The sequence below is a fragment of the Falco rusticolus genome, chromosome 5 (genome assembly GCF_015220075.1).
Source record: "Falco rusticolus isolate bFalRus1 chromosome 5, bFalRus1.pri, whole genome shotgun sequence".
In the NCBI taxonomy this organism is placed as follows: domain Eukaryota; kingdom Metazoa; phylum Chordata; class Aves; order Falconiformes; family Falconidae; genus Falco; species Falco rusticolus.
In genome coordinates this window covers 55,808,388-55,933,414 of record NC_051191.1, presented here as the reverse complement: position 1 = coordinate 55,933,414, position 125,027 = coordinate 55,808,388, and the positions used below count along the sequence as shown (strand labels likewise).

At 48.0% G+C, this 125,027-nt stretch overlaps 5 protein-coding genes across 17 annotated transcripts in view; 3 read left to right on the top strand and 2 right to left on the bottom strand.

Annotated features, from left to right (window-relative positions):
- Window positions 1-4,620: 4,620 nt before the first annotated feature.
- Window positions 4,621-28,772, top strand: L3MBTL2 (L3MBTL histone methyl-lysine binding protein 2). 4 transcript variants are annotated; one of them, XM_037390584.1, is made up of 17 exons: window positions 4,621-4,698; window positions 11,383-11,644; window positions 11,892-12,025; window positions 12,369-12,492; window positions 13,478-13,557; window positions 14,490-14,607; window positions 14,971-15,105; window positions 15,785-15,873; window positions 17,504-17,735; window positions 18,466-18,545; window positions 19,145-19,249; window positions 20,635-20,782; window positions 23,162-23,244; window positions 24,967-25,201; window positions 25,974-26,039; window positions 26,984-27,106; window positions 27,967-28,772. In XM_037390584.1, the coding sequence occupies exons 2-17, from the start codon at window positions 11,419-11,421 to the stop codon at window positions 28,074-28,076; spliced, it is 2,088 nt and encodes a 695-aa protein (XP_037246481.1). In that variant the 5' UTR covers window positions 4,621-4,698; window positions 11,383-11,418; the 3' UTR covers window positions 28,077-28,772. The 4 variants fall into 4 exon arrangements, with proteins under 4 accessions (XP_037246481.1, XP_037246479.1, XP_037246478.1 ...); XM_037390582.1 differs by lacking the exon at window positions 4,621-4,698 and adding an exon at window positions 9,246-9,317 and having other exon boundaries at window positions 27,967-28,076; XM_037390581.1 differs by lacking the exon at window positions 4,621-4,698 and adding an exon at window positions 9,252-9,323.
- Window positions 28,773-30,132: 1,360 nt separating this feature from the next.
- Window positions 30,133-35,112, bottom strand: CHADL (chondroadherin like). The gene is made up of 5 exons (XM_037390580.1): window positions 35,013-35,112; window positions 33,785-33,955; window positions 32,039-33,700; window positions 31,193-31,359; window positions 30,133-30,857 (listed from the first exon to the last, which is right to left on the bottom strand). Exons 2-5 carry the CDS (start codon window positions 33,941-33,943, stop codon window positions 30,638-30,640), a joined length of 2,208 nt encoding a protein of 735 aa, XP_037246477.1. The 5' UTR covers window positions 33,944-33,955; window positions 35,013-35,112; the 3' UTR covers window positions 30,133-30,637.
- Window positions 35,113-37,985: 2,873 nt separating this feature from the next.
- On the bottom strand, window positions 37,986-59,918 carry RANGAP1 (Ran GTPase activating protein 1). 2 transcript variants are annotated; one of them, XM_037389089.1, is made up of 17 exons: window positions 59,790-59,918; window positions 59,035-59,072; window positions 57,467-57,604; window positions 56,118-56,245; window positions 55,175-55,234; window positions 54,358-54,537; window positions 53,107-53,241; window positions 51,799-51,957; window positions 51,496-51,609; window positions 49,915-50,014; window positions 49,314-49,398; window positions 48,790-48,931; window positions 48,256-48,369; window positions 47,843-47,945; window positions 45,960-46,048; window positions 44,007-44,128; window positions 37,986-39,536 (listed from the first exon to the last, which is right to left on the bottom strand). In XM_037389089.1, exons 3-17 carry the CDS (start codon window positions 57,576-57,578, stop codon window positions 39,467-39,469), a joined length of 1,713 nt encoding a protein of 570 aa, XP_037244986.1. In that variant the 5' UTR covers window positions 57,579-57,604; window positions 59,035-59,072; window positions 59,790-59,918; the 3' UTR covers window positions 37,986-39,466. The 2 variants fall into 2 exon arrangements, with proteins under 2 accessions (XP_037244986.1, XP_037244985.1); XM_037389088.1 differs by lacking the exon at window positions 59,035-59,072 and having other exon boundaries at window positions 59,790-59,859.
- A 198-nt stretch (window positions 59,919-60,116) lies between these two features.
- Window positions 60,117-112,620, top strand: ZC3H7B (zinc finger CCCH-type containing 7B). 8 transcript variants are annotated; one of them, XM_037388051.1, is made up of 23 exons: window positions 60,117-60,798; window positions 70,210-70,270; window positions 72,201-72,234; window positions 72,613-72,810; window positions 73,677-73,835; window positions 77,151-77,231; window positions 78,766-78,825; window positions 80,217-80,259; window positions 84,242-84,501; window positions 85,394-85,742; window positions 86,719-86,831; window positions 87,711-87,873; window positions 87,960-88,121; window positions 88,997-89,202; window positions 92,628-92,728; window positions 93,415-93,596; window positions 95,911-95,996; window positions 101,501-101,634; window positions 103,170-103,275; window positions 104,690-104,798; window positions 106,488-106,621; window positions 107,423-107,586; window positions 108,345-112,620. In XM_037388051.1, the coding sequence occupies exons 2-23, from the start codon at window positions 70,218-70,220 to the stop codon at window positions 108,535-108,537; spliced, it is 3,090 nt and encodes a 1,029-aa protein (XP_037243948.1). In that variant the 5' UTR covers window positions 60,117-60,798; window positions 70,210-70,217; the 3' UTR covers window positions 108,538-112,620. The 8 variants fall into 8 exon arrangements, with proteins under 8 accessions (XP_037243948.1, XP_037243951.1, XP_037243947.1 ...); XM_037388054.1 differs by lacking the exon at window positions 60,117-60,798 and adding an exon at window positions 63,347-63,884 and having other exon boundaries at window positions 86,722-86,831; XM_037388050.1 differs by lacking the exon at window positions 60,117-60,798 and adding an exon at window positions 63,347-63,884.
- Window positions 112,621-120,961: 8,341 nt separating this feature from the next.
- Window positions 120,962-125,027, top strand: part of TEF (TEF transcription factor, PAR bZIP family member) — a 22,951-nt gene continuing 18,885 nt past the window's right edge. The window contains exon 1 of one of the 2 annotated variants that reach the window (XM_037387840.1): window positions 120,962-121,282. In XM_037387840.1, the coding sequence (XP_037243737.1) occupies window positions 121,180-121,282 (103 nt within the window). In that variant the 5' untranslated portion in view covers window positions 120,962-121,179. The remainder of the gene's footprint in view (window positions 121,283-125,027) is intronic. The other variant, XM_037387842.1, reaches the window with a different exon arrangement.

Below are 125,027 nucleotides of genomic sequence, written 5' to 3'. Positions count from 1 at the left end.
ACACATATAGCTCATATGAAATATGGATCTGCTTCCCCTGTGGATGAGTGGTTCAATAGCTTTCTTTTGTTTGTAGAGTTCCTTCCTACCATCTCCTTTGACCTCTAGTACTGCTCACTGCAAATGAGTTGCTGTGTGACTGTGTGGTGTTACCTTTGCCTATGGTGTATTCTTAAATAGAAAATGGTTGTGTACTGGAAATGCAGACATGCATTGTCATGGCTGTCTGGAGATGAGCTGTGGGAGGGCTGACAGTTGGGTCGGAGGTTTTTGGGGTAAACCCTGCTGATATAAATGAAGGTGGTATTTGTCTCTGTTTGGAGTCTGCACAGATGTAGGGAGCAGAAAAGTTCTTCCAAACTTGTGAGTTACATAGCCCATGGTACAAATTAATGATTGGGAAAGCTGAAATGAGAAATCTGTTGAACAAAATCTTTTATAAAGAAATAATCAGGCCAATTCTGATGGCTGACCTCAAAGTTGGTAAGTAGCCTTCACTGAGGAACTGTCAGGTTGTGTGATGGGTAAATACAGGCACATAAAGGAGCAGGGGAAGCATGTGGGTCAGTATTGCATTGCCGTTCTGGTTCGTGGCTGTGATGGCTCTTGCTTCTCTGAAGTATTCATTCACCTTTTCCATTGTGAACTTAAGCTATCTTACTTGGACATCTTAACATTTTAATTCCTAGATGGGAATGATGAGCAACCCTAGCCCTTATGGCCAGCCATATAGTCAGAATACTGGGCAGCAGATTGGAGCCAGTGGACTTGGGCCTCAGATGCAAAATAAAGCTGGACTGCAGAATAGCTTACCACAGTTTCCAATGGACAAGAAGCCAGTTCCTGGGGCAGGAATGCCTAACATGGTAAGTGCAATGAAAGGTGTCTCCAGAAATGTTGTAGTAAACCAAAGTGTAACAATACGCTTTGGTGTTGCTATGTTTGTTTTTGCATTATTTTAGAAGCTTAAATCGGTTAGGGGTATGACATGCAACATGTCCTACCTCTTTTCCCTCTACATGCTTGCTTTTTTTTTTTTTTTTTTTTTGGGGGGGGGGGGGGGACCAAATTAACGTTTCTGAATATAGCTTGTGTTTGTCCCTGCTTCACATTCCACCCCACACCCCAGGAGGCCCAATCTCTTGATCTTAATAGCTCTACTGAAAACCTATTTCCAGGTAAATTCTGTACCTTTGAATTAAAAAGAGCTCAGTTCTGTGAGTTTTACTTGATTTCTTTAAGCTGAGCATGAACATTGGAAAACTAGCAAGTTGGAACTCTAGTTGGTTGTTATGAACCAATAAAGAGGCAGCCAAAACTTGCTGTTCAGAACCCTAGCTGTCAAGCTTGTATTCAGAACAGAGCATGTAACTCTTCTGTAGTTGAGCTGCTACCCAGCAGAACCTAGGAATAAAAAGTTGCTACTATCTCAGTTGTCGTTTAGAATGACAGGCTGCAAATAAGGAAGTTACAGTCATATTGGAACGTCTACAAACCCTGAGGAGACTGAGTAATTGGTGAAGTCTCCTTGTAAAATGGAAGGCTAGTACTGGTATTGAAAAGCTACAGGAGAGCTGTGGTTTAGAAATGCAGGTAGCTGAGCCCGAAAAATCTGGAGCTCTCCAGAAACATCCTCTAAAATCCTCTGTGAAGAGTCTGTTAGAAACTGAAGGCTGTTGAACTGAAGTGATGCAAGCAACACAGAGTCTCTGAAGCCCCTCTTCTGTGCTGAGTAATCCTCAAATGTCACCTGGAAGAAATATGCAAAGGAGTCTGAAGAAGTAAACAGAAGTACAGGAGTAGTACTAGATGTTGACATCAGGACAATACGTGCTGTAGAACTGACGTTGTGCTTCATCTCTAGGAGAGACTAGGAGATGCTTGCTTTGAATGCCTACATGCAAGTTTCCTGATGGAAAAAGGTTCCCAGAACTTCCCCTTTGTTCTGCTTTTGTAGGAGCAGTCAAGTTGGGGCACCTTATGATGAAATAGAGGGAAAACCATTCACTCTAAAAGGTGCTTACTTCCATTAATGTAACTTTTGAGGCTCCAGAATGAGGAGGAGATTTGAGGTCAAAGTGCTATTAATATTTTCTGGTTGGTCTAGCACCACAAATTAACTTGTAAGCCTGTGCAAAGTTCTGCTGGTCTTTGATAAGGCAAGAGCTAGGACCAGGAGAGTGATATGGGGAGGAAATTGTGGCTAGCAAGATAATTATTGCCAGTACGGTTACTAAGGGGTATGTTTAATGAGTCATCCAGAACTACAGATAGGTGGGCTGTTCCCTTAATCACAGAATGTAGTAGTTGTTTCTCTTCTTCGATTTTTGTTGTTGCTGTTTACTTGCTGAACGGATTATTCTCAAAAATAGATTTAATTCTGGGAATTTCCTTTCCACTTTCTCCAGGGCCAACAGCAGGCTCCCCAAGTTCAGCAAGCTGGGATGGGGCCAGCAGCTTCTCAAGGAATGGGGTCTGGAGCACCAACAGCGGATCCAGAAAAACGCAAACTCATTCAGCAGCAACTCGTTCTCCTCTTGCACGCTCATAAGTGTCAGCGGCGAGAACAGGCCAACGGGGAGGTGCGACAGTGCAACCTCCCTCATTGCCGAACCATGAAGAATGTCCTGAACCATATGACACATTGTCAGGTGGGCAAATCTTGCCAGGGTAAGTGGAGGAGTGGTTATATAGAGGTGGTCAACATTTGCAGGACGAGAACATCTCTTGGAAGGAGATGGAGAACTAGTGGATGGCTCAGGAAGTAGAATTTTTTTTAACCTATCTGTCTCCTTAAGAATGGAAATCATAAACAACCTCTGAGCCTTTAAAGTTTATGCGAGTTAGATGGGACAAGCTAGCACAAAGAGATGAGTGAGGATCTTTTGCTTAACTTCGTAACTCACTGTAAGGTCCTTTGGATGGTGCCTTCTGATAAGGGTAGACACAAAGCAGGAATCTGCAAGTAGGAGTCTACTTGTATCCCCTTAAATGGAAGACGCAAATCAATAGCTAGCCAGGGATTAAGCTACTACTGGCACGTTGAACTCTTAGTCTATCTTAGTATCTAAGGAAAATGTATGCTACGTTTCTGGTAGCCTGGGCTTGTCTGGATTGTGCCAATAAATTGTTGGCGTATCAGTTGCTTTGTATAGTCTGCTTGATGTGTATGGTGGTGTCCTTTGAGCCAGGGTGACGGAGGCTTGGGTGTATAACAGAGCATTCAAATAAGCTCTAGTTGAGCCAATAGTACTTAAAGGAGTCTAGCTATGTTTTCAGAGCTAGTTAGTGCTGAACTACTTCAAGTAATACTTCACTGACCTGTGTTGATATAGATGTGTGCCCAGAGAGAAACAGTTGTCCCCTGTCCAGTTTGTGTTGACCATGTGGAGATACTGGCAGTATTTTGTAAATTTTTTTCATTCTTCCTTTTCCAGTGGCACATTGCGCATCTTCCCGACAAATCATCTCGCACTGGAAGAATTGTACAAGACATGACTGTCCTGTATGTTTGCCTCTCAAAAATGCTGGGGACAAAAGAAATCAACAATGTAAGTCTACTGGGGAATTCTGTGTATTGGATAAACCATAAAATGCATGTTGGGAGTTAATTTTCTTGCACCCAGGTGACAGTGATGATCCTCTTGAACCTGGGAACATATAACATGATTTTCCTCTTACTTTAGAGTCACGCAGTATTTTTCTGTCTCTGATAGCTAGTGTTTATGGAAGCTTTCGAGCTTTATTGGATTTTCCTGGCAGGAGAGCGTTAAGGGTGAACACATCCTAGCTCTCTCCAAATGGTAGGCTTCTCACTACTACCTCTTCCAGCAGGCCAGGTTCTGGAGGCAGATGTGCATAACACACAGAGGGTTGTGTCACTTCACCCCTGATGATAATTGCTTCTGTCTTCACCCTTTTTTTGCATCAGATGTCTCTCTTCCCTTCTCTTTGTGTCCCTTTGGTCTTCCTGCCAAAAATCTGTGACAGGATTTTTATTATTGTGTTACCTGTATGGGTTTTTTTTTCTCCTTTCTTAATGTTATTTTGGGCTTTTCTCTAACTAATGTGAGCCATGGTGTTTCTTGTTAAAACCAAGAAGAAAAAAAGCATTACAGTGGCTGCTGAAGAGGTGTATGTATCCTTCTGTCTCTGGCCTCTGTGACATAGTGTGCCTCTGTTTTCAGTTTGAAGCAAGCAGATGTGTCCTAAATACTTGGAGTGGGATTTCCTCTCAGTAGCTCAAAGGGAAACAGCATGTTGTTGGAATAGCTGGTTGGGTTGAAACTTGTCTCCCTGTTTCACGACAAGTTTCCCAGGCGTGGCCTCTTCTCGGCACGCTCCTAGAAGGAGATGTTTTAGTTCCGGACAGCCAGTGCATTCTTTATGTTCTTTCCCTGTTTTCACCGACCTCTTTGGCTACGTCCTGCTGTCCTGATTAACTTGGCGTGTCTCTTCCAGCGCTGCTGGGCGGAGCTGCAGTAGGACTTGCAAATACTGGCTCTGTGGGCGTGGGGCAGCAGACAACGCCCAGCATAAACACTACCAGTCAGATAGACCCCAGCTCCATTGAGAGAGCCTACGCAGCCCTCGGACTGACCTATCAAGGGAACCAGATGCAGACACAGCCCCAGGCGCAAGTGAAGAATCAGCAACAAGGACAGTCACCCCAGGGTCTGCGCCCTATGAATCCTATGAGTAAGTTTATCTGCTGGTGTTAAAATACAAACTACAAGAAACCTTCCTGTGCTATATCTAATGCAAATTTTCTTTACCTACTAGCTTAATACAGCCAGTTAACTTGAAAAAGGAATGGCTTTGCAGTATTTTAGACTTGAGATAGCAAGTTTCTCAGTGGAATGGGAACAGTAGAGGGCCAGATGCCTTCTCTTGGAAAAGTTCTCTGGGAAGAGTATTTTCTTTGGAAAAATGATACTTTATTTTTTTTGAGAACCAATTTTCCAAAGCATTTTATTTGATGTTCTTTTGTAGCTTTATAATTGTACTGTAGTGCAAGTTTCGGGCTTTTAAGGAGTTTTTAATTGGAAATGCATGCATGGGAATGCTTGTGCTCAAGTGTACTTCCTTGTCACTCAGACTCCAGCATTTTACAGTTGTATCTCAGATATGTAATGTTGGTTTTTAAAAGGAAAAGTAGTAAATAACAGACTTTCTCTCAGATTCCTGTCATGTGGACTCACATAGATGTAAGTTGTCTGAGTGGCTTATTGGAAAATCACCAAAGACTACATAAGCATTTTAATTTGAAGTGCAGTTAATTCTAACCTATCGCTGGTGTCAAATGAGGCGACCTTTATAAGCATTAAATCTAATTATGATGGCTTGAGACTGTCACAGGAATTTTTCTCACCCCCAGCTCTTTGCTTGAGTTGCTTGTGTTTTTTTTAATGGAAAAGAGGAAAGATGAGCTGGTAGAGCTTTATCACAGGCTTGTATGGGATTGCAGTGATCCTGCCTATATGCCCTATGACAGGCTTGTGTATGGAATAAGTGCTGCACAGGGATTCTATGATGAAGGACCTGAGAGGCTGCAGAGGAAAGCAGCAGCTGGTTGCAGGCTGCAGCTTGATGCGCTGTTTCAGTGCCAAAGGAAATGCTACTACTCCCGAGTTACTCAGGAAAAGGCTGTTGGGTAGAGTAGACTTGTTAATGATGTGATTGTTCCTCATAGGTTGCATGTCACTTGTATACTGCTAAAACCTTGCCTTCCAGTATGTACAACTTCTAAAAAAAAAAAAAAAAAAAATAGGGAGGGGAAGGGTCTTGAGAGCTGTCTTAAAACAATTAGGTTAAAATAATACAGTTTTCTACTGTGCATTAGAGTGTTTTACAGATAAGTTAATTTCTAGGAGCTCCAAAATGGTATAGTTAAGGCCTTGAAAGGTTGAAAGGAATGTCATCCTTTTTTCTGAAGCAAAATGGTTCTCTGTTTCGTTTGTTTGTATTTGTTTTTTAGTAGACACACTCTTTTTGGTCTCTGTGTGTTTTTATTGGGCACTCCTTGTAGTGCTGATAAGAAGATCCAGTGAGATGGGGTTGAAAAGCACTTGCGGGATGTAGAGCTGAAGCTTAATGTAGAAAAGCCAAGCATGGAGAGTGTAGACTTTTGACTATAGTTTCATTATTAGGAGCTGGTGGCTAAGAAGGGAATTGCAGCAGGTGAGATAGTTCTTATGGCGTGAGCATGGGAAGTGAAAGGAAAAGCATTACTAAAGCCATGTGCCACTTCCCACTGCAGTCAAGATTTTGGAGACTGGCCCTGTAACCAGAATGGCTGCCACTTGGAGCTGGAAGTGAAACTAGGCCTTTGGACTGCCAGGATTCTTATGAGCTTTTTGAAATGACAGAGTGTAGAAAACTAAAAAAGGAGGCTGTGGAGGAGCAGCAGGTGAATTTATGAAGCCTGGGGACCTGGAGCATTTGCTCCCCACCCCAGAGCATGGGCAAGAGGACAGTCCTGGTAGACAAGCACAAAGAGCCAGCGTGCCAGTGCTCCTGAAGGAAGCTGTGGTGACAGAGCTGGTGCTGAAATACAAAAAGCTTCTCTAGATGTGTCGCAGCACTCTCCAAACTTACCAGCTGCAACAAGGTCTTTTACCATCTCATACCAGCATACTCTTCATGCCAGTCCCTCTGCTGCCTTCTCCTAGTCTCTTCTCACCCAGGACACGTGCTCTCTTCTCTCTCTTCTTCTTCTTCTTCTTCTCCTCTTCTTCTTCTTCCTCCTCTCTCTTCCTTGTCTGCTCTCTCCTCCTCGGCTGCCCAACCTCTTAACTTAACCAGCCATAGCTGCACCTTATCTATATCAGCCAACCCGCTGCCCCTGAAGCCAGCCCACAGTTGTATATTATCAATTCTGATTAACCTAGCTTCATTCCTCTACACTTCCCCCTTTTTTCTTTTTCTTTTTAACATTTCATACCTTATGTTTTTAACAATCACTGATGCACAACTTGGAGCTGAGTGCCTGTGTCCACCAGCTCCAAGAGAGCAGTCTGGCCTCTGTCCTGCAGGAATAATCTCTCCCATTGCATCCTGGATGCCTTCTGTGCTTTCACCTGACAGCAGCCTTTTTCAAATGTTTTTTCTAAAATTTTCATTTTGGATGGCATCAAAACAAGAGAGCAGGCCCACAGCAGCAGTAGGGAAGGAGATAGGAAAAGTGAAGTCTTAAGTTTTGGGTTTTGGTTTCTTGAGATTATCAGTGCTGTTATATCGCTAACAAAAGGAGCTGGCTTGACAAAGATACTATGATTAATAACAAATTTTTTATTATTAAAGAGAATATAAGTACTCCTTAATCAATTTGAATTTGATTCAAATTAAAATGAAATTGTTTAAGTACTATTATTTATTGAAAGGGTTTAGTTAGAACTGCAATGACAAACAGCCAGCCATGGGATGGGGACTGTATTAAAGCCAGTTCTGTGTCAACACAAAGTCATTTTTCCTTAAGCTTTCAAGAAGCCTTGAGCCAGCCTGTCTGTGACCTAAGCAGGTCAGCAATAGGTCATAATGTGTTACATGAAAGATTATTGCAGTAGAAAGTTTTAATGAACCTTTAATTTTTTATCTGTGTCTTTTTCTGGAAACAGCCTTGTTGTCTTTCATGCAGCGAGGGAAAAACAGCCTTTATAATTTATTTCATTATCAACTACATTATGTAAACACTTTAAAAGCAATTTGCTGTTTTTAACAGTGCTGGAAGACTGTTTGGAAAACCTGAACCTGGAGGACCACGACACTATGGAAATTTGCTGATGAAGTTGCGTGCAGTAGGTTTTGCAAGGTCCCCACTGCTGTCCCTCTGTAATTAGGCTGTGACCGCAGTCTCTACCCTCAGCATTGGTCACACTGATAGTGACACTCCTTTGCATTCAGATTGACAGGCTGTACTCTCTTGTTAGAGCCTTTGGATTCTGGAGTCTAGAAAAGCAATCCATGTGTGTCTGTAACATGGATAAGCCTTTGGAATGAACCTTTTCTGTGCTGCTTTACTGTTGCCTGCAACTAAGGCTGTGCTGTGTGTGTGAGAGGAACTGTGTGTGTGCTTCACACGTTACTTGTTTAGCTACTCACTTACAAATTCTGTGCAGAGTAGGAATGTTCAGTGCGGGGGTGTGTGTGTGTCTTCTTTTTTCTTTTCACAATGTCAACACAATGAAGGTGATGACATAATAAAAAGGGTAGAATTAGATATACAACTAACTCCAAGGGACTTACCTTTTGAGTAAAGCAGAATCAATACAAGAGACATAGGGTGAGATGCTTCTTGTTTATTCTTGATAATGAGCTGGGTTGAGGGATGCTGCAGCCAGTTCCACAAAGACCACACTACTTTTCCACGGGGGAAAAAAAAGCCAAAAGGGAGAGAAGCACTTATACTATGAAGAAGCTATTCTATGTGTAAAAATTCAAAACCCAATTGCATAGCACAGTGAACAGTTCAAGGCCTCTTTTGCATTGCTAAATAAAATACCTATTTATGCATGAAATTGCTGAGACTGATCATTTGAGGACGTGGGGAGCAGCAGCATTAACTCGTGTGGGTTATTTACTGTGTGATTCTTGGACACGGCAACGCAGGGTGGGAACAGGCAAGTCCTCTGTCCTTTGCTTGGCTGACGGCACTTAACCAGCATCCACTGACAGTCCCCCGGCCTGGGTGACACGCTGGTTATGTCAGCGGTGTGGGACAAAGGCATTGCTGGTGTGATGGTGGGTACCTGCCATGCTAAAGACATTCCATCTACAACCAAATCCTTGCCTGCTTTCCAAGGGTTCTAGGAAGCTGTGTGCATTCTCGGTTGCATTTAAGATATTTAAGACTCTGGCTATGCATCTCCGTGGGACTTGTGTCGCTTCAGGGATGCCACAATCCCACCCACATGCCGATAGTTCTCAGGCATCCAACCCGGCTGCGGGGCTGGGGTTCGGGGCTTTGTTGGCTTTGGAGATTTTACAATTTGTTGTTTACATAAGCATCCAGGACTGAGAGAACGGCCGGGGCGCGCCCGCACTGACCGGCGCCGAGCCCGGGTAGCCGGGAGCGGAGCTCGGCCCCGGGCTGGAGCCGCCGCCAACGCCAATGGCGGCTCCGTGCCGCCACCGTGGCGGGTAAAGAACTACAGCTCCCGTGGTGCCCCGCGGGGAGCGCGGCGAGAACAAGCTCGTCGAGGATTGGCTCCCTTTTCCCGGCTCCCGCCAATCAGGTGCGTCGCTGAGGGGGGACGTGCCCCCCGCGCGTGAAGCGGGCTGGCGGCGTGCGGGCGGCCATGGAGCAGGAGCGCGGGGAGGTGAGGGTGAGCCGCGGCGGGGGCCGGGGCCGCAGGGTGCTGGGGAAAGCCTTGGGGCGCGGGCTGGGCCGCCCCGTGCCCTGAGGGAGGGCGCCAGGCCCGGGCTGTGTTAGCGAGTTAACGGCTGCGGTGTGGTACCGGGGTAACGGCTGCCCGCAGCCGGGAGGGGGCGAGGGAGGCCGGGCCGCTCCCTCCTGGCCGCCGTGTTGTAGTGCCCGCCGTGGCCGTCGGCCCCGCTGCCGGGGGCCGGCTGGTGCTCGAGGGCATGAGCGGGCTGGCCTGGGCGGGACGGGCCTCTGCGTCCCCTCGCCTCTCTAAGGAGACTCCGGGTGGTGCTGAACTTGCTTGTCAGCCCAGGGAACTTGTAACATGTCCGCCAGTTTATTCGCGTTCGGTGGAAGAGTAACGATCCAAAACATCACAGAATGCTCGGGGCTGGAAGGGATCTCTGGAGATCATCTAGTCCAACCCCCTGCTAAAGCAGGTTCATCTACAGCAGGTTGCACAGAATCATGTCCAGGCAGGTTTTGAATGTCTCCAGAGAAGGAGACTCCACAACCCCTCTGGCCAGCCTGTTCCAGTGCTCTGTCACCCTCAGAAGAAGTTTTTCCTCATATTCAGATGGAACTATTTGTGTTTCAGTTTGTGCCTGTTGCCCTTTGTTCTATTGCAGGGCATCACTGAAAAGAACCTGGCCCCGTCCTCTTGACAGTCACCATTAAGATATTTGTAGACAATGATAAGATCCCCTCTCAGTTTTCTCTTCTCCAGGCTAAGCAGGCCCAGCTCTCTCAGCCTTTCCTCATAAGGGAGATGCTCCAGTCCCCTCATCATCATCATAGCCCGCTGCTGGATCCTCTCCAGTAGTTCCCTGTCTCTCTTGAACTGGGGAGCCCCAAACTGGACAAGATACTCACTTCCTACGAGCTGAAGGAAGGTGCACCCCCAGATAGGGGTGAGAAAGACATGAATACGCTTTTTTTGAGGAGTTCAGGCCTTTCAGACATCAGGAATGCTGGCTGAGGATGTGGATCTGCAGCAGAGCAAATCTGTCTTCAGGGAACAACCTGGGTACCTTTGGTCTGTTTTGTGTGAAAGCCAGGGAGGATGTGGGGACAGAGCAGCAAATGAAGTCTGATCTTCCTCTTTGTTTCCCAGGAGCTAGGGATCAGAGGGAATTTGGCACTGGAAGGTGATGGACTTGCTGCTGATGTTTTGTTGTTGCCCACTGGGATGAACAACTGTATCCTGGTGTGGCTGTTCCAATCTGCCTTTCTGTTCCATCACTCTCTGTGCTGATGCTGACTTCTTGCTGCTCTTTCATGAGTTGCTAATGAAACTCCCCAGCTCCTTTTGCACTTATTTGGAGCCTGGTTCAAGATTCTTCTAGTTTGAGAAACAGCCGCTGGATTTCTTCAGTCGCTGCCTCTCTGCTCTCTTGCTGTAACAGCAAGTGTAAAGAGCTAGTGATGATGTTTAGTTGTGGAGACATCTGGCTGTAGGCAAAAACTCTTAACAAACGTTGTTCTGTCATCCTGCTGATGCAGCTTCTGAACTGAGGTCAGCTATGGACTATGCAGTTTCCAAAGAACACGAACTTTCTCCAGGGTCGAGTTTGTCCTGCTGACATCCAAGCTGTGCTGGTCTTGCGAGCTATGGTAGCTAGAGCGTGCAGCTTTGTGCTCTGCACTGGAAGCTTGTGGTGGCTTTAATCTTGATGGTGTCTACACTGCTGTGCAATTGTGTTGGGAGAGACGGTGCCAGGAAGGACACAGTCTTCCCTGTCAGGATGGCAATGTAGTTCCCTGCATTCTTTCCACATTCCTCAAATTCTTTGTAGCTACAGCTCTGTGGGTGTTTGTTTCCTCTTGGGAAGCAGAATGCAGCCTGTAAAGGAACCAGCTGCAGGAGTAATAGCTTCCCAGCTAGGGATTCAAACTCCTGCCTTTGGGGTTGTTTTGTGGACTCATTGCTTACCCTGAGGCCTCTCCTCAGCCCAAGAGGGCCCTCTCTAGCAACAAAAGCAGTTTTATTGTGAGGTGTGGTGTAAAATGTCTATTTTCAGTTGGTGTCTACCTTCTGCCACAAAACTCTGGAGCGGATGGAGGAGGAAGGTGATGACGATGAGGACGATGATGAATTGGACATCTTTGGGGGTTATGAGAGCTTCCAGGGCTACAACAGCAGCATGGGCAGTGACAGCAGCTCCTGTCTGGATGAATCTAGTGATGATGAGGCGGCAGACCGGGAAGCTGGAGAGCTTCCGACCTCTCCTGTGCACCAGCTGTCCACAAGCCGACTCACAGAGGACAGCGGCTCAGAGCCAGGTACTACACTGCCTGCCTGTTCTACCTAAAGCATGTGTGTGATGGGAAGAGCAGGGGCTGGGGAAGCTGAAGGGTGTATGACTGCACCTTGAGTATGCTTTGGGAGCAGCACTGGAGTGAGACTGCATTTTCTGGGCTACGTGGGGGAGCTGCTATATTTATGAGGATTACCTAGGCTCAGCTCTGTCCTCATAGTGCACTGACCCTGCCCTAAACTGCTCACTGTTTTGTGCCTTCCTCCTCTCAGCTGTGTGCGAGATGTGTGGGATTGTGGGCACCAGGGAGGCTTTCTTTTCCAAGACCAAACGTTTCTGCAGTGTCTCCTGCTCCAGAAGCTACTCGTCAAACTCCAAGAAGGCCAGCATCCTGGCCAGACTGCAGGTGAGTCAAAACTCTTCCTTCTTCCCTAGGGATGGAGCATGATGTGCTTGTACACAGGGGTGGGTGGTTGCTCTCTAGTTAAAGATCAGACTGCCATTACCAGTGGCTTCCTGCCTGAAGTCTCCAAAGAATGCATGACAGCCGAAAGGTGGTGCTTCCTAGAAGCTGAGGAAAGACACACTGATATTTTACCTGCTGTTTCTTCTTGTTCCTGTGAGTGTTAGTAAAAATTGTAGTGACCTGAAAATTGCCCCATGGAAGAGATGCATGGCCTGCTGGCCAGTTGCAGGACCTGGCTTCCTCTCCTGTGCCACTAATGGGCCTAATGTTCCTTCTTTGGTAGGGGAAGCCACCAACGAAGAAAGCTAAAGTTCTGCATAAGGCAGCCTGGTCAGCCAAGATCGGGGCCTTCCTCCATTCTCAAGGCACAGGGCAGCTGGCAGATGGGACACTGACAGGCCAGGATGGTGAGTGTAGGTGAGCTGTGAGCCGGTGCAGCTGCTGGAGCCACAGAAATGGAGACACCTGAAGAGCCGTTAAGCTCTACAGTCCTTCCTCCCCTCTGGTATACTGCCTTGTACTAAAATGATGTGTGTGGATTGGTCCAACAAAGGCTGGCAGGGCACAGGGCACATCTCTCTCCCTCTCACAGCCGGTGCTAATAGAGCCCTGGTGGGTTCCTGCCCATGCACTGTTGCAGCCTCATCCTCACTCCTCGTGCAGCTTGACCTGGAGCATATGCTCTGTAGCCACAGTCTCATGAGTTGCTGGCTTCTGCTGGCAAAGCTGACTTAAAGATGTTCTGCTACTCTCAGCCATTTGCTGCCTCACTGCCTGCGGGGATTTATATTTAACCCAAGTCACTCTGATCAACTTGAGTTGGTGCAGCTGAAGGAGCGGCAAGCTGCTGTGTTAGGGCAAAAGTGAGCCCCAGGGAATGGCAGCAGGGATTGAGCCCTGAGCAGGCTGCTGCTGGAGCAGAGCTGTAGCTTTGGATCAGGAGCAAATGTGGGATTAATATCTCAGTGCTTCACTCTGATTTTCCCAGCACCCTCTGGGGAAGCAAGTGCTGCTGTTATGACCCTGCAGTGTTGCTGCTGAGAGTCAAAGCTGCAAAGTGGTTTAGCACTGGCAGGATGCATTCTCCACTCTCCCTGGAGTGCTTGAGTCCTGTGCTGGATTGGACCCTTTTTCTTGCCCCTCCTGCCCCTCCTTTCTCAAGAGCAAGTGACAGTAAGGACTGATTAATAATATATTGTGCCTCTTGCAGGAGCTGGTCCCTGCACGCTCATAGGATCTAGTTCCCCACCAGGGAAAATGTAGTGGAATGCCGAGTCCCTGTGTCCCAGAGCAGGCCACAATATGGCTGCAAGCTGTAGTCCAGAGGTGAACAAGTGCTCTGTGCCTTTTCTATAATCTCACCTGATTTTCTGCTCTCCTGTCTGCTTATAGCACTCGTATTGGGCTTTGACTGGGGAAAGTACCTGCAGGAGCACGGCTTCAAGGCAGCACCTGTCAGCTGCTTCAAACACGTGAGTTGTTTCTTGCTGTGCCTGGCGGTGTGCACGGGGCATGTCATATGCATGGAGCTCCCCTGTGCTCCTGTGCTGAGTGGTGGGGAGAGGCCTGGGGAGCTGCTTATTGAGCCCCAGCTGATGCGAGGAAAGAAGCTGGGGCTTCTCACAGCTAAGAATGGGAGTCCCACAGAGGGACCAGGGGTTTTGGGGGAGGAAGCAGAGGGGGACTTGATAGAAGCACTGCTGGTGGTAGTGTCCCAGTACTGGCTGGGGACAGATTTATTTCTGACTGGGAGAGGTGAGGGTGGGGGAGGTAGCAGAAAGCTCCTGGTTGCCTTTGCAGTTCATGTGAGTGAGCACAGCCCAGGGTGAAATGCAGGGAGGAACTCTGCATATGTGGGCCCCTCCAGCATGTCTGGTTCCTGTCATACTGTTTTGCAGTCCTTACAGGCCAAGTAGCCAAGGCAGGTACAGAAAGAATGGCAGTTCTTAGGTATTATAGCAGCCCCAGCCTCTCTGTGTATTAAGACTCACTTGTTATGTTCCTTTTGAGTTGTGATCTGTGATAATACTAACAAAATTTCCTTTTTCTTGGGGATAGCTCAGGGAGACGTGGCAGTTTTGTTGATGGTTAGAGATTTTGATGTCACAGAGGAATGGCAGCAGCTACTTCAAGATAATAGGACAGCTGGCAGTGAAGTAGTTAAGCATTGCTATGCAATGTTCTGCCTTTTGGGATCCTCTGTGAACACCCCAGTGTTCCCTGATGTTTGGGACAGTTTGGCTGCATTTCAAGCTGTTGGCAGATATAGGAAGGCTAAGGCATGCAAGCCTGTGCCTAAGGTGGGAGTGTAGCTGCCTAAAACATGTCATTGAAAGCTAGAATGAGGGTCTAAGCCCTGCTCTGTCAACATCTCTCTCCCATCATTGCTGCCTCAATCGTTCAGGTGCCGCTCTTTGATCAGTGGGATGATGTGGTGAAAGGTATGAAAGTGGAAGTGCTGAACAGTGACGCCGTGCTCCCCAGCCGTGTGTACTGGATTGCATCTGTCATCCAGACTGTAGGTATGTCTCCCAATGCAATTTCTGGCAGCTGGGGATGGCTAACCTCTGAGGGAAGATTTAGAGAGCCGAGTGTAGCTGGTCAAGCAAAACATCAGCTCTGTGAAGCTCTGCAGCTGCTGAGAGATTTTGGAACAGGAAATGCCACGGTGTGGGGGTGGGAGGAAACCAGCATCTGGTTCCTTTTCTGGTTGCTGGGCTCTTTGTGAGGGTGGTTCTGCCTTGATTATGGCTGGAGAGGCTTTGATAACTTATGCAGAGCTCTGAAGGCCACACTGTAGGGACTAAGCCTGTGGTGCCCAACAGGGAGAGGAGCAATTCTTGGCCTCTAATGCCTTCCTGTGGTTGTCTGCTCTGTTCTGGCAGGGTACAGGGCCCTTCTACGATATGAGGGCTTTGAGAATGATGCTGGGCATGACTTCTGGTGCAATTTGGGCACAGTGGATATTCACCCTATTGGCTGGTGTGCCATCAACAGCAAAATCCTGGTACCACCACAAAGTAAGTGGGGTGAGAGGGGTCGGAACATGCATGGGCATGGGGGAGCCTTGGTTTATGCCTAGCACAGTGGGACAGGTGCTTCCACTGTATGTGGGACTGCAGCTCCATTTGTGCTCTGAGTTACAAGGAACAGTTAGCTCTTTGGGAAGCTGGGGACTGCTTGGCCTGCTCCCTCTGCATCTCACTGTGGTTGACCCTGGGCGTGCTGGATGCAGAGCTGGTGTCAGACCTATGGACAGAGGCTAATGCAGGTGGCTGTTCCTCCTGACGCACAGTGGCTAGGCTTAACCTTTGGGGGAACTTTCTGGTCCTACATCCTGGACAGTGTCTCTGTGGGACCCAGTGGCTCTGGTCCCTGCTCAGCTAGCGATTTGGAGAGGGATGCAGTTCAGCAGAATTCTGGCAAGCTGAGATTTGCTTGGTATGGCTCACATGTTTTTGCTCTAATACCGCTTCCGCATCTAAATCGGTGGAGTTAGGTGTGTGCTTGGCCCGGTCCTTTCTATAACGGTGATCTCTTGCAGCCAGTTGTGGGTATAAGCTTGCAGCACTGAGCAGGTACGGGATCTGAACGTGAAGAAAGCCTTTTAATGCAATTCCTCAAAAAGGAAGAAAAGTGTAGTGTGGTGCTGTAATTCCTTCAGTCATAAAGATGTGCTTTTTCCCTGTGCATATGTAGCTATCCATGCCAAGTACACTGACTGGAGAAGTTATCTCATGAAAAAGCTGGTGGGAGCCAGGACCATCCCAGTGGATTTCCACATCAAGGTAAATGTGGGAGGCTGTCATTTTATGTGTGGAAACGAAGCCGAAGCCAAAAGATGTGTGCAACACATCTCTTCTGGTTCTGATCTGTGCAACTCCTATGTGCCTCCTTGAAACCTGGGCAAGGCAGGGGCAGTGACTGCTTCCTCGGGCTCCTAAGACACCTGTCATGATGTTGTGCTTAGTGGCACAGCCTCCATGCCCTGTCAGGACAACCATTTCTCCTTTGGGTCATAGATGGGCTTTAAAAGCTGTTGTCATGTAGTCTGCTGGAAAATGCTAGGGATGAGGTTTGCCTTTTTACTGAAGAGAGGCCAATGCAACTGCAGCCTGGCCTGGCCTTGCCGTTTCAGTGTCAGGGAATGGCTCCAAGAGTCAAAAACCTCTGCCTTCAGTGTCGGTAGTACAGCAGCCAGCAGGCAATGAAAGGGGTGCAGGCTCCCTTGAAGTGCATGGAGGCAGGTGTGCCGTGGCTCTAGCAGCTTTATAGCTCTTGTAGTCATTCTGTGTAGCCTGCACTGAGGTTAGACCTTGTCGGGGAGAAGAGGCTTTTTTGTGACTGGCAGCTTTGGAAACCACAGATAAGACAGACGGTCCCAGAGACAGCAGGCGGGAAGGCAGATGATGGGTTTTCATATGTGCAGGGTAACCGGTGACACTGAGCTGGAAACCTTGATGTAGTTGTTACGTTTCCCTTGTTGCTTCTTGGGAAGTTAGCAGGATGTTCATAGCTGCTTGGTCTGGAGTCACAGCTTGTAGCTGAGAGCTCACACCATGGAAGGACAGTGGTAGAGGGAGACAGATTTTGTCAGTACCTTTCTCCACTCCCACCCCATGAACAGGAGGTGGAAGGGGAATACCTTACCTTAAAATTTCTTCTGGATTCAGATGTAGCCTGGTTTGGGTGTCCCAGTCTGTTTTGAGCTGTGCCTCCTAGTTGCTGCACAGCATTCTGGGATCACAGTGCCAAAATATCGGGTGTTCTATAAACACCTTTGGGTGTTTGCAGATGAGTAGCGCTAGGCTGTATCAGCAAAGTGAAGGTCTCAAAAAAATCAGTTAGAAAGCAGCCAGTGATGCTTTTTCTGTGCCTGTGCCTTTGGGTCAGTCTGCAGAGTAGCTCTGCGATTGGAGATGCATGTGCTCAACCTCTGATCAGAGTGAAAAGGTGAAAATGATAAAGTCAACTGAAAATCCTGTTGCCCTTTGGAAAGCTACACTTCTAACTGCTTCCAGCCTTGAAACCCTTATGGTCTCTTTCAAGACTGAAAAAAGCACACAATTCCTCAGTCAGTTTGTGGTGAACAGAAGTGACACCTGTTTCTCACACTTGGAACATTCACACAAGATGCTGAGGCTGAGCACAGCTGCTGGCCCAGGGTGGGGGTAGCTGTTACAGGGCCATGGGACAGGGGAGGCTTAGGGTGCCTGTGCCCAAGTGTGCTGTCGTGTGTGGGTCTGGCAGCTCCCTGTCCCCCTGATGAACCCATTCCCATGCATCCCTTCCCAGAGGTGTCTCCCGGGTCAGCTTTGAGCAGTGCAGGATGTTGGCCAACGTGTCTGTGGGGAAAGCTGTTCTCTGAAGTGTTTGGAGAAGACAACAGATCTCACCTTCTCTGTTGGTTGTTGGCAGATGGCAGAGAGCATGAAGTACCCGTTCCGGCAGGGCATGCGGGTGGAGGTGGTGGATAAGAACCATGTGTCCCGGACACGCATGGCGGTGGTGGACACGGTGATTGGGGGCAGACTGAGACTCCTCTATGAGGATGGCGACAGTGATGATGACTTCTGGTGCCACATGTGGAGTCCCCTTATCCATCCTGTGGGCTGGTCACGGAGAGTGGGCCACAGCATGAAGAAAACAGGTAGGGATCAGGCCACCACAAGCATCTTCTGATTTGCTATGAACTGCCTGGACTCTACTGTTGACACCAGTCTTGACTTGCTGGGAGCCAGGCAGTTGTCTCAGGACCTGACAGATAAAGTCTGCATAGTTGTGTGTCTGCTGCTTTTCCCCCTCGATCTCACGCAGGGGCTAGGATCACACAAAGCCCAGCAATGCGCTGCTACAGGTCAGGGCAGTGGGACTGTAGGGTTTCTTACCTGAAGCAGGTAGTCTATCCCCCAGTGTGAGAATGCAGAGTTTGCAGCATCACAGATGTTTATAGTCTTCTTGAGGAAATTCATGCTGGTTTCTGTGAGACTGGATGCTGTCAGATTGTGTTTTCTGGACTATAGAGAGAGGAATTGTTGATCTGCTTAGGCTGGCATAAAAAACCAAGACTCGAGCCCTGCTGATCCTTTTGGTTGTGACTCCCTTGCTGCCTCTCCCTGGTGATTACAGCTGCAGGTAGAGGTGTTATCACTACTGCTCAGGAAGCTCAGCCATCTGCTTTTGAGCAAGCCCTGCCTCACAGCCCACGTTATGAGAAGATGTAGAGGGACTGACCTGTTCTTTTTGTTACTCTTCTCATGGTCTCTGATCTAGGTCTTTTATAGCAGCTGAGCTTTCACCGGGGAATTAATAACCAGTGTGTTTTCTTACTGCAGTTGCTGCGGCTTTCTTATCTCTCTTGTTTGCTCCATTCCTGACAGAGGAAAAACGCAGTGACATGGCAAATCATCCCACCTTCCGGAAGATTTACTGTGATGCTGTCCCCTATCTGTTTAAGAAGGTAGGACGAGTCTGTATTTCTGTGTTGGCCACAGCAAAGGAAGGACTGGTACCACTTCCTTCCTTGGGTATATACGCTGCTGTGTGGGTTGTTGAGGGTGGCACATTTGTCTCTTACAGCTATAGGGCAGTAAGGTGTTTGGGGTCTCTAGGCTGTGGTTGGGTAGGGGCAGGTCAAAATAGAAAGATGGAAGAACTAAAAGACATGACAAATTGAGGGACTCGACTGAGGGGCAAGCAATTGCATGGAGCTCTGAGTTGGAGAGGAAAGGCAATTGTATGGCTGAGACCAGTTCTGACAAGGAGCTGGATCATACTGGTAAGGACTGAGATGAGGAGTCTTGCTTTGCTGTGGAGCAACAGCTGAGTGCTAGGCCTGGCTCTGTTGACTGACCAGAGCCCAGGCAGGAGGTTGCTGACACAAACACAGATTGGTTTGGCTTCCTCTTTGTATTTCTTGTAACATTTCTTCTTTCCGCTCCCAACTTGGGTTGAGCTAAATAAAAATGCTCTAATCCTGTTTGCACTTGGTGCGTTTGCTGTCAGGATGGGACTGTCCCATACCTCTGACAGCACATGGTATATCAGAGTCTCCCTTAGGTACGAGCTGTCTATGCTGAAGGTGGGTGGTTTGAGGAAGGCATGAAACTGGAGGCCATTGACCCCCTGAATCTGGGCAACATTTGTGTGGCTACTGTTTGCAAGGTAAGTTCAGTGGGCCTAAGGGGGTCTTACTGTGCTTACCTGAGATAACCCAGCTTCTCCTCGGGCCTTTGGGAGTAAGACCAGGTAGGATTTTGCATGAGGGAGAGGAAAGGACTGTCAAGAGAGGTAGGAAGCTGGTGTGTGGAGGGAATTGGGGCATTACTTCAGAGGTCTGAGAAGCTGATGAGACCACCAGTTGTCTACATGTGCCTTTGTGGACAGCATGAAGATGAGCATGCTTGGTCTGCAAGCTAACTGTCCACTGTGTGTGACTGGCAGCCACCCTTCATTCACCCTTGGGCATGCAGTAGGGAAGATCTGTTCTGCAGTTCTTGGAGTGCGTAAAGAGAGGGCTCTGTAGTGCTGCCTTGAGGAGAGAAAGGAGAGGGGAATGGTTGTGTGTGACCTCTCTGTGGGGAATCATGGGCAGCATTCACTGATGTTGGAAACTGGAGATGGACATGTATCCTGCAGTCTCCTGATGAGGTGGTAGTGAGCTCTACTCCTGTGCTCGTGCTGGGAAGTAAATTGTTTGGCCAGGTTTCCTCAGTGGGGTGTGTTGCATGTCTTAAAGGATAGCAGGGACTTGGGCTTTTCCTGCTCCCTCAAGAAGCTGTTTACCCTTGTAGAACCCAGGCAGAGGACTTTGACACTTGGGGTTTGACAGAGGGGTGCTAGGAAAGCTCTTTGAGTCTGTAAAATGTTCCCTTCAGCCATTGCTTGGAAATGTGAAGAGGTTAGGGCAGACATGCCTATCACATTTGGTAGGCACCAAATACCAGTGAGCGACAGGATGGGACAAGTCATGTTGCTGTAGGACAGGGGTCCTCAAACTTTTTAACCAGGGGGCCTGCGCGCGGATGCAGTGGCAGGCAGTCATCTGCGGCTGCTCGGTTCCCCCCCCAACCCCTGGCAGGGGAGGGGGCTGGGGGGGGCTGTAAATACAGGGGGCCGGATTGAGGACCCTGGGGGGCCGTATCCAGCCCACGGGCCATAGTTTGAGGACCTCTGTTGTAGGAAGTGGCAAATCTGAAGGTGGTGCCCTTTCCTTCTGTCCAGTAACAAATTCATGACCTGGGTGGTGTAGAGGGTCTCCGGGCTGCCAATAAATTCTTTCTGAGGGAGAACAGAGCTCTGACCATTTATGGCTGAGTCCTTTTCACAAGGTTATTAGTGTTTGGCCCAGTCCTGCAGAAATTGCTGATTTGGGGATTAGCTTGTGTTGACTAACGTATCAGGAGAAACTACTGCCTGCCCTGGAACATATATATAACATTGCATTTTACTGTCTAGTGGCAATTGTGATTCATTGGGGGGGATCCTTTGCGTGGAGAGGCTTTAGAGCAAGCAAAGGTCTATGCTTATGCCCTTCACTCCCATCTCAGGTCCTCTTGGATGGGTATCTCATGATCAGCATTGATGGAGCCACATCTGCTGATGGCTCTGACTGGTTCTGCTATCATGCCTCCTCACACGCCATCTTCCCTGTCAACTTCTGCCAGAAGAACAGCATCGATCTGACCCCTCCAAAAGGTGAGATTTGGACTCTGCCCTGTGGTACAAACCTGCATGCAGAATCTGCTGGGTGGTGCTTTTCTGAGAGGAATCAAGTTTGGGATCTTATGGTTTGATTAATCCAATCTGGCTGCTTTTCAGGGAGATAGGGCTAGTTCAGGGAACCCATATACCAAGTCTTGGTACTTTGTGGAAGGAAGTAACCATCTCCAGAGAGTGTTAATGGTGGTTGGGTTGTTAGGTCTTGGTGGATCAGTGAGAGAGGTGTACAATCCTGAAGCTGAGCAGAATTGAAGGTATAAAGGACAAAGATGGTGGGAAAGGATAAGTAGAGCCATTGCTGCATGAATCAGTACTTAAGTGGCAGGAGTCACCTCTGTTTTTCTTGTATAAATGAATCTGAGACCAATATTTCTGCAAAATCCTGAGAGGTAGTCACCCTAGGAGTGTGTTTACTGCCTCATCTGGCTGATTTCCCTGCTCTGAATAGGTCTGCTCCGAATTTCTGTGTTGCAGCACTTTTGTGCAGCACTACTCTGTCTTCCTTTGATGTTCCTGTTAATGGGAGAAAGATTGGGCTTAGTGGTGTGTTTTGAATGTATTTCCTGCCTGCTGCTTCTCCTCACCTTTCTCGGTGGTCTGGGTTATGACTGAGGTGGATGTTCAGTTGCAGCTTGCCCTTTTCTGTATTTGCCCACTGGAGGGGAGTGCTGGGCTGCCATGGAATCTGCGCACTAGATTTATGTCCAAGATCAGGCTGTACTTGCTGGTTTATGAAACTGCTTTACAACCAGTTGCTATACCTCCTTCCTGCCTATTCTGCTTTTTCCCTGAGAGTACTGAGGGAGCTGGCAGAAGAGCTCACCAAGCCACTCCATCATTTATCGACAGTCCTGGCAAACTGGAGAGGTCTCAGAAGAGTAGAGGTTAGCCAGCGTGACGCCCATCTACAAGAAGGGCTGGAAGGAGGATCCAGGGAACTACAGGCCTGTCAGCCTTACCTCGGTGCCAGGGAAGGTTATGGAGCAGGTCATCTTGAGTGCCACCATGTGGCATGTACGGGACAACCAGGTGGTCAGGCCCAGCCAGCATGGGTTTATGAAGGACAGGGCCTTCTCGATGAACCTGATCGCAGTCTACAACAAGATGACCTACTAGTGGGTGAGGGAAGGACTGTGGATGTTGTCTTCTTGGACTGTAGTAAAGCCTTTGACACCATTTCTCACAGTTTTCTCCTGGAGAAACTGGCTGTTCATGGCTTGGATGGGTGTACTCTCTGCTGGGTTAAAAGCTGACTGAACAGCCGAGCCTAAAGAGTGGCAGCAAATGGAGTTATGTCCAGCTGGTGGCCAGTCACAAGTGGGATTCCCCAGAGCCCAATATTGGGGCCAACTCTGTTTAATATCTTTATTGATGATCTGGACAAGGGGATTGAGTGCACCCTCAGTAAGTCTGCACATGACACCAGGCTGCGGGGAGTGTTGATCTGCTTGAGGCAAGGAAGGCTCTGTGTAGGGATCTGGAGAGGCTGGACCGACGGGCCAAGGCCAGTTGTACAAGGTTCAACAAAGCGAAGTGCCGTGTCCTGCACTTCAGTTACAACAACCCCACACAGTGCTACAGGCTTAGGGAAGAGTAGGTGGAAAACTGCCTGGAGGAAAAGGACCTGGGGGTGTTGGTTGACAGCCAGTTAAACGTGAGGCAGCAGTGTGCCCAGGTGGCCAAGAAGACCAACAGCATCCTGGCTCGCATCCAAAGCGGTGTGGCCAGCAGGACAAGGGAAGTGATTGTCCCCCTGTACTCGGCACTGGTGAGGCCACACCTTGAATCCTGTGTTCAGTTTTGGGCCCCTCACTTCAAGACTGATATAGAGGTGCTGGAGTGTGTTTAGAGGATGGCAGCAAAGCTGGTGAAGGGTCCACAGAACAAGTCTTGCAAGTAGTGGCTGAGTGAACTGGGGTTTAGTCTGGAGGAGACTCAGGAGGGATCTTATTGCTCACTACAGCTCCCTGAAAGGAAGTTGTAGGCAGGTGGGGGTAGGTCTCTTCTCCCATATAACAAGCGAGAGAACAAGAGCAAATGTCCTGAAGTTATGCCAGGGGAGGTTTAGATTTGATATTAGGAAAAACTTCTTCATGGAAAGGGGGGTCAAACATTGAAACAGGCTGCCTAGGGAGGTGGTGGAATCACCATCCCTGGAGGCATTTAAAAAATACATGGATGTGGTGCTCAGGGACATGATATAGTGGTGGACTTGGCAGTCCTGGGTTAACAGTTGGACTTGATGATCTCAAAGGTCTTTTCCAAACTGAATGAGTCTGTGATTTTATGATTCCCCCGGCTGGTCTGTGCAATGACTGTCTTTTTTTCCCCTCTTACCATTCCTTCCTGCTGCAGGGCAAGATGCAAAGACCTTCAGCTGGGAGAGTTACCTGGAAAAGACTAAGTCAAGACCTGTTCCTGCACGGCTCTTCAACACAGTGAGTGCTGCCAGGAGGGGATGTGTAGGGATGCTTGCAGGCAGCGAGGAGGAGCACAAGAGCTCTGTCTGTCACAGAAAGGTTGAGGTGGAAGGGACCTCTGGACATCATCTTGTCCAACACCCCTGCTCTAGCAGGGTCACCTGTAGCAGGTTGCCCAGGACCATGTGCAAACAGCTTTTGAATATCTCCATGGGTGGAGATGTACAACCTCCCTGGGCAGCCTGTGCCAGTGCTCAGTTGCCTTCACAGTAAAAAACAGTGGTTCCTGATGTTCAGGGGGAACCTCCTGTGTTTCAGTTTGTGCCCACTGCCTCTGGTCCTGTCACTGGCACCACTAAGAGGAGACTGGCTCCATCTTTGCACCCTCCCTTCAGGCATTTGTACGTATGAATAAGATCCCCCCTGAGCCTTCCCTTCTCCAGGCTGAACAGTCCCAGCTCTCTTAGCCTCTCCTCGTGTGAAAGATGCTCTAGTCCCCTCATCATCCTTGTGGCCCTTTGCTGGACTCTCTTTAATATGTACGTGTCTCTCTTGTACCGGGAAGCCCAGAAGTGGACACAGTGCTCCAAGTGTGGCCTCATCAGTGCTGAGTAGAGGGGAAGGATCACCTCCCTTGATCTGTTGGGAAGATTCCTCCTAACGCAGCCCAGGTTACCATAAGCCTTCTTTGTCCCACGGGTATATTGCTGGCTCATGTTCAACTTGGTGTCCACCAGGACCCCTAGGTCCTTTTCTGCCAAGCTGGTTTCCAGCCACTTGGCCCCCAGCATGTGCTGGTGGCTGGGCTTCCTTGCCAGGTGCAGGACTTTACATTTCCTTTTGTTGAACTTCATGAGGTTCCTATCAGACTATTTCTACAGCTTCATAAGGTCCCTCTGGATGGAAGCACAACTGTCTAGTATATCAGTCTCCCAGTTTTGCATCACCAGCAAACTTGCTGAGTTTGACACAACACTGCCATGTCATCCAGATGATTAATGAAAATATTGAACACTGTCCCCTCATCCAGCCTACACTTCCATCAGCTTCTCTGTGAGGATCTTATGGGAGACAGTGTCAAAACCCTTCCTGAAGTCAGGACAGACAACATCCAGTGTCTCTACTGGGCTGCTCTTTGCTGCCAGTCAGCGTTTCTAAGGAGAGCCCAATGCACAGGAGTATATACTTACCACATAAAGGCTGTGTTTGGCTGGTTGGATGAGCCAGTATCATGCCTTTGTGTAATGATATCTTGGTCCTTCTGAGTGTGACCTGTGATTCTTTAGTGTTCGCTGGAGCTGCAGACTCCTGGTGGGTTCTACATGGCTTATTGCCTGTGGACATGTGGCTGGCATGTGGGTGAAGGGGGTCTGTTTTGCATCAGCAAAACTGCTGCAGCACCTGGGGCCTGTGCTGGTCTTTCTGATTTCCCAGGGTTATTTCAGGCTAATGAGTTTGATCAGGTGTCCCTTAACTTCTGCCTGCTGCTCCTCCTAGGTCAGGAGCTTGTTTCTAAAAGCTGGGCTAAGATTCACTAAGGACACAGCTGGCCTTGGGTCTGTTCATGCGTGCCCCTTTCTGGTACGCGACTGTTTCGTCCTGTTGTGCGACTGGGCTTGTTCTCTCTCTGCTTGCTTTAAGCTGTAGGCGAGCCTGTTCTAGGGTGCTGGTGGCCAGATGTGTGTTTGGACTGAGTGCAATGGCCTTGGGTTTTCTTTTCTCATTTTTCTCTGCACCCAGGACTGCCCAAACCATGGCTTCAAGGCAGGCATGAAGGTGGAAGCAGTGGACCTGATGGAGCCCCGGCTCATCTGCGTGGCCACAGTGAAGCGTGTAGTCCACCGTCTCCTTAGCATTCATTTTGATGGCTGGGACAATGAGTATGACCAGTGGGTGGACTGCGAGTCTCCAGACATTTATCCTGTGGGGTGGTGCGAGCTGACAGGCTACCAGCTTCAACCACCTGTTGTTCCAGGTGAGTGAAAATTTTACTACGGTTTCTAATGCTAGAGGCAGAGGTTTCCTTCTTCCTGCTCTGTGAGTGGCTCCTCCTTTTTGGGGGCCTTGTAGGGAGAAGAAAATTGTCTCCTTGATTTGCACTGGCTACCGTAAGTCTTCCTCTGCTGCCACGCATTCTGGCAGCTGGCAGAGGGAGGAGTCTCTGGTGGGGAGAAGTCAGCCTGAGATTTGAGGTTGGCTCTGTTTTCCCTCTGTTCCCCCACCTGCACACCAACAGAGAATTGCTCCTGATGAAGTCGGGTAGAGTTCAGGTGGTCTGATCCCTGCACAGCTCCCTTTTACTTAGTGTACCTACAGCCTCAGCCAGGTAGCAGGGGGAGCTCGGCCCCTGCTCCCCTTTCTCATCAATTCTCTGACTCTGTCTGTAAAAGGTAAGAGCATCCCTTTCGAGAGTTTATTCCTTCCCTTGTCACAGGGAGGCCACTGCCTCACCTTTGCAGATATTTTCCTTCTTGTCCCAAGTAGGAATCTTGTTTCTTTACTGCCCCTGCCAAACCTCTTCTGGGCCTCTCTCCCCTGTGCTGCCCCAGCCTGCCGCCCTGGGCCCTCGCCTGGAAGCACAGACAGCAACTGGGCTAGAGCCTTGCTTTCCCCTCAGCTGGTTGTCTTGGGAAGAGGGCGTTGGCTCGGGGGGACGGGTGTATCTTGTTTCTCGGTTATGTCACTTCATCCCAGTTACCTACTGGTTATGGGACTTGGCTTTCGTTTCCCTCTCGTCTCCATGACAGAGCCCACAACTCCAGTGAAGGCCAAGGAGGTGCCCAAGAAGAAGAAGAAACCCTATGGAAAGAAGAGTGAGTGATGTTTGGTTAGTGCCCTCCCGCTCGCTCGCAGGCTGGGCCCAGTTAGAGGAACTCTGTCCATGTCCTGTCAGAGCAGGAGAGAGAGGCCTTGTCTTGCTGTGGATGCCCTCAATCAGCTGTGGGTTTGACAACACAGCTTCATCCTTCTTAACTGCCCTGTTGCCTAAAAGAGCAGAGAGCTGTGTGTGTGGGAAGGATCTGTTTTGCAGTCTGTTCTCTGTTGGCCGAGGTATAGATGGCGCTTGCTTCCAGGCGTGAGGTTGTGCTGCTTTCCCTACTGTGTCCATGGTCGGAGGGAGACTGTTTGCTGCAGCTGGAGGGTAGCTGGAGAGCAACCCTGCCTGCTTTGTGCTGAGGGAAAGAAGGCCTTAAGATGGCCAAAGAGGCCAGTAGCGGGGCTGGACTGTGTTATTGTTTCATCTTGTCATTGTTGTCGTCATTGTTGCAGTAGCTGTGGCAAGTCGTATGTAGACAGGCAAGAAATTCCTTCCTGGGGGGTGGAGAGGAAAGGACATCTAAAGAATATAAAGACGTTCAAGCTAAATGAAAACGTCAGCTGAAAATGAAAACGTTAATGCTGCAATGTGCATGCCTTGCAGCCAGCATGCCCATTGCCTAGGACTAGACCCAGACAGGTAAGCAAAGCTGACTCCAGACTGATTCCAACAGGACCTGCTCCCTGGAAGTTAAGCACACGCTGAAGTGCCTTGCCTTTAATGAAGGAGAACACGGAGGAGCATATTTTGAGATGACTGTAGAGTTTTTCTCCAGTAGGCCATTTCTGTCAAGTAACCAGTTGGCAGCTAATGACCATGTAGCTTGCTGGTCAGTTGTGCTGGTCCCTGGCCTGTGGTTTCTCAGTGGAGCAGGGTTGCTGATTTTCCAAGGGAAAAGAAACACACTTTTCCCCATGCTCTTTTATCTCTTCCATTAAGGAAAAAAGTTACCTGCCAAAACCCGCAACATCAAGCAGACTGTCAAGAAGCCTCCTGCCACAAAGACGAAACGAGAAGCAAAAGCTGCCAGCAAAGCTTTGCCAGAGCCAGCACCTGATGAGAGTAAGGAAGCTCCTCTACCCAGCAGCCACCTGCGACTCTCCCGTACGCCCTGCACGCCACCGGTCCTCCTGAGGCCTGTGCTGCCTCTTGGCTATTAAGTCACAGGTGCCCCCGGGCAGGGAAAGGCTGTACTGTGACAAATGGCCTTCCCTGCTCCTCCAGAGACGGACAGAGTGGAAAAAACCCTTTGCCTGCTTCCCCTGAGAAGGTTTGGCGGCACCAGTACTGGTGTCATATTTTGGCAGATACCTTGATACTGCTGATGCCTGCTGAGGGCCTGGCAGCCCTGCTGAGCAGTCTGGTTGTGTGAGGTCAGTTAAGGAGGAGAGGCCGAGTGGATATGTCAGAGGCGTGCCGTCACATCCCAGTCCCCATAAGGGCTGTCACAGCACATGAACACAGCGTGTTGTGGTGAGCATCAAGAGACGTGGTGACCAGAAGAGCATCTGGCAGTTGGGTCACCTTCCAACTCTGGTGGGTGTTGAGTAGGAGGGTGTGTAAGGTGCTTTGTGCACATGGGGATGGAGCCTCATGAAGGTCCCTGTTGCTCATATCGGTTTAATTTGCCGTGTGAACCCACACAGGTAGAGAATAGACCACACTAGCTTTTCCTCCCCTGGCCCTAGGAGAAGTTGTTCTTGGGAGCAGGCAGCTGCCAGAGTTCGGTCCTGTCCTGATTGCTGCACGGATAGATTTGTGCCAGCAAGACAGGTCTGCCTGTGGTAAAGGACCTGCAAGAAGTGGGCAGGAAACCTGGGGTATTTGAATACCTGCATGAGCAAAGCTGGTTCTGGGGGGCTGCAGGAAGAGCGAGGCAGCACAGGTTGATTTTACTTATTTTTTCCTCTCTCTCTTGCTAGTCATTGCTGTGCAGGTAAAAGAAGAAACGATCGACCCCTCAGTGGCAGAGTTTGGAGCCACAGAGCTTCCTGTTCCGGTCAGCAGCATAAAGCAGGAGGTCACAGACTGATCCCGAAGTATCCCCCAGCTGCCCACTGCAGCCTGCGCTTCACCTCGTGGCTCTTTGCAGAAGGTCCTGGCAAAGGGAAGCAGAAGAGTAGAAGAGCCTTCCCTTTTGAGGCTGACCACCCTGCAACATTGCATCTCTGCTTGCCTGGTGTGCAAGAAAATTTACCCTAGACTTGTAATTTGAAACCCTGGGAAACAGACTCCAGAAAGGCCGCAGGCGTGCTGAGGATCGTGACCAAGGTGGCTGCTGGGATTGTGTGTCCTGGCTTTGAAGGCACCTTTCTGGGCAAGAGCTCCCAACAGGGAACGAGGCTGCCAAAGCACAGAGGGGCAGTTTGGGTTCATGGCTGTGGCTGGAGGCGGTGAGCTGCAGTCTGAGATGATGTGTGCAGGTCACATGTGTCAGGAAATCAGCTGCCCCCGTAGGACACAGGCTGTGCTCGCTGGTCTAGGCCCTGCAAGTCAGGACAGGAAGAGTGGAAAGAGGTGGAAAAAAAACCAAAAAGGGATGATGATGCCTCCTGAGAGAGCAAGAGACCTTTTTAAGTGTCATCGTTTCTTGCTTTTGAACCTAGAATTGCAGAGGCCATGGTGCACAGTTAGAATTTTTAATTTTTTAGCATTCCTACTGTAAATTTGATCTACAATCTGTACCCTAAAGCCCTGTGAATTAAACTTGAATTTGAGGAAGAGGCCAGAGGCTTGTGTATTGCTTTGCAGGTCACCAAAATACCAGGGTTAGCCAAGATGGGAGAAGAGGCCTTTAAGAAGTGGGTAGGTATAACTATGTTTTGGGGTGGTTTGGGTTTGGGGTTTATTTTTGACGCATGCAATAGGGTTTTTCTGTGCACTCGCCACTGTCTACTTGCCAGTTCTGCATAAGGGCTGAAGATCACAAGAGCACATTAGCTAACTTAAGGCAGGGGATGCCGTTTCTCATTTTAGAGAAAAACTCTAACATTCCTGTCTTTCCCCAGACTGGCCGTCAAACTTCGGGATAGAAATCAGAAAGGTCAGTATGACAACAGTGATGAAAAACACATTTTAAATCTCCTGTAGGAGGTTCCTGTGAACTTTCTGCGGGTGAGGAAGTGCCCTGCCTGGCAGTGCCACGGTGGGGCCCAGCCAGCCGTAGGGCAAGTGCCTTGTCAAACCCACAGGGAAATGTTGGCTGCCCAGGACACTGCCTTGGCCATGCTCCCCTCAAGCTTCACAGGGGAGAGCTCGTGGTGCCAAAATAGTTCCTGCTTTGCACAGTGGTTTAAGACAAAAAAAAAAAAACCTGCTGGCAAGCTGTCTGTCTAGGAAACACAGGGTAGAGACTCTGAGTAATTAACACAGTCTTCCTCTTTTTTTCCCGTCTAAAGGCAAACAGCCTTTAGCCAGAGAGGGAAGAAAGGACCATGGGGGAGCAATGAAACACAAGCGGAAAAAGTGTGGAGTGTCTGTGTCAAACTAGGCCTGAGAGCAGTGCCATCTCTGCCCGGCCCTAACTGCCCTCCTGGGAGGGCCCTGGGCTCCTTGGGAAGCTGCGATGGGGTGAGTGTGGTGGGGGTGGGGGGTGATTTTTATCGAAGGCGTGTAACAGCTTCCCTGCCCACCGGCCCGTGGCTGCTTGCCTGTCCTGGCAGCTCTGCCTCCCACCAGCTTGTCACAGATACCTTAATGTGGGAGGTTCTCAGTTTCGTGGCAAAGTCATCACATTTCTCTTTTTTTTTTTTTTTTTTTTTTTTTTTTCCCCCCCCTCTCTCTTGGACTGCTACCTTTTCCCAGCCTTGTCAAATGCTGGGGCTTGTAGGGCCACCTGTCTTTATGGGATGATAATTTCCAAATGCCTTTTTGCTGTAAAAAGCAGCACAAATGTTCCATGCCCTGCATGGTAGTTTAACGGCTAGAAGTGTTTATCTTTTAAATCCTTCTCAATTTCAACAAACTTCTGACTTTAAAATAGGGAATAGGGGAACAGGTTGAGCACACCGCTTATGATATGGGATCACTTAGGGGATCTGTGATCCCATTCCACCGATCGGACCACTGATCACATTTTGCAGGAAATTAGAAAGGTTTTGATCTGCTCATGTTTTAATTCTGAGGAGCTGCTAGGAATTCAGGCAGTGTTTTCACTGCTGCTCTAAGATTTGAGCCAGTGCATGATGTTGCACTGGTGCTGTTTGCAGTCCTGCTCAGGGTTCTTCAATGGTTTCTGAAGGTGTAAAAGCACAGCGCTCTTAAAAACAAAAACAAACGTGGATTCCAGCTTTTCCACATGGCTGGAAGGAGCCTTGGGAAGAAAAAGCAAGCATTTGGCTTTGTTGTTTGAGTCATCAAAGCATGCTGCAAACACTACGGAAGCTTTTTGCACCGGTTCTTTCCAGGGTAACATTCCTTTGTGTCCTGCAAAAACAAACCCTGCCTCTTTGGCAAATTGGCATTGCTTCGGTGGCACCAGGCTCTCTCCTTTGCACCTCATGCAATATCCACGTCGCTGTGGTGGGGACAAGTCTAGAAAAATTGCTCTCACCAGACTGCAGGTATGGCCCTGTTGTGTCCCACGTACATTTCCTAAGCTCTGCTCTTCCTGAAGCCTCTGGCTGGTGATTTTCCCGATCTCTTTTTCTTGCTGGGCTTGCTTGCAGCCTTGTCAGGACTGGCTCCCCCAGCCTTGCCTTGGCCCCAGCCAGGGCAGGTTTGGAAAGTGGTGGAAAACTTCACCTTCAGCCCCTGGGCTTCTGCAGGGGACCCACAGGTGGCCCCTACACGGAGGTTGAGTTTGTCGATCCACCTGGAAATGCGGCAGGAGATCAGGGAAAGGAACAGGACAGAACAAAGGGAGAAGTGAAACTCCATGTCTGTGGGTGGGCGTGAGTCACCTCAAAGCCAGGCCAGGTTGCTCAGGGTCTCACCTGGGTGACCCCTGAATATCTGCCCACCCCAGCTTGTGGCTGCTTTCCCTACGCCAGGAAAGCCCAGGCTACTTCCACCCCTGACACAGGAGCATGCTCCACCTCACCACCATGGGAGAAGACCTATAACGGCCAGCGTGCCACGGGCTTGTGCCTCCGGTGTGGCAGGGTCCAGCTGTCCCCTGGCACTGTACCCCCACCTTGCAGCACTCACCTGCGCAGGGGAAGGAGCTGGCAGTCGCAGTGGAAAGGCACATTCCTCAAGTTGAGGATCTCCAGTCCCGTGAAGTTGCGCATGTCAGGGATGTTGCTCATTTTGTTGCTCTCCAGGTAGAGGCTTCTGATCTTGGGACCAAGGCCAGCAAAGGCACCGGGGGAAATCTGCAATGAAGGCAGAGTGAGTCGGGGTGGGGGTCCCGATGGGAGAAAATCTCTGTCCCTGCACTGCTAATCAGCCTGGGGGGCTGAGAGCCTGTCCTGAACCTGGCAACCCTGTGAAAGACCCGTTTTAAACGGCAGGGACTGTTAATTAACTTCGTTTCAGTCACATTCTGGGACTCGCTGGACCCCGTTTGATCTTCTTAGAAAGAAGGTGACCTGCAGAAGGCCTTGAGAGTGATCCCTGGACACTGTTAAGACACAGTCCTTACGAGAGCACTGCTAATACCACTTTCTTGAAAGGATGCAGATGCTCAGGGTAATATCAGTGGAAAGTCCTGCAGGACAGCCCATAATAATAAAAGGAGGAGAAATCTGGCCAAGGCTGGAGAAAGGAGGCGGTTTGGAGGACTGTCTGGACCCCACTGAAACTGGGCATCTTTAAGGACTGGAGGGAGTAAACCTGTCCCAGGGGAGCTGGGTGCAAAGTTGGAGGAAGGCAATGCTCCAGCCAAGCCTGAAGAAGCCTCTCATCCCAGCCAGGCTACGGAGTATCTCCTGAAGCCTCTGGAGTTTGGGGACATCTGCTTGGATGCCCCTATAGGGGCCACCAGCCCAAAATGGGACCTGTGGCTGTGCCCTGCAGTGCCTCTGCCCCTTGGAGATTCCCAACCACACGCACCTGCTCCAGGCCCATGTTGTCCAGGTAGAGATGCTGCAGGCTGGAGGCCACCGGCAGGAAGACGCCATCCCCCAGCTGCTTGATGGGGTTTTGGGACAGCTTCAGCTCGCTCAGGGTGGGCAAGCCCCGCAGGGCTGCTGTAGGCACCTCTACCAGGTGGTTTCCTTCCAGGTGCAGCTTCTCCAGCACCTTGGTGGGAGCCAGGGCAGCGGGGGCGATGTGTCTGATGGCGTTCCCAGCAAGGTAGAGCCAGCGCAGGCCCCCTGCCCCAGTCAGGTCACCCTCTGCCAGCTCCCCAATGGCATTGTGCTGCAGGTGGAGGGAGATGAGGTTGGGTAGGAGCTGGAAGGCGCCCGCGGGCAGGCTGGTGAAGGCATTGTGGTCCAGGTCAAGGTAGGCAAGTCGCGGGGCCCCCTCGAAGGCAGTGGCCACCAAGGTGGAGAGGCGGTTGTTGGCGAGGTAGAGGTAGACCAAGCTCTGCAGCCCCCGCAGTGCCCCAGGGCGCAGTGCCTCGATGCCACAGCTCTGCAGGTGGAGGGACACCAGCTCCTTCAGGCCAGGGAAGGCGCCCGGTGGCACCATCCCGAAGGCGTTTCGGCGCAGGTCGAGGAGGCGGGTGTCCCTGGGGAAGCCCCGGGGGATCTCCTGCAGGTCCCTGTTCTCACAGGACCCGTGATGGAACTCGGGGGAGCAGGTGCACCCCTGGGGGCACTGCCCGCTGCCGGCTGCCCTGGGCTGCCCCAGCGGCACGGCAGAGCTGGGGGGCGGCTGGGGGCGGCCGCATCTCATCTCGGGGGGCCTCAGGGAGTTGAGGGGCCGGCCGCGGAGCGCAGGGGGTGCGGCGCAGGCCCCCTCCGCCTGCACCCGTGACCTCGCCAGCCAGTCACGGAAGGGGCGCAGGAGGCAGGAACAGAGCAGGGGGTTCCCAGCCAGGCTGAGCCTCACCAGCCCCCCAGCCCCGGCCAGGGGTGGCAGCCCCTGCAGCTGGTTTTCACGGAGGTCCAGCGTGCGCAGCTGGGGGCTGCGGGCAAAGGCGTCAGGTGCCACGTCCTGGAGGGAGGCATGGTCCAGGAAGAGGTGCTGCAGGGAGGCCATGGCCAGGGCCTCCTCGGCCACATAGGTGATGGGATTGTGGCCCAGGTCCAGCCAGGTAGCCCCATCCAGCCTGGCCAGGGCCTCTCCAGGCAGTGCCTGCAGCTCATTGTGGTCCAGGCTCAGCCTGCGCAGGGCGGGCAGAGCCGCGAAGGCCTCGCTGCCCAGCACATGGAGGGTGTTGTGGGACAGCCGGAGCCATCTGAGGACCTGCAGACCCTGGAAGACCATGTCCGGGAGATAGACCAAGGCATTTGCCCTGAGGTCAAGGACGATGAGGGACCCTAGATGGCCAAAAGCACCTGGCTGGATCTCCTCGATGCGGTTGCCCTCCAGGATCAGCTGCTGGAGTGAGGACAGTCCATCCAGGGATTCCTGGTAGAGGACTGCTATGCTGTTGGAGGCCAGGTTGAGGTAGACCAGCCTCCCCAGCCCCCGGAAAGCTCCTTCCTCCAGCCTCTCCACCTTGCAACGCTGCAGATCCAAGTGTGTGAGGTACGGAGTGGCAAGGAAGGCTCCTGCTGGGATGACCATGAAACTGTTGCCTCGAAGGTTTAGTTTTTTGGTGAGCTGTCAGTCACACAAAACACCGAGTTACCCTAGGGTTGCCATCCCCGCCTCCTTCCCCTGTCCCCTGCCCGTCCCCTTGCCCACCTGTGGGATGGTGGTGGGGATGGTCGTCAGGCTCCCGTTGAGGCAGAGGACGTGGGCGTGGAGGTTGTCACAGACACAGGGTGCAGGGCAGCAGGCAGCAGCCATCCACTCCAGTGCCAGAGCTGCCAGCAGCAGGAGGAGCCCCCAGGACAGCCTCATGGCAGAGGGCACCTGCGGCCAGGGAGAGCGAGCAATGAGTCCAGGAGAGGGGCCAGGCTCCCATGTGTCCCCTGGCAGCATCACCTACTGGCACAGGGTGCCGGGGGGCGATGCTGGAACCTAGCGGGGCAGTTCTCACCATCTCTTGCTCATTTAGAATTAAAAGTGAATATTACAGGTAGCAGGTGTCCACTTGGAAACAGCTTTTACCTGGGTTAACTAAACTCCCTGAGGGACATTTGGGAGCACCTACAAGGGGCTTGGCAGGAGCATGGGGTCATTCGTGGGGAACTGTGTTGGAGCAGACAGACACAGACACACATACCCCCACCCCCACCCTTTTCTTCTTTGTATACCACAAGCATAAAATCATCATGATCTGTACAAGATCTCAATATTCCTCCTACAATCAAGGCATGTTTTTTTGTAAGGTGAGCAAGTATAGCCACCCAGGGGATGTAATCATGCTGGCTTCCCGAGCTGCCACCTTTCATTCAATTGGAAATGTCCCATCTCCACCACCTCCTGCCTCCCATCCTGCACGCTCCTTACTTCCCCCTAACAAGCTATTCAAAGTAGTTTGTTTGTTTTTTTTTTTTACTAGATCTCCACAGTTTAGCAGCAGGAAGGACAGGTTGATTTTGGCCAGGCAGGAGTGAGCCCCTGGGGCGGAGGTGCCAGAGAGGGGCCACGGCTGCGGCAAGCACAGAGGGGCTGGTGAGGCTGCAGACATGGCCGATACACCTCCCCGTAAGCTCTGGGGAGCAGCACCAGTGGGGGCTGCAAGGCTCAAACCCACAGAGCCACCACGGTGCCCATTCCCATGCCCACCATAGCTCATCACCACCCGGGGTCCCATGCCCCCAGTCTGCCCTCCTGCTGCCACTACGGCCAGCCCTGCCTCAGCCCCCACACGCACTGGGGTAACCCCTCACTCCTGCAAAGCCACCAGTGAGTGCCACCAACACAATGTCCCCAGCTCAGCCCCCACCCCACCCTGAGCCTGGGCACTGCCATGTGCTGGGCATCATCCCACCACCCCCTCCCACGCATCTGGGGGGTCACACACCTGTGGGCTGGGGTACCTGGACCTCAAGAAGCGGCAAAGAGAGAGAGGAAAGCGGCCCCCCCCACCCTGTCCAGCGGCTGCCGAGCTCCTGCGCCGGTGTTTGCTCTCCTTGCAGAAGCAAGAGCTGAATGGGCCCCGTTGTGTTGCTTTCCCAGCAGCACAGAGCCAGAAACGCAGGAGGAGGAGAAGGGGCGGGGGGGGGGAAGGAAGGGTAAGCCACCCCTGGAGAGAGGGCAGTGACCCAGACATCGCCTCCCCCTCGCCTTGCAGGGGGCTGGGAGCACCGGCACTGGAGAGCCAAAGCCTGGCGTGTCACAGCACCAGCCCGGCCAGAGCCCATGTGGGATTTGCACTCACCGTTTCCTGGGCTCCGTCTTTCCTTCCCTGGCTCTGTAAGTCACAGGAGCTATGGAGGCGCAGGGCAGAAAGGTGACATCCAGCCAAAATCACAACGGTGGCAGTAAGCCTGAGCAAAAGGGGCTGTGCCACCTTTACAGCTCGCCGTCCTTCTCATTTTGCTTCTCTGCTTGTTTTGAAGAGGCCAGGGGTAGCAGTGCCTGTATGAAACATTTGCTTGCAGAAGGACATGGAGGCCTTCATATTTGTTCCCAACAACAGTTTCCCTTTTTTGGCTCTGCATTTTGCTCTCCCAGGGAACAAGAGCAGATTTGCAGCGTAACAAAAACTTGGGAGATTTGATGTCTCTCACCCCTTCAAGCCCTTCTCCTATTCTGCAGTCCCAACTGTCCCATCCCATCCCAGTGCCACCTGTGGGCAATGGACATGCTGGCTGGGGTCTATGAGCCTCCCCGGCCACTGCCTTGGGCTCCTCTGTCCCTGCAGCCTCCCGGGTGCTCGTTGCTCCCGTGGCACAGGGTGACGGCCCCCCCGCACCCATGCAATCAGCAGCCCAGAGGCACCGGCTCCCACACTCGTCTCCCCTCTGCTGTGCGGGGAGCTGGGTCTAGAGAGGGTGAATCTGCCTCGGGCTGGCAGGGGTCACGCTGAGGAGCTCGCACCGGAGCACCAGGACCTGTTTGCAGGGTCACGGCTGGCCTCGGGGAGGGCCAGGGCCAGGGCCAGGTGCCCGTTTCACGTTACAGCCACACTCTGGCCAGCGCTCATGCTCTGTCTGGCGGTCTGACCCTACCCCTGCTGCATGCCACCAGCGTGACCGGCCCTCGTGCCCCCAGAGCTACTCGCCGGCTGCCCAGCAGTGCTGCACCCACTGCCCCAGTGCCAGCCTGTGCTTACTGCGCACCGCTGTCCCCGTGCCACCACTAAGACGACCTTGCAGCACCGCGTGCTGGAGGCCTGCTTCCTCCCAGACCTGCTGGATATCGCTGCCCTCTGCCTAAGGGGCAGTGGGGTGGAGCAGCTCTGGCCAGGTGCTCGCAGGGGTCTAGAGAATGTTGACCACCTCTACCTGAGCTACAACCTCCTCTGCCCCACTGCTGGCCACTCCGCATCTCAGCAGCAACCCCACGCGCAGCTGACTGGAACCACCGCAGCCACCCCCACCCCAACTCTGGCCACTGTCCAGCCTGCTGGGCTCCCCCTGCCTGACACCCCCCCCCAACATCCCCCCATCTTCCCCGGCCAGGAGCCCCCACCCCTGCCTGGCCAACCACATGGGCAGCAACACCTCCCTGCTGGTGGCCTGGGTGACTGTGGGGAGGGCAAGGTGCGGTACCTGCCCCTTCCCCAGCCTCCCCCCCGGCTCCGACAGCCTGTTCATTTGCCCAGCAATGACCTTGCCAGCTTTAGCTTCTACTGAGGCTGCAGGCAGGCAGCCAGTCTTCGCTCATTCTGATGCTGCATGGGACATGAAGGCAGCACACTGGAACTTACACTTGGTGGGGTTTAACCGACCTCTGCCAGGCCAGATACTTTAGCTTTCCATTAAAGAAAATGTTTTGTGTTTGCCTGCAAGGAGCCCCATCCCATTACTACCACTACAGGGTTTCACTGTTCACAGATGCACTCAGAACTGCTCCGTGCAGACAGAGCACTGCACCACCACTGCCTTGTCAGACTGATGAAGCTCAAATTAAAATACTCCTGACAACAGCAGTGCTTTTGAGGTGGGACAGTTGCACAGGACAGCCTGAAGTAGCACTGGAGTGACCCCATGTTCCTCCAGGACGCTGCTAGGAAACAAACACTGCCTGGGAACAGCTTCTAATGGAAACCAGAGCTAGCAATCCCCACTTTTTTTCCCCCCCCTCTAATCCTGAGGCATAAGCCAATTTTATGGGACTTCCAAGTCCATGTCCTACCTAGAGACAAATCTATCTTCCACCCTCACAATAACCCTTTTTCCTGTAGGCATCTAGTCTTAACACTGAATACCAGCAAATCCCATTTCTAAATAGTTTTTGCTTTTGAAAAACTCAGGGACCAACATCTCACACTCATTCAGCTACTATGGCTTGGTTACTCAAAGCAGGCTCTCCCCACATCCTGGCCCACAGGCCTCTGTGCAAGCAGCAGCATCCCTCTGACCTTTGCAGGCTCCTTTGGACAGTCTCACACACTCAACACGCTTTATGGGACCCTTGGCTTGGCATTTTTCTCCATGACCCTCCTCCAGGGCAGAGGGACATGAAGAGCAACAACAGGCAAGGGAGCTTCAAGGAAAGCTACACTAGGTTCAAGGCTTACAGAAAACACAGATTCTTTTATGGCTGTTTTGTCCTCAAGCTTGTAGCAAAACTTAACGGATCGGCTTTTGCAACAGAGAGCTGAAGGAACATAACGGGACGAGGCAAAGGAGGCAGGGCTTTAATGAACAGACACTACTCTTACACAAAGACCAGCATGTCCCCTGTCAGAGTAGCAAGACACCACTTTCCTGACCCTGCCGGGTCACAGCTGCACAAAACTTCCCACAGCCACCCCAGTTTCACCAGTGGTTGCCTTGAACAGGACCACAACCTGGAGGAATTCAAGCAGAGAGCGTGTGCAAGTAGGTGTTGCACATACCATGCACTTTATTTCAATCCAGTACCGCAAGCAGGTCTTGTACATACCAAATACTTTTTTTTTTTTTTTTCCAATCCAGTGCCCCACGCCCCTTTTTCCCTCTGTGGTGCCTGCACACCCTGGGAGTTAACACCAGTTTTTCCTGCATTTTGGCCAAGCACGTGCACCCTGCCAGCTGTGGTCCACATTGCCTCACAGCAAAGGGACAGCAAACCCCATTTCCTTGGCTGCTTCCTGGTACTAGCCCTATTTATTCTGCATATTGATGGTAAGGTCAGCTAAGTTAGGATAAAGAGTCTCCTGCAACTGAAAACAAAGAAAGGAACAACTCCTTGCTACCTAAAGAGATGTGTTGGTTTGCAAAGGCTTGAAAGAAGCAGCGGCGGAACCAGCCTCTAAGCTTGTGTACTCAGGAGTGGTATGGGCAGGTACTGCAAGTACATAGGCACACAAACTATCCTCCATACAGAGATTTAGGGGCAGCTCCTGCTACTCCTTCAACACAAGAAAAAAGCACAGCCCTACCCAAGAAAAAACAGCACAGCCCTCATTTTTGAAGCTCTTACACATGCTCAGCTTTCAAACATGTGAACAGTGCACAGAGTCCCAGTGTTTTGTCAAAGGGAGGAGAAAGGGCACACATATTACATAGGCATTTCGTGAATTGTACTCATTTCCAAACCAAGCCTATTTAATTAGGAAGAGAAGGGAAAGGGACAAGAGAAGGGTAGGAAGAGGGAATAACACAGGCAATGGCAAAAAAATTTACAAGAAAAATATGCTTGCTCCCTTAAGCAATGGCCACCAGGGTCAGCCACACTACACAAATATTCCAAGCCACAGCAGCAAGGGAGTATATTAAAATACAGATCAGCCACACACTGCTTTTGACAAAAGGACTTGAAAGAAGAAACAAAGGGGAGCACACCTTGCCCCTCTGAGCCGGCAGCAGCAGAAGGGGGTCAAGCACTCCCCCGGCCTAGAGAAGCAGGGGCAGCAGCAACGTAGCCTTCCTCTTGCACGATGCTGAATGGTATCAGGCAGGAGTCAGTCCAATAAAACAAACAAACAAAACACACACACAACTGGGTTGATCCCGATGAGAGCACTTCTGGGCCCCGTGTTAGCCTTGGCACACCCTTGCCAATGCAACCAAAGTGGAGAAATCTTCAATTCATACAGAGCTCAGAGCAGCACTGACTTATTCTAGCATAAGCACTTGCCCTGCAGACCAGGGAGTCACTTGATGAGTAGAAAAAAAAAAACATTCAGCAGGATTTGTCCAAGTTTATGGAAGCAGAAGGAAGGACAGACCTCCTACAAAGGGGAGGGGAAAAAAAAAAGAAAAAAAAGGAAGAAGGACAGCATGTCTGTATGGGCTCTGGGATCATCTCCCACCACGCAGTTCTGAGTTCTCTGCTGACAAGTCCTCTGAGGAGGGAAGGGCACAGCAGCACATCTCTTGTCTCTTACAGCTGGTGGAGAGTTTGTAAGAGCATGTGGCGAGCAAATGAACAGGAGTCAAGAGCACGGTTTGGTCTGTGAAAAAGACAAGAGAGATATTTAAATGCTACAAAGTAGTTATTATAGTATTTTATTTGCTCATTCAAAGTTGGATATCTCAAACATACTGGGCTTATGCCCAAAAGCCTGCATTTTTTCCCCTTGTTTATCTGTTTTCAAACCATTCCCTCATTGCTGCGCTGATCTCTGCTTCCTATTTAGAGCTTGCTGTGGAAAACTCTCCTGTTGCTGAGTTAGAAAGACAACAACCAAGAATCAGAGCATTTATTTCCATAGGTACAAAAGTCAACAGTAGATCTTTCGATCTCTGCAGCCCCGTCTCATTTTGGGTAGAATGAAGTGGATGGGGGGGGTGAAAATTCCCATTCCTCCCTTCCAGCAAGGATTATTTTTAGTATAGCTCCACAGTTTAGGGCCACCAAAACACAGAAGACAAGTCAGCTCATACTCAAACCTTCTCACCAGGTCTCCTGCCATCTAGGACCCAATAATTAGTTCGGTCTCAGCGCTTTTTAAGTCTTTAAAAGAGGCACTATAACCCTCCTGCCCTCCCCACCATGGCCAAGAAACACCTGACTGGCTCTGCTGGGCCATCTTTCTGGGTGTCTTACGTATAGCCCACAGAACCTGCAGAGCACCATCTGAAAGGGCCTGGCCCAGAGACTGCAATAGCAAGGCCTACCTTACGTAGAATAACCTGCTCCTTGAAACTAGATGAAGGAAATAAAGTCACAGAAGAGTTAACACAGAGCTAAGTTTCCCTAACATTTCCATCACCTCCCAGTAACACATATTTCTGTTTCCATAGGCTAACTGTTCTCTAAGCATCACCACAACTAACCATCCGTATCCACCCATAAGGGAACTTCGTCCAATAATTTTAATCCAGTGCTCTCCACTGTTCTGAGAACAGAAATAATTAATTTTACCTCTTTCCCACCGCAGCACAGAAAAATAACCTTGATTATTAATAACAGTCAAGTCCACTCAATTTGTGGAAGTGTAAGCCGAAATAAAGACTGGAATATCCAGGTAGAAGCAAGAAGTTCGTTTCTAGATTTATAGCACATGGGCAATAGCTGCAGAGCTTGTTTGGTATAGGGCTCCCTGTCTGCTGCAGTTTAACAGAAACACATCCTGGAGAAGAGTTAACCCCTTTTATCCCCCCCCAAGAGCCATTCAATGCCCCACACTGGACAGACAATTACAACTTGCAGTTTCTCTTCAAAGGCTGGGCGAGATATTTCAGTCACCATCCTTGGAAGACCCAGCCCTGTTTGCAGTGAGCAGGCTGATTCTGCCTAGGCAGCTCCCCGTTTTTGGAAGTCGAAAGGATGATGATGTTGATGACAGCCATGCTCCCTCAGCCTCCACTGCTAACACCACGCCTCCTCTAACACTAAGAGCCTCCTTTTACTTGCTGTGGAGTTAGAACTACCTGCTGCTCTGTGCTACAGACTGTTGAAAGAGGCCAGTGATATCATCCAATCCAACAGTAAAGAACAGTAAACAAAATCCCCAAAAACCCAACACTTAAAGGAAAAAAACCAAACACCACCAGCTCCAGCAAGTCACAAGCAGGCAGGCCTTCACATACTTCCAGTGTTTCCACCTAAAAAAACTACGGAAAAGCACGTGTGGATTCACAGCACCCTCTTGTGTCCAAAAAAAAAAAGAGAAAATAAGGACCCACACCACCAGACTAAGATGGATGCTGCTTACAGTCTACCCACAATTTTATTTTTGAATGTGGAACGCTACCAATAACATCACAATTGTCACAAAAGAAAGGAGAATGACTATGCCAGAAGCCAGCCCCTTGCAACAAAAGGCAGTAGAGCTCTACCTAAACAGCTGCAAGAACTTTACAGCTCTAGAGGCCCAAACAGGCTAACTGCAATCCTAAAGGAGAAACCTAGAAAATATCACAAAAACTGCACACCAGTTTGCTGCAAATGAAGAACTCCTGGGTTTGACAGAGTAGAATTAGATTTGTTTCAGAAACAGAGCCCAAGTGAGCTCTGCAAATTACTAAGTTAACCAGTTAAAGGTTTGATTTAAGGTTAGAGTATGATTTTATTCTGACTGAATTCTACGGAAAGACAATGGGTGCAGGTTAATTGAGAAGTTGTTTTAACTGGACTTTGAGGTTCTTTAACTGTTATTTTCTCTCCAGGCAACTGTAAAGGATTTAATACTTGTTCTCCTTGCTCCCTTATGGAAAGCATTTTAATACATACATATATTTATAAAACATAAAAGTATATTGCTTGTACATAGTGTTGATTTCATTACGGTGCACAGAACTTGAGTTTCCCCATATCAAACCATGCAGAAGGGTTTCCAAATCAGAGGAAGCTTCAGCTCCAAGAATTTCACAGCACCAGGGACACTACAGGCTTGGCATTAGCACCCTTACATACCAAAGGCAGACAGTTCTGCCTTCTACTGTGAGATGCTCTTGGCTCTCACACAATTTTTCAGAACCTTTGAACAATCTCACACTTTCAGAAAGAGATTTCCCGCTCCTGTAGTGAAACGCTGGCTATAGATTGAATGGAGTTTTTATTAATTAAGATTAGATTTTTACTCTTGTCATATACAGCATTATGTACAGATGAAAGATTCATTGGTATTTTTCAGACCTGGAGCCTGGGAGAGGCCTACATACACACAGAGAGAGGGACACAAGCATCTTTTGTGAGCAAGTTTGTCTAAAAGGACATGTCAAGTTGAGTTATGAGGCTACTCTAGGCACTGGAACCTGACATAAGCAATTAGAAGGGTCAAACGCACTGAACCAAAGTCCCCTTTTTCTGTGTTTCCAGCTCCAAGTGATTTAAATCCTCTGTTTGGAGGGCTGGGGCTGACAGATACTATGTGGTACTTGTTTAGATCATCAGGCACTAGTTAGGCCTGACCCAGCTTGAAGCAAGCCATCACTTTCTTCACCTTTATTCTAGGGCTGGTATTTAAGGCTGTACATATCTACTTAACCTGCAAGCAAGATCACAGGTACTGGCAGCAATGAAGGAAACGGCAGAAATGCAGTCATCTGTCTGGGCAACTTCACACTGCAAGCCCTGATACTTCTTCCTTAAGCATATGATGGAGTTGGAGGTATACTTGTGCAGTTGGTAAAGCATATAGTCATTGGCTTGTAAGTGCCTAATTCTTAGCCTGACCAAGCCAAAGACAGGAGAGCAGTCAAACTGTTCTACCAGAAGGGCCTCTGGGTTAACATTTACACATGTGTACTAAACAAGCTAGTGGATTTATTTTCTAAACCTGACATTAGCATGGCTGGTTGATGGAAACATATCACTGCTACACACCAGCTTTGACAGCTTCAGCCATACCAATGCCTGGAAAAATTCTCTTCCCTTATCCAAACTGGCCTGCTTCTAACCCCAGGAGGACCAAGAAAAGACTGACTACCAGTATCTGACTGCATCCGTATCACCTGTGTCTCATACTGACCACAAGTATTTGATGTCTCTACCTTTCAGCAGCAGGAGATCTTGAGCATCTGCATACTACCCATACCACAAAAATCAGGAAGGCTTAAGCCTCATTCTGGAACCTGTTAAAAAGCTGCTCTCACCCTATACGGCCACCAAGCTCCAAATGGATTTCAGACCTCTGCTGGTTTTGCCTCAGGTGACGGTTTTGGACTGTTTCTCCTCTTGACTGCAGAGTAGCATTTAATCCTTCCTCTCCTAAGGGAAGGTCTATTTGGTGTGCTTTTCCTGAGTCTCATCAATGCTGAAGTTCACACTGATTTAATCTAGTAGAGATACGGCTTCTACAGCTATCGCATTTACTACACTATGCTTTAATACATCAAAGAAACTAAAGCTAGTGGTGGCAAGGGTTAATTCTATACCTATACTAGAAGTAACAGAGGCAGGCAGTACAAGCAGCTTCTCCAATGCTTATGCTCTCAATTTAGTTCTCAGAAAAAAATAAAGCACTAACCTAGTTGCTGTTACAGTAGCAAGTTTCATTTGGAAACAAATTCAGTCTTTGTGTTTTGCAGCATTTTGGTCTGCTGGTGTTCCAGTGTTACAGAGCATGACAACTGAAGAGCTCTGCTGACCCTCATACTCAGAAGGATAATTTAGAGGGTACAGTTAGATCCAGCGTACTCAGAGTTCACTCAAGCAGTGGCTAGAAACCCAGCAGGTTTCCCTAAGCTCGGAGCACCTCTTCTGTGACTGGCATTAGCAGTCTCTGCTTCAGAGCCAGTCAGCTGCAATGCTGGCTTCCTTCTTTAGGATCAAGATATTTATTATTTTCTTTTACTCTAAACCTTGCATTCTGGAGTAAGCAAGATAGAAGTAGAGATCCATTAAACTGTTAATCCTTAATTTCAGAACAGGTAATTAGTGGGCTTTAACACAACAGCTTGCATGTAGCTATTAACCCTCAAACAGTTTCACTAGCTCCCACAGAGAAGGACTGCATGGCAAGTACAATACTCACTTTGTGACAAAAGCTGAGAGAACTGGGGCCAGGGATTTAGGGAAATAATCCTGCTGGACCATATGGTTCAAGGTCATAAGAATACCATAGAGGCTTGGGACAGCTTTGATCTTCTCTTCACTCTGAGAAAAAGGACAAGAATCTGAAGTCAGACATCAGGATCACTACTTTATCTAATCCACTGTATTTCAGAGGCAATGAATTCTGTTGAATGAAGTGCTCCCACACATTGTAGCAGAAAGCTGGTCACTAGATTAAGTACAACTGTTCCTCAAGACAGAATGTAGCCAATTCCATAGCCCCCCAGCACTAGCAACTGAAATAAAGCAGCATCAAGAACATTCTAGTATTTATCAACTGACAGCAGTAGTAACGGGGAAAGGAAAGCAATAAACTTATAAGTGAAACAGCCAAATCTCAGACACCCCATGTCAAGAGTCATCTCCCAAGGAATTTCAGACTTCAAAAAATTCAGTTGCTTTATTTTTCTTGTATTATTCTGTAGCTCATTTTTATACCATCTCCAGTTTTTTGGCAGGCCTCATCCAGAACTTGATGCAGTATTCCTAGAACTGGTCTCACAATTACATGAAAGACAAAGCTAATAATCACCTCCCTGCTTATTACATGAGGCTTAAGTTATTCTTGTTCCTAACATGATGCTAACTTACATGTCCCAACTCTTAAATTATTTTTCATTTATTTCTCCACTGCCATTTCAACTAAAGCTCTTCATTCTATAGACAGGCTCTAAACCTGTGTTCCTAGGCATATGTTCTTGCAGTTCATTGTGCTAAGAATCTGTTGCTCATGTGCTTCCAGCTGTGTGGAACAGAGTGGAAGCTGCTCCCTCTCCACACATGCCTAATTCATCCACAGTCCTTTATACCACAGATGACAATCAGCTGGCTGATCCTCAAGGGCTTTACTATCAATGCCACCTCCTGGCCTGAAAGAACTCTCCCCAAGCACAAGTCTGTGCTTTGTGCCCCATGCATATTTGCTGTTTTCTGTACTGGTAAAGAGGTAGGTAGTAGTCCCCAAAACAAGTATTCTGCAAAACAAAAAGCCATCTCGGGTTCTGAGCAGTGGGAAGCTCAGCACTGGTCCAACCACCTTTCTCTGTGTTCATTGGACAAGTGATTTTTAGGAAATTAAGATGTAGCCAAGCATGTCAACATTGTCTGTACCCCAAGCTGGATATTATCAGAAGGAAATCCATAAACCTAATAAAGAGCAGGCTGCTATAACAGGTTATGGCTGTTCTGTGGTCTAGAATTGTCTTGGTCCAAGCTTCCATTCTCATCTTCTAGGTCTTGAGGCAGTGAGAGGCATTAACCGTTGTAGCACAAGTAGGCAAAGGCACTTAAGCTTCTCCCCAGTCACTTCACCAAAAGTAAAGCTACAGGTACTCTAATGCAACACACAAGTTTCCTACTGACCCTCCATCTTTTCTTGGAAGTTTATTCCCTGTAACTACGTATTTAACACTAGCATTTGGCAAAGATACTCCAAAGCATGAAGTTGAATGCTACTGATCTAGCATAAATAGTTTGATATATATTTTTGAGCCATCATGTAAGATGCCCTAAAGGACCACATTAACTAACAATATTGTAGATTAGACTCCTGGACATGGCTCTTTTTTTTTTTTAGACACCACAGTCCAGTAGCAGCACTATTTCCTTACCTGACCCTCCTTACCTTTAGGGGATGACCAAGAAAGCAGAACATATTAAGCAGAAGAGGTATAAAGAGCTGACACCTCCTTCATCCTAATGCAACCTTGCAATTTCCAATTTCTGCTGGACCTGCAGACTTCCATTGTCCCTGGGCATCAGGCATGCACAGGCACCCAGCTGCTTCCATGGCAACATAATTACCCAAAACCCAGTCAGTCTGGTCTTTGACAGCCTAAAGAGACCATAACTTAACTCTTTCCTGCTTCCCCACCTTAAGTAGTCCCATGTGTATCAAGAGACTTGTGATGAATGCATCTGAATTAAATGTGGCAGAAGTGAAGGCTTTTCTCATCAAGGCATCTAAAAGAAATAACAATGCATCATATTAAACAATACAAAAAGGGATGCTGTTACAGACTAAGATCAAGACTGACAATACAGGACCTCAATGAATATCAACCGTAAAAGGAGTTTTGGAAGGTAGTATCTGTTAAGATTCCAGTTGTCACTACAGGGACTAGGTATAATCTCTAAAACACCGAGACAGGTGAAACCCAGTCCTTAAGTACAAGGCCTAATCAAGGGAAAACCAGAAACAAAAACCCAACAAAACCCACAAAAAAGCCCCAAATTCCCACACTGCCAAGCTTCAGATCCTATTTGAGCTCAGTCCTATGCAGCACAATGCTCTACTCAATGCATTTGAACATGCATGCTATGTGCATACATGCTTATACATATATTAATATAATCAAATGAAGTAAAACAAGAGTTAGGGCCATAACATTTTAAAGGCCAGCAATTCACCTTCCATTTGAAACCTCAGAGAATAAGGACACCTTAAGAGCTTGTTCAGCTGTTTTTCTGGGCTCCCTCAAGACCAATGTTCTGCAATATTGCAAAATACAATGTTGCAAGCTATAGGCAAGCCAGTGCTTTAGCTTCTCATGTCTGTAAAGTAGGCAAGGCACCTGTTCTGACCTCTGACCATTCTGGTTTCTTAGAATGGGCAGAACCCACTAGAGCAGCTGTAGAACAGTGTCAGACATTAACCAGGATCTCACTGTCAGCTGACATTTACTTTTCTGGAAAGTAATTGCCAGGTTCTACCTTTCCCTCAGGAGCAGGAGTAGTAAAGAACAGCTACATTCATATACAAGCACACTTTGGACAACAGGAATATCCTGTGCTCATTTTTCACTGGAGACAACTCATAATGGGCATGAGCCAAGGCCAGTACTAGCTCAAAGAGATGCCAACTGACTATTTTTGGCTAACTGGACCCATAACCAACTGTACAGATCCATTACATTACTGATTTACAGATAACAGCTAACAGTTTCACCACATCTATGTATTCCAAACTAATAAATTCTGAGCTAGGGAAATGCATGTTTGTTTGCAGTAAATCACTAAGTGGTCTTAAAAATAATTGATCCAATTCTTTTGGACAATATTGTTAGGTAGCTCATGTATGGGAGAACTGTACCGCTGAGAGACTGAAAAGGTTGGAAGTCAGTGGTCAGATGCCTAGGATCATTCAGAAATTCCTGTTTCCAAGTGAGAACATGAAGGGATACTATTAGTCCACACAATAAATCAGACCTAATTGAATCAGTGCTCCACAATACACAGAGAGGAACAGTCCCTTGCCTGTACATTTTCTGTGCCATGCCCCATGTTGCAAATCTCTGCTTACTAAAGAAATTAAAGATGTTTCAGACTGGTATAAGAGGTCTCTCTTTACACTCTCTTAATACTACACTGGAGAGGCTACTTCCTGGAAAACACTTTCAATAAATAGCCTTGAAAAAGTAACTGACTTTGGAACACAGAACTACTGGCCATTGACAGCCTAGCACCAAGGAGATGCAGTAAGGGCAGCATAGATCCACTGAAGACAGCAACTACAACAAACACTCAGCATCAAGCTTCAGAAGCACGAGATATGCCGAGTTCAGAATGAATCTCTACTGTCACTCCACAGAACAGCATGGCCCAGCTTGGTACTTCATTTTCTGGGGGGAGGCAAACTGCTGGGAACAAAACAGTCCAATGGCCTGGCCCATTGGCCCAGGGGCCTTCCTTTGCACTGCAGTGGTGTCCTTGACACTGAAGCAAGTCACACCACTAAGTGAAGAAAGGCCCAGTCACCTGTTGTTTCATGCACTGCTGTTCTCACTGGGGCTTCATCCTTGAAGACTGATGATATCCTTAGGAGAGTTGAAACTACCTTTTCTACATCAGCTGTATCTGTCTGAAAAGAAAAAAAACAGGGACCATTCAGTTCACTGCTCACCAGCTACAGAAGATGGGTCTCTGCCATCCTTCAGATGAAGGACATTAATTTTTCCTTGGCCATATCACAAGGTGTAAGCAATACTGAAATAAAGTTACTCTATGCAGAAGCTCTGGTGCCAGTACAAGGATGAATTGCATCATCTGCTTACATAAGGTTCCTCAGGATCACTGGGGAGATGATACAAATCTAAGTCTCAAGAGAGAAAGTTATCACCTCTGGGGATTAAATGATTCTGAAAGACAATCAAGCACAGAAGCTCACCTACCTGCTGAGCAATCATTACGGAACACTTTGGTCCTAGTCGCAGCAGCTTCTCTGGTGATGGGAAAGCAAGGAATGTGGCAATGTCCACAGGAGGAGATGGCACTGGAGTTGAATCCTAAAAGAGGCAGAAACCTTTTCAAGTTTGGTCTTGAAAGTAAATTGGTTCAGCAGCAAGGGTACATAGGACAGGTACATCAGGTCAGGATTTGTTCTGTTTGAAAACTATTTGAGGCTGGAATGAGCCCAGAGTTGGCACAGTCAGAACATGCTAGCACAACTGCATGGCATTGCACTTACAATGTTTCCACCACTTTTCTACACGTTTGTTACAACTGCTACAAAGCCTTTCCCTCCATGTACGTGTGCACATAAATATGTTTTACTGAAGTGTGCAAGTCATCTGTTTTCTTCCTGTGTTATCTCCCTGACTGTTTCTACAGTGCCAGCCCACAGGGAATGTGAATGCCTGCCAGCACTCCAAGTTCAGACTCACTTCAGATCTCACTTTTACTCTTTTTCAGCTGAGGAAGCTTACCTGTGAATCAATTATCTTCTTAGGAGTCAGTGACTCCTGTTCTCCCTGTCCTATCTCCTTTAGCTGTTCCTGTTCCTCCTCCTCCTCTTCCTCTTCCTCATCCTCCTCTTCATCCTCCTCCTCCTCTTCCCCTTCATCATCACTAAGGATTGATTAAAACATTACGTTAATTACACACCTGTAATTCCTGTACAATTGAACTCGAAACTTTTTTCGAGAAAAAGCAATCTCCCCTCAAGTATTACTGCAAGAAGTTAATCTCCATCTCTAACACAGGCTTCAGCCACCCAGCTGACAATGGCAAGCAAAGAGCAAGGAATGCAATAGATAACTAACACTAAGTCCATCAATGAAAAGACGACACAAGGCTTATCCTGCTTATGGAACCCTTCAACTGTGCTCCACACTGCACACTCAGACCAGTGTTCTGAGTGTTACAGTTCTTGTTTTAAGATGTAGGTGAATGAAAACATTGATGAGAATTGTCAGAAAATTCCCAATTTAAACTCTGGTATGCTGCTTACCTCAAAGATCCCAGCACAGCTGCCATATTGAAGCCTTCAAGGATCTCCTGGAGTTGCTCACATCCCTCTTCTCCCAAACAGTTACCTGGATTGACAGAAGAAAGGAAGCAGACTTAATAGATATACAGCAAAAGCCTCATGAATTTATGTACATTCTTGTTTATCTCTTATTTCTGAAATTGAAAAGTTGTCAGTCATTTCTACATAACACCTTAGAGGCAGCAATGCAGACTTCAGTCTTCAGTTATCAGAATCAAACAGTTGTTAAATAAATTTCAGCAGCATTGCACAATAGCTAAAACAAGCAAACCCCCTAATTTTCCAGTAAAGTTTTACTGAAAACAGCTATAGGTATTAGGCTAATCTTTGCACCTCAAGACATACTGAAACTGCTTAACTTTAACAATTAACTGAGTTCATGGCTTAAGAAAACTTCCAGGATCTAACTACTTCCTGTCCCAAGGTCATCCAAGTTCAGCTCAGAGTACTTTTTTTTTTAAATGCTGACAATTGCAAGACTAGAATATATGATACTGTCAACATTCTTCCTAGTGGTTTCTTGTTGGGATCAGACTAGACATACTTTAACAAATTTACATACCGTTGAGATCCAACTTCTCCAACTCTGCCTTATCTTCAATAACTTCAGCAACAGTCAGAGCAGCATCTCGTTTGATCTCACAGAAGGACAAATTTAGTTCCTAAGAAACAGAACATTTTTTTGCACAATTCCTATTAACATCTACCATCCCGATATGCTTAATGTGCTCACAAGTGTTCAGGGAAGACTCATCTGAAGACGCTCCTACCAAAAGTAGTATTTTTAATTGGAAATAATACCCGACACCTACTCCTACTTCATATACTTAACACAGGCATGTTGAAACATAGTGTTATTAAGAGCAGCCCTACTGAAGGTAGCCATTTTACTAAAATAGCTACAGAGACCACACCATTCTGACTGCTGCCCTAGAAGGTAGCAGACATTTCAGTCCTTAGTAATCATTTGACTGGAGACCTTCGCTTATTCAAGAGCATTCCAGAATTCACACACCAGTAAGTCTTATTGAAGAAAGGTAGTTACTATCCTAAATGGACTGTATACTTGCTTTTGAACACTTCAGTTGGAAGTTAAGGCCTTCAAAAAACAAACTACAAGTGATACTACTTCTGATAAACACAGCCAGCAGAGAAACAGTGTGGACAAACTAGTAAGAGTAAAGTTACTGAACAGCCAGACATCATACCCCACCATTCCACACTGCGCTCAATCAGTCCTTTCCTGATAAGAGATTTAATATTAACAGCAAAAGGGAAGCAGTCCTTGAACGGGATGAATCAGCTATGATTGCTTCATGCCACCTTCCCTTAGCCACTTCTGCTCTAGAAAAAAAGGATTTAACTTCTGGCTGTTCATCTCAATACCCCCATTAGAATCCTTACTTAAGTTTTCCTGGGAGATTCAGATAAGCTCCAGTAGTATCAGCAGAAGCCTGAGCAAGGGATCTCACACCCTAAAGTACCAGGTTCATATACATAAATAAGTATTAGCAAGCTGAATTTTTGTCTTTGACTGTAAACTTGAAAGATTAAGAATTATGTGTTCAGCATATGTCCCAGTGCAGTTGTGATCCATGGCAGGTGTTTCTAGAGATCCTAGCTTACTTATATTACTGGCTGGAATTAGGCCTGTCTAGAACATTGTCAAACGGAAGTCCTGTGCAAATGCTTGTGTGGGAGGCTATGGTATTGCCAAAACCCTAAAAATATCTGGACCTTTGATACGTGTCCTAAGAAAAAACATGAACTGTATGAACTCAGAAATGCTAGAGATTACAAGCTATTTAAGAGGAAAGTCTCTGTTCCCACTCATGACCCTCTAAGAAGTTCCAAAAGCAGATACTTCCATTGTCAGATTTCTTGATTAGCACTTGCTGAATTGAACCAACAACTTCAAAAAAACATCAAGCCGAGTCTAAACAGACCACTGGTACACTTCCATGTAGAACAGCCTTAGGTGTACATGGCAATGCCACTGATCTACAATACAGCTTACTGCTTTCGAGTTGTGAATCCCACTTTAAAATAATCAGAAGTAGTAGGAGAATGGACAGAAAAACATGAAATGGGAAACTAGGCATTTTCAAAACAGATTCAAAGCTGAACAGCAAGACAACAATACCTTTAATTTATGAAGCCCTTCTTTAATAGCATCAGCAATAGCAACAGCGCCCTTTGAACGCACCAGGCAGTCTCCAAAATTGATCACTTCAATCTGACGAAGTGCCTTCAGAGTCTGCAAGACAACACATATTTCAAAATACAGACATGCAAGTAAATGAATGTCCTATTACTCCTGAAAGGCCAGCTTTTCCACTGCAACATGGCATGTGGCTCCACCAACCCAGAGGCGCTAATGCCAGCTATATTTGAGAAGACTGGGAGGCAGAAGACAAACCCAAAGCAACAGCTTAGAACAACTCACCTCTGCCATGGCCATAGCTCCTTTCTCTGTGAAGGTGTTGTCATTCAAGTTTATAACCTTAAGCAGTGGGTTGATAGCAAAGGCCTGGGCCAGTGCCGTGATGCCAGGATGGTTAATTCCATTCTGTGGCATATGGACCTCTTCTAAGGTCCCAATGATCTGGGAAAGGATGTACATGAAAAAAGCTCTTAGGAGACATACTTCAACACGGTATAGTGCTCCACTCTAGTATTTGCTTTATTTTCCCTTGAACTCAAGACTCCATTAGTTCTTCTACACAAAATTATTTACCAGCAATTATGTCACAAATCAAGCAAAATTGCAGGCTCATGGCAATCAGATCAACACAAACCCCTAAGTCACAAGTAGCACCCTCCCAGCATGCTTGCTCTAGATGCCTTAAAAAAAGAGCTCTTCACCTGGGGCTCAACACTGAAATAGACCAAGCAACATCAATGGATATGGCATTTTTTCTAATTAAGTTCTAGATTTTGCCCTGACTGCAGAAGCAAACCAGTAAGATTAGTATAAACACTGTTCATGGACTAAACAGCGTGTCACAAAACACAGTAATGAATGCCATTTTAGTAGTGCCACTCAGTCTGAATTTCTCATGAGCCACTTTGTTATGCACCTTAAGTATTTAAGAATTCTTATTTTTGCCACGATCACCAATTGGTCAAAATCACATCCAGCAGCTCTACAAAAAAATAGCCTATAATCCGTAATATCATTGTTAATATACCTAACAATATGCATTATAATTCAGAAGTCACTTTTAGCTGCAATGGGGAAAGAAGAGGGAATTAGGTGGCACCAACCACAACGAATCCTCTTCTTCCATCAAAAGTGCAATTTGGTCAGTGACAGCTAGAGAAGGCTACATAGCATTTAAAGCCCTTACATGATGATCCTAGCAAAACCACTACATTTTTGCCAGATGATTGAATAACTAGGCAAAGTAGTCAAGAGGTCAGCTGGTACACCCAACCCAGTGCCAAATAAATTAGCAGGAGGAGGAGGAATAGGATGACTATTAAGTTACTCAGGAGATCCTATTTCTCCCTCAAGCCACTACTTTACACAGCCACTAGTTATGTGTTTGGAAGCCTAGGTCACAGAAACATTCACTCATCAATTCTAATTGCACTTGAAGATTCCAGTTTCAGCAAACATCAAGACTTTAGTCAACCAAGAACCAGCCACTGCCTCCAAGCTGAGGCAAGCTCTGTGTGCATTACCTTTAACATTGGTACTTAACATACCTTGCTCCAGTTTGCTGTGAAGAAGCTCTGGTTTGGTACTTACCCCAAAGGCTTCAGCCAGCGCAGTAGCACCATCATTCTCCAGACGATTTCTGCCAGCTACAAATACTTTCAAAGCAAGAGGCTTGCCCTGGGCACTTGATTTCCTATGACACTCTTTCAGAGCAGCTGCCAATATCTAAAGATAAAACAAGCAATTTATACTGCCTCAGCAACTCATTCTGAAGGAATCCAAGTGTATTTTGTATATCCAACTCAAGAAATACTTCAGTGACAGTTGAAACATACCCACTTCTACAGTGGGATATACACTATCACTGACTACAATACTTGCACACTATGGTCTTAGGCAAGTGATAATTTTGCAACACTAGGACACACTGACTCCATTAAGAACATTTGATTCTTAAACAGGCAAACATGTAGGGCCTTAGTGATGATGACAGTCCCAGTTTTCTGCCTCATCCAACAGGCATCTCTTTAGCGGCAGGCTCAGTAATACTGTTCTCTCAAATGCAAGGCTACTAGCTCCCTTGACATGGAATCTAACTTTTAAAGATAGAACCCGTTTTCCTATGCTGGAAAAACAGATGAGCTTTTCATACTTCAGAAATTTACCCATGAAAACATGTGGAGGGAAAGGATCTCAAGACTGGAGAAAAGGAAGAACAGTCTCATTAAGCTGAAGGGAAATGCAAACTCCTTCAAGTGGGGAGGAATAACCTAGATCACTTGCAGCTGGTCAAGGGAAGTGATCCTTTTCCTACACTCAGCCCTGTGAAATGCACTCAAGTACTTGCATCCACTTCCAGGCTCCTACATAGACATGCAAAGGTGAATCTAAAGGGTTCCAAGGATGATTAAGGAATTGGAGAATTTTTCCACACTGGGTAAGTGCTGAAAGCTGGGATTATTAAGGCTGGAGAAGATAAGGTTCTGGGGGAGATCTTATTCATATGTAAGAAAAGCCAGAGTAACAGGATGAAGAAGGTTGTGACACACAAACCAGTGTGAAGAAAATTCCATTTGAACACAAAAAATTTTTACCATGAGGGTTGTTAAACACTGGGATTAGACTACCCAGAGAGCCTGTGAAGTCTCCATTCTCTGAGATATCCAAAACCTGACTAGACACAGCCCTAAGCAACCTTGTCTAGTTGCCTTGAGCAGGGGAGTTGAACTAGACAATCACCAAAGATCCCTTCCAACATCAACCATTCTGTGATTCTGCATAGGGTAGTCTGAAGCCAAGTCCTGGCTCTGACCTCATTCCCAAAAAGGAGACAGCCCTTACCTTGCCACCACCAATGCCCATGCCACAGTTATTGAGCTTGAGTTCCTGCAGGGTGTAGCACACAGGGCTCTTCAGCAGTGCCTCAAAGCCACGCACACCATCTGGCCCAAAGGCATTGTCACTCAGGTCCAGCTCCACCAGCTGGGCTCCAGCAGTGATGAGTGCATCCCCCAAAGAGATCTGCAAGGTAACAGATGGCAGTGGGTGGGAAGGAGGGAGTGGATTGACTTTTAGTGACAGTAACACTGCAGCAGCTAGGTATGACAGTGACGCTGCAAAAAATTTCCACTTTGAAGACATTTGGCAAAGCTGCATTGGGAAATAAAACTTCGCACAACTTCTCTAGCTTTAGCTGTAAATTAAGCTAAAGATAGCTATAAGGCAATTACCAAGAAGTTATCCCAGCCCTTTAGGTCAAATACACGATTTTCAAAATGAGTTTCCCCCTTTACCCTGCTAAAAAATAATTTTCATTCTATTGAGTTTATGCTCTTGCTTCACTGGACTCAAGTAGGCAGGGAGCTCTGTAATATGCTTGGAAGAGATGGCCATGTCCTTTTATTTAGAAAGCTTAGTTACCATTCTATCCAGTGACAGGCTTCTTCACTAGTTTGAACTTGCATTTGGCCTTTTATCAACTGTTCTCCATCTCATACAAATGGAGCAGAAAAGAATCACTCACCTGGGACATTTAGCATTAAGAGCATAGAGAAAGATCAGCTCTGTGCTAAAAAAACATCATACTCCCAGAAAAAGCATGAGAAGGTGAGAAAAGAAGTTATATTAGTCAGAAGTCTCAGATCTAGTTTTCACTTACCAAAGCAGGAGGTATCTCAGACCTTAGTCTCCCTGTGAACATGTCACTCCAATGACACCTCTAAGAAACACAGATAGAAACCATTAAAATATTTAGGACAACACAATTGTACAGAAGTTTACACATACAAGCTGCATTATATTACTGGGGACAGCTTAATACTGTCTGCCTTCCCTTGGGTTTGTCATTTGATTGTACTAAAGAGCTATGAGAACTAACATTACAATTACTTCACTTGCAAGGACATAAATCCACTGAAATGCACATTGTAAATAACACTATACAAGACTGCTTGCTTGTACTCAAGCTGAAATTATTTTCTGCTGAGAAAATCGCCACAGGAAAAATCAGCAGGAAACTGAAGGATACATTAGGAATGCAGATTTTAGTAAGGTATGGAGCTCAACAATCAGAACTGGCTGGAAAAGCCACCTTCGGGTGACTAACATGAATCATTATTTCATACTCTTCTCCTGCAATGGACAGTGCCTCTAGCAGCACAGCATCCTCCTAGCATTAGGCTAGAACAATAGTAGGGAAACAGCTTAGAAAAGCCTCCTGATGCATTTTCTCCATTATTTCTTCCCTATTCAGCCCTTCTCCAGAAGGAAGATCTCATCCAGCTTTCCATTAGAACTTATGTTTTGTTGCCACAGTTTGTTTACAGATGCTGCCTCTGCAGAGAGGCTCTTTGCACAGCTTCCCAGCTTTAAGACTAGAAGCCTTCTAAACGGGAAGAGTTACGAATGCAGAAAGTGTTCCCATTATCCCAAAGTCCCCAAGTTCTGCCATGTTTTCCTATGATTCTTCTTCCTACTGGAAGAACCACCAAGCAAGCTTTGAGGCTAACTCAAGGCAGGCTACTGCAGGAAGAGCATAGATAGGCCTTCAGTATTTCTACATTACTTCTTCCCCTTTACCATTTCCCACTCAAGGATCTCACCTTGAGCTCCGATTTCTTCTCCAAGGCTTTGGCAATGACCTTTGCTGCCTCCACACCCACTGTGTTGCCTTCCAGACGCAATGCTTCCAGGCCATCAAATTCCTCAATTTGCTTGATCACTTCTTCAGCTGCAAAAAGCATATAGTCTAGTGGCCTTTTAACTATCACCTCAGGTACCACAGTAACACCGATGCAGCAATACTTGCTCAAGCCTACCCTTAGCAAAACCAGATGATCATTATCTGAAAGAATCCTGGAACAGCAAAAGGAGCAGCAGAGCTAAAGTGTCAGGTCATTAGAGAGTGTTCTCTATTCCCCACCCTGCCTTTTCATAATTTGTTTCTGGTACTGTTGATAGCCATCCTCCTATTTGCAAGAGTAAGTTTCCTTACTTCCTAAGTAAGATTCCTCTGCCATTCAGCACACTGTTTAGGAGCTAGAGTGCATGTGTCTACAAAGATGCAAGGACTAAGCTTAAAGTTGATGAGAATTGATGCCACATCAACAGGAAGAAGTTCTCACTGGCTGACAGAAGTAGATGCCTATTTAGCAAGCATGTCAGGGTGGAACAATTTAACTCTACAGTAATCCTATGCAATACACAGGAGCAGGCTGCAGACTCTTGTATCAATGGGCACGTGTTATCATTCCCAAGCTCCAAAGACTTTCCCCACAGTTCAGTGGCTTTGCACTACTAAAACAGCATATAAAAAAACACCACCTTTGGAATCAATGAAAGAGGTACGCACTATAGCAAATAACCTCTTTGAAGAGCATGCTGTTTCTTGGTGTGGCAGAAATGTTGATCTAAGACTATAAACACATTCTCCAGGTATTTACTATACTAGCAGCCACTGCAAAGCTTTCTTACCTGTGAAACACATACCAGCAAGAGATATTCCAGAAAAAAAGTCTAACAAATTGATCATAATTTGGAAAGAAACTGGACTACTGCAGCAGACTAACATATCAGCCTGTTTGTTACTCTGTGCAGGTCTTCAAAGCATCTACTTGTTTGAGGAGCTGTTATCCAATTGCTTACTGTTTTTAAAAGAAGCACCAACTTCTAATGCACAGTGACTGTTAAAAGACTTTGTGTTCTCACCAAGAAAACAAGAACTACACATCAGGGAGCAAACCCCCAATACTGCCAACTGTAATACCACCACATCAAAGCAGGGCACAAGAAGGGAAGGCAACACTGCTATCAGAAGCGGCTGTAGCCAAACCCCCCTTGCATCGCAGCTAGTATTACGACAACTTGTCCATGCAGAATTAGCATCAGGTTTACTACAAGACTTCAGAATTTCAGGGAGACACTTCCCAAACACAAGGGTATTTTCTCTTACCATCTTCAGCTGTATTGAGTTTAAGGCTCTGGCCTTTGAAGCTCAACTGTCCACCACCCACTTGGGTTTTGGCAAGTGACTCTGCAAGCTTAGTGATGTCTTCTGATGCCATTTTTCTGCTTTTCCCAGTGCTAAGAGCTGCCAATTAAAAGAAATCATTAACATAAGAAAAGCAAACTACAATATATGATCTGTATGAATAATTATATTTATTTGAACACTGTGGGTTTTGTTCCCAAGATATCTAATTGAGTTTTCAGTGTCATTAGTGTTTTCCCCATAGCTCACTTATGACAGCTAGGCTAGATTAACATTCCAAAGCCAGCCAGTCATGTGGTGTTGATTCTTCCAAAACTGACAGAACTTGGGTTTCGATGGAGTTGTTACACTCCATAAATAACCAGTACCTAAAACTATGGATTAAGGCCACTTTAAGACATTACTCTTTGCACAACAATTTTACAACTCAAACATAACATTTCTGTCCCCAAACCCCATCCCTTAATTATACACGCTGCACATTTCCCCTGTTATCCAAAGCAAGCTAGAATGAAAACAGCTGTTTTTCCGTTTCAGTGATATCCCCAGCAGTGCCCTTGTCAGCACAGTTCTAGAAACACTGAGTTGCTGAAAACATCATCAGGTTTGTGGGTTCTCTTTCCTTTCCAATGTCCCACACAGATTCATCACACTCATTAAACGGGATGATCTTACACTGATGATTGATTAGCAAACATTTTGCCTTGAGGCACAAGTTTGAAGCTAGCCATGTCTAATAGCATCTGCATACCATTATTTAATGAACATCAATCACTGCATGAAGTAACTGGCCTCCATTCATTCAGCAGGATAAATGGAGCATGTTTCTTAACCCCTGCTGGTATAAAAGACTACATACAACTAGCGTTTAGAAGCAACATACTTATAAAACAGACTTCAGGTGTCAGAAGGGATAAAGGGTCATTCCTACAAGAGCAAACCGATTCCCTTCCATTCTTTTCTGACTTAGAAGTGGCTCCATACACTTGCAACTCTGTGCTTAACAGCACTGGTTTTAAAATGCCCCATAAATGCAAGTTGGATGTACATACTTTCCTCCTGATACCTAGCTGTGAAGCCTTCAGCTTTCCCAGAGCACATCATCTCTTCAGTTTTCATTAACTTTAGTGTTACTTTTGGACACGGGGAAAAAACCCAAAAAGTCACCAAAGCTGATCAACATCACTTGTCTCGGATGACTCTCCTCTAACATAGATGCTGCCAGTAGAAAGACACCTGCATAACTTACTCCACTCCTACCAGGCATCTGTTCACCTAGTTCAATTATTAGTTTTGCTTTTAAACACCTTATCGCTCTACTGTTTAAAAAGTTAGTTCTATTTCACTATGGTGCTCTTCCATACTTTAGAGGCGTACACACTCCCTTTGCATCTCTTTCCCTTAAATCCCCTTTTACTGTCTCTACCTTACACACAGGCTCTTCCTAATTTCAACACCAGGAATTCATCACCACAAACCGGAGCAGACTTTATTGCCAACATGTTAACCACACCCAGTTGTCAACCTACCAGACGTCTCTTCACTTCTAGTTCTTCCCCAGGGAAAGCTTTAAAAAAAAATTAAATTGAAAAGTGGGTACGTTTGGGAAATAAAACCAAGATCTGGAAACGCCTGAAGAGCGGTTTCCGCCTTACTTATGGACAGTACGAAGATGCAGGCTTCCTGACGGTCAAAAAAAGCTGGTTCAGCCGAACGTTTTAATTAGCCCCCGCAGCGGCTACCTGCCGCGCTGCCCTGAGGAGAGGCCTGCTCTGCCCTCCCGGCAGCGGAGGGCCCGGCCCCGGCAGCGCCGGGTGACAGCCCAAGGTTACCCCGCGGCCAGCCCGGCAGCGCGCCGCGCCGCCCGCGGAGCCGCCGCTGCCCCCCCGAGGAAGCCGCCGAGCGCCGGCCGCGCCGCCACCTGCGCCCCGCGGCGGCCCCCGCGCCCCCCCCCCGGCCCCCGCCGCCCCGCTCCCGCCCCCGCCGCGGGTAGCCCCCGCCGTGCCGCGTGGCGCCCGGCGCGCGGGGAGAGCGGCGACGCGGAGGGGGCTCCCGCGGCCGGGCACGCGCGACCTGCACCCGCGCGGGGGTACTCCCGCCTGCGCGTGGGAGGGCCGCGAGGGGTTCCCTCCCCGCCCCCCCGGCGCGAGGAGCCGGGGCGGCGGCAGGAGGGGGGGGTGTGGGTGTGTTAGTCCGCTGGATCGCATCGCCTCACCTCACGCGCACCCCCCGCCCCCGGCCACCAACGGCGGCTGCCACCTCCCCGCCCCGCCCCTCCCCTCACCTCCGCGCCCGCCGCTGGCTGCCGGGTGAGGCGATCGAGTGGCGCCCGCCACAGCCCTCACGCCGCCGCCACCGCCGGGGACGATGGGTGAGAAGTGGGAGGGGGGGAGGCGGAGGATTTGAAAGCCGGCAGTTTTGCTTCCCCCTTCGCGATTGGATGCGCCGCGTGACGTTCCGGGGGTGCCCCCGCCCCGCCCCACGCCGGATGCCGTCGTGCCGCAGCCGGCCGGCCTCGCCGTGCGTGGGCGGGGCTACGGGGCCCGCGCGGCGCCGCCACCCGCGGGGCACGGCGGGACGTGCAGTCCTGGCGGGGAGTACCCGGCATGCCTGGCGCGGAGTGCATCCGTGAGGTGGCGGCCCCGGGCCTGGGCCGCGGCCTGCACGGGGTCCTCCGCCACCCGCGTCTGGTGGTGCGGGTGAGGCCGTGTGATGCCGGCCCGTGTCCCTGCCCACGGCCACCCCTGCACCTGCCGCTCCAGGGCGCGGGCTCCGAGGTGCGGCAGCTGGGCCATTGGTCTCAGAGGGCCGAGTGGGTCTGTGGTGTGCACCCCAGCCCCTGTCACAACAGGCGCTCAAGGAAGATGTCGCCGGAGGAGCTCTGAATTGCTCTGCAGGCTGCCCGGATACCCACAGATGAGACATGAGTGCCGCCTTCTGTGAAGCCTTGTTTAGATAATGGCCCTGCAGATCTCATCTTCGTACTTGTATGTAATAGACAAACCTTTCTGCTAAGGAAAGCGGTTCATCCAGGAGTGCGCAGTCATCCCTACTCAGGGATGCAAAAGGCATCAGTTCGCTTGACAGCTTCGTGCATACATTGTGTGTGACATTTTCTTCTGGAGTATAGAAATAAAAGTACATCTGATGGGACAAGGTGAGCTGTGCATACACCTGCTTGTTACAGCAGTGTTTGCGCAGGTCCTCTTAACCCAATCTCTCCTCTCAGAGTGCCAACTTACAGCTACCATTTCCAGTGGCAGCTGCAGATACCTGGTGAGATCAGTACTGAGGTGGGTAATAGGCTGGATTTATTCTATTTGGTCCCAAAATATTGTAAAGGCATTTTTCATTCTCTCATAGTTCTCCAAACCGTGGTTTTGAGAAACGATTGCAAATGCTTATATGGACCCAGGAAGACTGTCACTAATTGGCAATGCTGGGTGACCTGGGAGACTCTGTTGAGGTTGAAGGGCATGGTAGACCTTCTTTTTTCTGGGGGAATACAAAAAGCAATTAAGTTTCTTTATGGAGCATGACAGCTGAAAGAATAAAAGCCATAAACTGGTACAGCAGCCAGATGGGAAAACTGAACAAAATTTAACCCATAAATAATAAGAGGAGTTTCTCTTGCAACTAAAAGAATATTACAAAGCTGAGGCACCAACTAGATTACGGTTGTATGTGAGAAGCATAAAGCTGTCAGAAAATGTAGAGCAGGTGAGGGAAATAAATTAGTGTGATCTTGAGAAGGAGCTTGAACTTGAAAAACATAAGCAAGGTACTTGGCACTCATTATTAGTTCCTCATGATCTTTAGCAATAAACAGGATCATATTAAATACCTCTGATTCCCTTCTCTGTTTTTCTCCCAAATATTGGCTAATTACCTGGGCCAGAAGAGTGAGAATAAAGTTAACTATGGATGCAGCTATATTGGAATTAGGGTGTACTGTGCCCTTGCAGAGTAGGTCCATAGATTCATTCTCCCTAGAATAGCTTTGCAAATCAAAGTAATTTTTACAACACTGTAACTAGTTCATAGCAGGGATTGGCAGCGGTTTGTCTCTGCTGACTGCCTGCACATGAAACCTTGACAACCATGCTTACAAATTGTGAAAAATCTTTGTGTTAACTGCTAAGGAAAGATGTTATTTCATGAGGAGTGGTACATGCTGGATCATGACCTTGCAGGACACCTCTCAGTCTTAGCAAAGAAAATTGGGTGGGAGGGAAGTGTAATGTGACATTTGATTGGGAAATGTAGTCTTGAAAATGAATGTTCTTGAATTAAAAAATAGTGCTCATTCCAGTATAACTCTTGATTGTGTGTAGATTCTGGTTTTGTTCCTCTTTCTCCTCAGCTCCTCCTAGGCTGCTGCCTTCTCACCCAGCTATGATGTCTTGCCTTTCAGAGGTGCTTCAGGGTTGGAGGCATCCTGGGCCTCATTTGATGCTTAGTGGCTCTGTGAGGCTGCCCTCCCAGTGTGCCCTGGCATGTCTGGTCTCCTCATGTTTACTTTTCCCATGCAGGCCTGTTCCACCTGTCTTCTGCCCAAAGCCACCACCCCTCAACAGAGACTGTCATTTGATGTACATTTTGGCCAACAGCTTCTACAGCAGAGGCCCAGCTTGGTTACACTCTACTCATTGTCACAGTGACATTGCCTGAAAATAAGAGAGAACCAATCTGCTGAAGAGATAATAAAAATAAACATTGTCTTAGCCATTAATAACAGCAATCTTTGGATCATAATATCTAAAAAAAAGTTCCATGTGCTTAAATATTGTGAAGAGCGTAAGACAGTGTTCTCCAGTGTCATATGGTACATTTTACAATTCACAGCCTATATTTCATAAATTATCAGTTTATTGTGTTGACAGAGCTGCCAGAAGCCAATCCTACTCAATATAATAGAGTCTTTCCTTTTCTGATCAACATGTTTTAAATATTAAACAACTTCAGTACACTTCAGATGATCCCTTCTACCTGCCTCTGAATCTTGTCGGAGTTGCTTAGCTGCAAAGCAGAAAGTGACACTATTTTGGGTCACTGTAAATAGAGGAGCGAGACACTGAGGAATAAACATGTCACCGATTACACTGGAAAAGAGGTGATAATTTAACCCAGCGTCAGTCTGGAAATGATGGTCTGATGGCAGACAGAATCCTTTACGGAGAAAAAAACTATCCTACCAGGAAGGCCAGGCTGGGACCTGAGCATAAACCTCATTTCAGAGGATTATTTGAAGTTAATGGTCGTGCAGCTCGGCAGGGGTGGATGAACCCCCTGTCTGTGGTGATCTGTATATCTCTGTCCTCACAACCGTTTCCCATGATATAATAACGTGCTGGGGGGCCTCAGCTGACCGTCCGCAACTGTGTTCCTGGGGCTCTGCTGGTATGGGCTGCTCTGGAGATTCAGTTCACTTTCTAGAAATATTGAGGGATTTGGGACGGAAACAAGCCAAAAATCTAGTTCCAAGAAAGTGCCTAAACTCATATATGTGTACATAAATATGAAAATATATATGCATGTGCATACATATATCATAGTATAATAGTATATAACATAATAGATATATAATAGTATATAATATAATAATAATATGTTATATGTACACACACTGCATATTTCTTTCCACCCAAAGATTTATGTTTTCAGAAGATCTTATTTACAGGGAACCCCCTCAGCAGTGCGCAGTGGACTAGGTAAGGTCTGGCTGGAATAGATAATTGCTGTGCCATAAGCAATGGCTCTGGTCCCCTTCCAGCAAATGTATGCGGGCGGGCAAAAGGGTCACTGCTTCACGTATGTGATAATCCCATGGGGAGGGGGGGTCTTGTAGTTCAGTTCATTGCTGCGCTTCGCATGCATGTATCCACTCTGCAGAGGCAGCTTTGCTTTCTTTTGGGGTTTATTTTATGTATCAGCAAAGGCAACCAGGAAGAAGAAAAATCTTGCATTAAAATAAGAATGGAGTCTCAATTGCTTAAGCGCTTTCATTAATTTATTTTTTTTTTAAGCATAATTCACCTTAAAGAATCTCAAAACCAACCACAAGGGAAAGATTTGTGAATTTTTGTAATGGAAAGCGGTAGCCTCTAGGGCCCAGAGGATATGCAGGGAGGCATTTTCTCTTGCTGGTGCAGCTCAGAGCGAGCGAGCGAGACCTGGAAATGAAAGTAAAGAGATCAGGAGGCACATGGAGGGAGCTGCAGGGGCAGCCGATCCAGAAGCAGAATGCTGCCTTCTATAATTAAATAGCACTTACTATTATTATTACTTCTAGTAATAATACATTAATAATATCTCTAGTAATACAATACTATTTATCAAGGAAAGTTTATACATAGTGTGTGGGGAAACCCGAGGAGAGGTGAGTCCTTTATTATTATTTTGGGGGGATTATTTTTGTCTTAAACCGATTTCATGTGTGTGTGTGTGTGTGTGTAGAAAGGGGTGGACTCGAGAAACAAGAAAATGTGTATGTTGCCTTATTAGAAAGTAAAGGTTTCAGATAGTAACTGCATGGATGAAATGTTGTGTAATTGCAAATTTAAAAAAAAAAAAGTGGTGAAAAATAATATGGATGAGATTGTGAAGCTAACCCCTTCTTCCGCCGAAAATGTGGGGTTTGCAAAAAAATAATTGTCAGAGATCCTAATCCCACCCCCTGAAAAAAATGTGGTAGTAGTCTAAAAGTGAATAGCTACGGGAAAAGCCCCTGGGTTTATATGGAAAACTTAGTATTAATTGCATTTGTGCCAGTTTGTGGTTTGTAGGTTTGAGAGCTGTGTTCAGCTCTGTTATTTAGGCTGCAGTTTCCCCCTCTTGTTTGGTATAAACCCCATGAAGCAGCAGAGAAGCTCTCGTGAAATAGCTTTTCAGATGCATCTTCCGTAGGGGCTTGTAAAGTTTATCTAATAAGAAGGTTGTGGGATTTTTAAAATTTTTTTTCAAAATTTTTAATGCTTTAGACAGTTTCCGGGTGGCAGGGGAGGTTATCTTTTTTTTTTTTTTTTAATCTTAAAGCTGCCTCCTAGACTCCTGCAGATGTGTGATTTCTATTTCAGCGGATGGGGGGTGGGGAAGGAGGAAGAGTATGTTTTGGTTTGTTTTCCTTTTCCCGGGGAAGTCTGGATAAATCCTACCGCGAGAGACCCCCCCAGCAGGGCTGGGGTGGCGGGGATGCCGGGGTGCTGGCGCCCGGCTGCGCCTCGGGGGGTGCGGGAGGCGCCGCCGGCCCCTCTGCGTCCCGGCCGGCCGAGGTGGCGTTTATGTCCGCGGTGGCCGCTAGGCGAGGCCGGGGATCGGCGGCCTAGTGCGCGGGGTCGGCGGTGAGCGGGAGGCTGCCGCTCCACCCGCGTGGGTGCCAGCCCCGGGATTTCATTTTTAAAACGAGGCAGCGGAGGGCGAGCTCGGTGGGCATGAAACCGAGAGCAAGTGGCCGAGGGATGGGGAGCATCACTGTCGCGCCCGCACCTCGCTCCTTGGCCGCACCGCGGTGCTCCCCGGGCAGGGGCAGGGGTGGCAGTACACGGGGGTGTTATGCGTGGGGTGGCCTGCAATACATGGGGTGTTATGTGTGGGGCACAAGGCTGAGGAGAACAGAAAATGGGGTGATGAGGGCAGGAGTGGTCTCTTGAGGCTTTGGCCATCACCTCTGGCCCCCTCCCGGGGAAACTTATGGTCACTGTTTTTATTTTCAGCTGGGGGTGAGTGGGTTGTTGCCACCTTGCCCTGCATTCACAGGAGGTGTTGCTGAGTGAAGCTGGTAGTGCCCCGATGACAGCCGCCCCAAATGGTGTCGTGGGGCAGGAGTGAGACTAGTGGGGCGCTGGGGTGTGGGAGACCAGTCATGGAGGTGCCTTGGGGTGGCTGCTGTATGGAGGGACAGGGTTGTCAGAGCTGGTGGTGGGGACTCCTGATAGCTGTGGGCTGTGAGAAGCGTTCAGACCCGGGGAGGGGGGCATGGCAGAGAGCAGCCATGGGAGTGAGCGGGAACCCATGTTTGTAGTGAGCTGTGCAGCTTGTCCTGTGCTCGGTGTGAGCCTGGTTACCTGTCCTGCTGCACCACTGAGGTGGCCAAACTGCAGCCAGTGCAATGCTTCCGTGGTGCAGCCCCCCATGTGCTGCCCGGAGGAGGGTGCACATAGCCTGGGGCTGAGCTCCTATCTCAGCTCTGCAACCTGCCACTTGCATCTTGGCGCACTTATTTCTGGCTGAAACGTTATAGTCAAAGCCAGGAAGTCGGTCAAGTGTGAACTCATTGCCACCCCAGAAATACAGTATGAAAAACTTTGCCCAAATTCAGCTCTAGCAGGGTTGGGAATAACACCCAGGCCCTTGATAAGGTAAACTCAAGTATTTGCGTTTATCTTGTAGTGTCTTGTAGAGCGTATCTACCTAGTTTGTGGTTGAGTCACCCTGTTTACTGGCTCGTGCTTCCTTCTGAAGGCAAGAAAACCATTTTGCCTGTCTGCAGCATTTTATTTCTGTCTAGCAAACAGTTTGTAACTCATTGACAAACTACACGAATAAAGTCCTTTCTAGATTTTGAACCAGAGAGGATAAACATCTCCGGACTGAAAGGATAAGAGCTTTGAAGTGGGAATATAAATACTGTGGATTCGAATTCTGCTGGTGATTTGAGCAAACAAGTCTGGACAAACAGATTTGGTGGGGGGAAAAAAAAGGGACGCTTAGGCACACTGGTTCATAAAATGTTTTCCGCTGTGTTTCTAAAAATATTTAGAAGACCAAGAAAAAAAAAGCTAAACAGACTCTGAGCTTACAATTAATTATGCAGTAGCCATGGTGTGGTGTCAGCAGAACTGAGGTGTTGCACATATGGGTGGCTTGCCATGTGTTGGGTTTGCTGGCATGATGAGTGTGCAGCTTGGTCCAAGGGTCAAATGAGACTCAGTGAAGAGGCTGGAGTGATGAGGGGAGACAAAAGTGACTGAGTTTGCCAGGGAGGTGGCAGGGAAGGAGGTATGAAGAGCAGAAGGAGTCCTAATGATAGCCTCCAGCAGTGGTGTGGCAGGCAGGACAGGGGAGATGTTTGCCATGCATGGAGGAGGGTGCTGGTATGGAGTCAGATGCAGAGAGAAAGGTGCTCGTTCTCAGGATATGTGAAAGAAGTTCTTAGGGCAGTAGCATGCAGTGTGCGTTTTGAGGGTGGTGCCATGAGGAGATGAGTCTTATGTACAAAGTCATGACATAAGCCTGAAGGAGTGACAGAGCTTTAGCAGAGGAAGCTGGTCGCCCACTTGTAAGGAGAGAGGAGTATGGGGCAGTATCAGGGAGCAACAGTCTGGAGCAGAGGAGGTCAGGCCTGTGGGTTATGTCTAAAGAAGAGCATGGAGGGTCATGTGTTGGAGAATGTTCACTGTGGAAGGTGAGGGTAGGACTGCAGAGAGTAAACAGCGTGCAGGGCATGGCGTTTTTTTTTTATGAGGGTTTTGTAGCAAGAATCAAAACTGCTGCTGGGTATTGTGGGACTTGCAGAGATGCAGTAAGTTGGTCAGCCATCCACATAAAGCAAGAATGAAGATACACGTTGGATGCTGTGGCAGTGGTGGTGAGGAGAGAAAAAACAAGGGGAGATCGAGGATACAAGAAAGAGTTGGGTAACTCTAGGAAGCAGACGTTCTGGAGCCTTTCCCTGTAGTCTTTTGGCTCCACTCCAGCTTTTGGTCAGTAATGGATGAATGCCCTTCTCTGTGGGCAAGCAACAGTAACTAGTTCTCATTGTAACACACGCTCACATCCTGCTGTGTAGGATGTTGTAGCAGTGGGTTCAGGGTAGCTATGAGAACAGGTACTGATCTCCTCTTTGCTCCTTGCAGTAGCATTTCAAAAGCTGAGTTCAGAAGCAGAAGTTGAAGTAGGCTGTGCATATCAGAAACTTTTTGAGGTGATGATCTGTTTTGTGGATATACACAATTGTGAAGGTGTGCCACAACATTTTTGGAGTGCAGCCATTGCTTTGTAATGACCGGACAGTGTTAAACTGCTCTCCCCACAGTCACCAATAATCTCCCTTTCCATCAGATCCATGGGCTGCTGCTTCACTTTCCTGACTTCTGTTCTCTGTCATGGCTCATGTCAGAGAGCAGCAAGAGCCAGGTTGCTCCTCCAGAGAGGATAAGCTAGTAGCCAAAGGTGATGTCAGCCACCAGTAGTGCCCTCACTAACTAGGGTACAGTCCCACTGTATCTGAACAGCCCAGACAGAACAAGATGCTGATAGCAGGGATCCATCAGCAGTCTCAAAGAAGATGAGGTGGTGAATTGGGTCTAGGATCCACCCAGCACCCAGCAAGTCCAGCAGTAGGAGATGGTGCCAGAGACAGGATTGGAGACAAGCTACCAGCAGTGTAGGGCCAAGGTTTGTCCAGGAGATAGGACTGAGAACAGGTCCAGCTACAGTACAGCTCAGACAAGACAGTATGCCTAGACCCAAGCTGAATTGGAGCTCCTGGACCATGGGCAGAGGGTGCATGTGTGGAGGTCCGATGTGAAGCTGTTTGGGGCATTTCAGGCACTTGGGGACCAGAGAGCTAGAAACCCCTCCTTCCTCCCTGTGCTTTCCACTAGGACTCTTTGTGAGGGTCCACTTGACTCTTTTGCCCTCTGCCCCTTCATTTATCTCTTGTCATTTTCCGTGGTGGTTTTTCCCCCACCCTTGTCTCTTTTGGCCCTTGCACTTCTCCTACAGTGCCCTGGGGTTGCTCTGTCCTCTTTCATGGCTTTCATGCTGTCTAGATGGAAATGGTTCCTACTGCTGTTCTTCATCTTGTCCCTTTTCTCTTCTTTTGCCTTTGCAGAATTTCATACAAGGGAGACGTATCAAATTAATTGCCTCTGTCTCTTTTTCTACCCCTCAAGCCTGTCTGCCTGTAGCATTAGTAATCATATTAACCTCACTGTCTCCTTGTTAAAATTCCTTCTTTCTTCCCGATTGCTCATTATCCAGGCTATTTATAAATCATTCCAGGCCTTCTGTTGGTGTTGTACTGAAGTCTACCTGCATCACTTCTGTTAAAAGCCTTTGCAGAGATACTGATCATCACTCACCTTCTCTGTTGGCTTTCCCTTTCTTGCTGCACTGCCCATCCTGTTCCAAATGCAGCTGCTTGAGATCTTCTACCTGCTGCTCGGACTAGATTGCTCTCAGATTTAATGTGTGATGACTTACGATCTGTACAGTGTCACTCTCAAGCTCTTGCTTCCCTCTGCTACCACTTCTTTCTGGTCTTTCACTCCTGCCTTTCCCCTTCCCCCAACTCTCCTTCTTGGTAAAGGGCAGGTATCAATTCTTCTACATTTTGCATGGTGCAGAGCACAATCAATAAGGGCTTGCTGAATTGTCAGGATTGATTTTCACATACCTTAAAGGTCCCTTCACCCTATTTCAGACTGAATGTGATATAGATACTGTAGAACGATAATGATGGTCTTAATCTAAAAGGCAGCTGGGCAATAATGCTCTCCAAGCTGTTGTAGTGTAGAGAAATTACTTTTGTTTTTCTTGTGATCCCCAGGCTGGGAAGGTACAGAGTCTTCAGCTCCATCTCATCTCAGTGTTTCTGTGCTTGCTGCCTTTGTCCCCAAATGTCTTCAAATGCTGAGCATTGTTTGTAATCACAGCTGGTTGATAGCAAGGATGGGAAATTTGCTGTCACCAGCAACTCTTATTTTGCCACAAAGCATCATCCCTTCTCCCCTTTCTTATTCTTTTCTTGTATGGCAGACCTGTGTGCCTTGGGGAGAGGTCAGACAGGAGCCGTTCCAAGATTTGCTTCCAACTGCAGGGGATGAAGCTCATGTATTTTATGGTGTGATTCAAGTCCATTTTAGTTGAGAAAAGGGACGTTACTCCAAAATGGCTCTGTCATACTACTTATTTGTCTGTGCTTGCAGAGACCCATTCGGTCAAACCCAGACAAGTTATTGCACCCATTTGTGTCCCTGACTAAGTGGGCATAACTCTCTCTTGAGCCTTCCTCAGACACTGCCCATCCCAATTTAAAACAGCTGCAGGATGGGGCCCTGTTCCCTCTCCAAAGGAGCATTCACAAGTCTGTGCTGCTCTTGCCTACTGATTTTCGGCACAAAATTTCCCATTACATAGATTAATCTCTGTCCTTTTATGTGGACCATGACAAGCAATTCCATCTCCTTCCTTTGTGTCCCTCTTTGTGATATGCCTCCACACACCTTTTACAGATTACTTGTTTCATATGTCATGCAGTAAACCAGTTTAAATCTGGGCTAGATAAATGGTGGTTAAAATTGCTTATCATGGGAGGGTCCCAGCACAAATTCCTGAAATGACTGCCAGTGCAGAGGGAATGTTGATTATTACTTTTTTTCCCTTTCCTAGAAGGCAGTCATGACAACAGTTGGTTCTCATTGCTTTATTTACTGGCAGCCTAAGTAGAGAGCTCAAATTGAAGTCATTCCTCTTTGCCCATGTATCCTGGCATGTGAGAAAAAGCAGATACTTGGTAGTGAGCTGCTTGCTGTTCTGTATCTGCAGTGTGGATAAATCATGGGCTTTGGTGTTCGGGCATCTGGTCTGGAACATTTTGTTAGTAGTAAATTCAGGCACACACGAAATAGTGTGCTGCTTAGTTGTCAGCAAGACCTAAAATTACTCATTTTGTGTTGTTTCTTTTTCTTCTTCCTCTGCAGCAACTATAATGGAGAGACAGAAGAGAAAACAAGAAATAGAGAAAGGACTTCAGTTCATTCAGTAAGTGGACAACCTCATTGTTTCCTGTGGCTTTGGAGGCAGTTGGTTTTGTATTGAGGATGGCAGAAAGTGAGTTCCCCTGTTCCCGCTTTGGGTCTGCTGCATGGGAAAGAGATACTGGTCCTGAGGATTTTCACTATGATTCTTCAGGGTGCTTCTTGTCCTGCCAGCTCTCTAAACCCAGAATTCTATCATTTTAATTTCCTTGCATTTTGCTGTCCACTGCATTTCCAGGATGATCTTTATAGTCAGCATAATGCTAATAGTACTTGGACCTTTCACTTCATCTTCAGTGTGAAGATCTCAAAGTGCTTTCTCAACAGGGTTATCCCACCTTTCTTAGGAAGGAAGGTAGTGTTTCTGTTTTGTAGGTGGTGAAAGCAAGGTAAATGACTTGCCAGGTACCCCCATATGGTGCCTATAGGAGAAATAGATGACCTAGGCTCTTTTACAGTTGCCAGTCTAGTAGGTGCCTCAGGTCATTCTTTTGTGAATATCATTTGGCCTTTTAGGGCTTTAAGTGGTTGCTTTTGTAGTATTTGCAAGTCCAAGTACTTCCTTCAAAGTACTGTAGTAGTGTTTTTTCCTCCAATGTTTGAGTTAGTAAAGGCTTCAGACTTGGGTCCAGGTTCCGTGATGAGTAAGGAAGAGCAAGATTGTAATCAGATTGGTTTGGGGTTTTTTTAAAGGTCTGCTTTGAGTCCTGCAGTTATTGTGACTGAAAACTGTGCCTCTAAAATAGGAAAAAAAGCCAGATCTTCCATATTGCATATTTGTATCCTGTGGCATGGCAATGATATTTTCACCCCTCTCTGAGACTAAGTGGCACTGATAACCCAGTTTCAGAGAAACAGTTGTGAAGTTTATTTTGACAACATTTATAAAAATGCACCAGGTTCCTGGAAAGAAAATTATTTAGAAATATGGGGTGGTGTTCATGCATCTGGAGTGTATCTTGAACTCTGAATGTCATTTGTTGGCTTGTTTTGATGTGAAAGAGGTAGTCCAATTTTACAAGCAGCATGAATGTTTCTTACAAAGCCATGGCATTTCCTGTACTTAATTTTAAGTAGATGAGGATTAGATTAGATGAAATCTAAAAAAAATTTTTCTCTGACTAATAAGATCTTTATACAATGTTGTATTTCAAAGGTGAGGAGAGCTATGGAAGGTGCTAAGGATTTCTCTAAAGCCTATTGTTTTCTCCTTTAAGAGAAAAAATAAGTATATGTGGACCAAGCCTGGATGTCTTGGATGGTCTGATTTGAAGAACAGAACCTTCTGAGTCTCAGTGCTGTTGTGGGGTAGGTGTTATCCACACAAGCACTGCCGGTTTTGTGGCGCAGCCTGGCAGCCTTGGCCAAGACAGCTGGAGTAGAGTTAAATGGCCTCCCAAACCTACAATGTTTTCTCCCTTTCCTTTGTGATGTAGGCTTAAAGGCATGTGGCTGAGTTAACACAGAGCAAAGTGATCGAGCATTTATCACTATGTCTTTGGTCTCACAAAGGATTTGAGGAGGTCTTTGAGTGCCAGTCTGGTTCCTCTCATTAGAGCCAGATGCACTTAAATTAAGTTTGTATTCTCCATGTCAGCCTCTCATGGGATTTTCTCGAAGATTTTTTTTTTCAGATGGCTGTCTAAAGGCACTTTACAGAGGATCGTGTATGTGCAGAAAATAGCTGAGAATAAGATTCCTCTACTCTCAAATCCCTTTGGGACCTGACCATCTCTTGACACCACTGTGGCCACCACTGAATATAATGCTCCCTAATTGTGTTCTTTTTGCACCAGCTGCCTTTGAAGTGATAAAATGTTCAGTAACTTACTGAGATCATCAGCACAAGACCAGAAAGATGATTTCTTCTTCAGACAAAAGCCCTTGTTTGCATGGATGCCTCTTTCATAAGCATTTTCTCTTCTTTTTTTCAGGTCCACGTTACCCCTAAGACAAGAAGATTATGAGGTAATGAAAATTTTTTTTTCTGAAGTTGGGAGCCCTCTGCTTAGCAAGATTTGTTCTGTTGCACAGCCATTAGTTTATATACCAAAAGTGGAGAGCGTGGAATGGTCTGTCACAACTTGTCTGTAACTTAAAAGTTTTAAGGTTCTGACAGTGAGAGTTTTCAGGGAAAGGAGAAGACACTTGAGTGTTCAAGAAGGAGATTTGACTGGATTATTCTCCTCTATTAAAAGACTGATGTTTTACAGGAGTGTGGGGAGGCAGGAGACTCTTGGTGGGCAGGAAGTTTGCTAAAACATATGGAAAGGAATGGGAAATTGGGAAGCCTCTCCTGCCTCTGAATATCCACTTCAGTCTATTTGCTGTCTTCCTACTGTCCAGGCCTTTTTGCAGAAGCTGGTGAGAAACCTGTTTGCAGAGGGCAATGATTTGTTTCGAGAGAAGGATTTCAAGCTTTCGCTGGTACAGTATGTAGAAGGGCTGAATGTGGCAGATTACGCAGCCTCTGACGAGGTGACTATCCCAAAGGAGCTCCTGTGCAAGCTGCATGTCAACCGGGCTGCCTGCTACTTTGCCATGGTGAGTGCCTTCCCAAGTCATTCCCAGGGGCCGGGGAGGACAACATGGTTGCAGTGCCATGCAATTGGAAAAGATGTCAAGAGGGGTTTCGATTGGTTTTGTCTGCTCCCTGTTCCAACACTGGAGGAAATGACAGACAGAAAACTCTCATATCTCCCCACTATTGTGGTGCCTTGCAAGAGCAGAGGAAGGATGTGAAGGAGAAGTGGTCAGGCCTAAGGTGCTGACAGTAGAGTTCTGGTCCACGTCGGTGAGGAGTTAGTACAATCCAGTGCCTTCTGGCACGGAGTATGTCTCTGGAATACTGTTTGAGTATTGCTCTGGAGGCTCCTGCATCCTCAAGTGAGGCACTGGAAGACAGTGAGAAGGCTTTGGGTCTTGATGGAACTTTCAGCACACATATGGAAAAGGATTCTGAAATGCTCAGGCTCTAAAAGGCTGCATGCTTCCATTTTCCTAAGGTATATAACAGCTTTCTTTTATGGCACAACCCTAGAGCAGGTCCGTCTTGTTCGTAATGAGGCTGAGTACCATGAGGAAAAATTAGCAAGCAGTCACATAATCAAACACTGTCAAATGTAACATGCCCAAGGCAGAGGGGCAGACAAGATAAGGTCGCTCAAGCGGCCTTAATTCTGGCATTCACAGACTTTGGAGTGTTTTGAGTTTTCCAAGACTTAACAAAATGTTGTATTACTCTCAGTTTTGTGTGTTTGTATGCTGGTCTGTGTATGAAGTAATATATGTATTTCCAGCTGCCTCTTGTGTTCCTGTTTCCTGCTGGGAGATAAAATGTTTGCATTCACACAGAAGGAGGGGTTGGTCTGCTGTGCCTCAGCTGACTCGAGGTGGTCTCTTCCATGCAGGGATTGTATGAGAAAGCGCTGGAAGACAGCGAGAAGGCTTTAAGTCTTGACAAGGAGAATATCCGAGCACTCTTCCGGAAAGCCCGCTCCTTAAATGAACTTGGAAGACACAAAGAAGCATATGAGTGCAATAGCCGATGCTTGCTGTCCCTCCCACATGTAAGTTTTTGATCAGTTTAATCAACTCATCTTGATTTCTGTGGCTCACCACCTTCCTCCTCTGTAACATGCTTGGTATGAGGCCAGAGGATAGCAGAAGAGGAAGCTTGGCTGTTCCTGGGAACATGCTTATGCTCAGAAATTCTGTTCCTCTGACTTGAAGTTGTTTGACCTCCCATGTTTCTTCAGTCCAAGTCACCTTCTACAGATAGTGCCAGCCAGAGATACCGGTTAGTTACAGCAGGTTGGTGGCCTATTTGTGAAGAACAAAACGCTACCCTAACAAAATGTGAACTAAGGCCATGAGATTGTTTATTTAGCTGGGTTTATGTATTTCTAATGGGTGTTGCTACAAGCATAGGACAGTAGGACAAATGGTAACTGGAGCACTGGAAGGAAAACGTGTATACTTTCCCTGTTTTAGATTAAAATGTCTCACCTTTTATTTACTGATAGCTAAGACAAGCTGATAAAGCTTTTTATTTCTTGAGAGACATGCAAAGGTGTCCTTGACATCAAATGTCATAGTTACTTTTATGTTCACAGGTGTGTAAATTTTCACATTCAGAGGGGACTATCTGCATGTACTAGGCCTTAGATATTTCTTGACAATACTTTTGTTGAGTGTCCTTTTAGGCCAAATATTGAACAGGAAAACAGATTGTGATTAGATAGATTCTAGTGAGCACTGGTTGTCTTTGCTAAGTTTGATTCTGATCTGTTACAGTAATGCTATTAAAAGAAAAATGTGTCTACTTCAGCAGGATAAGTTAACTTTCCTTTATTATTAGTGCTACAGAAGCAATCTTAGAAAGGCTTGTTAGCAATTAGTTATTCCTTTCATATAGCTTGTAAAATGTAGTTTCTTTGACTTGGCAGAACAGGGTGACCAAAACATACTAAAGGTATCATGTTAGGGGAGTTTCAAAGGACTGGTTTTTAAACAAACCTTTTTATAAAAAAGCCCTATCTAATACATGTGTTCATGTAAAGCCCTATCTGGCTATATTTCACATTGCAATAGAACCACTTAATTGAATTTATTTTTTAACCAGATACTTATGTTTGCCTATCTCCCATTATTATCATTACAATTATTGTGGTCTACAAACACTTAAACTTCTCTGTAGCAGGAAAGTTCAGGCTTACAAACTCAATACTGAGTGATCTGCATTCCCTATTCTAAACAATTCAGTCTTGTAAATTAAATGCCCCATTGCCTTATTACGTGATTAACAGAAATCATAAGCCTTGTGTGCATTAAAGGCAAGTTATGCTATCCATCATCTCACTCTTGTTTCCATTACACCTCTGGAGCAGATAGGTACTTCCAGCTTACATTACTGTAACAGCTGAGAACTTCATTGTGGTCAAAGCAGGCCATGTATTAAAATTTCTGGTGTTAAAGGATATGACTCACTGTCTAGCAAAGTTAACTTGTTTCTGGGCGCAAATACTCAGTGCTGCTAGTTTGTAGAGGTTCCCAGCATCATGAAGTTGATACTCCTCTGTGGTATGCTTTTATTGTTATGGCATGGGGTTTTTTAGGGTGTGGAAGGAGAGCATATTGCATGCCCTTGTTGAGCATCCCCTCATTTGGGTGGGAGGTAGTAAGTGCGTGGGTGGCATTTAGCTGAGAGAAGGGAAAGCTAAAGGAAGATCTTGAGGGTGGCAAAGAGCAGATAACCCCTCACTCCCAAACCTCAGGCCTGCTGACAAAAAGGACAGTAATTAACTATGTGTTGTTGGGAAGGGAAGTGGAGGCAGTCTAGAGAGAAATACATTCTTGATCTTGTCGAGGAATCTGAGAAGACATCTCAAGAGTTATGTTGGCATGTGGAGTTGGATAGTGTAAACCTGGTAGGTATGAGATCAATGAAAGAAATTACATCAGAGGTCTTTCTGGTGAGTTTTCCATTGAGAGCAAGAAAATGTCAGGCTTCAGAGGACACCTGGGAGAGTGTTTGGAAAGGCAGAATTAACAGAAGCAAGCAGAGCAACAAAGACATGATTGGTGTTAGAAAGATCTGAGAGGTGGAGGAAAGTGAGGAAGGAGCAGTGACCATGAGATTTGACCAAGAGGAGGTCTCTGGAGGGTGCAGGAACAGTTTCAGGAAAAGAAGGTATATCCTAAAGGTGTGTCAGATGGGGAGAGAAAAGGAAATGGACAAGACAGATTTTCTCTTCACTGAGTTCAGAGAAGATGGTGATAAGACCAATGTTGAGTATGTGGGGAGAAAGTACAGTCAAGAAGTGGCACTCTAAATCAAAGGGAAAAGTTACTGATGTTGTGGGCTGGAAGAACTAGAGGCTAGTGAGGGGCTGAAAATGAAAGGATGAAGCTACAGGGAGGAGGAGGTTGGAAAGACCAGCATGGCAAGTAGAGAGAAGGGAGCAGGCTTCAGGGTTGGAGATGAAGGAGGAGATGTTGGGACATTAAGGAGGGATATCACAATAAGTAAAGCAGATATTTTTTTTCTTCTTTGAAGAAACTGTTAAAGTACTCCAATACTTCTGCAAACAGGGAGAGAGAGGAAAGCAGATGGACGGAGTTGCTGGTGATAAATAAGCGAAGAAGCTTGTGGCAGGTTGTTAGTTCAAGCAGAATTGGAGAGGATGGAGCAGGGCTATGGAGTGTGGCCCAGAACTTTGTCTAAAGCCCACAGTGTTGTGTGAGTGGGCACGGGCAGTGAGTGGGAAGGATGGTAAATAGCATGCAGCAGGGAAAGCAGAAGGATCTGCTTCATCAGCCAGAGATGATGAAAATGGCTTGTGGCTCTTCAGTTGGAAACCAAGACTTGGTTTCAGCTTCAAAAACAAACAAACAAACAAGCAAAACAGGATAGTGAATACTCTACATATCAAAACTGGTTATTAACTCTGAGGCTGGCAGAGAGGGAAAGCATACAGACTCCTTCCCAGACGTGGGGACCTCATGGAAGCTGTATCAGCCCCCAGCAGCCAGCCTTGGCAGCCCCTCCAGCTATCTTGCCAGCAGGAAAGTGAACCCTGCTTTCGGAGAGTGGGTGCTTTCTTGGAAGCAGACATTTGATTCTGATTTTCTGCAGCATCTAAAGAGCATAGGGGAAAGCACCTAGTGCAACCTCAGTATCTCAGCAGGGCTGAATGGCAAGAGCCCTCAGGTCTGCATGGACTCTTTCTCCTAGGGCTGCTCTGGCAATTGTCCACCTGCAGCTGTCTACAAGTGAGGCTTCTTGGCCCAGCCCAGTGTGGATAACTGCGTTCCTGTTTTATTTGATTGTATATGCCACAAAGGCAAAACTGAAAGTGTCCTGCCAATGGTTTTGTCCCTAGGATGAAAGCGTGACGCAACTGGGACAGGAGCTTGCCCAGAAGCTGGGACTGAGGGTTCGAAAAGCATACAAAAGACCTCAGGTATGACTTCTTTTTTCTTATAGGCTGTCCTTTGGCTCTTCCAGGTTTCCTTTTGCGAAAATGATAGGTGCTGCTCTTTAGTTACAGACACATGTACACTACCCTGCAATCTCTCTAGCAGGCTGCCGGCTACCCTCCTTGTCCTGACCCTTTGATTCACTTTGCCTTGATCCGTTTGTAACCCCATTGCTGCTCTGTGCCTACTGCCAGGGTGTTTCCTGAGTTCCCAGCTAAGCCAGGCAGAGCCAGGCCGGTGCTGCAGGAGAGGCCTCTGATGCACTGGGAGCCTGTGTTTTTTGGAGGAGGGGGACATGTGGCTTGATCCCAAAGGAGTTTTTGCATCACAATCCGTTCCCTGTTATGGAATGAGAAGGGTAGGAGCCTCTGCTGCATTGGAGGCATGGCTGGTGGTGTAGTGCGATGGGTCATGAAGGGTTCCTGCCCCATATCAAGGTGTACCTCATCTTTGTGGTGTGGGAAAGGGTTGCGTTTTGGCAGAACAACAGGTACACATCTGGTCAGATGCTAGGAAAGAAGGCAGCAAAAAGTGAGTTGTGGGTCCAGTTAATTAACACCAGTGGCTGGATCCGTAACTTGGCTCTACAGACAGTGCTGCCGTAGCTGAGGTACCGATGGTGTTTCAATGTATACCCTGGGACGGAGCTAGAGGGCGTTGGGCCACTGCTAGCACTCTGGGGTAGAGCCGCCTTGGTCATGTGAAATCCCAGGACGTGTTACCAGGAGCAGGGAACAGCAGCTACTAGGCGATGCTTAGGTTTGCATTTGCATCCTCGGCCCCGTGTGCAGCGGTGTGTTAAACAGCCGGCATGTTCCACCTCCAGAGAGGCACCCCTGCTGTATGTGGTGAAGTGATTGGTGGGCATCCAGTTTGCAGAGAGCTTTTGGGGTAAATTTGGCTGTAGCATCTTTTTTCTCTCCCTGACCGACCTCACATGTGATTTGCCTACCCCAAGTAAACCTTTGACATTGTAGCAACAGTCAACACTCCCAACAGAATTATTTTATGTCAAAGAAAGGGAAGTTTTACACAGGAATGTTTTTTGTAGCCATGCCACCTTTTTGCTGCTGTCACGTTCCTCAGCTGTGATGGGCTTACTCCACCTGTATGTTAGAAAAAATGAAAATTAAAAACTCAAAAATGTTTTTACTCTTTAAAATTTAGTGATTAGTATTTTGGTAACACCTTGCTATCTCTTGGTTGACTTCCAGCTTTCATTCCAGTGCTGTAATGCCTTCCCAAAGTAGTAATTTCTTAATGAAAAAACAAAACCTTCTGTTCCTGCAGGTTTTTTGCTTCCTGATTGTGTGCTGGGTATTGAGTGTTTTGCACTGAGGTGTCCAGAACAAATATATGGCCCTTTCAGTTTTCCAGAAACTGTACCCTTGTGTCACAGTGGTATGCCTTTCAGGGTGGCTTTTATTTACAGGCAGTGCCTGTATTGTAACCCAGCTTTACCTAGTTTATGAGCGCTCATGGGCTGTCTGGGTTCTAAGACCTCTCTCTTCCTTGCAGCAGGAATTGGAAACATTCTCGCTACTCAGTAATGGCACATCAATCAATTCATCAAACCAGGTAGAGTTTGTATCCTGTGGTTGTTACTGTTCATGGATTGAGCTACTAAAAAGCTTCACAGTTTTATTTACATGCAGATTTATAACTATCTTGTAGGATTTAAATGTATGCATTAGTGTTTTCTGCTTTTAAGGAATCTTACCAAGGAAATTCGTTTCTTTTGAAAATTTTTCTAGTGACAACATTTTTTATGTCAGTAATTAGATCACTGAAAATGGTTATTTTGTGAATATTTGCTTTCTCTCACATTTTAATTAAGCTTTAGTTTTCAAGTTTTTACATAGTTAGGGCAATGCAAAGTAAAAGTCAGAAAGTGCAACTGCTGAAGAAATACAAAATTAAATCAAGTGAAGTACTGAGCAAGGTACATACACAGTTTATGTATTCTTTGTATTGTCCTGTCACCTGGGAGATCCAGCTCGAACAAGGCACTATACAAATGCTAAGATAAAATATAAGAAATTGCTGATTTCCTTATTCCACCACTAGGCAAAAAAGACCCCAAACACTTGCTGTTTTTACAGGCTATTTGGTACTTCATGCTATTCCTTAAAGCAAACAAACTATAAAACTGTAAAAATTGTCATTTTGTACAAGATGGGATACTAAAGAATTAGTTTATCTCCCACTGTTCAGTGACTTGCCTTAGCATCTTTCTAGGAAAGCCAGTCAGCTTTCTTTAATAGTTGTACTTTTTCATTTGAAAATCTTGTCCTTTGCAAGAAATGAAAATAGTGCAAAAACTAGAAGTTGCAAAACCTATTGCAGTAGGTGCAGTATCTCAAGAGTAATGCTTTATTTGTGCCTTTTTAAGCTTGCACTGAAGACACATATACTTACCTCTGTTTATGTTTCTGTAAAACGTGGGCTCATTTTATTCCTTGCCTGGAGCTCCAAGTCAGCAGTTGTCTTGGCTGAAACCCTTTCCTGTTTCAAGGTTGCTGTAAAAGTTTGTGGTTGTTAGATTGCTAAATATGTGAACTAAGAAAGGAATGTTGTATAAGATCAGGCTAATTAGATCTCACACTGCATGGGGGTGACCAATTGATGTGTCCTGGGACTTGGGGCACAGTGTTCTCATACACACATGAAAAAACTTTTTCTATGTACAGAATTGCTCACATGGTTGGGTATTGTGCAGGACTGATGTTCCTTTGCAACAACAAGGTTTGTCCACTGCTGGAGATAAAAATGAATGGGATCTTTGGATTAATGGCCTCTTAAAGTTCGTTGGGTTTACTGCTCTTGCACTGAAAGAGGCCGTGAAGGAAAACAAAGGGCCAGATATATTTCTGAGTATTAAAGAGTCTTATCTGTGAAGCGTGAATATATTTTTAAAGATGAATTTCTGGTGATACTTTTCTCTCCCCTTTTGTACACCCTCTTTGTAGACCACTTCCAATGGATTGGGTTCAATAGATGACATTGAAACAGGTAAAGACATCTCTGGTTTTTATGGCTTCGGTAAGGTATCTGACCAGGCTAACAGGCCTGAGAGGTTCATCACCTTCATGTCTCTTCTGTGCATTCCTGGCTTTGGTAACTAGGAGGAGGAAAAGGGTGGTGGGAAGCAGAAGTGTTTTTCCTGCAGAAGAGCTTTTTGTCCAGGCCTAGTGAGGGACAAGTCTGGGAATTAAAAGGGTCTGCTTTCTTCTTGAGCTTGGCAAAGCTTCTGAAACTGTGCTCCCAGCCAAAACAGTCCAGATAAAGTGAAGTTAAGATTGTAGGTGGCTGTGCTCTGAGCGTGTATGGTCCTCCAAGACGTTGAGGTGGAGGAAATGAAAACAAAGAGGGTTGGGCGGGATCCAGAGAGAGCTGTGTTCAGGATTAGGCACCCAGGAGGAGCAGAAGAACTACAGGGTTGCTTTTCTCATGCCAGGAAACAAGTGACCTTAACTCTGCCCCTGTAGAAAGGCTTGCTATGTGCTTTGCCCTTTGTTGTGTGTTGGAGCATTGAACTCATGCCTCTGAGCACATCAGTCTTTGTTCCTTTGAAAGGTAGCTCTGTGTGTGAAGGTAAGTGTGAAGTCTTACTACTGCAAGTAACAGTTGCTCTTTTTATAGAAAGAAACTAATTTCATTATTAGGGTGCTTTGGAAAGCATGTTAGTTCTCTGTTGAATGTCGGTTCAGTAATTGACTGCTATGTGCCATCATGAGTCCCAGCTCTGTGAATTAAGGAAAGTTTTTTTCACATTATCTTGCCACTAAAATGAACTGAACTCCTACTGCAGAGTAAAGAGTGACGGCATCCAGTAAACTCTTTACCTAATCAGGATTTGATGTAAGAGCAGCATGCCATCTTTGCTGCAGTTCAGGAAGAAAGAACCTTTATCACTAGGAAATCTTTTCAAAAGCACTGAAATTACATATTATCCCTTTGCCCTGAGAGCGGTGTGCCACCAGGAGGGCTGTGGGTACTGGGTACCTTGAGAGTTTCATATTCAAAGCAAGCACCTTTTTTAGCAAGGTGTTTTGTTTTGTTGTTTCGGTTTGTTTTTAAGATGCAAACTCCTGAAGCTCTTTCCCTCATGCCTTGCTTGAAGTCATCTGATTAACTCAGCCCTGCCCAGATCATGGCTCATATTTGGCTCAGTGTGGCCTTTGGCCAGCTAATGCACTAGGGAACCACTGCTCTTTTGGGAAGTGGAGCTAGAAACAGGGCTTTTAAAAGCACTGTACTTGCCAGTCTGGGACAGGCAGGTGTATGGCCAGAGAAGCTACCACGTGGGGGGCATGGTGTTAAGGGACTTGGTTCAGCGGAGCAGATGGACAAGACCTTCACTGAGCTTGTAGTAATAATACAGGGGTTTAGTGTCATGGCAGCGGGAGAAATCAGGAGGAGGCAGGTGTGTCTGTGATCTACTAGAAGGCTGGTTTATTTTTTTAAGATGGAGCAAACATTAGGTGAATGCAGGAGGTGCGTGAGCCTTCTGGATGAGAGTATCTGAGATGTGGGGGTGTGGCTGGCGAGTAGGGTCAGCAGATGGGGTGTCCTGAGGAAAGAAGGAATGGAAAAGGAGAGATAAGGGAAAAGATTGGTCAGAGGGGAAGGGGAGGAAGTGATTAAAGGAATGGCAGGGTTTAGGTGGACAGGGAGAGGGGAGAAGACATCTTCCCTCTGCCCCTTGCAAATCGAGGAACCTGTTGATCTCTGCTCTGCTTGCCCTTCACATGCACTGAGCTGTGGGGTGTCCCACATTGTTCTCTGCCTTTTGGTCATGCATTCAGCTTTTCAGGGGTTTAGGTCTCTCAGGGTAGGGTATATGAGGGCCTCTTTCCTCTACTTCCCAATTTCAGTGGGAACTGGAGGACCTCATTCATTATTCAGAGAAGGTCTGAACTTCTGGATTCTTTGGGGCCCTGTCATTGTGAACCCTTTTGGTTCCCCTTGCACGTGTCCCTGTCCCTTCCAGCATGTCCTGAACTTCTTGTTGGCCCCTGGAGGGATCTTGACAGTACTCCAGATTTAAACATCTGAAAAATGGGAAGGCACAAGCCATCCCTTTGTACTCAGGGAAATCTGGCTGAGCTACCAGCAATGAGGCCATCACCGAGGGAAACTGGATGGCTGGCTCCCAAATGCAGCTGGGGGGGTCTGCGCCAAGGGCAGATGAGCTGAGAGAAGTCATTGCAAAGGGGGCATGGGGTTGGAGCCGAACCTGATCTGAGGGGCAGCTGCAAAACTAAGGACATTTACAGCCTTCCTTGAGGCGCTGCCTGTGGGGAATATGTCTGTCTGCAGCACTGAAAACCTGTGTTGGATTCCATAAGGTACAACATGCTTTCCTTCAATTGCTGCATGAGGCTGTGGAGAGGGACCTGTCTGTCCCTTGCCGCTTCCCCTTGCTTTCCCTGCTTTTTGTCACAGCTCAGCCTCCAGTGCCTTGCACAGTGACCTTGGCTGTGGTCCACCTGCGTGGACCACTTACAACAAATGCCAGAGGAAAGGTGGCAGGGAGTGGTGGTGTACACCTGGTGGGGTTAGAGATAAGGGGGCTAGCATGTGTGTGTGTGGTGTCTACTGCTGTTTTGTTCATGACTTGGGGGTTTGCAGGAACTGCTGATTTGCTGAGCTCTCTGAGAAGGGCAGCAGCACCGTCCTGGGTCAGTGAACATGCAGTGTAGAGGATAGCCACATCCAGTTAGAAAGGGATGGCTGAGTTCTTGTGGGGACTGGGTGAGCAGAGCTTTTCTAGACAGGATGCAGCATTTCTTGCTCAGAAGCTTGTCTAGTTTCTTTTCTGTTCTTATTAGTCTTTCTAATAAATGCTATTGTCTCCCCTTTCAAACTTTGCCTTGCTTATATCCTTAGACTGTCATAGCTACAGCGCAGCCGCTGCTATGTGGATGAAGAAGGTAGCATCTTTGTCTTATTTCTTTTCTTTTATTCCAGGACATCTGCACAGGGGCAGAATTAAGGTAGTTTGGGTGCTTTGTTTGAGAATTGCAAATGTAATGCTGCATTTTTCATATTTCTAACATCTGAACATTTTTTTTTTTTAACCTTTAATTTTTTTGAAAATAAAATGCTCCTCTGTGAAGAATATGTGCTTGTAACCTTAACCTCACTTAACAGAGGTTTATATTGCATGATGGGAACATCTTACCATTTCAGTAATGTATTGGAGAGGCACAGAAGCCTTAGGGAAAATCACTGCCTCTCTCCTGCCCCAGCCGTGGCTCACACAAGTTCCCAAGGGGATGTTTGCTGCTGAGGTGTTGAGGGTGAGTGTGGGCAGCAACCTCCCACCTCTGGACATCAGGAAGCACTGAAGAGCAGGGAATTACTTGAGTAAAGACCGCTGAGTGAGTCTGATGGGGTTTTTGGGGACACATTGTTAGCACAATCTGGTCTGAGCACCCAATCTCTGACTCTCTTCCCAGCAGGACCTTGTGGGTTTTATCTTCTGCCATTTAAGATGCCTGAGCTTTTAGAGAGTGTATATGAGTAAGGAAACTTTTGGCTGGGATATTGAAGCTCCAAGGAGCAGAGAAGGCAGTGATCTCTGCCAAGTGCATTAGTAAGGAACATTAAAGAAAACACCAGGTGGTGGGTTGTAGAGAAATTGGATTATGTGCCCCTGGCCTTTAGTCCTGGCCACAGTGAATTCAGTAACTGCTCAGCCACAGGTTTTGTGTTGTTCCTGGTTACTGTACGTGCTTGCCAAACCCTGACAGTCAGTCTGGGCACTGGCCCTTAGAGTGTATTTCAGCTATTGGTGAACCGTTGGAGACTGGGAACAGAAATGAAAGGGCAAGAACTCTTCAGACCAGAATCCCTCCTCTTGGAAAACTGGCATACTTGTTTTTGTGATTTGATGGAGTTGTACAATATTGTTTTTACCAGGCTGTGCTCTGCTTGCCCCTGCAAGAGACTCTCCTTGGTGACTGGCTCTCTTTCTTCCTCATCACAGACTGCTCTATGGACCTGCAGTGCCTCCCAGCTCCTGTGGCCACCTCCATCCCTGTGAGCGAGGGGCTGGGCCCTTTGCCCTCTGACTCAGATGCAAAGGGCTTGCCTACCTCACTCCCTGCTGCCAGCTTGCTTCTGTCTCCAGACTGCGTGTCCTTGCCAGTGCCTGAGAGTGTGGAGGACTTCACAGATGGGGACATCATTGGGGAAGAACTGGACTCCCTCCTGGACTCGCTCGCTGAAGGGTCACCATACCCTCTAGTAAGAGTGGGTGCTGCATGGGTCCCCTGCTTCTTGTTCCAAATAGGTCGTTGGAGCGTGTGGATATGTGTGCTGCCTCTCTCCCTCTTTCTGTCATTCTTTCTTCCTAGCTCTTCCTCTGGCAAAACTCATTCCTTCCTTCTTTCCTTTATTTCTGCAACTGGCTTGTGAGTATCTTAGGAGCCCACCTCCAAGCCTGCTTTGCTCCTCAAAAGGTACCCAAGATAGCCTTCCCCTGCCATCATCTTCCCCTTGGCTTCTGGTGTCTATGGAGTTGAAGCAGGCCTGAAGGTAGAAATGAGTGTGCTGAAGCAGGAATGATGGGTATATTTTATACAGTGGGCATGCTCTAATCTCCTTGTATTATGTGCAGGCTGCATTCAGCCTAAGGTCTTTGAACAGGTCTGGGAGCTGCAGAGACAACCTGTATTCATACTTATGTTGGTTTTTAGTTGCCATTCTTGATGATACTATGTGAGCTAACTTGAGTCTGGAAGCTATATAAACATATTCATGCAGGATGCCTCTTGAGCCAAAAAGCTCTGATGAGAGGTGCCACAAGTAATGGTTGTTACCCTAACCTCGGTGCTGTGTGCACTCAGCTGCACCGCTTCTCAGCCTGAGCCGGTTTAAGTGCCCTGCGCAGGGCTGTGCCTTGCAGGCTGATGAGCTGGGGTAGTCTCCTCAGGGACCTTGGTCCAGACTGTGTGTGGTGTAGATAGACTGGAAGGTCTGTGGGAACTCTGCAGGTGGATGGAACTGCCAGGTACCCTTTTGCTTCAGATAATACAGCATGCACTTGAGTGGGAGTCTGTTGCTCTCTGTGTTCACTCATTCTCTGCTCCTCATTCCTAATGTGCTGTTTATCCTCTCCCTTCCCAATTCCCCAAAGTCTCTGGTCCAGGGCACTATTCCTACCAACCTGCCAACGGAGATGCCCCAGCTGATCCCTGTGTTTCCGGGGGGAACTCCGCTGCTGCCCCCAGTCGTGACAGCCAGCATCCCTGTCTCCACCCCCCTGCCACCTGCTTCTTTTGGCCTGGTGATGGATCCCACCAAGCAGCTCTCCTCCTCCTCTGTCCTGGATGCCTTCGAGGCCCCGCCAGGAGGAAGTGCCAGCTCCACCTTAGATTCACTGGATTCCCTGGATCTGCTCCCCTACACAGACTCACGGCTCGATACCCTGGACTCCTTTGGGACAAGCAGAGGGTCGCTGGATGCATTGGATTCCTTTGCTATTGGTAGGTGTGGGGCTGATGGGGTTTTGTGCTGCTTTAGCTGTGAACACATGCCATAATTATTTCCTTCAGTGCCAAGGACATCTGTCATATAGCTCTTGTCTGTCAGTGCTACAGAACAGGAGTATAAATGTAGGAGAGGGCAGGGAATTGTCTTGGGCAGAGCAGCTGAATATGTCTACCTCGAGTAATGAGAAAGGCTGTAGGTGTGTGATCCCAGAAAATCAGTATGTGCATGGTGTGAAATCTCAAGAGGAGAGAAACACAAAGATGTGTAATGATGAGCAATGATATCTTAACCTGGCTTGGTGTCCAGGAGGCCTCCATTGGCACAGTTTGCTAGACCATAACATGATTCCTTTATCCTCCCCAATATCTCTATGGCACTTTGGGCCAAATGAGAAAAATCCTGGTAATCGTTTTAGGTAATATAGGACCTCGTTGCACTGGGCAGAATGGTAGAGGCCAAGGTAGGTCTGTCCCATCTCTGGATTCAGGGCAGTGAGTGTCCTGTTGCATGGGGCACTGCACTCTCATGTCACAAGGAGCAAAGCTGTGGAGGATGGTGGGCAAAGAGTAAGTCCCTCCTGTCCCAGGAGGGAAGGCAGGCTTCTTCTTGGCTAACTTGTCCCCAGTATTGCAGTATGTTGGCAGCAAAAATATTTTGAGAAGAGCAGAAATTGGCAGGTCAGCACTTCAGCACTCAGATTCACCTCAGCATTGGGCTACTTTGGAGTTGCCGCCTTGGAAATGCCAGAACTCAGTAGCACAGAGTAGGGTTTGGGCGACAAGAAGGCCTTTCCTGGAGTTTTTCCAAGACTTAGGCAGGTGGTTTAGGGAAAAAGTATTAAAATGTTATGAAATAAATAAAGCAAATGGATTTAGTAAGCATTTGTTTTTCTTTTTGTGAGCAGAACTGCTCTGAAAGTGAAATTATTGGTTTTGTTTTGTGGGGCTCTTTTCCCCTTCTTTTGCCCAGAAGAAACTAGCCCTCAGGAACTGCGACACCTACCTGGCAGCCAAAAACCATCCCCCGTGGTGAGTGAGACGCTCCCCCGTGCTGATGTCCCAAGGTGCTCTGGAGCCAAGGTAGTAGTGACTTGGGTGATATAGGTAATTTGGGCCCCTCTTCTTAACCTGTCCCAGTGAGTTGCCTCCCACATTGTGGCAAGGCAGGTAAAGATTTCCCCAGAGTCAATAGGAAGATATTTGTTCCATCTTCATTTTTATTTGCAGCTCTGCATATTGCTAAGGTAAACATGGCGTGTGACCTAGGTTGTAGGGTCAACAGGAGATCATGGAGGCCAGTGTCCCATTACATCTGGCAGCTGCATAACACTGAAGGGTGGGGCAGAGCAAACCGGCATTGTCCTCAGACTACTGAGGTTCTTTGCTCCTCTCTGCCCCTGTCAGGAGGCTTTTCCAGATACACTGTTCTGCCACTCTCCCATGTCTCCAGTCCTGGAGAACAGGGGCAGGGTTATCTATGGTTAGCAAATTTGGAACAAGAATTATTCTTAAGTTCCTGCTATCTGCTAGCCCTGTTAACATCAATGTGAAGCAAACTCTCTGTCCTCAGATCTGCTCCCTAAAGACTCACTGATAAGCGTTTTGGTTTTTTCCCACGTTGGGATAGATAGACTTGATTTGAGAGTCTTCCAATGCAGAGTTGGTTGTGGTGAAAGAAATGGGAAGGAGTGAGGGGGGCATTTTGTTCTGTAGCTCGTGATAGAAAACTGAGGTCCCTCACCAAGGAAGAAAGAAGACTGTCTTTGAAATAAACATACCATATGGTTTCTTGGAAAAAATTGCATGCAGCTCTTTTGGAAATGTCATGTCAGATGTGAACATTTTGATGAGACAGAAAATGAGGAAGGTTTTTGAGAGACTGGAATGGGGCAGGGGGTTAGAGTGGTTTCTTACCCATGTGGTGGCAGAGCTGCAAAGAGGGGTATGTGTGCTTTTGCTCAGGTCAGTCTTGGTGGAGTGAGTCACCCAGCTGTGCCCAAGGTCACCGAGCACCTGCTGTCCCAGCCGGAACCAGTTATGCCCAACACAGCCCTGCTGGTGAAGAACCCCCTGGCATCTACTCATGTCTTCAAACAAGCCTGTCATGTCTGCTACCCCAAAACAGGTGATGCATTTGCTCTGCCACCCAGAGCACTGGCCCAGGCTAGGGTTTGCTTTTCCCTGGCTTGATGGGGTTATTCTCTCCTGCAGGGCCCAAAGCTGGCGATTACACCTATCGGGAGGGCTTGGAGCACAAGTGCAAGCGGGACATCCTGCTGGGCAGGCTGAAGAACTCAGAAGACAAGAGCTGGAAAAGGATCCGTCCTCGCCCAACGAAAACCAACTTTGTAGGATCCTATTACCTGTGCAAAGGTGATCTGGAGGGGATAGGGCTGTTGATGGTTGGGAAGGGTCTGTTCAGTTTGTGCCAGGGGAGTTTGGGAGGGGACTTCCAGTTGGTATTGCCTGCTGTCTTTTGGGTCTTCCTGTCCCATCAGTAGCCTATGGACTGGGAGGCTCAGTACAATGAAAGGCAATGAGCTCTCCTGTTGTGGAGAGCAGACCGCTTTTAAGTAGTGGACTAGAAGAACTGCAAAGGCATAGTGAGGTACCGCGCACAGCCAAGCGCTCAGAGCTGCCCTGTTGACATGGGCTTTGCTGAGAACGCTGCCTCCTGTACATGCGCGTGCGTGCATAAGTCCCACTCCACCCAAGCAGCTCCATGGCAGGGTTGTGGTTCTGCCTAGGGAAAAGCTCTCTCTGCCTGCCTCTCCAGCTCATCCCTCTAAAAGTGCAGGCAATGTGACCAGACTGGTCCCTGAGGCAACGTCATTACAAAGTACCTAATGAGGTGGGGAGATTGCAAGAGCCAAGATAACAGGGCTCCTTAGCGCTGGGCTGCTAGGAGAACTTAATCTGAATTGGCTGTAAAAGGGGTTGGTTAAATCATTGTCTGTCTCTGGCCAGGTGCTGAGATAAAGTAGACTCCATTTTGAGACAGTCTCCACAATAGGTTGCATTACTTTAGATTGTTGAGATTGTCACCATTTAGTAGTTTGCATAAACTTTTCTGAATGCCTTGGTATAGACAAACCTGGGGGGAGATGTCTTTTCTTTTTTTTAACTCTGTGTTTTCTTGCTTTCAGCTCCTTGTGAGGTGTGGGCAGTGGGAGGAGATGAGAGAGAGTTTAGATTCTGACTGGGCCGCCCTCCCTGTGTGGTGGTGTGTGCTGTTTGTTGCTTTGTAGATATGCTTAACAAGCAGGACTGTAAGTACGGGGATAACTGCACCTTCGCGTACCACCAGGAAGAGATCGACGTGTGGACGGAGGAGAGGAAGGGGACCCTCAATCGTGACCTCCTCTTTGACCCGCTAGGTGGGATCAAGCAGAGCAGCCTCACCATTGCCAAGCTCCTCAAGGAACATCAGGGCATCTTCACCTTCCTTTGTGAGGTACAGAGCTGGTGGGAGGGAGCAGGCACCCTTCATCATCTCCTCAGTATGTGTCTGGACCACTGACATGTTGATAGTTGCCATCATGGAAACATGGTAGGATGACTCACACAACTAGAGTGCTGCAATGGATGGCTATCAACTATTCAGGAAGGATAGGCAAGGAAGGAGAAGCAGTGGGGTAGCCCTCTATGTTAGGGAGTGTTTTGACTATCTAGACCTTGATGATGGTGATGATATGGTTGAGCGTTTATGGGTAAGAGTCAGCAGGAAGACCAAGAAAGTAGGTATCGTGGTGGGAGTCTGTTACAGACCACCCAACCAGGATGCAGAGCCAGACAAAATGTTCTATTAGCAGCTGGGATAAGTATCACAATTGCAAGCCCTTGTTCTCATGGGGAACTTTAACTTACCAGGTGTCTGCTGGAAATACAGTGGAGAGGTAACAGTCTAGGAGGTTCCTGGAGTGTGTGGAAGATAACTGCCTGACACAGCTGGTGAGAGAGCCTGTTAGGGAAGGCGCCCCGCTGGACCTGTTGTTTGTGAACAGAGAAGGACTTGTGGGTGATGTGATGGCTGGAGGCCGTCTTGGGCAGAGTGAGTTTTCAGTGCTTGGAGAAGTGTGGGTGGGGGTCAGCAGTACTGCTGCCTTAGAATTCCAGAGGGCAGACTCTGGCCCGTTTAAAAGCCTGATTGACAGAATCCCTTGGGAGGCAATCCTGAAGGGCAAAGGAGTCCAGGAAGGCTGGACGTTTTTCAGGAAGGAAATCTTAAAGGCGCAGGAGCAGGCCAGCCCCATGTGCCAGAAGACAAGCTGGTGGGGAAGACCAGCCTGGCTGAACAGAGAGCTTCTGCTGGAACTCAGGAAAAAAAGGAGAGTTTATGACCATTGGAAGAAGGGGCAGGCAACTCAGGGGGGCTACAGAAGTGTTGCGAGGTTATGCAGGGAGAAAATCAGAAGGGCCAAAACCCAACTAGAACTTAATCTGGCTACTGCTGTAAAAGGCAATTAAAAATGTTTCTCTAAATGTTAGCAACAGAAGGAGGGCTAAGGAGAATCTCCAGCCTTTATTGGATGCAGGAGCAAACGGTGACAAAGGATGAGGAAAAAGCTGAGGTATGTAATGCCTTCTTTGCCTCAGTCTTCAATAGTAAGACCAGTTGTTCTCTGGGTACTCGGCCCTCCGAGCTGGAAGATGGATGGTGAGCAGAATGAAGCCCCCATAATCCAAGGGGAAATGGTCAGCAACCTGCTACACCACTTAGGCACACACAGGTCTATGGGGCTGGATGGGATCTCCCTGAGGGTACTGAGGGAGCTGGTGGAAGCGCTCACCAAGCCGCTTTCCATCATTTATCAGCAGTCCTGGCTAACCAGGGAGGTCCCAGTCGAATGGAAGTTAGCAAATGAGACTCCCATCTACATAAAGGGCTGGAAGGAGGATCCAGGGAACTACAGGCCTGTCAGCCTGGCCTCAGTGCCATGGAAAGTTATGGAGCAGGTCATCTTGAGTGCCACCACGCGGCATGTATGGGACAACCAGGCAATTGGGCCCAGCCAGCATGGGTTTATGAAAGACAGGTCCTGCCTGACTAGCATAATCTCCTTCTGTGACAAAGTGACCCACTTAGTGGGTGAGGGAAAGGCTGTGGGTGTTGTCTGCGTAGGCCTTAGTAAAGCCTTTGACGCGGTTTCTCGCAGTATTCTCCTGGAGAAACTGGCTGGTCATGGCTTGGATGGGCCTGTGCTTTGCTGGGTAAAACACGGGCTGGACACCTGGGCATGAAGGGTGGAGGTGAATGGAGTTAAATGCAGTTGGCAGCCGGTCGCAAGTGGTGCTCCCCAGGGCTCAGAATCGGGGCAAGTTCTGTTTAATGTCTTTATCAATTATCTGGGTGAGGAGATCAAGTGCACCCTCAGTAAGTTTGCAGATGACACCAAGTTGGGGGTGAGGGTTGATCTGCTTGAGGCAAGGAAGGCTCTACAGAGGAATCCGAACAGGCTGAATCCATGGGCCAATTGTACAAGGTTCAACAGAGCCAAATGCTGGGTCCTGCACTTGGGTCACAACAACCCCACGCAGTGCTACAGGCTTGGGGAAGAGTGTTAGGAAAGGACCTGGGGGTGCTGGCTGACAGCTAGCCGAATGTGAGCTGGCATTGTGCCCCGGTGGCCAAGAAGGCCAGTAGCATCCTGGCTTGTATCCAAAGTAGTGTGGCCAGCAGGACAAGGGAAGTGATTGTCCCCCTGTACACTGGTGAGACCACACCTTGAATCCTGTGTTCAGTTTTGGGCCCCTCAATTCAAGAGGGACATATTGGTGCTGGAGCATGACCAGAGAAGGGCCACAAAGCTGGTGAAGTGTCTAGAGAACAAGCCTTGTGAGGAACAGCTGAGGGAACTGGGGTTGTTTAGACTGGAGAAAAGGAGGCTCAAGGGAGGCCTTATTGCTCTCTACAAGGTGTCAGTCTTTGCTCCCAGGTTACAAGTGGTAGGACAAGAGGAAATGGCCTGAAGTTGCACCAAGGGAGGTTTAGATTGGGTATTAGGAAAATTTTCTTCATTGAAAGGGTTGTCAGGCATTGGAACAGGCTGCCCAGGGAAGAGGTGGAGTCACCATCCCTGTAGGTATTTAGAAGATGTGTAGACGTGGTGCTTAGGGACATGGTTTGGTGGTGGACTTGGCAGTCCTGGGTTAACAGCTGGACTCGATGATCTTAAAGGTCTTTTCCAACCTAAACAATTCTATGATTCTGTATGTCCCAGCCAGTGCCCTGCTCCCAGAAGGGCAGTGAGCAGTGGATGCAACTGTGTAGGAGAAAGGAGAGGTAGTTTTCCTCCTTAGCCTTGCAGCTGAACCAGGTGTACACAGCCTCATGGGATCACCTGTCTCTTCCTCTGTCTTGACATGTTGCTTTGAATTGTAATTTAGCCCCAGCTACTTTAGAAATCAGAACCCCATAATGCAGTGAATTCCCACTTGATGTCTGTGCTGAGCCAGAGTTGGGGGTGAAGGATTGGCTCATATCATTTTAATGCTGTGCAGCAGAGTTCCCCGCACTGGCAGTACATGTAAAGAGACATGTTCTTTGCTGTGAACTGGCTGTTCTTTTATTTCTCCCCATCATTTCCCCCTTGTTCTTGCTCAGTTGACTAACTGGGAAAGAATATGTGGCTCTGACCAGTCTTTTTCCAACCACAATGGAAAATACCGTTGAGAATAAGCCAAAAAATGTTGTCCGGAAGCTTTTAAAAAAATGCACTTGCTTTATTTTAAAGCCCTACCGCAGAGTTTTCACCAGGCTTCTTCTAACTTTGAACATTAGAATAGGCTGGCTCTGGTTCTTCTTCTCATTCCAAGTGAAGTGGCTCTGGTTCACTGCTCTCTAAGATTTTCCCAGTATGCTAATTCTTCTCTTCTCAGATTTGCTTTGACAGCAAACCCCGGATTATCAGCAAAGGGACCAAGGACACACCATCTGTCTGCTCCAACCTTTCTGCCAAACACAGTTTCCATGACAACAAGTGAGTGAATTTTTTTTTGTGCTAATGGGAGCAGTCTCTCATAAGTCCACCCAGTTTAACTCCAGGGCCCCGGTCTCTTTCTTTCTTCCCCATGGGTTCTAATCATAGGGCAGCTCAATGCATGACAAATAGTACTGTGTGCTTCACCCTGCATGTTTGCTCCTGGGGCTGAGGGATTTCAGGCATCAGCAAAGCCCTTTGGAGTCAGCCTAATTTTTCCATTGACTTAATTTGCCTTTCAGTTTGGCCTTTACATAAAGGTCAAACCAAAGATTCTCTAGCTCAGGATCCTGCTTCTGACTGGCTGGTAATGAATGTTTGGGAAAACAAGTATAAGAAACATGTCAAGTACACAGTAATACAACCCCTTCTGGTTACTGGCAACCTGGGACTTAGGAACTTGCTGAGCCAGAGGAGCTGGTATCTTTGCTGCGTATTTTGAAATGTGTCTGATCTCTGAACTTAAGCAGAGCATCACCCATGGGCTGAGGAGATTGAAAATACCTACCTAGGGTTGATAGGGTGGGAGGGCAGGGGTCTGGTTTTCCCAGGGGGAGTCTGCCTCTCCCAGAGTTGATTTTCTGTGTCCTTTACCTGCCCAATCAAACGTCTGAAAGTCACATGTAAGGGGGAGGGGGTGAAGATTTGATCCTCTGGTGCTTCATATTTCTCTGGCCTGGCTGCAGGTGTCTGGTCCACATTGTACGTTCCACCTCCCTGAAATACTCCAAGATCCGCCAGTTCCAGGAGCACTTCCAGTTTGATGTGTGCCGACATGAGGTGCGTTATGGCTGCCTGCGTGAGGACAGCTGCCACTTTGCTCATAGTTTCATCGAGCTCAAGGTCTGGCTGCTGCAGCAATATTCAGGTGAGTGTGACTTGGTGCAGGACTTGTGATGTTTCACCAGTGTACCCAGGGCTAGTTGAGAGGGGAAGAGGGTGATCTGGCAGAACTGAGAAGTTGTCAGTCACTTGTGCATGTACTTAGTCTGACTCCTCAGGGACTCAGAAAAGAGGACCAAGGTGTTCTGTGAGATGACTTGTCCCTTGTCCCTTTAGATGTGCTATTGCAATTTGCAGACCAAGAAGCCTTTCCCTTGGGACCAGCTGCATAAGTTGAAATGATTATTAGGAAGGGCTGAACCCCCAGAGGTGTTCTGGTGTTTAAATCCTGTGCAACACCCTAAGTAGCAATTGGATGTCTGAGTGAGTGTCTGGTGCAGTAAGAATGGCAGCATGTGCAGGTGACAAAGCAGTTACATAAAGGAAGGCTGTGCATCTCCAGTTTCTCAAAACAAATTCACCAAAAATGGGAAATGGCAAGATACTTGGTGTCTCCCAAAAAGGCTTTTTTGACATGCCTCTGAAGAGGCTATTTGCAGAAATTAATATTCACATCACTCACGTAATGACACTGCCACATCTGGCACTTTCAGCCTCTCTCTCTCTCTCTCTCTCTGACATGTTGGAGGGTTTTTCTTGCTGTTCTCCTGTTAACTGAGTGGATGATGGTACACCCACAATGCTACCTACATCTTTTTTCACCACAGGTCTTGTTTAGTGCAGGATCTAGCCCAGTAATGGGAGTACTTTAGAGAAGAAACATGGATGATTATGGATGTTTCTCACCATTTTTTGATATAATTGGGGGCAACTTCTTTAATCTGTTGTTCAAGCTCTTGTCACTGTTGTTCAGTGCAGGCCTTGGCTTGGCTCATGAAAGACAGTGATGAACAAGTAGCACGCTGTGCCAACCATCTTCTGTTCTTCCCATTTGGCCTCACTTGTGGCTGCAGGAAATTAAAAATTTACACCACCAGAGATTCTAAGACAGCATGTTGCCTGTGAGCCATAGGCCATCATTGCTACCCTGCATGCTTGTGGTCTTGCCCATAGTACTCTGAGCACTCTAATATTCAAGCATCTTGCTCTTTTCCCCACCCCATGGTTGATTTATTTTTGTTGGTGATTTTTTTAGAAAAAGTTTCTTTGCTCCCTCCTTCCCTCTCTCTATTCCTCCCTTTTCAGCCTGTAGAAGACATCATTAGATTTTTGCTTCTTGCCTTCTTTACTTGAAGAAGTGATTTCCAGAGGGGAAGGTAGGGAGATGAAACAAGCCATTAGTTTAGCTGCAGAGGTGATCTTTAAGCCTGTGCTTATTCCCATCTTCTCCAACAATGGGAGAGCCATCACCTTTTTGGTTTTTTTCTGCAGGGCTGTATATATAAGCCTGCTTTCTGCATGAGTTTGCCTTTCTGGAGTGGTAGTTTATTACCTCTCTTAAGTGTAGCCCTCATTATGGAAACAGAGATGAAAGGTAGTCGTCTCCATTCTTTGGGAATGCTTTAGCTTTGGAGCAGAGAGTTTGATGTGGGCACCATTTGCTTGGCAAGAATAGGAAAGAGGCATCATTCCTAGCAGCTTGCATTTGAAACTGGTGGGCTGTTGCATTTCACAGCCATCTGAGCTTTTACAGAGCTTGTGGCTTTGTTCATGGGGATAAAGGATTGTATTAGTGGAGTAAAGGTTCCCAAGATCTGAAAATGTGGACAGGCAGGACTGTTTTCTTGTTCACTGTGCCTTTTCACAGACATATCTTGCTGTCTTCTTCCATCAGTGGAAATCACAGAGTCTTTGTCCTCACTAATGATGTTGCAAAAGAGGCCAAAATATTATAAGTGACCAGCACATGGGCCTTTTGGTTCACAGATCATCTCTTTGGGACAGATCATGCTTTGGAGAGCTGGTGTATTGGAAGACATCCTTTCATATTTGGGAGGTGTTTTTTTTTCACAACCACTATATTTCTACACCATATTGTTGAGTTAGTTCAGATTTCTGGGACTGGAAGTAGGCAGTCACTTGCAACAAATTTTGTTTGAAATTCAGTCTTTTGACAAGAGCTGTATATGTTTCTCCCATTGGACCTGTACCCTGAGGGTCACAGTGCAGAATGGAGAAGATGGGAGCTGCTTCAGCCCTTTCTTTGCCAGGTCCATTGCAGCATGTTAACTTTTTGCTGTGGCTTTCTCTAGCTTTATAGTTTTTTTGTCCTCAAAATACAGGTCAGTGCTGTGTCCAGTCCTAGAATACTTGGACACTGAAGAGGGAGTTGCAGTTTTTCTAACTCTCTTCTCTTGGCCAAAGCACGGTAGCTCAGTCCTGTCTCCTTTTGTTCCCAGGAATGACCCATGAAGATATTGTGCAGGAATCGAAGAAGTACTGGCAGCAGATGGAGGCACATGCCAGCAAACCAGCCAACAGCATGGTAAGTAAGGTGCATCTAGAGCTTGCAGCCCGATTTTGCTCCCAACTTTTCCAGCATTTTCTCTGTTTTCTTCCCACTGCTGTGCCTGACAGGTCTCATGCAGACCAGGCTGGCCATTGGGGAGGAGGACAGCTGAGAGCTTTCCTGGCTGCAGTGCTAGTGATGAACTTTGTGCCTTGTTTTGCAGCATTGTTACCTGCTCTGTTCAGTGGTGGGGTGAAGCCTCCAGAGCAGGGAGAGCAATGTCCAGAGAATGGTACTGCCTGCCACACCTTGCTAGTGAAATCGGAGACTTTGGGGACCATAGCCACACAGAATGGGGACCAAAGGTGTCCTGCTGCCCTTTAGTGGCCAAGGGACGATACGGCAGTTTGAAGGACTAAGAAATGACTCATGGCCCATAGGACTGCTCTAAACTCAGGAGCGCATGGAGCTTGCAACTCAGGTGCTCTTGAGGCTGGGCAGAGATCTTAGTGGAGCTTTGCCAGGAGGAGGCTGTGAGCTTTGCCTCTCTTTGTGCCACATGTCTCTCATTGTGAGAGAAGGTGCCTCTGGCTGCACCCTCCGAAACTGCTAAGACCTTTTTCTGGAGAGGTATGTCAGAAGCAAAGAGCGTCTTTTGGTCTGCTTTATTCCATCCTGTTGGCTACAAGTGGTGCTGCCTTATCCTTTTTTTAACCCCAAGAGGCTATTCTGTTCTGTAGGAGTGGAGCCCACACAGTGAGGACGATTCCCAGCCCAGCCTTGAGGTTGAACTAAAGCGGTTTTACCATTAGAACAGCGAGTATTTTGTTCTTTAATTACTTTCAGAAAATATGTCTGATGAGATGAGAAACTTCATGTCTCCTAGCAAGCTCTCAGATGTAGGAGCGATTCTCTCCCCTGCAAAATGGTGGGGAAATGGTTGTGAAACCCTTTTGTTCCCACATGACAGCTTTCTTTCCCCTTGTGGAGGCCTGAGCTCGCCACCCCTTGGCCTGTGCCTTACTGTCACAGATAGTTCACCTTTATCTGGAACCTCTCATCCAGGAGTGCCTCTGCAGAGAACAGCACTGGGTGCAGCCTGTGAACACCCTGCAGGGAGGTGTTTTATAGGAAAGGGATCTGAGTCACTCACATAGTGTGTAGCAGCTTTTTTTGGCTAGGTTATGGGCCAGCAGAAGTTTTCTGAAGGCTGTAGGGCACTGATGCTGGGGAAAAGCAGGTCTGGTGGGTATGGGTTAGTCCAACAGAAATGATACATGTGACTGCACTGGTGCTTGCAGTGGGTTCTGTATCCACCTATGTACTGGTTATGCTGCCTGAGATGCAGTCATCTTTGAGGAAATCGTCAGCAACATACCTGTGCAGCCTGTTCTGCTGTTGTGGTCTGAAATGGTTGGGGAAGAAGAATGGGAGGCCACAGTCCAGAGTAACCAAGGTCTCTAGGTCCCAAAGCTGCCTGACTTGCTTAAGGAATATGTTCTAGCATCTCGGGAAACTGAAAGGACAAATTTCAACAGCCTGTATTATAGAAGAAGTGAGCATGGGTGATCTGAATTGTCCCTGCAGACAGAGCTGGCTATGTTCTGTTGTTCTGTTTCTACCTGGTGTGGAGACAGAGGCAGCTGCCTGCATCTCCACAGTGGAGGAAACTAAGTGCCAAATCTGCAGCGGTTTGTGACAGTAGTTGGATTTATATCGGCAATCCCCGCTCCATGGATAGCAAAGTCTAGTGGCTGGTTCTGTCCTGCTTGCTGTGGATCTGCCTGCATTTTCCAGAAAGCTCTGTCTTGCCGTTCTTTGTGCATAATTTGGCGATAAAAAAAAGAGAGATGGACAGCTGTTTTCCTGTAAGCCTTGCAGCTTCAAATACACCTTTGTCTGGAGGTGCTGCTGTTGGAAGAACATGTTGCTCAGCAGGCATGGTCAGAGCATGTCCTCTGAAGCAAGTGGGATCCGGGTGCTGGGCATGAGTTTTGTTTCTGGCCATTGGGGCTTGCGGGGGCAGAGGATCAGGAAAAGAAATGCCAGCATCTGCTACATCAGCTGACAGGGGATGGGCAGAGAGCTACAGTTTCTGGCCACTGTGGGCAGTGTTGGGGCTGATGGCCAATGGCAAAGTCTGGTTATGCCCTACAAATGCCTGTCACAGAGCAGGACTGCACCCTTCACCCTTCCAGGGCATCATTTTGTGCGGAGGCAAAGCAGCAGCCTTGTTGGTACAGTCAGAAAGTGCCTACCAGTGGCATCATCAGTTGTCTGTAGGGATTGGCCGCCTGGCACTGGTACCATGCAGAGAGACAGTCAAGTCGGTCAGATGCGTGTGTTTGCAATAGCAAACCATGACTTTGGCGTGAGCCCGTACTGAGCCAGAGGGCTGTGCTCTGGGATGAGACACTGGCTTGCTGCTGAAGACCCCGGGGGCAGGACTAACATATCAGTTGAGAGATGTTTACTTTTGCCATTATTTTCTCCCATCCAAGCAGGCTAACGTGACTCAGTTTTCTCAGCGTCCTTCCAGCTTTCGAAGTTGGCTGCCTGGCAAAGACAACTTCCCAGGAGTGCTGTAAAAGCAGACCCCTCCTTTCCACCATCCCATGTGATCCACACTCACCCCAGCGCCCTCTGGTCACTGGAAGCAAAGTTGGTCCCAGGGATTTTGCTGCAGTTTTGTCACACAGTTAGCATCTGGGGCTTTCTAGCTGTGGAGAAGAGGCAGGCAGCATACAGGGACCCAGCAGCTGTGATGATGCAGGTCAGGAGACTCAGCAAGAAGCAGAAGATGTACTGCTTGCTAAATACCTGCCAGGTATCTCACACTTGGCCCCACAGATTTGGTCCCGTGGAGGCTGCTGTAGGAGTAGACCCAGTGGCTGCAGATTGAAGAGGCAGTCAGCAGGGAGGCTATTTTAGGTAGCTGGGTGTCCTCCCATTGCATCCCTAGGAACTGATGTGGTTTAGCCCTTGTTTTTTGTGGGTTTTGAGGACTATTCTGCTTTTACTCCACTAGGCAGCTGCAGAACCTCTATAAAACTGGCCTCAGAATTAACAATTTAAGCATGGAGAGAAAGGGAAAGTCTCTAATAAGGGGTACTTGCACAGCTGATTTGGTTAGGTGGCTGAGAAACCTGGGGTCCTCATATAGTCTCCTGAGGCACATGGCTTCTCCAGAGAGCATTTCAGTATCACTGAGAGGGGTTCCTGAAGTTGGGAGACATGAGTGGCCATACTGGGGCTGTTGCTTTCTGCAAAGCCTGAAGTGGAGAGCTGTTGTGCCAAAGACTGTTGTTTGTTTGGTTGCCATAGTGCGTAGCTAACACTATATTGCCTGGCTTCATAGCAAGGGGTGGTGCCACAGCCCGAGGCACTTTTGCCTGGCTTTGTCTACTAGAGCCTCATGTGATATAATTTCCACACTGTTGGTTATCAGCAGCCTGCCAGGTATGTGTCTTGCCTTTACAAATACAGCCATGTAGCAGCAACAGCAGCAGCTTTGATTTTTTGATTGGCTCGTAATTCCCTGGGAACATACATGCCCACTGGATTGACCAGCAGTTTTCATGACTGATGAGAAGTGCACAGGGCTTCTTTTGGTTAAGATTTTGTGGGGAAAGCAGCCCAGATCACCGGAATTACCTGAGAAACAAACATTTTCTTTATCTCTGATCTATTGTGCCTTCTGGAGCCACTCGGATTTTATTTTTGCTGCATCAGTAGATTTGAGCCAAGCTTCCTGGCTGTGCTGAGAGATCTGTCGCCTGGAGGATTATGTGGCAGATAGCGTGGGGCTGATAAAAGGCAATGTGCCAGCAATACCATTTTGTTACCCTAGACCTATAGGTTTGGTGGATCCGTGGTGAGCTGTAGCATAATTTCCTTTGGAGACCAAGTGGACATTAAAACTACTGTTCAAAGGCCACACATGTGAAAGGGAGGCACCTTACTTCCTTCTGTGATATCCCAGGTCTCAACCCTGCTCATCCTGCAGCCGGCCACTTTGATGTGTTCTTGGTGGTCACCAGCACTGGCGAAAGCTGACAGATGAACAAGTCATGTGGCAGATGCCACCAGAAAGGCTGTCTTGCAGGCCAGTAGGCCAGAATTGCTGTTGCTTTTCAAGAGAGGTGATGGCTCTTTGGAAGGGTCCTTTTGCTGGGACATCCAGAGCAGTGATGGCCTCATAGTCAGCACAGGCAAAGGTCAGCTCTGAGGTCAGCTTTTCACAGTGATGGAGAACCTTTTGTGTCAGCTCTGCTTCTCCAAAGGAGTACGTCTGGAAGATGCAGAGTGGTAGTCCGTAGCTTACATGGCGTTTCCTGGGAGATGCTTTGATTCTGCACTGCCTGCGCTTGCTGCTTTCCCTTTGCCAAGGGATGCACATACGGTCCATGCTACTTCTAATCAATCGCTGTCAGACGCCTGCTCCTTGGCGACATGGTTTGCCTGTCTGCTCACTGTTAAATGCTCAGGGTTAGAAGTCAAGGCATGGCAGCTGGGATGGGCTGCTGATGTGGTTAGCAGTCAGAGAACTGTTTTACTGATACATGACCTTTGTGCTTCATGGCTGGCTCAGTGACCAGGGTGTTCTCTTGTACCCTCACATACTCCTGTGCCAAGGGCCACTGGTGTCCAGTCAGGTTTGCTTTTTGGTTTGGAAATGAACTGGAGACACCAGCCTCATGTCTTCCAATGGCGATATAGAATGCAAATGGCTTTCCAGAGATTTGCTCAGAAAACACAAGGCAGTGGTGATATGGAACTGGCTCTTTCTTCCCCTGCAACCCGTTAGTCATAATCCCAAGACAGCCTTCTCACAGGGACAGGTAGAAGGCCAACCAAGTGAGGTGACTGAAAGGATATGAAATGCATATATTGATGGTTGTACCTCTGTCCAGAGGTCATGATTAACTGCCCGTGAAACCTGGTGCAAAGGAACTGTGAGAGATGGAGACCTGCCCACTAATGGTTTGGAAGGCTATCAACAAGAGGACCCAGCTTTGACTTCATGGTGTCAAATGCTGAATGTGTCATGAGCCTCTTGGTCAAAGAGCAGGAGTGGTGGGTCCTGCGCTGCGGCACGGCCATGCTTCCTCCCAAAGGGGCTCTCTTGGCTGTCGGCTGAGCTCTCTCCACAGGTAGTGGGGGGGATGTGGATTGCCCTTCCTGCGTGGAAGTGGGGATTAAGTACTGGGGCAGGTCTCACAGAGCTTGTCTGCACAGGGAGATACGCTGCAGGGGTTTCACAGCCAGGCCTGGTCAGTGCTTGAAGCTGCTTGGCTAGCTGTGCTTTTGGCCAGATGTCAAAGCCCAGGAAATCATGCTGAAGCAAGTAGTGGTTTTGTTTCTGTGTGGTATCTCAACAGGCCACCACCTAACAGTGGTGGAGGAGAACTGGGCTGTCTCTGATTTAATCTGGCTTGTCGCTGGCAGTGGGCATACAGGGAGTCACCAGTGTCAGTCTCCGTGGCAGTTTGAGGGGTGTGATTTGGGGCTCTGCCTGAGGTTGTGGTTCTCTTCCCCAGGCTTCTCCCCGGGCTCCCACATCAAGCACCTTTGACCTCCAGATGAAGTTTGTATGTGGCCAGTGCTGGAGAAACGGGCAGCTGGTGGAGCCAGATAAAGACCTCAAGTACTGCAGTGCCAAAGCCCGCCACTGGTGAGCAATGCAACCTTCTCTTTCCCCCACCCCTCCTCAAGGGCAGGAATTTCTCCTCTTACCTTCTCCAGATTCTTTGGAAGAGGCTGTAAGGTCTCCTAACAGCCTTTCACCGCTTGATACCAGCATTGCAGATAGCTGTTTTCCAGTTTCCAGCTCTCTTTATGTTTGTATTTGCTACCAGCATTGTGCAGATGTTAGTCCTGGTGTGTGCTGTCCAACTCCCCCAGTTCACTTTTTTCATAATTGCTATAATTTCTTCATAGCAAGGCCACCAAGGTAGTTCTCGTCTGTACTTGTTTATATTCCTAGCTGTTTGCAGATCTCTGTCAGGTCACTATTAGCAATGATTCAAGGTATTCTGCTTCCCTTTAGTTTCCTTGGCTCTTTCATTGCTTTGGTTGCTCTTCTCTGATGCATGTCTTGTCTGTTTGCACCTCCTGGCTCCTTGGGGCCCATAAGGATGTTCAGTGTGATAAAACCATAGCGCAGTTTGGCTTGGAAATGACCTTTAAAAGTCATTTAGTCCAACACCCCCTGCAATGAGCAGGGACATCTTCAACCAGATCAGGTTGCTCAGAGCCCCAACCAACCAGACCTTGAATGTTTCCAGGGATGGGGCATCCACCACCTCTCTGGGTTGGTCCAGTGTTTCAACACCCTTATCATAAAAAAGTCTTCATTTTACCTAGTCTGAATAAAACCATTACCCCTGGTCCTATTGCTACAGGCCCCGCTGAACAGTTTGTCCCCATCTTTCTTATAAGCCCCCTAGAAGAGGAATATCAGCTGGGAAATTACATTGGGTCATGGAACCTGTGGCCTGTCTCACCCAGACAGCCTAGTGGGATAGGGTGGAAGGGTTTATAGGACTTCACTTCCCATGACACAAGCTGCAAAGGCACAGTCCAGCATCCTATTGCAAATGTAAGACCTTTGTTGAAAAAGAGCAGAAGCGGCAGTTGCTGGAGGAAGTGAGCAGGTGAGGATCACTTCCTGGAATGGGAAGAATAACATCTCCTTGTGCAGCTGCTAAATAGAGTTGGGGTTTTTGCCCAGGGTATCTCCTGGTGATTGCTTGCTGGAGCTGCAGGAGAACTAATACTTCCTGGCACCTGTTCATAAGACAGTGCTTGTAATGCCTTGCATTTTTACTGCACCTTTCAAGCAGAAAATATTCCCAGATGTTTTTAGTGGATCTAATTGCACAATAATTGTCTGTGTCAAAGGATGTAATGCAGTTGTTTAGTAATCCCTGGTGATTCTGTGTGAGACTTGGGGGAGATTTTTATGGCTTTATGAGAAGAGATACCCCAGGAAATATGTGATAAGTACAGGGAGAAATCCTCCTAAAACACCCTTCTTGTGGCTTCTCTGTCACAGATGTGTGTGTCTGGGAGCAGCTGGATAGTGCAGAGACAAGCTGGACAGGGGGATCTGGTCACCTGTCAATATTTAAGGGTCTCTTAGGAAAACAAAACCTTGTTCTGCTCTTCTTTTTGTCTCTCTTGATTTATTCTCTCTTCTTCATTCAGTTGGACGAAGGAACGTCGCGTCCTGCTGGTGATGTCCAAAGCAAAGAAGAAGTGGGTGTCTGTCCGACCACTGCCTTCCATCCGCAACTTCCCCCAGCAATATGATGTAAGCCTCATGCCCGGCACAGCCAGGTGCCCCTTCCCATTCCCTCCTACCATGGTGCAGTGCTTTGAGGGCTGGTCCCGTGTAGAGCTGGCAGGGAGGCAGTCACGTGTTGTCTGAGGTGGGAGGCAAGGACAGACTGACAACAGCAAGATGTCAAACACATCCAGCAAAAGGGTGGAGCAGAAAAAGGAGCGGCACCTGTTTAAACCACGCTACGCACGTATGAGAGTTTCTGACGTTGCTGTTAATGCAGTCACCATCTCAAGAAGTGGCTGGCACAGGGTTTGGGAATAAGATTGAAGTTTCCCCTTAGGTCAGGGTTTCTCAATGTAGGTGAGAGGTGAGACGAAGTGCTTGGGAGAAGCCTATCCCTGCCTTTGCTGCGGCTGTGCTGCTGTAGATTGTGAAACTTGCTCACAATGTGTTTTGAAAGCAAAGCTAAGAACTCAGTTAAAAAGCCACATGCTGTGAGGAAAACTACAGATAGCCAGCCTCTGACCCCAGCCCCAAATGTGGTGATTGATAGTTTCTCTCTCCCTCTCCTTTTCTTTTTCCCTGAGAGGAGAAAGCTTCTCTCCTCCTTCCCTGTGGGATCTGCTGCCCGTTAGTTCGCAGGCAGGTGCAAGGCCATGCATGAGGCCTTGAGCACTCTCCAGTTGCAGGCCAGTTGCTAGAAGCTGGAGTGGGGGAGCAAGAGTTATTTACAGCTGCTGCAGTAGGAGATGAGGCCAGCAGCCGAGCTGCAGATCATGCAGCACAGCAGTTTGCCAAACAAGCGTGTGCGTTGCCTGAGCTCCCACCGAGCCCCAACCAGAGACAAACAGTGTTGTGTCTTCCCCCTAGAACCCATGGGCCAGCTCGTCTCCACACTGCTGTCCTCCTCTGGTGACTGGACTTGGGGAGAAGGGGTGATCAGTAAATACGATGCTTGGAAAGCTTCTTATTTTCTCTGGCAATGATGCTGTTGGTACCTGTGGGCTAAAAGTTGTGTGCGTGCTAAGTAGCCCTCAAGGCCACTCTTCACCCACTTGGAGGTGGCTGAAGAATGAGTCGTCTTTGAGGACCAGCAACTTGACCAGCTGGAGACACTGTTGGGTCGATCCAGGTTGCTCCCTGCTGTCTCGCCCAAGGCCAGCGCTAAGTGTACCCTCATCTGGTTGCCTGTGGAAATGGCAACAAGAGAGAGAGAGGCCAGGTGCTGAACTGAGCTGCCTGCATGTTTATAGGGAAAACTTGCCCTTTGTGTCATCAGGAGCTTGAGGAAAAGAAGCATGAGTTAATGACATACGAAGTGTCCTGTTTGTGACCTCTCCTGCATACAATTTAATGTCACAGCTGGTGTTTTGAACCCACTTTTCTCTCTAGCAAGGAATGTTTGTGCAGATGCTAAATTTTGCTCTCTGTCTTTTAACAGTTGTGTATCCATGCACAAAATGGACGGAAATGCCAGTATGTGGGCAACTGCTCCTTCGCCCACAGCCCTGAGGAAAGAGACATGTGGACCTTCATGAAGGAAAATAAAAGTGAGTGGGGGAAACGTGGGGCAGAGAATTTAGGGAGAGTGAAGGGGACATTTGGGCAGTGGATGTGCAGTGGATGCAGGGTCTGTTAAGGCAAACTGTGCAACAGAGACTGAGCTGGACAGAGCTCGTAGTACCATGAGTTTAGGTGGGATTAAGGGGCAGGTCTATCTACAGTAATTTAGAGCTGCTTTTTTCTTAAACGTGCATGTATATCTTGAGTCCCTTGCTCCAGGACTAGTGCTCGTTGGTCCCATGTCTTGCATTGCTCCATTGCTGCCCTCCCTTTCTGCAGCAATTTGAATCCACCCTGTGCTGTGCCTCCAGTTGCCTGTACTGTCCCAGGCCTGGCTCCTTATGGAGGTCTGCTGAAGCACCAGTCCTGATCTGTAGCTGCTCCTGTATCTTTCTTGTCTGTTTTGTATCTGCCTTGGCTTTTTTGCCCATTTCTGTTCATATCCCTTGCTCTCGGGCTGCAGCACTCCCGGCTCACAGCATTGTGCTCAAAGGGGTGGATTTGAGATCCTGAATGAGAACATTGTTGGGTGGTGCCTTTGTGGAGGAGCTTGTCTGGAATTAATTATGCAGGCTCCCAACTTACTTTTTTTGGGGGTAGCTGGGGTTTGCCCATGTCCTGGATGGCCAGCTCTCTGGCAACAGTCTTTGTTTATTCAGACCAACAGCAAGCTGGGAAAAAAGACTTTCTTTGCAAGGCCCAGTTGTCCAAGTGCTCTCCTGTCTCTGTTGGAGGATGCTGGAAAGCTTGAAGGGTTCCCGGCCTTCTCTGAGTTCGTTCAGTCTTTATGCTTGGATAGAAGGTCTTCCTCTCTGCTGGGCCAAATGCTGTTATTTGTTACAGTTCAAGTAATTTCATTGCTGAAGCCTTTAAAGCACATCAGACCAGTTTGGGTGTGTTTGCTCAAGCATGAAGGTGTATCCACAAACAGCAGCGTTGTTTCAGTTTGGGGGAATTTGCAATCATTATGCCCAATTGCCTTGAGTTCCTCAATTACCTATTTAGCGAGAAGTAAATCACTAATGCATCGCACTTACAGCATCGCATGGGTGTCTGCCGACATTTATGTGTCCATAGCCTCTCTGCGGAGCTGATTTTGGAAAGGCAGATATGCAATCAGAGCTTCCAGCCAAAATTTCTTTTCCCATTAGTAGGTTTTAAACCAAGAGTGCGCCAAAACACATCGACTGCAGTCCTCTGGGCAGGTTTTGAACTTGGGGCAAGCTATGATTAGGTCTTCCCTCCCCAGTGCTTCCTGTGGCCAGCTTGCTTAAGGGCTCTCCTCCCTCTCAAGTGCTGAGGATGAAACTTAGGCTTAGAGGGAAGGGATGGATCTTAGCTCCCTGGCTGGAGTGAGATGTCTGCTGAGGTCAAGCAGGATCAGGCCTGATGGAGAATCACCTTCTGGGGTGAAGTACATGGAGATCTTGGGGCACTTTCCCACCTTCCTGAATACTTTCTGTAGCTTCTGTCACGCCAGGTGGTGTGGTGTGAATTTGGCTCCTCTCACCTGAGTAAGTGACATTGGGCCACCCAAGCACAAGCCTTCAGTCTGGTGGCAGGTGCTGCTGCACAGGAGAGGGGAGGGAAGGGCTGTGCCAGTGCTCCTCTTTTCTCATAGTTTGTGCATGGTGCGGGAGGTTGACCGAGTGACTTCACGGGTCGCTTTTGTGCAGTACTAGATATGCAGCAGACCTATGACATGTGGCTAAAGAAACACAATCCTGGGAAGCCTGGAGAGGGGACACCACTCACCTCACGAGAAGGGGAGAAACAGATCCAGATGCCCACTGACTATGCTGACATCATGGTAAGCAGCTGATCTCTTGACCTTCATCCCTCCTCCTCGGTGCTGACAGTCTGCCCCTCTCCTGTGCTCCAGGTGTGAGCTAGCAGGGACTGCATTGCTTTTGTGGGAAAGAGCCTGTGCTAATGTAGCTTAAATGGATGGCTTGGAGCTGCACAGCAAGGGCAGCACAGTAAGCACAGATGAGGTGGGTTGAGATTGACCTGGGGTCAGCAAGGCTCTGCAATGGTTTTTCTGTTAATCTTCATGTCAGTAGGAGTCTACCTTAAGGTTCCCTTTTGCATGGGCTCAGCCTCTCCCCAGTGTTCCTGCCTGCTCCTGGGAAAGCTGGAGGAGCCATTGCTGGCCTGTTGGAAAAGAAGGAGAAACTTGGAGAAGAGCTGGGTCAGGAGCACAAAGGCCTGGGAAAACCAGAGATAGATGTGTCTCCTTAGCTGAGGGGTTGTGGCTGGTGTAAGGGCTTGTGGTGCTGAAGAGTCCTGCATTGCCTGTGCACCTGGGGCCTTGCAGTCAGACCCCACCTGGGCTGTCAGCAGAGCAGGGGGACCATGTCAGTGAACTGAGCTGCCCTGTTCTCTGAGCCTGTTTGAGCTGTAGGTAGACATCAACAGAACATCTCTGCTCCCCCTTAGTGGCAGCATGATGCCCTAAAAATGACATGGCAGGAAAGTGCAGGAAGTCATAGACTGAGTGAAGATTCCAGGATGCTCTGGAAGGAGAGGGGGAGAGGCAGTGCCAGCACGGGGAAGGCCGCCGGGTGTGACAACTCACTGACTGGCCCTTTGCCCTGTCTGCACTGGTCAGATGGGCTACCACTGCTGGCTCTGTGGGAAGAACAGCAACAGCAAGAAGCAGTGGCAGCAGCACATCCAGTCGGAGAAGCACAAGGAGAAGGTCTTCACCTCAGACAGTGACTCCAGCTGCTGGAGCTACCGCTTCCCCATGGGCGAATTCCGTCTCTGTGAAAGGTACCATTGTCACATCTCCCTCCTGTGCTGCTCTTGCAGGAGTGGGGCAACAGACGCAGGGCCTCCATCATCTCTCCTTTTCCTTCACTGCCTCCTCCTCCTCTCACAGAGTCCCCAGGGACTTTTGCTTGGAGGAAGAATGGGATGAGCTGACAGGTTTGGGTGACGATGAGGCTGCTGTTGGATCCCAGAGGTGCTCAGCCACACTACTGAGTGGTAAAATATATTCCCGAGCATGTGTCTTTAGAAAAGGAGAGCAAGCTTCATGTCTGCACCTGTGCCCTCCATAGCCAGGATGCTCTCAGGCTGCTGAATAGTCTGCTTGGCCTGATGCTTGGGGGAATCCCAGGTGCTTTATTAAACGGTGTAAAAGGCTCTCACACTCTGAATCAGCACCTTGAGGTGTCTTCAGAAGGCTTGTGATGGTTAGAGAGAAGGCTTTGTTTCTTGTAGATGTTACCTGGATTTCCTTTCTTGTGTGGTGCTTTCTCCTCATCCAGCTGGTCTGCTTCCAGCTCACATTGTTTTGTTCTGTTGACTAAACCCCCTCGTAGACGTTGCTCTGTTCACTGCTCTGTTTCTATGCCCAGCCTCCATGTTGCCTTCCCTGGTTGCACATGGGTTTGTAGGAGAATCACTTTGCCCTTAGAAAGGAGAGTTTGCAGCATGTTTCGGTAGGCCCGGATTGAGTATCCCAGATGAGGAGCTCAAAACCCTGTCCTGGGGTGCCTCCCTGATTGTGCTGCTTGTGCTGGCAGGTTCCAGAAGAGCAAGACCTGCCCCGAAGGAGAGGAGTGTCGCTATGCCCATGGCCAGGACGAGCTGACAGAGTGGCTAGACCGGAGGGAGGTGCTGAAACAGAAACTGGCCAAGGCCCGCAAGGACATGCTGCTCTGCCCCAGGGATGACGACTTCGGGAAATACAACTTCCTATTGCGGGATGGCGTATAGTAAGGGTTGTGGGGGGAGCCTGTCGGCTGGAGAAACATGTGGCGGGTTTTCTGAGAGTGGCAGTAGCAGGGAGAGCGAGATCTGTGTCTCGCAAAGAGAACTTTTTCTTTTCTTTCGTTTTAAGATTATGAGACGATGATTTATTAGTGGTGAATGAAATCGTGAATTTGATTATCCTTGGCCAGCGAATGCCATGCTCACTGAGTTTGTGATCTGTTTTCTCTCTCTTCTTTTCTCCAAATTCTCCTTCCTCTCCCATCTTTTTGTTTTCACTGTCCTTCATTCAAAGGAATGAATCCAAGTCTGTACTGGGCTGTGAATCAGAGAATTTCTCCTCGTGTCATTCTTCTGCCCTTCAATTCAGAGTGTGGCTGCAGAGGTCCAGAGGACAAAGCTGAGAGGAAGGGCCAGACATCTGGTGAAAAGGTGACCATGAAGTTCATGTGCTCCTTTTCTCAGAGCTGTAGAGCAAGCCCCACTTGCGCTGCTGCAGCCAGCCTGCTCTCCTGGGAGTTCAGTACCGGAAGAATTAGGAATTGAGGTTCAAAGAAGGAAAACCACTAGATCTGGCTTAAAACATCTAGGCTTAAACTTCTGCTGTCTTTATTGCCCTGAGGCATCAACTGGCGCTGAGGAGGGTAACAGCCATGTGGTGTCGAGAGTGTAGCTAAAAGCAGCAAAGTAATAAAACTGCTTGCAGCAGCAGGAACTGGATTGTAGGTGACTTCAGACTGTTTCAGATGACTGCACCCAGAAAGCAAATGGTTAACTCCTCATTAGATGTCTTTCTCAGTGTGCAACATGTATTCCAGGTAGGTAGTTTTGGTTTGTTTTTGGCTGGTGTGGCTGGTGCAAGTGAGATTGAAGCCATCTCGAAGGTGTAGCGGAGACTGTGACACACCCTGTATCACTAGTTCACACAGCGATATCAGTCAGGAGGAAGGCTGTAATCAAAGGGAGCCCGTGTTTTTGTGTTGCCTTGTGTCTTGAAGAAAGGGAAGTAGGTAGTGGGGGTTCCCTCCTTGCTCTTTAAATTATGTGTGTTACTGGTTATTTAGAGCTGCCTTTTAGAGCATATGTAGAGCATGCAGTGCCAGAAGAACTGGATGGGGACCCATTTAAAAGGACACCATTGAGCAGCATGGATGATGTTTTGCTAATGGGAATCCAGCTGGATGGGCACTTACCAGCACTGGTGGTCCAGCCCCCTCCCCCTTGGAGCTGGGGCAGGGAGCTTGCAGACACGCAGTGGAGCCAGGATGTGACCCCGGGCAGGGACTGTGGCAGAGAGAGTGGCACAGCTGTGTGCCTGCTCCTGTCCTGCCTGATGTGCACCGTGATGGGGGAACCAGTGATGCTGAGCTCTGTGCCAGGACTTTTGGCTTTTATAGTGGCAGCGGTGGGAGGCAGTGCTGCTCTGTATGCCAGCCTTGTCCTTTCTGGCAGTCTCATCCTGTAAGCAGTAAACGTGTGTCCTGTCCTGAGCTTCCCTCTCCTCTCTTCTGCAGTCCAGCTGTGCTCTGCGGTTTTGCATGCATGGATGGCACCATCCACACAAACACAAATACATCTCTGTCACAGCCTTCCTAAGAGGATGTCTTTTTCATGCAGAGGCTCCCAAGACAGCAAGCTCTGAGCCCTTGGGGCTGGCAGTGCTGTATCCATGGTAAATACAATCTGGCTGTGAACTGCTCAGTGCTTTGGCATTGCTGGGTCCCCCTTTCCCCTCCCTGCTCCCATATCCTTGGGCTTCCCAGCTTCAAGAGAGACGGCATGTGGAAATACAGGGGATGCTATGGAGGCAGTTGGCACCTTTCTAAACCAGACTCCAGGCAGGTGCATCAGCTCCACTGAGGTAGTTAACGGCCCAGGAGCAGAGCACGCTGCATGCTGGTCTTGGGTCTTTCCAGAGATACTGTCTGCTCTAAGTAAGCTGAATGTGCCTCTGAGCTTAGAATTGTTTAGGTTGGAAAAGACCTTTAAGATCATTGAGTCCAACTGTTAACCCAGGACTGCCCAGTCCACCACTAAACCATGTCCCCAGGTGCCACATCTGCACTTCCAAATACCTCCAGGGATGGTGCCCACTTCCCTGGGCAGCTCAGCCACTTCCCTGCAGAGCTTGTTTCCTCTCCTTTAAGATGTAGGTGTTGGTCACTGGTTTGGTATGAGCTTCCTTTCCCAGCTATACAGCACCTTGAGATCTGCTCTGGAAGGGGCCAGGACCATAACACCTGATGATGCACAGATGGCTTGTTGGGAGAAGAGGGAAGTGGTTATTTCCATCTCTGCCCAAGGACAAGATGGGGGAGGATCCGTAGTGCTGCAGGGAAAGAGAATGACCAACACGGTATCAGCTACGGCAGTTTTTGAGTGGTCACGTGCTGTGTGTTCTCCTCTGCCCTTCGCTGTAGCTGTCTGGATCGTACCTTCTGGTGCTCCTTGTGCCCAAGTGGTCAACGGTATAAACAGAGAAAGACAGGGGAGGAGGCAGGCGTCAGCGTGTGGGTTATTTTGTTCTGCTCTTCTGGGGCAGAGACACCAAGGAAGCAAATCTGGATCGGGAACACTGGAATGTGTTTTTTATTTTTAAAACAAACCTGCATCTCTAGTGTGACTCTAGCGTTCGCTGCGCCGTGATTTCTCATATGATAACTTGTTTAGGTTACAGAGTGGGTCACTGCCCCCTCTCCCCATCTCTGCAGTGAGAGCCCAGCTGCTCAGCAGGGCTTTGGAGGTTCGGAGTTAGGGCCAAGGCGGGGAGAGGGCGAGTGTGTGTGAGGTGGGGGAGGCCCACGGTTACGGGGGTTGCGTTGAGTATCTCTTTTTGTTTTCCCTGATATGATAACCTGGTCTGTGGTGTTGCAGTACTTTGTCACCAGACTTGTTTTAGTGTGTATATATGTGACCCCTCCCGTGAAGCATATATACACAGGTATTAAATATATCACTTTATATAATATTATATGTGTGTGGTATCAAAGGAATCTTTTAAATGAGGGTAAAGGAAAAGGACTCGGGCCAGGAAACGCAGCATCTCCAGTTTAAATTTGAAGACATTTATTTGGCTTAGGGGAAGGGAAGTAACAAAGAGGGGAGAGGTTTATATACATAGGTATAAATTCTGAGATGGGACGGGTTTCCCTGTTCACATTTTTGAAACCCCCTAGGATGTCCTCACAACCCCATCTCAGTGAAAAAGTATTATACTACTAACTAGCAAGTAAAGTTTTTAATGATAAGGCTTTGCTTATATTATTTAAAGGGACATTGTGAAGGGCAGGAGGCTTCACACTTGACTTCCCAGGTTCGCTTGATTAAGCCAAGAGGGTTTTCTTCAGCACGTTATGGACTCTCAGCAGAACTGCTTGGCGCTTGTGGCTCTACAACAGACAAACCACAAGTTGTAGGGCTGCTTTAGTGGTGCGTTCACAAGGCCCTGTGATAACTCTCTTCTTTAGTCATGTGAGAAGAAGAGACTTTTGCAGTGCAGAACCAAATTCAAGGGTTATTAACAAGAGAAGTTATATTTTAATTTTTTAACATTAGAAGAAAATCTCGTATCTTGTAAATCTTGCAAAATAACCACAGACGCACACATCATGCAGAGCAGAGACTTGCTAAATGCTGAAGGACTCGGTGAAAATCTTTTCCCAAATGCTTTGGTAGGGGCATTCGGGATTTGGTAGGGATTTAAGTGACACCGGCATTGGAGTTAACCTGGCCTTCTACAGAGGGAAGTAAAAAAACCAAAAAATACCCTGCTTAGCTTGTATGAAACTGTATGTCAAAAATGGATGGGTCTTAGCAAGTGAAAGGAGAAGATAGCAAGGGGATGCTGCAGTTCTGAGCTGGGTAGTAATGATTTTGAGTCCTTTAATATGTCTTTGTATTAATATAATTTAAGAATACCACGCTTTACTATTAAAAAAGAACTTAGTATCTTTCATAAGGTCTAGTATCAGGATAATAATGTAGATGTTTTAACAACATTTTTTTTTGTTCTTAAATAAAAAAAACAACCAAACTTGCTTCTTTTAGCCTTTGTAATAGAAAATAAAAGTGTGCACTTTAAACCCTCTCCTTATCCAGTGTGTGTCTGCATTTTTCAAATAGCTTGCAAAGACTGTCTGTCTTGGGTTCAAGTTTCCCTGCTGTAAGGAGGGAAGCAAAGGGAGCGCTTCAAGCATTGGATCACTTCTACTTTCTCCCATCTTTGAATATAATCTACTGCTCTTCTTGCAGAGTGGAAAATTGCCTGTGTGTATATTAACAGATTCTGCAGTTCATCAGATCACAGTTCTTGTGAACTGTAGGTGTATTTAAGGCTGGGGCTGTTTTTTCCTTTCCCCCAAGCACCGAGAATCTACAAGTTCTGCATTAACACATAGTTTCAGGTGTTTGAGTAACTGGTGTTTTGAAACCTCCAGTAATCAGGTGTTGTAATCACCTTCTTCTAGAGGCTGCTCCGTTCAACTGGGTCAGCCAGTTCTTTTGCCTGCCAGCATGCAGCCTGCCAGGGAAAATGCCCTTAGCCCTACCCACCAAGTCACATGCAGCTTGGGCCATGAGAAGCATCTGTGCAGATCCCCCTTGGAGATGGTGCTACGTGGTGAGGATTGCACCTGGGGGAAGAGGTCAATGTGAAAACATCTATTAATAAAGCTTTTCTTTATTAAAATCCATCACAATGCAGATCAATCAGGATTCTTGATGAAGCCAAAACTGGAGATGCAGCAAAGAGAAGGGAGTCCCGTGGAGACACCCTGCTACTGCTGTATAAACTGGTAGAGTGACCGGAAGCTCATATCCAGCAAGACCTGAGGAGAGGGGATTTGCTGCGCATCTCCCTGATGTGCCTAGACACAAACACAAGGACTCATGTCCCTCTGGTCAAAGTAGGAGAGGCCTGAACACAAACTTGTGCACAGGGGATGAGGAGACCAGTGCGCTTCTAAGGTGCATCTATTGAGCATGTGCAACATGAGAGGTATTAGTTTTACACTCCAAAGGTTATTGAGGCCATGCTAGCAAGAGTGAGGGTAGCTTTTCCAGTACAATGGAGACCAAAACTGTCAAATTGTGAGGCAGACAAAGCATGAGGAGGAAGACAACAGTGTTTTCCTTGCAGGTTGGAGCCTGAGCTGTAAACCCCTCCACACTGGTGTTTCTTCATTGAAGAAAATAAAGTTGTATTTTGGAGAGGCAGGGAAAGAAGCGGTATTCAGAGCTCCAGGTCAGCCAGGAAGGATGCAGGTCTGATGGAAGATTAGGAGGAGCAGAGGTAGAGACCCCTGAGAGGCGGGAGGAAGGCTTCATACTAGAGACCTTTAATGCTATCACACAGCAGCCTAGCAGAGGGAGTTTGTCTTTGTCTTATAAAGCGTGCAAGCTGCACATAAGATTCCTAAGCAATTCTGTGACTGAGTCTGTCTGCCCACACTATAGAGAAACATTTCTGGGTAGTGACAGCAGGTGATGCAAATGCTGTCATCACTCTTTAATTGTGTTCACTGCAGCCATTGCAACCAAGAAGAGGGCTGTGTTGCATTGTGTCCTGTGGATGGAGAGCAGCAGAGAGTTCCTGTCCTGCAGGAGCTGTAACCTGGGGAGTTGTGCTGATCACTGGCTGGGGTGGAGGGCACAGAGGAGGTAGCACTGTAGGGCACTTGGGGGGAAGAATATTGGGCAGAAAGCGATGTGCTAAATAATAAAAGAGGCCTGGATGGGAGTGACTGGTGAGAGGGAAGTGGAGGAGGAAAGGCTGAGGGAGCACTGGCTGGAGCAGACAGCCGTTTGGTGTGGGGTGGAGGAAAGTGCTGAACAGACTTAGTTGGGTGCCTGTGGGGTGGCTCTGGGCAGAGGTCCTGTGGACAGCTAGCTCTTGGGGCTTCCTGGAAAGCCGTGGGCACTGCTCAGGACCTCTGCACCGTGTCTCATTCAGCCTCTCCCCTTTCTTCCCAGGATGGGAGAGGACAGGATGGGACCCATCCGTTTCCAATAACCTCTCTCCCTTCCCAGCTGGATTGTAGCCTCCTGCTTCTCTTCGGTTCCCCCTCCAGGCAGGAGCAGCAGGTCCTGGTGCCCCCAGGGCAGGGGTGGTTTTTCCTGAAAGCAGACCCAGGTGCAGCAAGGACAAGAGCAGGAATCGGATGAGATGACAGCTCCAGCTGACTCCTTCCCCACTGCAACGGTCCTGGCCCTGGCAGCTCCGGAGACTGACTGCCCCTTTCAGGGGGGCTCCTCTCCGCAGTTTAGCTTATGGATGGCAGCGTCCCAGGAAACTACTTCCCGAGAGCCTCGGGAGGCACAGATGTAGCAGAGTCCCAGGAAATAGTGTTATTCATTACCATCTCAATTAATCCTCAAAAAAATGACATTTACCCAGGGATGGGATGGAAATCTCTAAGTCCAGATGCCAGACTAGATTTGGCTTGCTTGGAACGGGAAAAATACTCAGTGCTGGAGGTGTTCTTTGGTGTATTTCCCTTGTTCTCTGTGGATTTCCTCTGTCTGCCCTAGCTGTGGGCTTTCTGTAGTGCTGGGGCCCTCCAGGCAGAGGGTTGGGAAGGATGAAGAGCCGCATAGTTTCTCTAATTGAATACCAAGGCACACTCCCCAGTCTGTACCCCAGCAAAGCTCTGCGGCAGAGAGGGAAAGTCCTGCTTCTATGGGAGGGAGATGGCCTCAGTTTTCTTCAGCCAAACATCTTGAGGATAACTGCAACACGGCTGGACACTGCCCCTGGGAGCCGTGGTGGGGATTCAATACAGAAGCAGTGTTTCAAAAGAAGCTCTCAGCAGGCTGGATCTTCTGCTCAAGACCATTCATATCTTGGCTTTTGGGGATCAGCGGCAGCCAAACTGCCCAGGCTTCTTGGAGGATCAGCTGTTCTCTTTCAGCCTGCACGCCTTCCCCAGGCTCCGCTGACTCCTGTGTCCTTCCATCAGGCTCTGACCTCTCTGGCCCTGACACTGCAGCACCCCTGCTCCTGCTGGGGCCCATGTCATTCCCTGGGGAGGTAAGTGACCCTGGGAAGGGATGGCCGAGGGACAGCTGAGGCACTCACAGCCAGCCTCTTCGGTTTGAGAAGGAAGCAGCCACAGGAGTGTCTGTCTTCCTTGCTGTCCCACCCAACAGTCTCCCACAGACCCTGGCAGAGGCCCAGGAATCACTGTCCTTGGATTTCCCCATCCTGCTTTAAATGCTTTGGTTTATTGCTGCTTTTGGCACCTCCTGGGCTCTGCTTCCTGCCAAGGCTTGTTCAGAGAGCTCCTAAAGCCAGCTCTGCCCAGGCTCCCAGAGCATTTCCAGGCAGGGAAATGCACAAAGGCAGCTCTAGGTGTCCTTCCCGCCCAGGGCAGCACAACTTCTGGTGATCCCAAGAGCCTCTCTCACGTTTTCTCCCTGCCTAGCACCTAATTTTCTGGCAAATGGCACCTCACAAGGGAAGGCCATGTGCGGCAGAGCAGAGCTGTGGTGAGCCCAGGTGCCACATAAGCACCCTGAGAAGGGGGAAATGTCTTGGCAGGCAGGGTGTGGGGAAGCAAAGCTCATTAGCTTTTTGGCATTCATTTGGGGGAATTAGTTTTTAGAAATCCTTTCGCCTCAGGCAGGAGGTGCAGGCGGTTCCTTCCACTGAACTGCGGTGCTCAGGGGATCCCGGTGCTGCTGCTCCACACAGGGGGACAGGACACACGTACACATATGTAAGCGCATGTATGCATGCGATACCCTGCCAGGGAAGGGTGCTCAGTGCAAGGCCTCAGCAAGCCTGTGTGTCTGTGCCCTATGTTGATACTGTAAAAAGTGCTCACAGGGTTGCACGCCCATGTTTCAGGTGCCAGGCAGGGACTTCAGCCAACACAGAATCCCAGTCCCGCTTTTACCACCCTCCTGCACTGGCTTTGTTACTCCTTCTCCCACCTCCTTTTCTTTCAAAGTAATCTGCTGTGGATGCAGATACCCTTGTCTGGCCGCAGCCTTCCCTGCTGCTGCCATTCTGGGTGTCCTTGCAGCTCTGTAGATGTCTGTTGCCACTAGCAGCAGCATCTTGAGCCTGTAGAAGACAAGGTGCTGGGCTGTGGGGCAAGCGTCCTTTCAGAAAGGCCATGGCAGAACTCAGCCTGCCAGCTCCAGCCAAGCTAGAAAAAAATTCCCTATCAAGCCCACTGCACTACACAAATAAACAGTTAAATCTGGAAGCTGTCAGTGGAGCATGCCTTTGTCTTAGGAGGTAGTGTAAGAACAAAAAAAATTATGGATGGCTGCAAGAGGCAGTGACTGACCAACCTCTGGCAAAGGGTTTGCTTGGATAAAAGATGAAAGAGGAAACCACTTAAGAAGCTGGGTTGGTGCAAGAACCAAACCCCGTGGGTGGGCCTGGAGCCTCCACACAGACCATGAGAAGTAGACTTGATCTGTGGGACCTGCAGCAGAAGACATCTTGTCTGAGGAGATACGGAAATTTCCCAATAATGGCTGTGCTGCCAAGGTGAATGGTCTTGGGTGACTGAGAAAAAGAGAGCTGCTTCAAGAGCAGCAGGATTTGTAAAGCTTCTAGAGATTTCTACAAATTTTTTGTTCTTATTTCCAGATAAGCTTCATGGCAGTAATTTACCTTGTCTGCCACCACAAAGTTCCCTCAGTACTGCTGGCTTCTGCTTGTCCCCTCGCTATTGCCTGCCAGGGCCAGCATGTGCTATGGGGTGTCACCGCCAAGCATGTGCCTCAGATCAAACAGAACAAATAACAGCATGTTTTCTCTCTGAGAAGACATTATTTTGACTCTTCTTCCTAACTTATCTTTCAGATAGAAAAAAGATATTTAAATACATTCATCCCTTTGCCAAGGTGGGTAGCGTGTTCTGGGAAGGGAGGGGTAGATGGATAGATAATACTGTTGTGTAAGCTTTGTGTCCTTAGAAAATTGGACAAAAATATTTTTTATTTTCTAAGAGGACACAATCCATTACATTATCAAGCCAAGCTTTCATCTCATTGGAGGAAGCTGAGATAACAGTAATTAGTAACAGTAACAATAACAAATAATGCCTTTCTCTGGTCAAATGTCAGTCACTGCTGCTGGTGGGTTCCCCACGAGCTGTGCTTTCAGATAGCATGTAAGAAACAACTGTGTTCCCTTCTGTAATGGTGGCCTAAGAAACTGGTGTGCACCACCAAGTACAAGACCCACAGCAGCAATCTGCAGGAGTTTCTGACTGAAGAGGCACCCTGTTGTGCCACCATCTCTTGTCTGGGTCTGAGGATGGCTGCAAGGCACCAGCAGGAGGGGAGGCAGTGGAAAGGCAGCTCCAGAAGCACTGTGGTGTGGATGTGGCCCTGTAAAGAAGTTGAGGGAGCGTGCCTGGGGCTGAGGGGAAGACGGCAACTTGGAGAGATGCGCGGAGAGCACCCTCACCCTGCTCCTTGTAATGAACAGGGTTGTATCAGAGGTCTGAATGTCCAAAATGATTCTTCAGGGTCTCAACCTGCCAGGAAGGCTCTACCTACTGATAACACCTGAGCAGTGGTGCTCTGCAGTTCCCAGTGCAGTGATGGCAGACCTCTGCAGAGAGATCCTTCTAAAGACAGGAGTAGAATTAAGGGTTCTAAAAGAGACATTTACATGCTCTGGTACCAACAGAAGTACCTGAGCACTGCAGAGAGGTGAAGGGTAGGGGAGAAGCAAGGCACAAGTTGGTTGTGCTTAAAAAAAAACCCAAACCAAACAAACTCTTTGGAATGAAAATGTGAAAGGAGGGAGAGCAATGGAACAAAGCAAAAGTTGAAGGACACCCACTCTTTCCCTCGGGACTGCAGGCAGCTGTGGCACTGCTGAACAAGCTCCTTGGACAAACGTGCTGAGGTGCCCAGCCAGCACTGCTGGGTGGTGCGAGTAGCTGCACCAGGAGATCTACAGAAAAGATACTGAAAGTAGCCCTGGTCTCTGCCATTTAAACTGGAGTTCCTGGAGTTTTGGTCGTTAGGTGCCCTTCCCTCCTCTGTGCACCACTCTCTTAGCGCCAGTGTAAGTTGGCTATGGCCGGTTGAGTCTGTGAGAAAATGTGCTGTTAAGGGCTGACTAGGCTTCTGAGTGATAGAGCAGAGCCACTGAGACTTCCACCAACATGGGATTACAATAACAATAAATAGTGATCTGATAACAGTGCAGCCAGCACAAATGATGCAATCTGTGGCCATGCCTGCAGCTCTCCAGAGCCAACATTTCAACTTCATTCACTAAAGCAGTTCAAGTGCTCTCTGTGGTGGGGACACAAGGTCAGAGGGACCCTCCCCAGTAACAGGACTCTACTCCATAGTACAGTTTCTGCTTCCCTGGGGCTGGAAGTCAGGGCAGTGTTGATGCATCCTGCTAGTGATATTACCCAAGCTCTTCTCCTGGGATTATGACTCAAGGACACACAGTGTTGGCAGGAGACTTTGTGGACATGGCGAACACAACATGAGATATGTACTCTCAGATCTCTACACAAAAACTTATAGATGTCCATTGCAGACTAATAATTCAAGATGCTAAGTGACAATTCAGATGATCTTTAAGGTCCATTCCAACCCAAACTCTTCTATGGTTCTATGAATTTCCTCTCAATGAACTTCTTCATTTTCTGAAGCCATAAATGTCAGTCAATTACTGCAGCAGCTGCTGTGAAGTCCTTGGGTCCCTCCAGGCATGCATCAGATGTCTGTCCACCTTTCAGGACAAGTTTGGGCCTGGGGCAAAACCAGGAGGTCCAACTACACCTGGCATTGGGCAGCTACTGCGTTCCCAGTCACTGTATCTTGCCGTCATTTGATGACAACCAGAGCTAGGCATATATGATGGCAGCTGTCCCAGGCATCAGTGATGCCTGGCAGGATTGAGTGACGCTGCTCCGCTTGCTTTGACCGGCCAGAATGGACCAGAAGATTTCAGGAAAGGATATCGACCTCCTGGCTGGCAGGCTGTGCTCCAGGAGGGAGAGGTGTAATAGTTTCTCTTGCTCCCAGCAGCCAGAATGTACTGACCACCTGCCCAGTCTGTCTGTGGGCTCCAGCTTTGGGTGGGAGGAGGACACGGTTGATGACCTAGGGTTAGTAGGGGACTATTCTTCCTGAATGGCTTCACCATCAGTGATTATCACTGGCTGTTTTCTTACATTCTGTCTAGGGAATGGGGGGAACAAACGACAAAGAAAATCCCAAGAGGCTGTAATGTATTTGTATTCTACCAAAGATCCACTGTGTGATTTCTGAGCCTGATTAGATTGGGATCTAGATCATGAAACTTGCCCAGCTAATCTGAAATTCCCAGCCACCCAGCCTTGCTAGGTAATTATTTCTTTTTGGGTTTTATTAGGTTAAATCAAATACATTTCCTTATGGGACCAAACGCCATGTTATCAGGAGCGAGAGAAACTCTATCACTTCTTAAGACTAAATGCTGGGCCAGCAAAATGCTTCACTTTAGACACAGGAAAAGTCCTAATGACTTCACTCAGGCCACTTTCATGCTTAGAGCCATGCACGGTTTTGCTGGGCTGTCCCCGGTAGCTGGGGCTCACAGACCAGTCAGTGTAGGAATACCTGGTCCCTATCAACTCACACCAGTGCTGTAAGGCTGAGCCTGGCAAAACGGACAGGAGCAAATTGTGAAATCAAGGTACTGCTGTTCCAATTATCACATCCAGTAAAAGAGAAGACCCCAGCACGTGTAAGATGCTCCTTCCCAAGCCACATCCTGATAAAGAAGATCAGTCCTTTATCCTCTGGTCTCCAATCCATCCCTCCATGCTAAAAACTTCACCCACGGGAGAGGAGGGGGTTTGCTTGCTCAAGATCTTACTTAACCAGCTGTTATCAGAGTATTTGCAGGGTGCATGAACTCTCTTGCCTTACATCACTGCTCCGAGAGGAGAGGAGGCTGTTGGCTTTCTGATAAAACTCTGTGCCATTTATGAAGAAAAATTCTGCATTTTGGGAATGATGCACATTTGATAAGATGCCTTATGCTGTTACCAATATTGACTTAGGAGGGACACACAGTAAGTGTTGCATCATATGCAAATATTGTCACGATCTCCATCTCGGAGAGCTGAGAAGTTAGCAGGCATCTGCCTGCAGGCAGCATGTGTTTTCTTCACGGGGCAGCTTGCACAGCTCAGAGCCCCCTGAGAGCCCATCAGAGGATCCCTTTGCTGTTGCTTTTGCGATGTGTGTACCCCTGACAGCGCTCGCTTGCTTCCCCCTCCCCCCCCTCCAATGTGTGTATTTGTTATAACACCTTGGGAAGGAAAAGGGTGCTGCCTTTGCGAAGTTAGATAACTGGCCCAGTTCTTTGCTGCCGGATTGGCTGGGAGAAGCCCTGTAAAACCGCGCTGGCCAGCCGCCCGGCCCAGCCTTGGAGCCTGCAAGCTATTTCCACAATTGGCCACTTCAGAGGGGGAGGTGAAGACAGCCGGACAAACTGCATCTCTGCCGGGCTGCTTCCCTTCTTCGTTTTTTCTCAGCCGGAGTAGTTTTGCAAGGCAGCTCCAGGTGCCACCGAGCCCTTCTCGCAGCGCCCAGGCAAGTGGGGTGTAGCGCTGGTGGCCAGGCGCCTGGCCCTCCCTGAGCCGTGCTAGCAGAGTCCCGGGACAGGACATGTCAAGCTGCAACAGCCCTGGGGGCCCCACTGCCCTGGACTTCCCGGAAGTCCTGAAGTCCCTGCTGGAGTACTCCTTACCCTGGACCAACAAGATGACAGGTAGGATCGAGGGAACACATGCTGGGGTTTCTGTTTTGATTTCATTTCTCCTTGCCCTCCTTAAGTTGCAAAGTAAGAAGGGGACAGAAGACCTTGTTTGCTGCAAGCCCTTCAAGGGTGTGTTTCCCCCAAGTGTCCAAGTCAGACAGGGAGCTCTGGCACCGAGTGTGTTGTGCAGCTAGGAGGAAAACCGGCAGCAATGGATTGGTTACAAAATCAGCCAAGAGTGCTGAGCTCCTGATCCTTTTAATCTCTGTGCTCAGCTACTTCTTGGAAACCCTCAAAGCTTTGTGCACAGAGAAAGCTTGGGCACAAATCTCCATGCTGACGTAGGAGCGACTTCCAGGATTGCCATCCAGGTTGTCCCATGGTTAATAACTGCTGAGACTCCAGTTGTTGCCTCTTCCCAATCACAGACTGTCCCAGGAGCCAGGGCCGCACGGGGCAGGCTGACTCCATGCAAACTGCGTGTTTGGTGATGGCTGCAGTTGTTATCAGTGGAAAGCTGGGGTAGGGAACACAGCAACTGTGTTTCCTTTGCAAGAGTACTTCTAATACTCCTAGGTTTTCCCACTCTCTGTGCAGCATCCTAGAAAACAAATGGAAAGGACCCACCAGGAGTTTATTTCGTCTGGGCTTCTGCTGTGCTGAACACTTGGCTCTTGCTGGACCAACCACTTCTGTTACCAGGCATGCTCCAAGTGCCCATTGCACAACTCAGGGCTCTCTGATTTTGGATAGGATGCCACAGCCTTGGCAAGCTGCTTTTGGATTGTTGTGTTTTAATGTTCACTGCTGAGTGCTGGGGAGGTGTGTGGGAACACCTGGGCTCAACAAGCTCATGTCTAGGCATGAGTAAGTTGAACTTACAGAAACAAACATGCACTGAGCTCACCCGTCTGTAGGGAGTTGCTACCGGGACACACAGGCAGCTCTGCAGTCTTGAGGGGAGCATGACCCAGGAGCAAAAAAACCAGACACACAATGTGGAGAGGGACCCTGCTCTTGCTCTGGGGTCAATGGGAGAAAAGGCTGCTGCTGCTGCAGTGAGGCATTCATGGCAGGAAAGGCAGCTGCCTACACCTGCTGAAATACAGTGAGCCCTGTGGCACCTGCACAGCTCCCTGTGGAAAGAGGAAATAGAGCAAGGGGAGCTGCCATACCCTCTAAGGGGCTCATCTTGTCACATTGCTCTGCTGCTTCCACCTGTGAGCCTGGCTCTCTCCTTTGCTGAGACTTTGCCTGCTAACAGGCGTGTTTACATATCAGACAGTATGAAGCTGCATGCGGGGACTGGGACATGTTTTCTGAGCTGACTGATACCCAGGTAGAAAGCAGACCTGGCTGGGAGGAGGACTAATGGCCAAGGGAGGCTCACATGGTGCAGAACCTTGCTGTGGCTAAGCTGAAGTCTGACTGCCTCTCTGAGATCTCTGGTCTCCACAGCCAAGTGAATTGAGTTAATCCAAGGGAGGAGTGCTGGCAAGATGTATCTGTTTGGCGAGAGTTGGAGTTAGGGGGGTAGAGGGGAGATCAATGATTTGCAGAGGGAATAATTTCATCTTAACTCAGTGCGGCTTATTTGGCAGCTGAGGGAGCTGTTTTGTGGAAGCTTTCTTCCTCAGCCCCAGGACCACCCTGCCTCTCAGTATCACCTCCTGTAACCCTTAGAATTGTCCTTATTATGCCACCTCCCTCCCTAGCCCAGCGTTCCTGTTATAGCCCTCTTCCCAAGAGCTCAGTTCTCTCCTCCTGAGTCTCCATACCTATGTACCACTCATCTGGATTTGCCAGGTCTCAGGCCTCTGTCTGAAATGCGTCCTGCTATTCAAACTTCCCGGTGGGACTTGCTGTACATGTCCTGTGCCTAGCACTTGGCTGCTTCTTGCTTGCCTCCCTGCTGCATCAGAGCTAGGCTGTTCTGCATCATCTGGCCCTGACAGGACTCCCAGCAGTAACAGCCAAGGCTGCTGCATTCCTCTCCTCACATCTCATTGTCCTCCTCTGTTCCTTCTCAGCTGCAGAACAAAAGAGAAATTGTAAATATTCAGGCACATCACAGCTTAACTAAGAAGGTACAGCTGATGGTGCAGTCCCCGCTTTCTGCTGGCAGTGGCTTGAGTCCCTAATCCCCAGAGGAGGTGAGGAGAAGTTCTCAGAGCAGCCTCCCTCTGAACTGGCAGGGCAGAGCTGATGCCCAAGCAGGGTGATGTGAGAGGGAACCCACAGGAATGTTCCTCAGGAACTCCCTCCCTCCTGCCTTTGGGCCAAGCAGCTAACACTGTACAGGCTAAACCCTTTCCAAGCAAAGTCACAATCCAGTGGTGGTGCAGAACAAACCTTAGCACAGTGGAGCATGGGTGGAAATGTGCTGGAGGAAAAACATGGTCAATCTAAAGGGAAAAACCTTGGAGTAAAGGCTGCTGAGTGGTTTCAATAACCTCCATTCATATGGATGTTACCCAGCAAAGCAGCTGCCATTGAGATCTGCAGGGGGGATGTGCGCAGAGCTTGTTCCTTGAAGGAGTGCTGTACAGTACTGAGACACAGCGTCGTCCCTGGGGGGCCTCCAGCATCAACAATGGAACAAAGCGACCATAAGAGCTGTAACTGAATGGGAAGCCTGCAGCCTGCCCTGCTTTGGCTATGTCCCCTTGCCCTGTTCCTAGAAGCTGCTCCTTCCCAACCTCACTAGGTTGTGTTCTCTGTCTACCGCCTACCACTAGTTGTTTCCCAGGCAAAAGCATCAGTGTGAGCCCACTGCCCCTTGCCAAACTGTATTTGCCACCTCTGTCATGTGTGTGGTCTGACATCTGTCTTTCATTGCCCTGTGTGAAGTGGCATCTCCCTTTCACACATGTGCTTTTTTCTTCCACCAGCTGAGCTTGGCAAGGCAGAGGGAGTCTGTGAAAGGCAAGCAGCAGCCCTGGAGCACTCCGGGCAGCAGAGCATGACCTGTTCTGCCTGCTTCTTGCAGCTGGATTTATCAGCCTTGATAAACGATGCATTAACCCACGCTATTCCAGCCTGTATTAACAAGGTGGTCCTTTGCAAGCTCCCTGTCAGGCAGCATGTGCACAGGAGTTGTGTCAGGAGTCCCACACCTGTCCCATGAAGGAGGCAGCAGATCCAGCCTCCTAGCCTATGCAAGAGAAGGTGCTAGCAGGTAGGGCAGCTCCCTGTCTGCCCAGGTGGGATGGAGACATCCCCTGGTCCTCATTGCAGTAAGGCAATGAGGGAAAGCGCCTAGCCCATGCAACTTCCAATCCATTCCTTTGCCTTGGGCACGTGCGGAAGATTTCAGATTTCAGACCTGATTTTGTGTCACAAAGACCATCGGGGTTTATTAGCAAGAGTCAAGCCAAATTGTGCCCTGTGACCAAAATGAAATGTCTGAGGTTTGCAGATGGGCAGCTGAACCAAGCAGATGCCAGAGTGTCTACCTGGGAAGTCCCTTTCCTGCTAGCCCTTATGGGGACATCTCTGCACCTGTGGCTCTGTTGGGTAGGGATAGGGCTGTCCCAGGGAGGTTGTGCACCCTTTTCCTCTCCTCACTTGCAGCACTATATGGTAGGTTTGCTGTGTCCGGCCCTTCTGCAGCAAGAGGCAGCAGCTTGCTGACAGAAGCCTGTGGCTGTAGCATCTGTCACTCCTGCAAGAGTCTATTCATTCCGCAGGAGAAGCTCCTCTGTATCTGCCTGTGCTCTTGGGGATGAACTTGGCCACATTTGCTCCCTTTGAGCTC

What these genes read in the sequence shown, in the direction of transcription:
- RANGAP1 (XM_037389089.1), bottom strand. Translation starts at nt 57,578, where the DNA reads ATGGCATCAGAAGACATCACTAAGCTTGCAGAGTCACTTGCCAAAACC. An exon ending in GCTGTGCTGGGATCTTTGAG is followed by an intron (nt 48,932 to 49,313) that starts GTAAGCAGCATA and finishes ATCAATCCTTAG; the next exon opens with TGATGATGAAGGGGAAGAGG. An exon ending in AGCAGTGCATGAAACAACAG is followed by an intron (nt 46,049 to 47,842) that starts GTGACTGGGCCT and finishes TATTTCTTTTAG; the next exon opens with ATGCCTTGATGAGAAAAGCC.
- L3MBTL2 (XM_037390581.1), top strand. Translation starts at nt 9,297, where the DNA reads ATGGAGCAGGAGCGCGGGGAGGTGAGG. An exon ending in AATCCTGGTACCACCACAAA is followed by an intron (nt 15,106 to 15,784) that starts GTAAGTGGGGTG and finishes GTGCATATGTAG; the next exon opens with CTATCCATGCCAAGTACACT. An exon ending in TCAACCACCTGTTGTTCCAG is followed by an intron (nt 25,202 to 25,973) that starts GTGAGTGAAAAT and finishes TCTCCATGACAG; the next exon opens with AGCCCACAACTCCAGTGAAG.
- ZC3H7B (XM_037388051.1), top strand. Translation starts at nt 70,218, where the DNA reads ATGGAGAGACAGAAGAGAAAACAAGAAATAGAGAAAGGACTTCAGTTC. An exon ending in GCTGCTGCAGCAATATTCAG is followed by an intron (nt 93,597 to 95,910) that starts GTGAGTGTGACT and finishes TTTTGTTCCCAG; the next exon opens with GAATGACCCATGAAGATATT. An exon ending in GAATTCCGTCTCTGTGAAAG is followed by an intron (nt 107,587 to 108,344) that starts GTACCATTGTCA and finishes TTGTGCTGGCAG; the next exon opens with GTTCCAGAAGAGCAAGACCT.
- CHADL (XM_037390580.1), bottom strand. Translation starts at nt 33,943, where the DNA reads ATGAGGCTGTCCTGGGGGCTCCTCCTGCTGCTGGCAGCTCTGGCACTG. An exon ending in TCCCCACCACCATCCCACAG is followed by an intron (nt 33,701 to 33,784) that starts GTGGGCAAGGGG and finishes TGTGACTGACAG; the next exon opens with CTCACCAAAAAACTAAACCT. An exon ending in CAGCTCCTTCCCCTGCGCAG is followed by an intron (nt 30,858 to 31,192) that starts GTGAGTGCTGCA and finishes CCGCATTTCCAG; the next exon opens with GTGGATCGACAAACTCAACC.